Genomic DNA, 138,054 nt, shown 5'->3' with positions numbered 1-138,054 from the left:
CAGTTACAATGGTGGTCAATAGAAAATCGGGAATTACATTCCATGTACAAGGTCTATAAAGGAAGGAGCAAACCATGATGGGCAACTTTCTGCGCAGCTCCATTAGCCATTTGAGATATATGATTAATCAAGCCAGATGCAAAATGTGAAGCAGCGCTAATGCAATCAGCTATCGCTGTGTGAAGCCACCAGGGTGGATCTATGTTATCCACCGACAGAAGGTTAACAATGAACACTGCATCACCCTTGAAATAATGTGAAAACTGTATGTTCCTCGTAACCAAAAAGCCTAGGCTTCAACTTCCATAGACTGGCACTGTGTAATTGGCATAGCACAAGCAGAAAGGGACAAACTACAGTGGTTCCTCATCACAACGTCCACAGCTGCTCTGTTACGTGGCTTAATGATGACATTCCTTGGATCAAATCAAAAGTGGTTCGTGCAAAGATAGCTGCAATCCTAGCCAGCTAAATATCTCATAATAACACCACTTCTCGACAACCAACCATCTTCATCCTGATTCTCCTTGTAATCAGAAATCGACCAAGGGTAGATGATTTTTGTCACCTCGGTAAATTGACACTCTTGCGGTCTAAAACTTAGGGAGGATCCAAACCACATTGGTTGTACTGCTGAGCAGAGGAAAAGAGTGTGCAATAACGAGTCACTAGAGTGATGGCAGAGTGGATAGGTGACAGTATCCAGTTGTGGCAATGTAGTTATTAAGAACCCAACCAGCTTCATCTTCATTTTCGTCCCATTATGTCCGGAGTTGGCAGACTCAGCATGCCAAGTCATACTAGATTGATCAATGAAATGAGCTAGCCTCTGCTGATTTGGTTAGCTCAAAGCAAGCTCCCTTAAAAATTTCATTGCAACACCAAGGGTCATCAAGCACATCGAAATTTCATCCATTGCCTAATCCACAAAGCACCCTTTTTATCAACTCGCGACACTTCATTAACCCTGTTCAGATTAAGGAAGCGCCATTCTTGGTTCTGTGGTGGGACACATTTGATCCATGGAAATGGAAGTATCCATGTATATTACCAATATGCATTTATTTTGAAACGGGCAGTATGATACAGAAGTGGAATCTCAATACCTCAGAAGGATTCCACCGTTATGCATTGATTTGGACTGATATGTACTGAAGCACAGATGCAAATCGACATTATAAGGACTTTATATGGACAATAGAAATTCGTTCATATCACCTTTTGTTTTGAAAATTGGTGGGAAGCTCCCTAAGGCTTGACATTTGGTGTAGCATTATTATGATTGCCATCACTTCACTCGGTGGCAGTAGCCTCCAAATTCCGAAGCCATCTCTTCCTCCTTTATATTTGGTGTGGCATTAAGCACCACGCTAAAGCTGAAAGAGGAAATGGATATTAGTGCCTGTTTGGGTAGGCTTTTGGGTAGCGGCTTCTGGTGTTCTGAGGTGGGCCCTATATGGAAAGCCCAAAAGTTATGTTTCGTGAAAACCAGAAAAACTGGAATCAACTCTCTTTGAGCCCATTTTTCGATTGTCACATGAAACTATTCTGAGTAGCTTACCCAGAACACATCCGCTCAACCAAAGCTGCTTCTATGTTGCCGGCCAGCGGCTCAAGCACAATGCAGAAGCCCTCCCAAATGGGGCCTTACAAGAAATCTCCATACACAACACTACAGCAGTAAGCAGCTTTACTTCAATATCCTTGTTCCTCGACATCTAGCCTAGGTAGGGGTGAAGTTCAATTTGGACAAAGGCCTGGATTGGTTGTTAAAACTTGAACTCGGCCCAAGGACGAAGGACCTAGGCCCGGTTGAATGTAAAGGAGTTTTCTGCAGGAACAAAATCTTGGCCATCCTAACATCTTTAAAACCATATGTTTTATTGAGGTGGCGTTTGATTGCACTATTCAGACAAGTCTGAGATAGTTGCTTTTCAGACGCCACAGCCGTTTTGATGTGCCTCTTAATATTAGGTCTGAAATGCATTTTCAGATCTTAAAATTAAAATGGTTGAGCGAGTGCTTAATGCGCTGAAAGGCAATTCAGACCTCGGTAAAAACGACATTATCCTCATAAAAATTTAAAAATGACAACAATGTATCCTTCAAATAAAACCCAAAAATTTAGGTCATTCATCCTATTTTTGAGTTGAGAAGAAGCTCACCGCCATCCTCTCTGCGAGCAAGTTCCACCGAATATGCTCTCTTCTTACTTCAAACTGAAGAACCTTCTCTTCGAACCGAATCTGAAGAAGCTCCCTCGAAAACCCTCGCAATCTTCAGTTTTTTTTCTTTTTTATTACCATGTTTGTTGGATAAACAGGAATGTTTTATGCTACTCAACCATTCAGATTTATGTTATTCAATCATTCAGATTCATTTTCTTTGTGGTATATGGATAAATAGGAATGGTTTTCGTTTGATTTGCTTTACCCAGATTCTCTGTAAGATTTATCATTAACCAATGTATGTTGGGTAGAAGAACTGACCTAGATTCGTTTTCTTTGGAGTTTTTTTTTTTTTTCTTTTGATTTTTTGTAGTTTTCTTCAATTTATTGAATATGGGGAACAGCCCATCTTTAGATTCCTTGAAGTATGTTGGCGGAAGACAATTGGGCATCTTCAAAATCATCTCGTTGAAACTAGTTTAATCGCAGAATTGCATATTTTTTTAGGGAAAGAACTCCCTGTTCCAGTGTTCTTTGGTCACGCAGTTTGTATTATCGAGTTACTTTAATCATTGTATAGGGAGGGAATGGGGCTTTTTCAAAGAACTTGTTAACTGTGTTATACCACCTCGCTTCTACTTATAACATTTTACTTTTGGCCTATTCATTGAAGTAGTATTGCTTTTTATTGGGTCTTGTTGAGTGTCCCAAGCTCTCCGGGGATGAGTAAATGAATGGTGTTAGTTTGGGAACCAGTTGTTGGCATGTTAGAATCAGAGATAAGGTGTATGCTATTTATTAATGATACGATTTTTGGTAAATTTTGGGGTGAACATAAGTTTTGCCAGCAGAATTGAATGAACCTATCATCTAATGAGATGTCACTGTATAGTTTTTACCAGTAATAGCAGAAAATTGCATGGGATATTCGTTAATGATATCACTGTATCATTAACCAAAAGAATGTTGTTGCTTTAGTAGTCATGCCATATTACACAAAATTGTTATTTTATAGGATATTTTGAGATGATTAGCAGTGTGTCTATGTGCACTTTCATAGAAATCCAAGTGGATCACTGGTCATCAAGTCCAGGTTCACAGATCAGGTTCAGTGTCTGTCAATGAGTTGCATAGAGTAGGTGCTATTCCTACTCTATGGGTCATCCACATCTAAGTTGTTCCTTCGATCTATCTGCAATAAGATACGGACAAGTTTGGTGCTCCCAAAACGTGATGCTTCAAGAAAACACTGGTTGACATTGTCCGTACCACCTTCTATCACCATTCCCAGCAACCCCTGAATTGCAGTAGTAAAAATACCAGATGCCCAACCAGGGTCAGATGAGCTAAGAGAAGAGATTGAGGGGAAAGCATTCCACATCAAAAGCTTCTGTGAAATCCTTTCCTCTAAGATGGTTGGTTACCAGCAAGATCTAGAAATGTTTTGAATGCTGACAACTAGAGTTGGATCTCAACAACTGAACTTTGATTTTACTCTAGCCTTGTTTCCTTGACAACGGGAGTAGAAGTCTATACATTTTAGAGCCCATTCTGTAAAATTTTGGACCTTAGCTCCAGCTTCTGCCTTCTTCATCTCCATGGCATTCCTGGAGGTGTTCATGCAACCTTTGGGCCCATGATAGTTACTGTTTCTGCTAAACTCATTGTTTGGCTCTGACAGGTAGACAATTAAATTTTAATGGTTTTATTATTTTTTAATAGTGAGTAATTATTTTTTATTAATTTAATTACATTAATAATTAATAATTAATTATTTTTCGTAGTTATTTTGTATTTAATTATTTTTTATTCGTGTTGGTTCAAAAGGGTGGGATAGGCAAAATCAAGGATTCTCGTTCCCGGCAGGGACAGGGATGGGGTTGAGATTTCTATCCCTGATGGGATTCGGGGCAGGGCTGGGGTAGAGGCATTTAAGTTTGGGGTCAGGGAAGGGGTATGCAAAACCCGACCCCATGCCCCATTGCCATTCTTATTAATAAGACATTGAATTGGACCAATGTAAATTTAATGGTCCAAAGTATTTATTGGATTGGATTGGATCTGGCCATCTTCTATTGGATTGGGTGGGATTGAATCAATATCTTGTCAATTGATAGAAAATAAGAATACAGGTGTTAATGAACCGGGGGCAGAGATAGGATTTCCTTTTGAGGGGGGCCGAAATGTAATGAACACGGATAGGGGGCCAAAGGTTGGCAAATATAGGTAAAGTTAAAATGAGTATTGTAGGGATTCTCAAGGCCCCCCCTCTGCCACCCTTGGTTCTGCCCCTGTCATGAACCATGGTTGCATCGGAACCAATCTAAATTAAAACTAATTTGAATATAATGGATGGCCTAGACATTGAATTAGACAAATCCAAAATGGTCCAAAATATTCGTCAGATTGGATTAGACCTGGTCCATCAATAATGAATTCATATTGGACCATATGGGGTTGTACCAAATCCAGTCCAATTGACACCCCTAATTATAGCTCTATTTGGTTGTTATATGATATGAAGGAAAATATATCATTTATTGAAAATTATCATTTTATTATATGTTGCTGACATGATAATAGAATAACTTTGACCAATCAAAACCATATCGTGAATTTTGATATGGTTACAATTCATACCAATGGTAATGGAAAATGAAGTCTAGATTTTTTTTGTTGTTGTTGTTTATTTATTTTTTCATAAAGGGTAAAATATAAAAACCTCCCTTGAAGTTTCTGACAATAATAAAAACCTCCCCAATGGTTTGATTATAACAAATACCTCCTCTAAACTTTTGAAAAATTCAACAAAAACCTCCCTTCTGTCATTAATCCAAACAGAAAATGTTAAATTGATGCACCAATTTTTTAAATACCAATTTTACCCTTTTGTACTTAAATAACCTTGTTTTAAACTCAACAAACACCCCCTTTAGATTTTTATCCTCTCCCTTCGAACTCATATCCCTAAACTCCATGGACGCCAAGACAGAGGAACCTTGTTCGTGAAATAATGGTAGGATCCATCGTATGGGCGCCAAAAAGGTTGCGGAATGGGTGGGCGAATTTCAAATATTTCTTACCTTCTTCCAATTGGGAATCATATTCCCTAAATTTAGAATACAATATTAAAGGATCCTACTTGAACCATAATCGAACTAGATCTGAACCAAAAGATAAGGGAGGAATTATACCTGATCCAGAAAAGCAGTATCTCCCAAAGTTGGTGTTCACACCCAAAGATGACACCAAGATCCACTCCTGCTGAAGATGACACAATAATCTGTGGAACGGAACCTGTCCTACACATTGAATCCTTCGCGAGAATCCTCTGAAAACACTGAGCACCGAATCTTTTTAGTTCCTTCTGCAAAACTGATATCAAGAACTGATTTCTTGATTTCTTTTATTCAAAGATCGAATCTTTTCAGAGAATGGCAGCGGCTGGAGGAGAACTCCTGAGATGAAGATGGCGAATGTTGCTTCTCTTCTCTCTAGAGTGTATGAGATCCTATCTCAATTTGCAGGAAGATTTCTTGCTCAAAACCCTATGTTCGAATTCTATTAATCCTCTTAGGATTTCTCCTCTTTCTTATTGATTAAGAAATCTCCTAATTCTATTAGGAGTTATCCCAATCCAAATCAGCATCTGGATAGGGGGTGATCTTAATCCTATCTGCGGATTAGGTTAGCTTACTCCTGTTCTTATCAGGAGATTACCATATTCAAATCTGATTCGAATTTGGTCTTCTGGAGTGGATTAGGTTAAAGGCCCAATCCTTTTTCTAACCTTAATCTCAGATCCGCCCCATAAGTGGGTGATCATATCAGCCCAATCTGAAATGGGTTTTTGGCCCATTAAGTAATCAATGCTCAATTGGTTTTCAATTTGCTGCCCAACTGGGCTTCTTTGTATGGTGTGGGACCCAAACATTGATCTACACACCAGCCACATGGGTTCGGCCCAGCCTTTATTACAAGGCCTAGCCGAATTCACTGAAAAACCCAATGAACCCCTGAGTCCATCACATGGACCCTATGGGCCCAACACTTGCACTAAGTGGTCCTTGGGCCAAGCCATCTTATAAAAGCCCAGGGACTGTGGGCAGGTGCAAGATTAGCCCATCAGGTATTATCCAAAATGGCCTTACACTTAACCTCTCAGCCCATAATGATCAAGCACTGCCTGACAAGAGATGACCTCTCCTTCGGCTACAAAGAACAGTGCTGCACTCTCTACTCACATGGATCTCAGGAATTAAAACCATTTGCAAACATTTTGAAACCATACTTAAATATATATCATATATATAAATTTTACAAAAATAAAATTCCAAAGATTGGAATCAATTGCCGGCAGTTTGGTTTCCATCAGAGAGAGTGCATTCCCGATCATTACCTTTGTCCGACAAAGGGGCTGGTCTTGTCACTATGATCACCCACTCAGATGAATTCTCAGACTGCCCCAACATGCCCAGGTTTTGACCCCCGCTAAGGATCTCATTGATTGGCATATCAAAGACAGCTCAATCTGACACCTAGTGAAGTATCTTAATCGAGTCTAGGGGTCAAGTGTAACTTTCTAGTTTTTCCCATCTGTCTCTAAGGTCCAGGGCAATACTGAAAATCTGGTCCGGTTCAAGGATTTGAGTAATCCCATACTACACATGCCTTGGGTCTTACCCTGGTGGCCGAGACAGGCCATCCCAACACTTGGCAGCACACCAGTATCAGCCTTGGCAGGATAAATCTCCCCAGACTTATCCAATGGCTGTGAACATTTAAAACTAACACGAGTCTCATTAAGTGTCCAGTTTTAGGGTCTTACACAGAATCATACCATACAACATGAATCAAACATGCACTTTATTTATTTACACTAAATGTCAAAAGTACATCAAATCAGATTGAAGCTAAGGGCATACAAAACTTTCTAACAGCTCCCACTTGCACTTAGGTCCAATCTGGTACAAGTCGGAGTCCCATACTTTCCACATGTTTCTCAAACACCTTCTGTGTCAGTGGCTTAGTCAATGGGTTTTCCACATTATCCGCTGATGCTACTTTCTGAATTAGGACGTCTTCTCTACCAATGATCTCCCGTAGTACGTGGTACTTCCTCTCAATGTGCTTTGACTTCGAGTGGACCTGAGGCTCTTTAGCCTGGGCGATCGCTCCATTGTTGTCACACAACAATGGGATGGGTGATGTGCTGGACGGAATCACTCCCAATTCGTGAACGAATTTCTTCATCCACACGACTTCCTTGGTAGCTTCACTTGCGGCAATGTACTCGGCCTCGATTGTGGAATCTGCAGTGGACCCCTGTTTGTTGCTTTTCCAGCAAACAGCACACGATCCTATCGTGAAAACACACCCGGATGTTGACTTTCTATCATCTGGATCTAACTAGAAATCGGCATCAGTATACCCTAGAAATTGTGTGAACTACCATCAAATACCAGACAAAACTCTTTTATCCTTCAAAGGTATTTGAGTATGTTCTTCACAGCAGTCCAATGCTCCTGCCCTGGGTTGGCCTAGAATCTACTTACCACACTCACCGCTTGAGCAATGTCAGGGTGAGTGCACAACATGGCATACATGATGCTTCCCATGGCTGAGGCATAGGGAATGTCTCTCATGCCCTCGATCTCCTCAAAAGTCTTGTGAGACATTTTCTTGGAGAGAGTGACTCCGTGCCTGAAAGGATTGTTTCCTTTCTTGGAGTTCTCCATGTTGTATCTTTTGACAATTTTGTTAATGTAAGCAACCTGGGATAATCCAATTATCTGCTTTGATCTATCTCTATAGAGTCAAAGACCCAGTATATAGGAAGCTTCTCCGAGATCTTTCATGGAGAACTGCTGCGAAAGCTATACTTTGATCGAAGTCAACATTCCTACATCATTCCAAATGAGTAGGATATCGTCCATGTACAACACCAAAAATGTGATCTTATCCCCACTGGACTTCCTGTAAACACAGGGCTCATCCGGATTCTACTCAAAGTCAAATGTTTTGACGGCAGAATCAAATCGGATGTTCTAACTTGTAGAAGCCTGCTTAAGTCCATATATGGATCTATTAAGTTTACATACCATGTGTTCCTGACCAGCAGCAATGAAGCCTTGCGGCTGCTGCATGTAAATATCTTCACTAAGATCTCCATTCAGGAACGCGGTTTTGACATCCATCTGCCAAATCTCGTAGTCATGGTATGCTGCTACAGCTAGCAAGATCCTAATGGATTTAAGCATGGCCACAGGAAAAAAGGCTTCCTCATTGTCGATGCCTTCTTTCTAAGTGTACCCTTTCGCTACAAGACAAGCTTTGTAGGTCTCAATTCTGCCATCGGGGCCCTTCTTCCTCTTATAGATCCACTTGCAACCAATTGCTTTTACTCGGAGGGCAGATCTACTAGAGTCCAGACTCCATTGGCCTTCATCGAGTCCGTCTCAGCTCTCATGGCCTCCACCCACTTCTGGAAATCTATGTCCAACATAGCCTCCACATATGTCACGGGATCCTCCTCACTAGTCAAGGCTTCTACCAGGTAACTATCTTGGTCATAACCATATTTGACCAGTGGCCTGGATATTTGAGTGGATCTTCTAGGTTGGTTACTACTTGGAACTTGTGGGACATCTCCCACTGCTCCTGAACTCTCCTCATCAAGGACTATTTCCTGACGATGGGTGCCCAGGATGTAATCGGTCTCTAAGAACTGGGCATTTCGTCTACAAAACACTTTCTGCTCACTTGGGTGATAGAATAGATAACCCACCGAATCTTTCAGGTAGCCTATAAATAGGCAACGGATGGTCTTGGATTCCAACTTGTCCGCACTCGTTCTTTTAACGTGCGCAGGACAACCCCAAATCTTCAAGTGTCTCACACTTGGCTTCCTTTCGGTCCATAGTTTATATGGAGTTTTCGAAACTGATTTGGTTGGAACCCGATTCAACACGTAGATAGTAGTCTCTAATGCATATCCCCAAAAGGATGTGGGTAATTCTGAACGTACAAGAAGTGATCAGACCATGTCCAACAAGGTCTTATTCCTCCTCTCTGAAACACCGTTAAGTTGAGGTGTAGCAGGAGGAGCTAATTGTGACACTATCCCGTTGACTTTCAGATAGTCCCTGAATTCATCAGAGAGATACTCGCCACCTCGATCCGATCGAAGGGCCTTAATTTCTCTCCCTGACTGTTTCTCGACTTCCTGTCTGAACTCTTTGAGCCTTTCAAAGGATCCAGACTTATGTCTCATTAGGTACACGTAACCATACCGAGAATAATCATCGGTAAATGTAATGAAATATATGTGTTGGTTATGAGTCCTAACACTCAGGGGGCCACATACATCAATATGTATTAGGTCAAGTGTGCCTGTACATCTTTCAGGCTTATTGTTAAATGGCCGCTTAGTCATCTTACCTTAGAGGCAAGGCTCACAAGTGGGAAGATTTTCTACGGTTAGAAAATCCAAAGGACCATCTTTTACCAGCCTTGTGATTAGGTCAACACCGATGTGGCCAAGTCGGTAATGCCGCAGACACGTGGGACTTACTGTATCATGAGTTATTTTCTTGGGATTTTCGACCAACGTAGTTTCGGTTAAGTTAGTTTCTAGAGAAGGATGTAGAATATAGAGACCGTTCTCCAGTTCCCCGCATGCGATGAATTTATTATTCCGTTTAGCAGTAATCACATTACTAAAATAAATAGTATATCCATCAGCACACAGTTTAGAAATAGAAATTAAATTTCTTCTCAAGTTCTGTATGTAAAGACAATCTTTAAGTACAAGTACTCCTTCTCTAAAGACTAATTCTATGGTTCCTATTACCGCAACTGCAACACTTGCAGTCATTCCCAAGAACAGTGTCACTTCTCCTTCACTCAGTCTTCTGCTAACTTTGAACCCCTACAGTGAGTTACACACATGAGTTGAAGCCCCGGAGTCAACACACCAGGACACAGAAGTCACTAACATATTAGTTTCTATGACACAAGTTTCGAAGTTACCTTTCTTAGATTCCAGGTAGGTAGGACAGTTCCTCTTCCAGTGGTCAGTCTGCTTGCAGAAGTGGTAGGCATCAGATGCCTTGTTCTTCTTCTACTTCTTGGGCTTGGCGGCTTTCTTCTGGGGCTTCTTTGCCTCGATTTGTTAGCTTCAGCAAGCATAACCACAGGCTCATCCTTCTTAAGTAAGTCCTCGGCCCTCTGCAACATATTGCTGAGTTCTTGGACGCTGACGTTCAGCTTGTTCATGCCATAGTTCATTGTGAATGCATTAAAGGAAGAGGGCAAAGAATTCAGGATGGCATCTACTTGTGTGCCAAGATCTAGCCCAGATCCAAGGGCTTCGAGTTCGTTAATGTAGCCCATCATCCGAAGATAATGGTCATAAACTTTCTGCCCTTTGGACATCTACGTGGTCATGAACAGTTTCAAGACATTCTGTCGAGTAGAACGATTCTACTCTTCATACATTGTCTTTAGATTGTCCAATACATCATTGGCTAGTTTGATATGATCGAACTACCTCTGTATTGAGTTGTCCAGTGAGGCAATGACAAAGCAGCGGACTAGGGAGTTCTTATCCTCCCAATCTTGGTACTCCTTCCTTCAGGCCTTAGAAACCCTATCACCCGAACGCTCCGAGGCATGACTTTTCACCACTTTATCTAACTTTTTGGAAGTTAGGACCAGCATAAGATTTATGTACCAGTCGGCATAGTTTGGGCCCTTAAGCTTGTTATTGTCTAGAAGCTTTGTGAATTGACAATTTTCCATTTTCTGGTAAAACAGGAAAGATGTTAGTCCACAACCTTAGTTTGATTCATGTTACCTACATAGATATGGCTTTTAATATATGTTCCATTCCCATTTGTTCATCTCTGAGATTTCCCTCCTATCTCAGTGACGGAGAAGGCGAAATGTCTCTGGAAATGTGGGTAATCACATAGGGTGCATGAAGTCAATTGTTTCAGCTGCAAAACCCCATCACCTTTCTGTGACGGAGAAGTGAGACATCATTTTCAATCATATCGGGGATCATATCATTCTCTAGGTCATTTTATTTTACTTTTTGATTGTTTTTTTTTTTGAAAATTTTGAATGGCAACTGCACCGCCATAAACATCTACATTTGCAAATAAAAATTGAGATCCAGGTGTACAGATGCCATGCGCTGCATCCTAACAATAGTCAAGTTTCAAGCCATTCTAGATGTGATTTTATCAATATCAAATTCTTTGTTTTTCCAAATACATCTCAAAGACAATGGAGAGACCCACAAAGATAGAAATTAGTTTCCAGATTTGGCAACCTTCAAAATTTTGATTCCTGAACCAATTATGAAAACGCCTCAAGTTTCACAACAATTTCAAAGTCTGGAGTCTTAAGACTTTGGCGATTTGAGATTAATTTCTGAAATGGCAAAATGGCTCAATAATGAAACAAAACATGTTGAGAAAAGCTTCAAAGAAAAGAACAGAAGTCAAACTATCAGGAAGAAGAATTCTTCACTGAATAATTAAGAGAAAATTCAATGTCAAAAAAATGTCTTAGCCTTCCCCTAGCTACTCTTTATATAGGCATACACCCTTATGGCTCCTACAAGACAGTTTCCTAATCTATGAGAACACTCCATAATAGAGTCCTACTAAAACTCTTCAAAAAGAAAGTCCTAATTGAACAAATATTTGGAAATCATGATCTAATACTAATTTGGTAGTTATGAGCTAGAATAGAAGTCCTGTGCTGGCACTAGCTTTTTAAATTCAAACAAAGATAGAAATTTCATGCTAGTGCTATCTTGGTAGATTCGAACTAAGATGGAAATTCCATGCTGGCGCTAACTTGGTAAATTCGAACCCAAGTAGAAATTTTGCGTTGGCGCTAACTTTGTAATTGATTACTCGATTGGATTAGTAACATCATCTTATGCATCTTGGAGTGGTCCCAACTTGCATAGAACTTATTGGCCTTCTCCTGTACTGCATCATCCTCCTCAGGTTGGGGAGAATCTGTCATCAGATTCAAATCATCATTTGACTGATCGCCAACATATGGTAGTATTTGACATTGAAAACATCATGGGTATATATATGGCTATGTAGTTCTAGTCTATAACCATTCTTATTGTTGACTTCAACTATTCCATATGGTCCAACCTTCCTTGGTGCCAGTTTTCCACGTTGCCCAATTGGTAGGCGTTGATCTGTTAAAATGGCCCAAACATAATCTCTCGCATCAAATACTACTTTCCTCCTATATGTACTAAGATGGGTCTTTGAAAACCAACTTTGTAAATTTTTACTCAATTGGTCTGAATTCCGTACTGCACCATCCTCCCCAAGTTGGAGAGAATATGACTTTTGATTCATGTAACCATTTAAGAGGCTACCAACATATGTTATTGCACTTCCATCGTTCTTCTTTGTTTCTAACCATTCGATAGATAATTGGTGATGTAAACCTCCAATATGAATTGAGATTTCTTTATTGCATATCTTAAATTTTGAAGTATATTTCTTGTACTTCATAGAACTTGAATCTTCTTTTATTGACCCTTTTGAACATTGCAAGAGTGCTTGCCAATAAGGATCTTCATAGACATGCATGTAGGCAATGTGATCATAATCCCCAAGATGATAAGTATTATCTCCATTATATTGAAGTTCATAATGAATGATGGCTTATTCGTCCTTAGTAATGGGTTCTCCATCATAGATTAAGTTTCTCTTTAAGAGATATTGTTGAGGAGAATGGCCCCACCTCCTTTGGAACTTCTACACCTTTCAGCTCAAACCCCATGTCAATTAAAGCATATGCAACACCCGTCTCTTTTAAGGTACTTGTGAATTCAGTCATGGCAAAAAGGCTAGAACCCTCATCGGGTTTCAGTTTAAGTATAGTCTCTTGTGATGGACATAAGGTCAACATTTTCCTTTAAACTCAAAAGAGTAGGTGTTCTTTCATCCATCATTGACTATGTAGTGGTCAAAGTGCCATGGGCGCCCAAGTAGCACATACAACAACACACCACACACGATAAATATAATTATTGCCAACAGATAAGTTCACTAGACACCACTGTGTGACTAAAACCTCATTCTTTCTTTTTAGCCATGCAAGGTTGTAGGGATGATAGTGTTGTTGAGTTTTTAGGTTTAGCTTGCAGACAACTACTTTCTCTATAACATTCTCACAACTCTCTCTATCAATTACAAAGCTCGCAACCTTCCCACCCATAGTACACGTGGTGTGGAAAAATGTTATTTCTTAGCCAATCTGATGATTAATCCCTAAGATTTAGGAATGATCGCTGCATCACCAAGGCCTCTCCCACATCCCCATACACCATTTCTCCCTCTAAGGTTTCTTCATCATAAGGGTCAAACACAGGTGGGGCTGAATAGTCAAATGCTTTCAATTGGGTTTCACTCTCATCTTCTACAAACATCGTCCATTTTCTTTTATCATCCCTTGCACATTCAACGGATTTATGGCCTGGTTCACCACACTTAAAACACTTCAATCTAGGTGGATCTACTTGGTTTTGATTAGGCCCACGTCCTTGGTTTTGGTTCAGCCTACAGGACTACAACTGAGTAGATGAATTTAGAGGTGAGTTGGGATTACTATGTGGGGGTGGTCTGGCCACATCAGTTTGGGTTTGACCCAATTGGTTAGGCCGACTGCTTTGCTTTTCTATAATTAGAGCATGTTGGTGTGCCATAGAAACATCATAGAAGTCAAATAGGTCTAATATATCATAGATATTTGGTCTCAACCCACCTATATTCCTAGCCACCAATTGGTCTTTAGTTTCAGCTAACTCATTCTGGGCCACTAATAGATGAAACTTCTTTGTATACTCATCTACTGTATCAGTTCCTTGCTTTAGATTTTGCATTTCTTGATAAAGTAAACGAATATAATTATGGAGTAGAAATTTTGACCTCATCTTTACCTTGAGTTTCTCTCATGTCTTAATCTTTTTCTTGCCTCTTCTCTGTCGCATAACCTTCAACTAATGCCGCCATGTTGCTGCTCGTCCTCTAAGCTGAGTGGTTATTAAGGACATGATCTTATTTTCGGGAAGTTCCTTGAATTCAAAGATTTCTTCTACCACGAAGAGCCAATCCATGAATTCTTCTGGAGTCATGCCTCCCTAGAATTTCGGGATCTCAACCTTGAGATCTACTTCCCACTGTCTCTGGTCACCATCCGCAACTACAACCGATCTGGTTGCTTGCATTGATGATGAAAAGGAACGTGTGTAGATACTTGCGTTGGAGTATCTATAGAAAACATATAATTAAACTTTAAAATGACCAATTTCCTTGAAATTGAGAGAACAATGTGGCGGATTAGTGGACTTTCATATAAGAAACACAAACAGAAAACATATAATATATTCAGTACTAATGGAAGATACCACACCATTTACTTGTGTTAAGCTTCATAGAAAACTAAATTAACTAGCAGTAACCCTTATTATTCTAGGAAACTAAACAATAATCTAGTTTTGTTTTACAAGATGATAATGTTCTGGATTAGATAAACAGATTAAGTAGGTAGACGGCATAAGGATTTTCCAACACCTTGATGGAATATTAACTAATGGGCTCGTTTTTTCATCTTGACCTTCAATCCATCATTCATTTGTAGGACTGTAGATCTTTTTATAGAAACAGGGTGACCCTCTACCACTTCAACGTGGAAGTTGAAGAGGATGGCAGCGGCAGCCATCTTCATCTGAGTGAAAGCCATGTCCTTACCCAGGCAAGTCCTCGGCCCAAAGCCGAACGCTGCCAACTTAGATGTGGCTTCATGCTTCAGTTTTCCTTCGTCGTCGATCCATCTCTCGGGCTTGAACTCTAAACAGTTCTCTCCCCAGATCCATGCTATCCTTCCCATTGCATAGACTGACAGTAGGATCAGCATCCCTGGCCTCGCAATGGTTCCATCAGGCAGAGCATCTTCTCTGATAATACCTTTTTGGATGACTGGAACTGCAGGATAGAGCCTTTCAGTTTCACACAACGCTGCGTGCAGGTACACCAACCCTCTAAGATCATCTGAATCGAACACCCACATTTGCTTGGCCCCTGTATCAAGCTCACCTTTTGTAGACTCCTTCTTAGAGAAGACAAGCTCTAGTTCTTCCAAGATCTTTGCCTCAGCACGCGGGGTCTTAGAAATTAACCAAAAGAACCAGGTGAGGCCTGATGCAGTTGTGTCCCGTCCGGCAATGACGAAGTTCAGCATGTTATCTCTGAGGAACTTGTCGCTCTTGAAGAAGTCATCGTTCATTTCTCCCTGAACGCTCATGTACATGGACAATAAATCATTTCCTTCCACCCCTTTAACCAACTCTTCCCTCTTCAGCAAAATATATTTTCCTATAAGGGTATCTGCGGTTTTAGCTGCTTCAGCTAACTTCCTCTCTCTCCCCACCCTCAACCAACGTAGCAACTTCCACACCCAAGTGGGCATCACTTGCCTATATTGTATGGCTTTCTGTGCGTCCTCAAAGGCAGTGGCGAGTTCGTCTATCGGAAGATCTGTAGACAGACTGCTAACGTCTCTGCCAAATATAATACGACCAATACTATCAACTGTAAACCTCAGAAACACATCTTGCAAATCGATGGCTGACTCTTGTGTAGCTACATGCGCCAACAGGGGAAGAAGTTCATCACTCACCACCTTTCTGCTCAACTTTGCGACGATGTCCCGAAACTTTCTGGACGTGAAGCGCAAGTTTGCTATCTTCCTCTGGGCATGCCATGTCTCGTCAGTGCTAAATATTCCATCACCAAGTATGTCAAATATTTCGGTGAAGTCTCGGCCTTTTGGGTAATTGGAGAAATTAGTTCTGAGGATGTGATCCAAGTTGGAGGGGTGGCAAGTTAGGAGGTATTTCGGGGTTGAGAAGGGAGGGACTCTTATATAGAAGGAGCTGCTGCCAAGCGAGTTGAAAACCTCAGTCCACCACTCATTGAGACGGTGGATGTTTCGGAGAACCAAAGGAAGTGTGCCCAAGAAAGGCCAGTTGATCAGTATGAGTTGCTTCTTGTTCCTGTGGTTCAAATAGCATATCAGGGAGAGAAAACAAAGGCCGATGGCTACCAGAGTTTCAGGCCATCTCTTCAATGGGTACCAGCAGCCAATAAAGGTTGTTAGCATCAACATGAACCCCATGATCTCTCTGTTGTATTGATCTATGAGGATTCTTAGTAACTGGCCGGGGGAAGGAGGAAGCACGACAAGACTTATAAAAAGACTGTGTTGTGTTCCTGTTCAACTTGTACAGATATCATTCACTGGTGATTGATTTGTAAGACTGCAGGCAGATATTAAATGGAATTTGCATGTATCCAATTAGAACTCCGGTCCGGGTACCCGATTCGATTCAATATCAAATGGATCTACAAAAACTTAATTTGAATCTGATTAAATTAGATATCTGGGTATCCAGATTCAATCCAATTCACCTTGGATGTTAATAAATCTATTAGTTAGTTTGACCTGATTTCTCTATTAAGTATTTATATATGCACATATATAAAATCGAATTGGGTAGGATCCTGACGGATAAATCGACCCGGTTGAATTATTAACAGAATCACACTTTCCAACTCGATTCATTTAAGATAATCGAATATTAAGGTAGCTTAGAAGGATCGGATTGACATCCAATTCATTTACAGCCATGGTGATTCAAGATCAGTTTGGTTGGACATAATAAATTCTATCTTAGTAGTGGGCCATTGTAAATATGGGCAGTAGGCCCCCCTTATAATGGATATTTTTATGGTCAAATTTTTAACAGAAAAAAGAAAAGAAAAGAAATTTTGTGGTCACATTGGCATATACCCAATGAGGGATAAATAATACTAATATATACTAAGGAGAGGACATAAAACAAACCCTTCTTTTATGGACATTTAAGAAGGGTGATGGTAAGTCATACCAACATTGAAAAGTTAGAAAGTTAGGGCTGCTTTTGGTATATATAGAACATATTCATTACTATAAGGGAAGAAGGAACTTGTTAAGCATTGGCAATGTTTTTCTTTTTTTTTTCTTATTAAAAAAAGTAAGGAAATCTGGAGGGATATAAGATATATGAACTTGTTGAAATCCACGCAGAAGACTCCTGCAATTGGCTATGATTGTAAGAAGCCACTATAGAATCTCTGACTATGGGTCTTACAGGATGTTAGTAATCGTCTATGCATCCCCTTCAAGAATGATGTGTGTGAGAGACAAATCTTGAGCCAATTGTAAATCATATCTGAAAGCCAATGCTTCTGCTACCTCAGAATTAGTTTTTGGAGCACAAGTAGATCTTCCACAAACCAACTGACCCAGATGGTCTTGAAAAGCAATACCAATTCTAGAACATAGAAGGTCCACTGCCACATAGACATTGATTCTAATGAAAGGTTCTTGGGGTGGTGTCCAAGATATAAAAATCACCTAAGTAATTTGGGAGTGGACCACTGTTAAAACCGATAATGGATTCAGTGTTTTAGAATCCATAACCACCTTACACCTGACCTTCCAACAATGCCATAATAAAATCACACATTTAGAAAAAATGCTAATATCGTCACTTGGTGTAAGAAGGACTGATGACCAGTTGACCACCATTGTTCATTCTGCAGATGCATTGGCAATGTTAATCCTCCTTTTGTGTATGTATGCAGAGTTACTTTCTGTGAAACTTTCCATTGAAAGAATGGTAGAATATGAGGAATTGCTACTAAATAATACTTATATGCAACTCTTTGTGTTCTTTCAAATATCCTAATTATGATGTGCAAATTGGATTCAAATTATTGAACCCATGACCCAATGGATCAAAGTGTGCGCCTGTGCTTGTGGAAAATGTATTCACAGGACAGCCCTCCATTGAACCTTGTTTTGCTCGTAACAGGTCCCTTGGAATGTAAGTATGCATGCATGTGTGTGTAAACCATAGAGAAAACTAATTCGGTGATAAAAGAAAACCAGTTCAGTTGGTAGGGCTGTGACCTTTTTATTACAAACAGTAATGAAATTTGGTTAGGGTTCATTCATGGACGTAGGTACAAATTGCTGTATTAACCACGCTAAATCTTGTAAGTTCTCTGTTATTGCATTAACCCTTCTTTCATATTTTCTTGATTTCTGACAAAACAATATTAACCATGTCAATTCAAGAGGATTCCTAAATGATCCCTCTTATTTCTTCCATATGATGGAAGAATCATTTAGCAATCTTAAATTAGATATAATTGCTCTTGTACTCAATCCCACAGTCCACATTAGTCCTATAAACAAACCTCGGATTGGAAATTTCCAAATTGATTGTAGTTCTTCAAACTTCTAATTACTTTTAGCCATAAAAAAAAAGGTTTGTATTGAACAGGCTGCATCGTGCATGAATGAAAATTGAGAAAGAAAAAGAGTGGGAAGAAGACCGTTGATCAGATAGATCATCCACTACTAGATTGACCAAAATCAACACCTCTGTAATTTGGTCTTAGCATTAGATCCAGTCCCTGTCTGCTTATAAAAGGCTGAAATAAGTCGTCCTTCATGGTCCCAAAATATCCCATTCTCCCATTTAAGTGGTAGCTCCAACAACCAAACTGTCTGTATTAAGATTTACCCAGCTTTAACTAGGTGGTTGCCACCCAACAAGAACGGACTTTGGTTTTTTTATCAAGTTTTCAGTCTAGGATCGTACGTAGTTTCGTATGAAGAACGAGTCCAAACTTTTAGTGCATGGATAAACTTTCTATGCATAGAGCATTAGATGAAGCTTCATAAGCCGATTATAAGCAGGGACTGACAAATTTCTTAAACTATCCCTATTATTTAGTTAATTAACTAATTCTATCCTTACGTTTTAATTATTGTCTTAAACTATCTTTAAATTTTTTGATAATTGACTAAAACCTCCCCTACTGTTAACTTTCCATCATACTCCGTTATATATCACATTATGCGACTGATATTTTTTAAAATTCCGAAAATACACTTTCAAATCTCTCTCTCTCGAACTAAGATATAGAGTCCAAATCTTGTACTCATGCCACTCCTTTGGCATCGTTTGAACCGTGTCAGAGTTTGGTGATCGAGATCCAGATCTTTCAATCCAAACCCCCTTTCCAATCTACACATCGCAACCCAGAACCTCCTTTCTTATTTTTGATTAACCAGAACTACACATCATCGTGACCACCCCTTTCTGATCTCAAACTCATTCGTGTGCTTGGACGTGCTTTGTTCCGTGGCGGTGGAGCTCTATCTCTTTGTTTATTGAAACAGGTAGCAGGAAATGCTCGGATGTGCTCTGTTTCATGGCGGTAGAGCAAGCAGTGGAGCTCTGTCTATCCGTTTGTTGAAATAGGAAGCAGGAAATGCTCAAACGTGCTATGTTCCGTGGCAGTGGAGCTCTGTGCAAGTTCACGGAGCTGTAGTGGTTCAATTGGGATGTCGGAGGCCTGAGAGGGAAGGTCTACTAGAAATCAAAGTTGCCGACGAAGCTTTGTAGCTGGAACCGATCGATCATGTAATTGCCTCCGATGTTTGTAATTGCTTGAATGTTTCATGAATGATCTTGCAGTTCTAGGACTGTTGAAGGGTTGCCAAGGGGTCGGAGAGGTTTGCGAGCTTTTGGTCAGTTCCAGACTACCAAGAGAGAGAGAGACTCCCTTCTCCCCTCCAAGGGGTCCGAGAATGATCTTGCAATTCTAGGGCTGTTGAAGGGTTGCCAAGGGGTCCGAGAGGTTTGTGAGCTTTTGGTCAGTTCCAGACTACCTTCCCAATCTTGGCGCAATGGCGGAGCAGTGACACTCCCTTTTCCCCTCCAACCTCTTTTTCTCCAATTTCTTTCTCTGGCTCCCTTTTATCTTGGGTAAATTTGTTAAATTACCCTTATGGTTTAACTAATTGACTAAGTACACCCTACTGTATGATTATTGTCAATTACTGAAATGCCCATTTTGCCCTCTCTTAAACACCTAAGTTTGCACCCATTTTCTGAGGCCCGGTTCATTAATTCTTCTCACCTCCTTTCTCGTTTCTCCCCCCTCATCTCAGTCTTTCCACATCTGTAGCCCATCACTTTCTCAAGCAAAGAAGAAAGCAACACTTGACGGCAATGATATCACTTTTCTAATCTTTTTCTTTGTATATCCTCATTCAGTTAAGTCATTTTCATATCCCTTCACCCTTGATTCGTTAAAGCATTAAGGCTCCAATCGGTTTGTGGGAAGATTTGGGTGGGATGAGATGGGATGGGAAAGTGTAAAAATTACCTTTCTATTGTTTGGTTTTATATATGGGAAAACATTGTTACAAGGGAGAGAAGGTGAGGGAGAAGAGAGAAGAGAAAGATGGAGGGAGAGACAAAGAACTCCATGACTGAAGCTCTGATCTGTATCTTCACACCCAGATCTGAGTTCTACCATGGTAGAAAACCTTCGATCTATATTTGCGTCGATTTGAGTTTTACCATAGTAGAAACATCTTCAATGGTGGTTACCAACAGTGGCGGTGGTTACTAGTAGCAGCGGTGGTTACCAACAACGGCGGGGCAGAGGATGAAGATGAAGAAACTTGAGTTTTTTCGAGTTTTTCCATCAAGGTCGTATGGTTTTTGTGCGATCCAATTCCACAATTTTGGGATCTCGCATCCTACTTTTTGTCATCCCATCCCCCTGTTTCCCTTGAAACAAATGAGAGAAAAAGGGAATATTCTCATCCCATCCCACAAACCAAATGTAGCCTAAGGGAGGAATTAGGTTTTATCGCCCTTGATTACCGCTCAGTGTAAGTTTTGTTGCCCCTGATTACCGCTATGCTAACCGTATTTTCTTGACATTTCCTTTTCTCTTCACAGAGATGGACAACTGCCACTCCATGTGAAATACAGAAATAACTGCCATGCGAAATACGTAAGGAATAACCTTTTTTCAAGCCCAATTGTCAAACTTGGTCTTTTTCAGTTTTGTACTTCACAACCAAACTTCTCGAGCTCTGTGCCATCTCCCCGTTCGAGAGCCTCGACTATGCCGGTGAGATTTTTAGTTGAATTGAAAATCCGACCACTAACGACTGGAATGCAATCATTTGAGGTCTCGCTCAAAGTAATGAACCCAGGGAGGTCATTACATGTTACCGGACCATGTCTCGGAGACCCCAAAAGCTAGATGCTCTGACCTATCGTCCATTCTCAAAGCCTGCACACGAATGTTGGCCCTATTAGAAGCGAAACAGATCCATTCTCAACTCATCCGTTTCAAGCTACCCTTCCCCGGCTCCTTCCTCGGAACCCAGAATGGTTGTGTGTGTACAATGTACTTTTATTGTAGTACCCTGTATTCTGTAATTTTCGGTTTTCTTTTCTTGTCTCTAATTTTCGGTTTTCTTATAGCGACCTATTTCAGATATGGACAAAAGTGGTGCTGGTTTTCGAGTAGCTCCTAGATCATTTCTTCGTTGGAAAATACTTTTATTACTCCATCATGCACTAGCCAATCAACGATGACCCCCCGGCGGTCAGATCCCTGTCGAAGAGCCCATGAATTTAGGATCAGCTCAGACTAGGGAACGAGGAGAAGTCTCGTTAATGTTATGAAAATACGATTCCAGTTTCTCTGTTCATCATCCCAAACGAGAAGTCTCATTTTTTTTCTTTTCTTTGTTTCTCTTAGCTTAGCTTTCTCCGTATCATTGTTGCAATTGGGATATGAGGTTGGGGGAGAAAGCTAATGGGTGTGCGTACAGGATCTGAGATTTGGACTTTTATATCTTCAGATCTGCTGGGAAAGAGGTGAGGATCCCAAACGACAATGCCTTGGTTGACAAGAAAGAGGTGAGGAGAGACAAAGAGATTTGAAAGGGTATTTTTGAAATTTTTGAAAAAAATATAGGTCACATGATGTCATGTGTGATTGAGTGTGACGAAAAAATTAACACAAGAAAAGTTTTAGTCAATTGTCAAAAAACTTAAGGATACTCTAGAACAATAATTAAATAGTAAGGGTAGAGTTAGTGAATTAACTAAACAGTAGAGGTAGCTTAAGAAATTTACCCTTATCTTTTTTTTCTTCTTCTTCTTCCACCTTTGACTGGCCATGTTCTATGTTCATCCCACTTGACGCAGCAGCGGACCAATACCAAAGAGCTATAGTGAAATTGAGAATGCTTATCTCAAGCAGTGCAAAGCTAAACAGCCTAACGGGACCCAGTAAATCTGACATTGGAGGCAGGATGACTGGATTTGGACCTGCATGGCGAAGACCAGACTGAGGAAGAAGAAAAAGAACTAGAGGAGAAAATTAAGGGCAAAATGGACATTTCAGCCCTTCCATCAATATTTTAACAACAATGGTAATTTTTAGAAATAGTAGGGATAGTGTTAAGACAATAGTCAAACAATAGGGGTATACTTACTCAATTAGCTAAACCATAAGGGTAGTTTAAGAAATTTACCCTTGTATAAATTATTAAAAGATGGGTTGGGTTTGGGTGAGCTTCAACCCGCTAACCCTTAATGACCCATTTGGAGAAAAATAAATGGATTGGATTGAACACAGAAATTTTTTAAGTCATGAAGACATAAAAGGAACACAGAAATTATGGAAAATTAAATAAAATGCAAGGAAATTTACAGGAAAATATAGCAAAAATTATAGAAAATGAAAAAATAATGAAATTTGTAGAAAGAATACATAAATTGAAGAAAATACTAAGAATGCAAAAAAACAACAGAAATTAAAGAAAATATTAAAAAACATAGAAAAATCTAAAAGTATAGAAAAATAACAGAAATTTCTGGAAAATACAACAAAATTATACAAACACAAAAAAATTGAAGATAAATAACAGAAATTACAAAAAAAAAACATTAAAAAGATGACATAACATATAAAAGCAGGAATTTTGTAAAAACATATCAATGATTATAGGAAAAACATTAAAAATGTAAAAAAAAACAACAAAATTTGGCTGATTTAAAAAACAGAGAATGAAAAATCTCAGTGGTGTCGTTAATGATAGTGGTGTTGATTATCAATTCCTCTACTGCTTGCGATCAACATTTGCGGTCTGAACCAATCAATCCAATCATCATTTAGTGTTGACATGTAGAGTTCTCAAACGTAGACAAGATCAACAATGAGGTTAGATTTTCTGCTTATGCTGTAATAGATGTGGTTGAACTGCTATGATGTGTTGTGTGATGGCTACTTGGCAAGTTTGATTCAGTTGCCTCTACTCTATTTGATTGGAAAGAGGTCTGTTGAGTGATGAAGAAAATAGTGGCGGAGGGCATGTAAGTAGGGGTGATCATGGGTCTGGCCGGCTTCAAAACTAATGATAAGACCTTTAAGCTAGGTCGGGCCCAGCCCAGCCTACTGCCTCGGTCTGCAACTCGAGCCTAGATTGCAGGCCCAAGCCTAACCCTATATGGGCTTGGGCCGGGCTTACGGGCTTTTCCGAGTCTAATGATTAATGACTTTGGGCCAATGGCATCAAATAAATAAATATTTAATTTTTTAATTTTTTAAATTAAATAACATGTGAATGTAGCACATGCAAAAAGATTACACAAAGCAAAGTTAAATTGGATTGATGTAACCTATGGCACAAAAGTTTTTGTGCCAATGCATGGGACACATTTAATTGCTAGACTTGATTTGGCTTGAGCTATCTATCCCTTTATATATGAAGGTAAGGTCTTCATTTCCATTCTTGAACAATGTGATGACTGTTAGACAATGTATACCCTTAGCTCCAATTAGATTAATGTACTGATGCATTTATTATAAATGAACAAAAGTATATAATTGTTTCATGTTATAATTGGTGTATTTCTATGTAATTACCCTTAAATTAGACACTTATGAGACCCGTGTTAATTTAGAATGGTATCAACCGTTGGATAGACTTGGGGAAGTTTATCCTACCAAGGCTAACACTGATGTGCTGCCAAGAAGGCTGGGGCAGTTTGTCTCAACTGCCAGGGTTAGAACCGAAGAACATGTAGTGTGTGTTTATTTGAAACACTAAACCTAAACCAATTTTCAGTTATACCCTAGACCTTGGAGACTGGTGTGTAAAACTAGAAGGGTTAAGATTATGTAGGGCTGAGATTTAGGGTGATCCTATGGCTGAAAATAAAGGGAGAGGGTGCCCAATATTATGTAGGGTTGAGATTTGGGCGCCCAGAAATGGAGGGTGTAGATTAGAACATGTAGGATTGAAGGGTTAAGATTAAAAGAATAGGTAGTGTCCTAGATTAAAAGGTTAGGATATAAGATGGAGGGAATGGCTGAGATTTGGAGGTGAGGGGCTGAATGGTGAAGATTAGCAGAATAGGTGGCGCCCTAGGTTTTAAAAGCTATAAAGGAGAGCCCTAAAATGAATAGTTGAGATTAAAAGAGGTGGAGGGTGGAGATTAAACACGTAGGGGCGACTAGGGTTTGCTAAGAGTGGAAAGATTAGGTTAAAAAGGCTCCCTAAGGTTTGCAAAGGAGAGGGGAGCATGGTAATACAATTGGATGGGCGCCAACTGGGTTTAGCAGATAGGAGGCACCCTCCTGTTCTCAGTTCTTTACAAAAACAACCCCTCTCTCAGCTGGTTTTCACACCAGCTTCCCAAAAACTGCACTTCTGCCTAGAAAACTTTCCAGTTTTCTACATAATTTGTACAAAGACCCTCAGAGGTCACATAATTGATTTTAATTGGGAAAATGATACACTTTGACTATTATAAGGCCGAAAATACCCCTGAGTTTATGCCCTTAAGGCATCAAAATGTAGGGTTATCACACCCCCCAACTTAACCATTGCTAGTCCCTTAGCAATGCAACCTTAAAATTACACTAAGTATATAGATCTTTTCCATTACAAGGTCATCCCTAATAGAATTAATCAAGCATCATGATTCCAACATTCTCAAACTCTGTATAGATCGGTATTGGGCTTCAACGGTAAAACTGTTTTATTTTGAATATTATCGAAACATGGATTAAAAATCTTATTTACCCTTCCATTTGCAAACTGTCTTGATAAAATGAGATTGATTTTAAAATCAAACATGTATTCTTCTTATTTTTTCTAACAACGGATTTCTACCCCTGAACTTATATTTATTGTTACCTTTCACCGTTTGATGTGAAACTTGACACTTGACTTAAGTGAAGAGACCCAGTTAAAGTGTTAGGTAAGTGTCTTTGGCATTCCCTTTTTTGTTTGATGTGAATATCGACACTTGACTTAGGTGAAGAGACTCGGTTACTAAGTATAGGGTGTCCATTAACCTTTTATTCTCTTTCTCTCTCTTTTCTTTTCTTTTTTTTTTTTTGCAACACTATTCAGGGTAGTCCACTGTCTCTTAACAATTTGAAGAATTTTGTCTAATTTCTCAATCTTTCTCTTCCTATCTTGATAGGGGCAAACTTGGGAGTATTTTCTAATTTTTAAATGGTTTCGACAATATTCAAACAAGACCAATTTTTGACTCCTATCACTCCAATTTCTATAGAATTCATTATTCTTTTATCAGTTTCCTTCACTTTTTCTATTTGGGAATCTCTTTTAATGGAAAATTTTAAAAATTTTAGTGAAATTTTAATTCTCCATCTTTAAAGGCTTAGCTTTACAGTTGTTTTTTTTCAATTTTTCTCTCTTTCCTCACCCCCAACTTAAATGCCATTGTCTCTAATGGCATGACTAGAATGATGCAAAGAAGATTTGGGCCAAAGGGAACAATGAGTAGGATTTTCCTAAGGGGTTCGAGGTATGCCACTTGGTCTTGAATCAAGAAAATAAAATAAAAAACTCTAATCCTAAAATTAACTAGAAAAAAATTACGTTGGGTTGCCTCCCAACCAAAGCTAAGTTTAACGTTTTCAAACGGACATATTCACACACTTTTTCCATCTACACTCTCTAACTCACTTTCATCTTCCGATAGACAGGGCTCAAACTGGGCTAACCAAGGGCTAAATAGATCATTTAAAAAGTTATCCACTATATCTACCTTGAACTCATCTTCCCTTAGGTTTGGATACTTAGGGGCACTACAAACATTTAATTGGACTTTCTCCCGATTTATGGCTGATGTCTGTATTGGTCATTGCTAGAAACAAACATCTTAAGATTATCGGAATATGGTTCAGCTCCTCGATCAGGGTCATGTCTAGGATAAAATCCAATGGGAAGTGACCATGACATCCTTAATAACACTTCGAGGAGTGTTGACTGACCAATTAGCGAGTTGCTGAATTATCGGGGTTTATTTTGACTCGTCGATCCTAAACCTATCATAAATGGATGAAAGCGGAGTTATACTAGCCCTAAAATCCACTAGTGCCCGATCAAAGGTGATTCCAGTGATGTCACAGATTATGAGAGGATCACTAAGTTCTTTCACATTCCGGGGGAGTTGATTTAGGAGAGCTGCACTAACATCTGTCGGGAGCATCATTTTTTGTGGGGCCGATTGTGGCTCCATCATTTGAGTACACAGCTCTTTCAAAAACTTAGCAAAGGTCGGGACATGTTAGATTGCATTGAGGAGAGGGGTGTTAATATGGACTTCCCGACTTTCCTGATTGAGAGTTTCTTTGTTTTTTAGCATCGGTCCGACTGTGAGTGCAGTTGGAAAGGGAACTATAAGTTGATTCACTATAGGCTCTTGTTCTAAAATTTCCTTTCTTTCTTCTTCTCCCCCCAACTTAGGGTCTTCCTGCTCATTTTCTTCTTCTCCAATTTTCTTTTTCTCACACAGCTCCTCTAAAATCCTCTCACCCCTTAAGGTTGTAATAGCCTTGGTCTTTTCAAGCTGAGGGTCCTTAGGAGGTGGTTGAATTTGTTGTAGAGGAAAACCCGGTGGCTGATTTCTAGGGTTCACAATCGGTTGACTCGATAGTTGCCCTACTCCTCTTCTCACCTTGGCTTCGGCTAGCTGTCTTATTTTGCTCTCTAATCTATCATGGACTGTTGCTGATTTAGGATCAGCTACTGAAGATATATGAATTGGCCATCTACTATACGAGTTTGAGGAGGTTGTGGGTATGCCTAATATGGTTGAACTAGTTGGTTCCTAGGGTACACCTGTTGGAATGAACTCTGTACTATGTATAGGTTTGACATGGTTGAGTCGTTTAAGTCCCAAGGTGATTATTGTACTCCCAATGAGTCTGGTCTTCAGACCATTGAGAGTGCATATCTAGTAGGGTGTTTTCTTGGACTTGGGCCCTATAATTGAAGTTGGGTTAATTTTCTCACCTAGGGTTATATGGACTAGAGAATGGGTTAGCATTGGGTTGGAAAAATCTATTGGCTGCATGTATTTGGTTTAGAATAACTAGTTGACATGGACACGTCGTAGGGCACTGGTTGACATGATGGGCCGGACTTGCACAAATGGAACATGATGGATAGGATGACAAGGTTGGGTATGGGCCACTTTGTCGACGACGTGCAAGGACTACATCAAGTCTTTGGGCCATACCATTAATCTTGTCCAGTTGTCGAGACACGTGGTTCCAATCAATTTGTGGCTCAGGTATGAAGTAGTTTCTCATTCCACAAACTGTAGCCATTGAATTCATTTTCTCTTATTTTGTTTTAAACCCCTTTCTCTTCTTTTTTTTTTTTGAAATTTGAAATTTAAATTTTGAATTTTAATTTCAAATTTAAATTCTACAATTTAAACTCAAATTTAAATTTTTAAAATTTTGATTTTCTTTTTTTTTTCTTTTTTATGTTTTTTATTTGAAATTTGAAATTTGAATTCAAATTTAGATTTTGAAACTTAAATTTCTAAAATTTAAATTCAAATTTGAATTTTTAAAAATATATTATATATTTATTTTTTATTTTTTATTTTTGAAATTTGATATTTAAATTTTTGAAATTTAAATTCAAATTCATATTTTGAAATTTAAATTCCTTAAATTTAAATTCAAATTTGAATTTTTAAATTAAAAAAAATGCAAGCAAATCAACCACATGACCTAGGGGCTAACCTAGGGTTTCCTAAACTAGTGGTTCAACCAATGTGAATCATTTTAGGATCACTTGGAATTACACCACTTCCTTTGGATAGCCAGGTAAGTGGTGGGGATGTGGGAGGCTCCCCTTGCTCTCGCAAGGACGTAATTAAGTAACCACAAAACCCGCTTAGGCTTAGCCGTTTAACCTCTTTCCTTAGACACCAACCGCCGGTTATGGAAAATAATTTCAAGCTCTCATAAAATTCAACACACCTTTGAACCAAATATGAGGCTTCCCTAAAGGATCTTTCTATCCAAATTTTAAATTAGGGTTAGGGTGAATCGCATGTGAGTGGTGATGATTTTTGGGCTAAGGAAGGGTGATGAAATCCCTACATTATCTTATTTAGGTTGGATGCCCTTAAATGAATTAACGGAAACACAAAATAAACACAACAAAATGCAACTAACTACAATGCATGAACAATTATTTCTTAGATGTAAATCAACAATTAAACATAAAAGAATAAAGCAAACAAGTAAGCAAAAGGAACAATTAAAATAATAAAGAGAACACCTAACACATTCACAACTAACAATAATAATTTCAACAAATAAATAAACCTATATGATACATGCTCTAGAAAATCAAACCCTAAATAATGGAATGAAAATGCACAAAAAATATTAAGCAATTTTTTTCAATTATATATATATATATATATATATATATATATATATATATATATTTAATTCAAAATTTAAATTTCTGGAAACTTAAATTCAAATTCAGATTTTGAAATTTAAATTCCTAAAATTTAAATTTGATTATTTTTAATTCAAAAATTTTAAATTTAAATTTCAAAATTTCAAAATTTCAAATTCAAATTCAAATTCAGATTCGAATTAAAATTCAAATTCAAATTCAAATTCGAAAAGTTCAACAATTTCTTAATTGGCACTTAATTATTCAATTAAACAACTAAAAGAAAGGAAATTAAATAAAACAACAAATAATAATTGCAAACAGAAAATAAAGCAACAATTAAATGTGCCAAACAGAATTAACAACTACCAAAAATAAATTCTAACAAACTAATTGCTAATCTAAAAATTAAACTGAAAATAAAATGATCAAAAAGAAAATTATGTAAGAAATAGATAAAAAAGAAAAAAAATACAAATAAAAAAGAATTAAACCAAAAACAAAATAAACAAAAGGAAAAAATATGCTGAAACTTTTTTATTTATATTTTTTTCGTTTTTTTTAATAAAAGAAAAACACAAATCTAAAAATTAATACGAAAAGAAAAATACGCTACAAAAAAATAAAATAAAATAAATGATTTTTTTTTCTTTTTTTCTTTTTTATTGTTTTTTTATCTGAAACAAAAGAGAACAAACGAATCTGAAAAAATTAAACCAAAAATAAAAATAAAACAAAAGAAAATTATGTTGCAAGAAATAAAATAAAATGAAATAAACGAATTTTTTTTTAAATTTGGAATAAAAGAAAGACACGAACCTAATAAAGCAAAAAAAATTGAACAAGAAATTAAAATAAAGAAAGAAGAATAGATCTAGAAACAAAATGGAAGCAAAATAATTCTCGAAAAAAAATAAATGGGGTATAAAAAAAACTAATTAAAATTTTGAAAATCACTATTCTACCAAAAAAAAGGATTTCAAAAATTAAAAATTAAAAATTAAAAAATTAAAATTAAAATGGGGTAACTACACCTTAAAGGCAATCCAATTTATCTTCTCTTCTCTCCCGCAGTCCCACAATGCTCCGATTCCCCACCTTTCACTATTTCATCTTGTAGAATCAAAGAGAAACAAGAATTAAACTGAGATAATGGATCAAGTAATAAAATGAAAATAAAATAATAATGAAACAGATCTGGATAAACGAAATAAAATTTTTTCTCTGTGCTTCCTCGGCAATAGTGCCAAAAAGTTGGTGTGTCCGGAAGCACGTCGTTAAACACCCCAAAGCACCAATTTAAACATTTATAATTTTTTTTTGATTCTCAAACAACTACTAACGTAGTAAAGGGATGAGAACGGGTTGTATCCACAGGGAAGCGAGGGAAAAATTAATATGTACTTAGATTTGGACAAGAGAATGCAATCAGAAATGGCAGAAAATATGAAAATAAAATATATTATTGCTGAAATTAAATGTTTCGAATTTAAACAAGACAATAAATAAAAATCAGAATTTAATAAAGTATGGGAATCAACAAAGGCAATAAAAGAAATAAAAAAATGATCTAGAATCCGGATTCGGTGGTGGTATCTGCATATCGGCCAGACAACTTGTAGAAACCCCTCTTGACAAGAACTGGGCGTCTGTCCTTTCTACAACCCTCAAACCCCTCGAGACACCTTAGCCTTGAACCAAATGAATTCAGATATGCAAAACAAAGAAACAAACAAGAATTAAATCCAAAAGATTGCAGAAATAAAAATAACAGAAAAGAAAATGAAGAAAATAAAAGAGTGGTTGATCAGATCAAGTGGCGGTACTTGTAGATTGGTTGAACAGCTTGCAAGAACCCCTCCTGACAAGATCTGGGCGTCCTCCCTTTCTACAACCATTGAACTCCTCAAAAACCTTAGCTTTGTTAACTGGGTGAATTGCCCAACCCCTTCTATAGGGCCCTTGGGACCCTTTTTATAGAGGTTGACACAACTGGGAATAGGGAGAAAGATGAGGGGCAGCAGCTGGGATTTAGCAAAGTTAGGGACGCCTTATGGTTTCTAATGGATGGCTAAGATGGTTTTGGGGTGATCTTATGGCTGAAAATTATGTGGCTGAGATTTGGGCGCCCAATATTATGTGGGGCTGAGATTTGGGCACCCAGAAATGGAGGGTGTAGATTAGAACATATAGGGTTGAAGTGTTAAGATTAAAAGAATAGGTGGTGTCCTAGATTGAAAGGTTGGGATATAAGATGGAGGGAATGGCTGAGATTTGGAGGTGAGGGGATGAATGGTGAAGATTAGCAGAATAGGTGGCGCCCTAGGTTTTAAAAGCTATAAAGGAGAGCCCTAAAATGAGTGGTTGAGATTAAAAGAGGTGGAGGGTGGAGATTAAACACCTAGGGACGGCTAGGGTTTGCTAAGAGTGGAAAGATTAAGTTAAAAAGGCTCCCTAATGTTTGCAAAGGAGAGGGGAGCATGGTAATTAAATTGGATGGGCGCCAACTAGGTTTAGCAGATAGGAGGCACCCTCCTGTTCTCAGTTCTTTACAAAAACAACCCCTCTCAGCTGGTCTTCACACCAACTTCCCAAAAACTGCACTTCTGCCTAGAAAACTTTCCAGTTTTCTACATAATTTGTACAAAGACCCTCAGAGGTCACATAAATGATTTTAACTGGGAAAATGATACACTTTGACTATTCTAAGGCCGAAAATACCCCTGAATTTGTGCCCTTAAGGCATCAAAATGTCGGGTTATTAGTTATATCCTAATTAAGTCCATTATCCTTGGGCTTTCATAGGATATCTAGATTCAATGATCATTTAATGTAAATATTGGGCCCATTAAGAACCCATACTGATGGACTCGGGGGTTCACTATGCTTCATAGTGAATTCGGCTAGGCTGAGACCATATGGGCTTATATAGGGTCATTGTTGGGATTCCACGCCATACAAAGTGAACCAAATGGGCCAACAACTACCTAGGGACGTGAGCTACTTGCTTAATGGGCCTAAAGCCCAAGAATAATTGGACTAATAAAGTGGTCACATGATAGCTTAAGCAGTCATGTGAATTGGGCGAATAAGGGTTTGGATAAGGGTCTAGATCAGCCATTAGGATAAGAGGATAAGCCTTATCCACTTTAAGAGTACAAATCCAAATGAAAATTTGGATTAGGAACCTCCTAATTTGATTAGGAGTGGTGATCCACAAAGCAAAGAAAAGAGGAGATCGAAACCTGCTCCAAATAACTCTACTCTTAGTTCTCTCTCTGTTCTTGCCGCACCAGAAACCCAAATTCGACCTCCAGTTCTTGGACTGATATTGATCAGTTCTGACTTCTAATTTTTGCATGAAAATATCAGAACTAATTTGTGCTCACCTCCCTTGTTCGATCCAAGGTGTTGGATCATAGTTTTATTGAAAATTGTGTTGTTGAACCAGCTCTAATTCAAGATGCGCCATCTTTAGTGGAAGTTAGTTTTGGAACTCTCTTTGGGCGTAAACTACCACTTTGGGAGCTACATTTTTAGAATCCGTATCAGGTATACTTCTCCCTTTCTTTTGGTTTCAAATATGATCCAGTTTCGGTGCAAGAACGATCATAGAAAAATGCAGTTTTTCAAAAACTAGGAATACGATTCCCGGAAGGTTGCAAGAAATTTTTTGAAATTTCACCCAGCCATCTAGCATGGTTCGGCCATCCATATGATGGACTTAACCTTCCTTCAATGGTATCAGAGCCAAAGGTTCAATCTTGAACTAAAATAAACCAGATCTAAAACATAACTGAAATCTGTAGAACTATTATGACCGATTTGCGAAGTTACTAGTTTTCTAAGAAATCAGTTCTTAGATTTTGGGTGATTTGATCTGAAATTAATTTTATTATATTCTGGTATAATTTTAGAATTGTTCTATTATTATTTCTTTGGTTGTTGGGTTGTCTGTGCGATGGAGGTCGAATTCTTTATTGACGCTAAAATCTGAGCACTTGGGAATTATTTATTTGATCATTGGTCTGTAAATAATTATTTTTATTTTTAGAAAAAATGTATTAGGATTTATTCTGATGTAAGTAATAGAAAATTTGGTTTTTTTGTTTTTTTTTTCTTTTACATTGGAAGACATGCTAGAGCGCGCGGAGGAGATGGAAAGATTTTGCAGAAAAACTGCAATATGCGATTAACAATTTTGTTGTAGGTTTGCAGTTCGTTCAGATCAGATTCGGACCATCACACTTGCAGCCCTAGATTTTTTTTTGTGTGTTTGATTGTCAATATTCAGCCGTTAAAATTTCATATCAAATTCTTGAGAATTGTTGCATGTTTTGGACACCAAACACTAGGCCTATTTGACCTAGTTTGGTCGAAACTAGTTGGGCCAAACCAATGGTTCGATGGGGTCTGATCACAGCCCCATGGGTCACGTTTTAGCGGCTCAAAATCGGTTATGGACCAAGGGTTTGATGGCCCATCACATGGACCAATTTGGCCCTCCCTTGAAAACCTAGCTTATGTTAAAGCAACATCAGCCCATTTCAGCATACTTGTTATGTGGGTCAAACTGCTTTTTGCAACTTAGCCCATATACCAAGATGAAATTATTGGATAATTTTGGGCCTTTAATGAGCTGAATGTGTGTTAAATTTAAATTAATTAGGGTTTTACAAGTCTTTTGATTGATAGGATCAATTTGTGGTTGTGTTTGTGCTTGTGATGTGCTGAATGTGATTCGTGCATGGGCCTTAAGTGCTTGGCCCATGTTTAGACGTATGTGGCTCTTTGCGAACATCATGGTTGAATGCACATCATTTTCATGATGCCCATAGATCATTGGATGATCTCCCCCTTTCAATGGGCCCTGATCAGCTTCCTTCTCAAGAGGAACCTCGTGGAACCCTGGCTCGTTTTGGGCCCATTTGAATATGACTTTATGAAAATCAGTGGGAGCCACTTTCGTATGACCTAAATCAGAAATAAGGACTATTTTGCTTGTTCCTTCCAGATTAATATAAGTGCAAGAGATAGGGAATATCATATGATGAATTCTCTAAAGGCCTTCTGTCATTAGCATGAAAATGGGTTGAATTGGTGGGTGGAGATGCACCAAAAAATTGGGTTATCCATTTTGTTGGTCCAGTCGGTGGGATTGCATCATGAGATGATAAGGATATCATGGAACGAGGTGGCAGAGACCTATCTTAAAATGGAACTCTTTCACGGTACCTTGGGGTCCATGATATGACGGGTCAGCGCTTAATAGACAGAAAGGTTTAACCTAAAATGGCAATGAACCTTGTCTGATGGAGGCCAAAGAAAAGCTTATTGAATGGGTGGATACTTGATCATTCACAAAAAGTGGTGGGGTTTTGCAGTTGAAACAATTGGCTCCATGCACTTATGTGATTTCCTGCATTTCCAGGGACATGCACCATGTCCTTGTCACTAAAATAAGAGGGAAATATCAGAGATAAATAAATGGAGATGGAACATAGATAAAAGATCATTATATGTAAGATAACATGAAACAATTTTAGGTCGTGGACTAATATCTGTTGCCTTTTATCAGAAATGGCACACGGACAATTTGCCAAATTGTTGGACGTCAACAAACTTAAGGGACCTAATTATGCTGAATGGTATTGTAACCTTAACCTTGAAGGGATAAGAGATCCATCATATGGATGGCCAAACCCTACAAGAAGGTTGGGCGAAATTTCAAAAGTTTCTCTCTTTCCCACGTGGGAATCACATTCCCTATTTTAGAAAACTGCATTTTCAAAGATCAATCTTGACCCTAAACCAGACCAGATTTGAAACCAAAAGGGAGTGGAGGGTTATACCTGATACGAAGTAATAATAACCTCCAATGAAGGTGTTCACGCCCAAGGAAATATCCAAAGACTACTCCCACTGAATATGACACGGTGCAAGATGAAGCAGAATCAACATGATGGCTCTTCAGCAAGAATCTGATGGAGGGATAGTGAACATGATTTCTGATTACCTTTTCTCCCAAAAGGTAATATCAAGAACCCTTCTTGATCGCTCCCACAATGGAGATCAAATTGGTATGGCGGCAATAGAAGGAGAGAGTGCATCCCCGATCATTCACTTTGTCCAACAAAGGGGTTGATCCTGTCACTATGATCACCCACTCAGATGAATTCTCGGACTGTCCCAACATACCCAGGTTTTGACCCCCTCTAAGGATCTCACTGATTGGCATATCAAAGACATCCCAATCCAACACCTAGTGGAATATCATAATCGAGTCTAGGGGTCAGATGTAACATTCCAGTTTTGCCCATCTATCTCCAAGGTCCAAGGCAATACTGGAATTCTGGTCCGGTTCAGGGTTTCAAGAAAACCCACACTTCATGTACCTCATGTCTCACCTTGGAAGCTGAGACAAGCCATCCCAACCAACTTGGTGGCACATCAGTGTCAGCCTTGGCAGGATAAATCTCCCCAGATCTATCCAACGACTGTGAAGATTCTAAACTAACACGTGTCTCATATGTGTCCAATTTAAGGGTATTACACAGAAACACACCATAATAAAATGAATCAAATATGTACTTTATACATTTACATTAAATGTCATAATGTATATCATTCTGATTGGAGCTAAGGGCATACACTATCTAATAGCTCCCACTTGCACTTAGGTCCAATCGGGTACAAGCCGGAGTTCCAGACTTTCCACGTGTTTCTCAAACACTTTCTGTATCAGTGGATTATTCAATGGATCTGCCACATTCTCTGTTGATGCTACCTTTTAATATCAATCTCCCATAGATCCAGTGTTGTCACACAACAGTGGAATGGGTGATGTGCTGAATTCCAAATTCCAAAATGAACACCTTCATTCATAAGGTAGCCTCACTTACAACAATGTGTTCGGCTTGGGTTGTGGACTGCTATTCTTACTACTCAGGACCCCTGTTTGCTGCTCTTCCACCTAACAGCACATGATCCTATCATGAAGTTATAACCAGATGTAGACATTCTACCATCTGGATCTGACTGGTAGTCGGTATCAGTATACCGCTGGATATGTAATGAACTACCACCGATTACTAGACAAAACTCTTTTGCCCTTCGAAGGTATTTTAGTTTGTTTTTCACAACAGTCTAATGCTTCTGTCCTGGGTTTGATTGGAATCTGCTTACCACACTCACTGCCTGAGAGATGTCAAGGCAAGTGCACAACATGGCATACATGATACTCCCTACGACTGAGGCATAGGGAACGTCCTTCATGCTCTCAATCTCCTCGGGAGTCTTGGGAGACATACCCTTGGAGAGAGTGACTCCATGCCTGAAAGGAACATTTCCTTTCTTGGAGTTCTCCATGTTGTATCTCTTGACTATCTTGTCAATGTAAGCAAATTGGAATAATCCTATTATCCTCTTCAATTTATTTCTATAGATCCGAAGACCCAGTATGTAAGAGGCTTCTCCAAGATCTTTCATGGAGAATTGCTGTGAAAGCCATACTTTCACCCTTGTTAGCATTTCTACATCATTCCCAATGAGTAGAATGTCATCTACATACAAAACCAGGAACGTAATCTTATCCCCACTGGATTTTCTATAAACACAGAGTTCATCCAGATTTTGTTCAAAGTCAAACTTTTTTATGGTAGAGTCAAATTGAATGTTCCAACTCCTAGAAGCTTGCTTAAGTCCATATATGGATCGATTTAATTTACATACCATGTATTCCTAACCTGTAGCTATAAAACCTTATGGTTGCTGCATATAGATATCTTCACTAAGATCTCTATTCAGGAACATAGTTTTGACATCCATTTGCCAAATCTCGTAATCATGGTATGCCGGTATAGCTAGCAGGATCCTAATGGATTTAAGCATGGTCACCGATGAAAATGTTTATTAATAATCGATTCCTTCTTTCTAAGTGTACCCTTTCACCACAAGATGAGCCTTGTAGGTCTCAACCTTACCATTGGGGCCCTTTTTCCTCTTATAGATCCATATGCATCCAATTGCTACCAAGGTCCATACTCCATTGGTCTCCATTGAGTCCATCTCAACTCTTGTGGCATCTACCCACTTCAAGGAATGTATGTCCAACATAGCTTCTGTATAAGTCACAGGATCCTCCTCACTGGTCGTGGCTTCCACCAAGTAACTATCTTGGTCATAGTCGAAACAAACTAGAGGCCTGGAAACCTGGGTAGATCTTCTAGGTTGGCCATTAACTGGAGCTTGTGGGACATCTCCCACTATCCCTGAGCTCTCCTCATCAAGAACAACTTTTTGACGATGATTGTTTAGGATGTAATCATCTTCCAAGAAATGGGCATTTCGGCTATAGAACAACTTCTGTTCTCCTAGGTCATAGAATAAGTAACCCACAGAGCCTTTGGGGTAGCCTATGAATAGGCAACGGCTGGTCTTGGATTCCAATTTGTCCGCACTCATTCTTTTAACATGTACCGGACAACTCCACATCTTTAAGTGTCTCACACTTGGTTTCTTACCTGTCCAAAGCTCATAGGGAATCTTCAGAACTGATTTGGTTGGAACCCGATTTAGCAAGTATATCGCAGTTTCTAGGGCGTAACCCCAAAAGGATATGGGTAACTCTAAGTGTACGAGAAGTGATTGGACCATATCCAATAAAGTCTGGTTCCTCCTTTCTGACACACTATTTAGTTGTGGTGTAGCAAGAGGAGCTAGTTGTGATACTATCCCATTGTCCTTTAAGTAGTCCCTGAATTTGTTAGAGAGATATTCGCCACCTCGATCCGATCGAAGGGTCTTAATTTATCTCCCTAATTGCTTCTCGACCTCTTGTTTGAACTCTCTGAACTTTTCAAAAGATTCATTCTTGTGTCTCATTAGGTACACGTAACCATACCATGAGTAATCATCAGTAAATGTTATGAAATAAACGTGTTTTTTCTCTCCCTAACTGCTTATCGACCTTTTGCCTGAACTCTCTGAACTTTTCAAATGATTCAGACTTGTGTCTCATTAGGTACACGTAACCATACCGTGAGTAATCATCAGTAAATGTTATGAAATAAATGTGTTGGTTACGTGTCCTTACACTCATGGGACCACATACATTAGTATGTATAAGGTCAAGCGTGGCTGTACATCTTTCAGGATTACCGTTAAATGGGCGTTTCGTCATCTTACCCTGAAGGCAAGGTTTATAGATTGGAAGATCTTCTACAGTTAGAAAATCCAAAGGACCGTCCTTTATCAACCTTGTGATACGATCTATGTTGATGTGGCCAAGTCGGTAATGCCACATGCACGTGGGATTAATTGTATCATGGGTTCTTTTCTTGGGGATATCATCCGATGTAGTTTCGGTTATGTTAGTTTCTAGAGAAGGATGGAGAACATAGATACCATTCTCAAGTTCTCCGTATGCGAGGAATTTGTTATTTCTTTTGATAGTAATCATATTACTAAAGAGAACAAAATATCCATCCGCACACATTTTTGAAACAGAAATCAAATTTCTTCTCAAATGAGGTACATAAAGATAATCTTTCAGTACAATAATTCATTCTCTAAAAATTAACTCTACAGTTCCTATGGCTGTAGCTGCAACACTTGCAGAAATCCCCAAGTAAAGATTCACATTTCCGTCACTCAGTCTTCTGCTTGTCCTGAACCCCTATAGTGAGTTACACGCATGAGTTGAATCCCCAAAGTCAATACAACGGGAAGCAGAAGTTACCAACAAATTGGTTTTTATGACAAAGGATTTGAAATTACCTTGTTTCTTGGACTCCAGGTACTGAGGATAGTTCATCTTTCAATGGCCGGCCTGCTTGCAGAAGTGACAACAAGAATGGTCTTTCCTCTACTTTTGGACTTAGTAGCTTTTTCAGAGGATTTTTCTTTGCCTTCCTCTTCTTCTTGCCCGATTTACCAGCTTCAACAATCATGGCAATGGGCTCATCCTTCTTGATCAGTTCCTCGGCCCTCTACAACATATTGTTGAGTTCCTGGATGCTAACATTTAGCTTATTCATATTATAGTTCATGATGAATTGATTGAAGGAAGGAGGCAAAGAATTTAGTCATGAACCTGTTGGTTCTCGGACATCTGCATGGTCATTAATTATTTCAAGACCTTTTGTCGAGTAGAATGATTATATTCTTCATACATCATCCTCAGACTATCTAGGATATCATTGGACAATTCAATATGATCGAACTATCACTGTACCGGATTGTCTAAGGATGCTATGATGTAGCAGCGGGCAAGGTAATTTTTCTTTTCCCATTCCTAGTAGTCCCTCCTATGGGCCTCAGAAGACTTATCTCCCAAACGTTCTGGGGCAGGGTTTTTAGCAACTTTGTCCAACTTTTTAGATGTCAGGACCAACATAAGGTTACGATACCAGTCATCGTAGTTTGGACCCTTAAGTTCGTTGTCATCCAACAATTTTGCAAATTGTCTGTTTGTAATTTCTGATAAAAAGCAAATATTATTCCACAACCTTATTTGATTCATGTTATCTACATAGATATGGCTTTTAATCTATGTTCCATTCCCATTTGTTCATCTCTGAGATTTCCCTCATATCTCAGTGATGGAGACTACAAATTATATCTCTGAAAATGTGGAAAATCACATAGGGTGCATGGAACCAACTATTTCGACTGCATAACCCCACCACCTTTCTGTGAATGATCATATCCATTAATCTTATGAGTTTTCCCTTTGGCCTCTATCAGACAAGGTTCATTGCCATTTTAGGTTAAATCTTTCTGTCCAGTGAGTGCTCACCAATCATATTCGTGAACGCCAAGGTATTATGAGAGAGTCTTTCATTTTAGGATAAGCCTCTCCCACACCGGTCTATGACGCTCCTATCATCTTATGAAACATTCCAACAAATCCAGTAGCAAATGGATAGGCCAATTTTATGGTGTGTTTCCTCATTACTGAAGGACCCATCTTCATGCAAATGATGGAAGGCCTTTAGAGAGTTCATCATATGAATCTCCCTATCACCTGCACTCATATTTCAGTAGAGGGAATGAAATGTTACGTCCTAGTTTAATTTAGGTCAAACTAAAGTGGCTCCCACTGATTTTCATAAAGACAGATTTAGGTAGGCCCTCAACGGCTAGGGATCCGCACGGTTCCTCTTGGGGAGGATGCTGGTGTGGGGCCCAAAAGAAAGGGAGATCATCCAATGATCTTAAGGAAACCATGGCAATGATGTGCATTCAACAATGGTGTGCACAAGAGCTACTATCGTGTCAGCATGGGCCAAGTACTTATGGCCCATGAACATTGCACATCACACTTCCATACATCACATGCATGAAAAACATAATTGATCCAATAAATTAATATCTGTAAAACTCATAATTAAAGCCCATAATTATTCATAATATTACTGATTAATATTATTTAGGTATATGGACTGAATTGCAAAGAGCAGTTCGGCCCATATAGCTTTTGTGCAGTTAATGAGCTAAAGTAGTTTTAACACATTAAAATTGGGTTTTACAGGTGTGGGGTGAATTGCATCTTGCAATTAAGCATCAACTCCTGGACCCAAGAGTGATAAATTAGGGTTGAGAACAGCCCCCATCGAACCACAGATTCGATCTAATCTGGTTCGAATGGGTCTAGGGTTTGATCTTTAATTCAAGATTTTGATATGAAATTAAATTACTGATGCAAGAGATTCAAGAATTAGAAAGGGGGGATTGTTTGTAGGTCTGCTACCCTACAAAACAGAGGTTAGTACGCAGCTTGCAGTTTCCAAAACTACAAATCATAGATGAGCGAACCCTAATATGCGAAAACCTCCTACTTGTGCCTTCTTCTTCAACTTTGAATGAAATAAAATAGAAAACCTAATTTCTATTAATATTACATCAAATTGAATTCCTATACATTCTGTCTAAATTATAAAAAAATATTTACAGATCAAGAATATAAAAGAACAGGAAAAATGGAGATTTTCTGCACCATAAAAAGATTTCGGTCTCCATCGTACGAACAACCCAAAAATCAAGAAAATTTTAAAGAACAATTCTAAATATAATTCAAATTTATAAAATTTAAATTTAGATCAATCACCCAAAAATCTAGGAACAAATTTCCCAGAAATCGCTAATCTGTGCAAATCGGGTAGAACGCCTTTTGCCCATTTGCGCAGTTCCAGATCTGGTTAATTTCAGTTCAAGATTTGAACTTGGCTCTGATACCACTGAAGGGATGAGAGATGCATCATATGGATGGCCGAACTTTGCAGGAAAGTTGGGCAAAATTTCAAAAATTTCTCTCTCTCTCACGTGGGAATCGCATTGCCTATTTTAGAAAACTACATTTTCAAGGATCAATCTTGAACCTAAACCAGACCAGATCTGAAACCAAAAGGGAGTGGAGGGTTATACCTGATACGAAGTAACAATAACCTCCAATGAAGGGGTTCACGCCCAAGGAAAGATCCAAAGACTGCTCCTACTGAAGATGATACGGTGCAAGATGAAGTAGAATCAGTAGGATGGCTCTTCAGCAAGAACCTGATTCTTCAGCAAGAATTTGATGAAGGGACAGTGAGTACGACTTCTGATTACCTTTTCTTCCAAAAGGTAATATCAAGAACTCTTCTTGATCGCTCCCACTGTGGAGATCGAACTAGTATGGTGGAAATAGCAAGAGAAAGCAAGAGCAGAAGACAGAAGCAATCAAATTGTATGTTGTCCTCCCTCTTAAATCAGTAGACTGATGGATGAACTGGAGGTTCACCCTGCTCCCCTATTTATAGCCTTAAAGAGAGGTTCTCCTAATTCCATTAGGAGTTTCCTAATCCAAATCTTGTATTTGGATCTGGACTATCTTTAAGAGATAAGGATAATCCCTTATCTTATCTGTAGATAAAGATCAGCCCTCATAATCTAATTAGGAGTTTCTTGATCCAAATCTCTATTTGGATCTGGACTCTCTAAGTGGATAAGGATAATCCCTTATCCTATCTGCTGATCTAAATCCTAGAACCGCCCCTCTTTAATTAATCTTATTAAGCCAGTTCAAATTAGGCTTTAGGCCCATTAAATCTATGTGCTCTCTTATCCTCCAAACTACTGCCCAGTTGGATATCCTTGTATTGCATGGGACCCAAACATTGGTCTACACATCAGCCACATGGGTTCAATCCAGCCTCTGTTACAAGGCCTGGCTGAATTCACTATAGGAGATAATGAACCCCTGAGTCTATCACCATGGGCTCTTAATGGGCCCAATATTTACACTAAATGGTCCTTAGGTCAAGCCACCTTATAAAAACAAAAGGACTGTGGGCAGATGCAAGATTAGCCCATTAGGGATTACCCTCAATGGTCTTACACTTAACCTCTCAGCCCATAATGATCAAACACTGCCCGACAAGAGAGGACCTTTTCCTCGACTACAAGGTACAGTGTTGCACTCTCTACTCACATGGATCCTGAGAATTAAAATCTTTTGCAAACATTTTGAAACCATAATATATATATGTATATCTCTATATAAATATATTTTAAAAAACAAATTTTAATGGTTGAAATTGACTGCCGGTAGTTTTGGTTTCCATCAGAAAGAGTGCATCCCCAATCATTCACTTTGTCCGACAAAGGGGCTGATCCTGTCACTATGATCACCCACTCAAATGAATTCTCAGGTTGTCCCAACATACCCAGGTTTTGACCCCCTCTAAGGATCTCACTGATTGGCATATCAAAGACAGTCCAATCCAACACCCGGTGCAGTATCATAATCGAGTCTAGGGGTCAGGTGTAACATTCTAGTTTTGCCCATCTATCTCCAAGGTCCAAGGCAATACTGGAATTCTGGTCCGGTTTAGGGTTTCAAGAAAACCCACACTGCATGTACCTCAGGTCTCACCCTGGCACCTGAGACAAGCCACCCCAACCAACTTGGCAACACATCAGTGTCAGTCTTTGCAAGATAAATCTCCCAAGATCTATCCAATGACTATGAAGATTCTAAACTAACACGAGTCTCATATGTGTCCAGTTTAAGGGTATTACACAGAAACACACCATAATAACATGAATCAAATATGTACTTTATTCATTTACATTAAATGTCATAATGTATATCATTCTGATTGGAGCTAAGGACATACACTATCTAACAAATCTAGTCCTCATGTCTGAGAATTTGGACAAGGTTGCAAAGAACCCAGCTTCGGATGTCTGGGTGACGGGGCTTCTGAAGCATGTAGGAGGGAATATTAGGAATGGGAGGAAAATAACTCTCTTGCTCAATGTTACGTTGTAGCATTTTTAGACAACACAACCCAGAGACAATTCGATAAGATCAAAGTTTGCAAAGGCATTCTAGATAGTCTAAGGGCTATTTATGAAGAGTAGAATCATTCTATCAGACAAAAGGTCCTTAAGTTGTTGATGACCACAAGGATGACCGAGAGCTATCCGGTCCATCACCATGCCATGCGAATGTTGGGGTATATAATTGAACTAGAGGCTCTTGGATCCTAGCTCGATGATGACACTGAAACTGATGCCATCCTAAACTCTCTACCTCCCTCCTTCAATTAATTTGTAATGAATTACAACATGAACAAGCTAAATGTTAGCCTTCAGGAACTCAGCAATATGTCGCAAAGGGCTGAAAAACTGATTAATAAGGACAAGCCGATAGCCATGCTTGTTGAATGTGGCAAACTTGGCAAAAAGAAAGAGGAAGGGCAAGAAGAGACCTCAAAAGAAAGCAGGCAAGCCAAAAAGGCAAAAGAAAGACAAATCATTAGATGAGTATCACTTTTGCAAATAGACCAGACACTAGAGGAGGAACTATCCTCAATATCTGGAATCCAAGAACAAAGAAGGGGTTCAAGGAAAGTAGAAGGCTGAATGATGATGAGGTGGTGCTCTTCTTGGGGACTTCTGCAATAGTTGCAGCTACTGCTATAGGAATAGTAGATTTAATTTTCAGATAAGGAATTGTAACACTTAAAAACGTCTTTATGTTCCGTTACTTAGAAGAAATTTGATTTTAGTTTCAAAATTGTGTAAGGATGGTTATTATGTTTTATTTAGTGATAAGATTACTATTAAATTGAATAACAAATTTCTTACCTATGGAGAACTTGAGAATGGTCTCTATGTCATCCGTCCTCTGCAAACAAACATAACTGAAACTATGTCAAAAATTATCCCCAAGAAAAGAACACATGATATGGTTAATCCCACATGCTTGTGGCATTATCGACTTGGCCATATCAATATAGATCGTATCACAAGATTGGTAAAGGATGATCCTTTGGATTTTTTAATTATAGAATGTCTTCCAACTTGTGAGTCTTACCTTTAGGGTAAGATGACTAAACGCCATTTACGGGAAAGCCTAAAAGATCTACAGGCACACTTGAGTTGATATATATTGATGTATGTGGTCCTATGAATATTAGGACACAAAACCGGCATTGTTATTTCATAACTTTTACCGATGACTATTCTCGGTATGGTTATGTGTACCTAATGAGACATAAGTTTGAATCGTTTGAAAAGTTCAAAGAGTTTAAACAAGAAGTCGTGAAACAGTTGGGGAGACACATCAAAACCCTTCGATCAGATTGAGGAGTGAATATCTATCCGACGAATTCAATGACTACCTAAAGGACAACAGGATTATATCACAGTTGTCTCCTCCTGCTACACCATAATTAAATGGTGTGTCAGAGAGGAGAAACCAGACTCTATTAGATATGTTCTGATCACTTCTCGTCCATTTAGAACTATCTATATCCTTTTGGGGACATGCATTGGAGACTACAATATACGTGTTGAATCAGGTTTTGACCAAATCCATTCCTAAGATTCTATATGAGCTATGAACTAGTAAGAAACCAATTGTAAGACACTTGAAGATTTTGGGGTTTTCTAGAACATGTTAAAAGAACAAGTGTAGACAAATTGGAATACAAGACCAGTCGTTGCCTATTTATAAGCTACCTTAAGGGCACTATAGGATACATTTTCTATGACCCAAGAGAGAAAAAATTGTTTTGTAGTCAAAATGCCTACTTCTTGGAGGAAGATTACATCTTCTATGATTATCGTCAAGAAATTGTTCTTGATGAGGAGAGCTCAGGAGTAGTGGGAGATGTTTTACAGGTTCCAGATAATGCCCAACTTAGAAGTTCTACCCAGGTTTCTAGACCTCCAATTCGTTACGGCTATGATCAAGAAAGTTACTTGATAGAAGCCACGATCAATGAGGAAAATCTCATGACTTATGCAGAAACTATGTTGGACATAAATTCCTTAAAATGGGTAGATGCCATGAAAGTCACAATGGACTCAATGAAAACCAACAGATTATGGACTCTCATAGATCCACCCCCTAGGGTGAAAGCAATTAGTTGCAAATGGATCTACAAGAGAAAAAAGGGCCATGATGGAAAAGTTGAGACCTATAAAGCTCGTCTTGTAGCAAAAGGGTACACTTAGAAAGAGGGAGTCAATTATGAGGAAACCTTTTCGCCTGTAGCCATGCTTAAATCCATACAGATCCTGCTAGCTGTAGCGACACACTATGATTATGAGATTTGACATATGGATGTCAAAACCGCATTCCTAAATGAAGATCTTACTAAAGATATTTATATGCCACAGCCGCAAGGTTTCATTGCATTTGGTCAAGAAGATATAGTGTGCAAACTAAACATATCCATTTATGGATTAAAGCAAGCTTCCAAAAGTTGGAACATCCGATTTGACTCTATGGTCAAATAGTTTGACTTTAAGCAAAATCCGGATGAACCATGTGTTTACAGAAAATCAGTGGAGATAAAGTTGCGTTCCTTGTTTTGTATGTAGACGACATTCTATTCATCGGGAATGATGTAGGAATGTTGACTACAGTGAAGGTATGGCTTTCGCATCAATTCTCCATGAAAGATCTTGGAGAAGCCTCCTACATCATGGGACTTTGACTCTGTAGAGATAGATCGAAGAGGACAATTGAATTATCCCAATCTACTTACATTGACAATATTTTAAACAAGTACAACATGGAGAACTCCAAGAAGGGATTTGTCCATTTCAAACATGGAATCATTCTCTCTAAGGGTATGTCTCCCAAGGCTCCTGAGAAGATTGAGGGCATGAGAGAGGTTCCTTATGCCTCTGCCGAATGGAGCATCATGTATGTCATGTTGTGCATTCGGCCAAACATTGCTCAAGCTATGAGTGTCGTAAATAGATACCAGTCAAACCCAGGACAGGAGCACTGGATTGCCGTGAAAAACATACGCAAATACCTTCGGAGGACAAAAGAGTTTTGTCTTGTCTTTGATGGTAGTTCACTACAAATCGTCAAGTATACTGATGTCAGTTTCCAGCCAGACGCAGATGATAAAACATCTACATCTGGTTACATCTTCTCGATGGGGTCCTATGTAGTAAGAAAAATAGTCCATGACTGAGGCCAAGCACATTGCCGTAAGTAAGGCTGCCTAATGGATGAAGTTGTTCATCTTGGATTTTAGAATCCTACCATATCACACACTCCATTGTTGTGTGACAACACCAGATTTATGGGAGATTGTTGGTAGGGAACGTCTAGATTCAGAATGTATCATCAGCGGAGAATGTGGTAGACGCATTGACTAAGCCACTGACACAGAAAGTGTTTGAACAACACATGGAGAGTATGACAATAAGGCTTGTACCAGATTGGACCTAAGTGCAAGTGGGAGCTGTTAGACAGTGTATGCCCTTAGCTCCAATCAGATTGATATATTGATTCATATATCGTAAATGAACAAAAGTACATAATTGTTTCATGTTAAAATTGGCGTGTTTCTATATAATTACCCTTAAATTGGGCACTTATGAGACTTGTGTTAGTTTACAATGTTCTCAGTCGTTGGATAGACTTGGGGAAGTTTATCCTGACAAGGCTAACACTGATGTGCTACCAAGATGATTGGGGCAGCTTGTTTCAATTGCCAGGGTTGGACCCCAAGCACGTGTAGTGTGTTTATTTGAAACACTAAACTCGAACCAATTTCTAGTTATGCCATGGACCTTGGAGATTGGTGGGCAAAACTAGAAATTTACACCTGACACCTAGACTCGATTATGGTACTACACTAAGTGTTAGATCGAGCTGTCTTGATATTCCAATCATTGAGATCCTTTGGGGGTCAAAACTTGGGTATGTTGGGGCATTCTAAGAATTCACTCGAGTGGGTGATCATAGTGACAAGATCAGCCCCTTTGTCGGACAAAGTGAATGATCAAGACTACACTCTTTCTGATGAAAACAAAAACTGCTAGCAGTCGATTATGTTTTGCAAATGATTTTAATATATATTATGTTTTAAGAAAAAATTTTGCAAAATGTTTTAATTCTCGGGACCCATTCGAGCAGAGAGTGTGACACTACAACTTGCAACTCGGGGAGAGGTCCTTCCCTATCGGATAGTGTTTGATCATTAAGGGCTGAGAGGTTAAGTGTAAGAGACCATTTAAGGTTATTTACCTGATGGTTTATATCCTACTTAAGTCCATTATCAATGGGCTTTCATAGGATGGTTGGACTCAATGATCATTTAATGTAAATGTTGGGCCCATTAAGAGCCCATATTGATGGACTCAGAGGCTCACTATGTTTTACAATGAATTCGACCAGGCCTTTTCACAAAGGCTAGGCCGAACCCATGTGGGTTTATGTAAGGTCATTGTTGGGGTTTCACAACATACAAAGTGAACCAAATGGGCCAGCAACTACCTAGAGACATGAGCCACTTGCTTAATGGGCCTAAAGCCCAAGATTAATTGGATTAATCAAGTGGTCACATGACTGCTTGTGACGGGCGAATATGGGTATGGATAAGGGTCTAGAACAGCCATTAGGATAAGAGGATAAGTCTTATCCACTTTAAGAGTCCAAATCCAAATAAAGATTTGGAATAGTAACATCTTTACTTGATTAGGAGTGGTGATCCTTAAGGCTAAGAAAAGAGGAGATCGAAATCTACTCTAGATAACTCTGCTCTTAGTTCTCTCTCTTTGTTCTTGCCACCCTAGAAACCTAAATTCGACTTCTAGTTCTTGGACTGATATTGATCAGTTTTGACTTCTGGTTTTTGCAAGAAAATATCACAACCAATTCGTGCTCACCTCCCTTGTTCGATCCAAGGTGTTAGATCACAGTTTTATTGAAAAATGTATTGTTGAACTGGCTTCAATTCAAGTTGCACCATTTTTAGTGGAAGTTGGTTTTGAAACTCTCTTTTGGCATGAACTATCACTTTGGGAGCTACATTTGTGGAATCCGTATCAAGTATATTTCTCAATTTCTTTTGGTTTCAAATTTGATCCAGTTTCAATGCAAGAACGATCTTAGAAAAATGCACTTTTTCTAAAATTGGGAATACAATTCCCGGAAGGTTGCAAGAAAATTTCGCCCAGCCATATAGCATGGTTCGACCATCCATATGATGGATTTAACCTTCCTTCAAACAACACTAAATAGTTAGTGCAACCATTGCTTAGGGAATGAGAATGAAGGCTTTTCCTTCATCTATATAAAGGCTTATTTAGTAGGACAATTATCATACTTGAATTGATTCATTTGTTAACACATTTGTTGACACATTTCAATTCATAAATATTTATTTATTTGTTAAAATAAAACTTTAAAACTTTTATATTTTATATAAAATAACAAACATTTAATATAAAATAAAATATTCTTGTATATATAATATATAAAATATATTATAACATATATACTTATTTTTTTATTATATATAAAAATAAGTATATTGTGCGTTGGGCCAAGCTTGAAGTATTAGGCCCAAGCTCGGTTTGAATTTTTCAAGCTTGATATGGGCCTGGGCCTACACACAAAATTCTGGGCCCAGACCCAGAAATTTGTGGGTTGGGTCTAGCCAAGAATGATCACCCTTACATGTAAGAGAGAAGGGAAGAGAAATGAAAATAAGAGAACATAGAGGGCGAGAAAGAAAAAGGGGTGGCATTGAGCTATTTATTTTAATTCTTTTGGGCTAGAAAGTGAGAATACAAATAAAAAAATTCCATTCATTTTTAATTTTCAAGCATTAAATTTTATTATAAACAATTTATCGTTTCGAGTTAATGGTTATCCATTGGGCAACCATAACTCAACCCACCCAAACCATTAAATTTTTCTTTCCTGGGTTCTGCTAATGACCCAAATTAAATGGATACAACCTAACCCATCAATTAATAGTTGAGTTGGGTGGGTTAGTGGGTTGGGTTGATAAATTGCCACCTGTAGTTTTAATAGGTGGTAAAATAAGAGAAAATAGATTGAGATGATTTGGTCCCTTTTTTTGGTTGACAATTTGAAAATGATTTGATCATGTGAATAGAAAATCATTTACAACAGCTATTAGATGAAAGAATCTATTACAAGTTCAAGGGGCTAGAAGAATCTGAGGCAAACTAACAAAATTCAGGTAAATGTAATAAGAAATTATTTGAATATCCATAGTTTAACAATGGAGATGGCACTAAACAGAACAGAATGACAAAGCAGGATTCATGTAGCTGACCCGTATAGTGATATAGATAAAGGCTTAGATGATTATGAACTCTTGAGGCTTTTTATTAGGGCCGGGTAAAAATAACATTATATATGAGATTTCTTTCATTTATTTTGTTGTTATAGTGGATTTCAAAACACCATGGCCTTGGTTCATGCACAACAAAAAAATGTTGTTATCCATTTTACAAAATTGCTCAGTTTGGAAGGAGTACAGACACAAATATGTAAAGTGCAAAATTGCTCATCTTGTAAAGTACAAACACAATGTTTATCAAAGCACTAGCTGGATCAGCTCATAAGAAAAAAGAAAAAAAAAATTCTAGACCTGCTAATAAGGTCTTTAGATGAGTTCATCGGGATTGAATCCTACTTAAAAAAAGAAAAAAAAAAGAACAAAAACACTTTCAAATAATCTTTGGGTGTAACACATCGACACTGAATTATTTTTAGGCAATTCCTATGATGCCAGTCCATAACTATAGTATCTATGTAATTCCATTCCACCCATGCTGGTCCATAACTCCATATCATCTTGTATCGGTTCATAATAATCTTCTACCAAAAAAAATCCCATTGATCCATATGAGGTTGATAATATCAATGAATATTGGTGGATAGAACCGTTACTCATTTTGTATTCCATACCAACTAGAAAATTAAAATGAAAATATAGAAAATAAAGAAAAAAATATCATTATATTTAATTATAATACTAAGAGTAAATTACAGATAGGCATCCTGTGCTTTGAGGGTAATGATAGATAGGTGATTGGTGCGGATTGTCTCCACTCTCCAAACTCCATGTTGCTGGCATAGCATACATAATGTAGGGTAGAAGCCCAATTAACGATTAGGCAATTTTATACTAGGCCCATCTAACAACATCTCCAATTATCCTCGGACCAGCCATTCCCCCAACGAGCCTCTAGGGAATCCAGCAGTCCTAAGATTTTGGGTTGAACCGTGACACACATGGGCCTCCCATTCCCATGCAGTTCGTTTGGCTCAGTTTTGAAAAATGAGAACCCTTTTATTTGTCTTACCACCGTCCACCCCCCGCGAAAAGCGTCTGCACCACCATTTGCAATTAATTCAACACATACCACATTTTTGTTTCGACCAGTGGTATCTTCGCAATTCACTGGGGGTAATGTTTTGAAATCGGATTTGGTCCTCACAAGACATCTTACACCGTTTGTACAGTCCCATGCAGCCTTGCATTGGGAATAACTCTATCTATATCTATATCTATACTACTCATAAAAGAGTAAATAGTCTCATTTTCTGAAATTTTTATTAGTTATTTTTACTCCTTATCTAAGTAACATACAACAGGCATAAAAAGGGCATATATATCCTTTACTCACTCTAAAAATTGCCCATTTATAACTGTTTAAAAACTGTCAATGAATTTTAAATAGTTTTGTTTTGGAGATACTGTCACGTGCAAATGCACGTACATGTTCACTAGTAAAAAAAAAACATACAAGTAAGAAGATATTTCCCATGCATGGCTGTAAAAAGCTATGCAAACGGTATAAATACAGTCTTGTGAGCACTGAAGCCAATCACTAATGTTTTTTCTTTTTTGTTGCCTAATCGATTCCAAAATGCAGTTACTGACATTGCAGTTTGTTACATACTCGCACGGGAAAATATTACATTCAGCAACCCCCTAATGAATTGTGATGAACAAACCACCATTTGAAAAAACAAAAAAAAAAACATGCAATGTGTCGAATTAATTGCAAAACGGTGGTTAGTTGAATTGTTCTGCGACCACAGTAGCAGGTAATATAAATTCAACAAAAGAATGATTGATTACATTTTCCCAAAGCTGTGCTTAGTTTGAAGGAAAAGGTAGGGAAAGGTTCCTTCAAACCAAACACAGCCTTAGGGGTGACTGACTGACTTGTATTAGATGAGCATGCCGATTGCCAAATTTTTGTTCAGTCAAGCAAGCCCCACACTATTATTGCCTTCATTCGTTTCCTTAGCCTAGAAATTCAAGAACATGGTAAGCCAGAATTATATTCCAACAAAGTACCCATTCACCCAAACCGCAATGCAAGCACATTTCTTTCCTATCAGCAACGAAACCCCTAGTCTAAGCTTTTTATGAAAATGTGTAGAATCCTCGTATCAAACAACAGTTGAAGTCGCCTTGACAATGACAATGCCTTCCTGCAATTTCTCAAGGAAATCATTCAGTGAACTGAAAATTTTCACTGCCGGAAGTGAACCCATTTTTTCCTCGTAAACAGCTGCATGAACACCAAGTGCAGCACGGCTAGAAGGATCTGGATTTTTAGACCATGCAGTATCCCATTCAACTGCTTTGGCAGTACTGCATGCCACGCTAGGACCTCCTGGGACAGTTGATCTCGCAGCATTCTGTCAAGAAATTTCAAATTAATTACCATCTCGATGACAAACATATACACATAAAAAGAACAGGAACGGTTGGTTCACGAAGGATAAGTTCAGTAATTTCAACAACCAAAAAGTTCTCACAGAAAACAAAAGGAATGAAACAAAAGAATCTAGCTTAAGAATAATAATTAATGATGATGGTGATGACAACGATAAAGAATAATAACTGTAGCATTAAAAGATACTGATAGTAGTTAGGACCCCATAATGGTATTTTCTCTCCTTCCTGTGTCTTTAAGGTGCTTTGGATATTTACCATGCCAAGGTAAAAAGAAGTACAAGGGCATTGTAAAAGACCAACTTTGGCTTAGAGAGCCATAAAATGAGTTTTTCCCACTTTTTTCTACCCACTTTATTTGTTTGTCTAACTATGACCAGAAAAAGGATTTTGCTACTTCATTTTATCCCTCCATTATGCAACCAAAACAACTGCACATTCTCTCCTCTGTATGTTTGTCACATTAGAAATAGCAAAGGATCCATCCCTTTATATGCTTGTTTTCTTATGTTCTTTGATTTCACACACACACACACACACTCATTCTGTCTGTATCTCTAAAACACCTGTTTTGGTTCTTTTATGTCAGAACACTTCTAATGTTCTCTAGTTGCTAAACCAAATAGAGAAACAAGTTAGAATCATCTAATTTTTTTATAAAAAGAATTGTTGATTAAGTGACCTTGAAAACTGCGTTGCTTTCTAAAAAGAATACTTTCTATCTCCTTTCCTTAAAACAAGGTTCAAAATATCGAAATGTATCAGTGCATATCATACGATACATATCAACTTTTGACCTCACTGACACACTATAATATTAGCATTTCATTGGTATTAATAGTTTTAAATGATAATTTATGACATGACATTTTCAACATTGAAATGTCAAATCAAAGAAGTTAAAAAATGGTATCAATTGTTTAAAATTCTTAATATGTTAAAATTTCATATTGAGAGTTGATACTTTGAACGTTGCCTTAAAAAGCAGTTGTGGAAATTCCTCCACCACCAAAGACGCATACTTCTCGCTTAGTAGTTCATAAAAAAAGTCAATACTTGTGGGATGTTACAGAAGAGAAATGGTGTGTGATGCTTATCCTAGAATGTTTGGTAGCTACGTCTTGTTGATGAAGAATTGAATCATTCTTCTACCCATCTCAATCTGGAAACACTTTTCAGATACTCTAATATCCATCTTTTGGTTCAAATAGGAACTTAGGATTCACAAGACTTGGGGTTTGGTATTCCAAACCCCATTCACAGTGCCAGGAGCATGGTTCAAAGAATATCCACTCTACTGTTGTACTTGGTCTCCATTTGGTTGGACATAAAACAGAGGAAAACTATAATTGGCTTTCCAAAGCTAACTGCTTTTAGAAAATTAGTAGCTGAAGAAAAATGGCATTCCTCCTAATCTTCCTCAAAGTCATTTTCTGGAAAGGGGTTGACCCTCTTAATTCAAGTCCATGACACCCATTCATGTCATCCAAGTTTATTTTGCCAACCTACAATCCAACACCAGGAAAATTAGTGAAACCATTTGTTTTCCTGCTGAATATCACTTTAGAATTCATTTTCCTTCATTTTAATGCAACTACATGCACCCTTTATATATTTGGAAGAAAGAAGCTCTAGAATATCTCAAAACAAGAAGAGACTCTATTAGGCAGTGATGAAACTGATTATCATTGAAGTAACCTATTAGGTTCATGTGTTATAGATATTCAAAAGTGTTATGTTAGATTCGATCATCAGGGAGTGGAGCACCATCATTAGATTTCCTCATAGTTCAGCCACAGGTTTAAAAAGGGGAAAAAAGATAAGTGGCTGTTCTCTGGATAATTTCAGCTCATTAGCAGTTGGAGTATTTACTCACAATAATAATGGGACATTCTTGCATATTAAGAAGCAGTTGGCACAGGGTGATTTGCAAGAGACAGGCTTCTACCGAAGACAAAGGGTCTCCAACTATTGGTCTCTATAGCTATCAGACTATCAGAGAATATGAGCTAAGGGAGGTCCCTGACAGTGAGGGTGGATGAGAGATGGGGGATATTACTAATGTCCATTGAGGTATAATAAGGTTGTGAAAGGGAGTCTCTTCAGCTTGAGGATGCATAATTTTTTTCTTTTTTTTTTTTTACATTTTTTACAGGGAACCCAATAATGGGTATTGGTAGCGCTAGAGCTATCATGTAAGGGCTGTCTAATTGCATGTTTTACAATCTTACAGCTGCTGACAACAAAGTGACAAACAATGACAATAGGAATAAAAACAGCACTGGAAGCTACCTTCGGAAAGAATCTCTCAAAGATTGCCCTATAATAGTATGCTTCCTTTGTCGTAGGAGTATTTTCAGGATAAATAAAACTTGCATTCAATAACATTGCATCAGAAACTTGGTCATGAAAAAGAAAAACCATATGCATCATCAGTTGATAATAGCTCCTGGATACGGGTACCATTAAGAAAGGCTGAAGTTATTGCACCAAAAGAACTTGATATAAAACATAAACAAGTCATGATAAAAAATGTAATTTCAAAAGTCAGGAGTGTAAATACATGTTTATTTGCATGGTCTTTCAAGCCATCAATCCAGCTGTACCCAACTCCATCACTGAATTGCTCCTTTTGCCTGTAAAGAATGTGCTGAAACCCAGAAAAAGAGCAATAGTAAGAAGCCCAAAATGGACAAAAATAATAAAAATACTAAGAAGCTACAAACCTTCGGCAAATATGGGTTTTTATCATCATCAAATGCATTGCGTAATATCCACTTCTCAATTCGACCAAGATCAGGTCTTACCTGTAATTGTTTCATAGGAAAATTAGTTATCATATATTCATATTATTAATTCCACAAATTCACTGGTTTTGTTCACCAATGGAATATAGGAACAGACCTCCAAGCACTCAATACTACAAGCATTTGCAATGGTCATAAAGTGAAAATATAATAATAATAACTAACAGGTTTATAAAACAATGTGTAGGAACAAGGAATTAGAAAAGACCCATTGCATGGAGCAAACAGCAAGCACTGAATCTACAGATCGCAACTTATGATTGGTAAGGTGAAAAAGGCATTTCAGCATTATCCGTTCAACAGAATGCCTCATTAGACACCCAAATCGCAAGACCTGCAACTAGCAGGTAGCCACATGGCAGACAGTTGAAGCACGTTAATGCCAAAAGGGGATGAGGAAAGGATATTGTAGCCAACATCCTCGAGGACATGTGTCGGGAAAGGGGACATCTAAGGGGATGCATGGAAACCTCCTGACCAACCCATATGACGGCAGATTAAGATAATCCCAAACTCTTAGGAGTTATTATCTGGCACAACACAAAAATACAAACCTATAAATACAGGATTTCACCAAGGAAAAAAGGGATATGAATGAAGTATCACTTCACCCTCTAGAAACCATAAGCACACCCGACTCTCTTCTGCCTGAGCTTTATCTTGTCACGGAGAGAGCCATCTTCCTGTCCTTCATACAGATCCCCACAATGCTCAGTCCTACCCTCCTACACAATGTAGCTTTCAATATAAGGACATTACTCAGGGTAACCGTTTCGGGGTCTGACCTGTTTCACAGGGTAGACAGGTCTTATACTGACCCCCCCCCCTCCTCAAACAGTTTGAGAAAAAATAATAAAAATAAAAAGATGAGGGAGAAATGTGGTTGAAGGACATTCTTGGATCATCATTTGGCAGATAAGAGAAAGATCCCTATTCCCTGGTGGAACTTTGCAACTGCCTCATTTTGAGGCACAGGCCTTGGTATCCAGATCGAGGAGCTCATACCATTGGCCACCTAATTCTGTGTCTTTTGGTCAAATCTGGTTTTGGGGTGCTGGAGATTTGAGGACCACAGGGTAGTCTCATTCCTTGTTTGTTTGGGAAGGGGGGTTTTTTCGTGTCTTTTCGGTCTGACTTCTTACAGTCTATGATAAAATTTTCCGTAATTAATCCATAAAGAAGGAAGCGAAGATGATCTGGATAACAACACAAGACTGGCAATCACTGCAGGAAATTTGGCATAATCATAAGTCTTATGTATTCTGTTGTATCTGCAGGAATGCAAAGGTGACAGGACGCATTAAACTTCAAAGAGGAATACTGAAGAGCATTCAACCATTAAACTTAAAACAGGACCCACTAATCCTGATGCCAGTTTACATGGTTAGTGATTCCCCAGAACATATGCTCACTTGGGTGGGCAGCCTGGTATCTGGTGTCTTCAAATATAGAATAATAATAATAATTTCTTTGACAAGAAACCAGATAAAGGGAATTAACACTGATTAATTGATACCATTTTTAGCCTACCAATACCCAAATAAATGCATTCTTACATAGGCAACATCATCTTTAGCACCTTTCTACATGGAGAAACCACTCTAAAATCTTTCTATGATGAGGAAGTAGTAGCAATGTCTCATAGAAGAAACCAAATGGACTTTTAGTCAAAGAATAAGCTTTCATTAGGAGATCTTTTGCAATCTCACAAGGAGAGAATCCTGTAATTCCAGGAGTATGTTACTTCTTTCATTACCATTTTCCACTCTGGATCAATATTCATGGCAACATTGATAAGTTCTTTATCTAGAAAGGGTACACGAGCCCTACACCCCAAGCTGAAGTCGACTTATTCGCCCTTAGGCAATCATACAGATGAAGAGCTTTAATCTGACAAAAAAATAAAGAATCCATTACTTTACCATATTGACTAGAAGTATTAATTGTAACATAGCAGAAATCAGCAACTTCACAATGTATTATATGCACTGTGATCTCTGGATTCATGATAGTCTTTTACAGAAAAGAAATACCTTTCAATACATATTAATAAAGCAACAAAAATTCTTCAACAATGAAAAAGAAAAAGATACAGCTCCAATGCAATATATGACAAGGAAAATAGGCATTCTTTGTACTGTACCTTCCGACATGTTTCCAGATGAAACTCCTCCTTGTTAGGTGCCTTGTGGAAATACAAGTTACCTCCAAAAATTTCATCTGAACCTTCCCCTGAAAGAACCATCTTTACTGCCAAGAATTTGATTTTTCGAGACATCAGAAACATGGGAGTGCTGGCTCTGACCGTAGTCACATCATATGTTTCAATGTGGGAAATGATTTCTTCAATTGCATCTATGCCCTCCTGATATAATAAAGAGAGAAAGCAATGTACCATATTATAATATGACTCCAATCTTATTTTGCCTATTGAAAAGAGAAGATACTACCTGAACTGTAAAATGGAACTCATGGTGATGTGTACCAAGATAATCAGCAACCTCTCTTGCTGCTTTAAGATCTGGAGAGCCCTGAAAAAAGCAGCATTTACCAGGAAGGAAAGAGAAAAAAAAAAAAAAAGTAATAAGCATCTCTCAGAAACCAGAAGAGGGTTGACATCAAGAGACAGTAGACAAGGTTGCAAAGCATTAGGATACTGTTTTACATTTTTGAAATGTAGAGTTTAAATCCTCTACAGGGGGTGTGTGTGTGTATGCATGTTCCTATCTGTTTGTGTATTTATGGCTATTTTAAGACAAGTTAATTCATTACTGTTAGAGTCAGTTAGAAAAGGGTATTTTCGTCTTTTCACTTTATGTATTATGTTGGCTGTATGTCTCCTCACATGCAGGGGCATTTCAGTCTTTTGTATCTTATAATTTCAAATGCAAGTATATGGTCGACTGGGTTAGATGAAGAGACTAACCAGTTCGACACTTTGTCTCCCTCTTCTTCCTCTTCTTCTACTTCTTTCCTCTTTCTCTCTCTTCTCTTCTCTGTTCGGCTGAACACTTTTATGGTATCAGAGCGCTAGTATTAGAAGCCGACTGCAATCTTCTGTCTTCTCCTTCTTCATTTTCGTTTTTTTTTCTGGGCGTGAGAAATATGGGTTAGAGAAGAAGGAACCCAGGTACCTGCGGCAACATCTAGTAATTTGTGATATTAGGGTTTCTATTTCTGCGGTAATACCTAAGGTTTCATGACAGCAAGGGTTCTGCAGCAACCTTTTTTTATGGTGTGGGAAATCTGGGTTGGAGGACTGTGAAGTAACCCAGATTTCTGGTTCTGGTGACAGTAGGCAACTACAGCAGTTCGAGTGAACAAGAAATCCAAGGTTTTGTCTGTGTGAGGATTGCTGTCACTATATGTGACAGCTGTGGTGGTCGAGTGGGTGTAGTGGTTGTGGCCTGCCCTCTAATGAGCAGTTTCAAGAGTGATTTTGGGCATTTTTAAATCTGCTGGTGCGCAGATTAGTGGTGTTCACAGTGGCCGAATGCATGCTAGGGCAGGCTAGTGGTGACTTTTAAGTGTGTTGGTGTGGAGGTAGGACAGTAGTGCAGTAGCTGAAATTTGTTTTCATGACCAGCTTCGTAGAGTGCTATGGCATCGATTGGTGATTCAAGTGGTGGCCAGAAATCGAGTGTGATGATATCTCCTGATTTTTTAAGTGTACAAATGACATCCATCAAACTCAATAGTGAAAACTATGTTCCGTGGGCCAAGTCGGTGGAAATGTTTCTCAAGGCCAAGAAGAAAGTGAAACATGAATGGAAGGAGAAACTGAGTGTTGAATCCCCGGGGTTTAGTGATTGAGAGCAAGAGGATGCTCAGATCATGACATTGTTGTGGAACAGTATGGAGCCAAAAATCTGTGTTAACTTCATGTTTTTGGATACAGCAAGGGATATTTGGGAACATGCGAAGAAACTCTATTCGGGAGAAGACAACACTACAAGGGTTTATCAGCTTTATCAAGAATATTTCAGTTTGCAGCAAGGAAATTAGACTCTTGAAGAATATTATGCCAGCATGAAAAATTGATGAGTATTCCCAGAGAAGAGTATGAGAGATTTCTTCAGGCCACTGTACATCAGAACACTGCCACCCTTGCTCATTCAGGTATAGCTTGCCTAGCATCCAAACCCTCACCCTGGATAATTGACTCTAGAGCCTCTAATCACATGACCGGGACTCCAGGTGTTTTTTCCTCCCTTTCTCCAACCTCTACATCAAATAATGTTACCCTTGCAAATGGATCTACTTCCCTCATCTACAGTGTTGGTAATGTTACCACTGCATCTCTACCTTTGTCTTTTGTCTTATATGTTCCAAAGTTTCCTTTTAATCTTATGTTTGTTAGCAAACTAACCAAGTCTCTCAATTGTTCTATCACATTTTACCCTTCATCTTGTGTTTTTCAGGATCTAACGACGGGGAAGAAGATTGGTGGAGGGCATGAAGCTGGCGGATTGTATTATCTTGACGGTGGAGGCTCTACAGTTGCGCTTCAAACCTCCTTGACTCCCCTTCCATGGCATTGTAGACTCGACCATCCATCTCTTAAAGCTCTCAAGCTTCTTATTCCATCACTGACTAGTCTGTCATCTTTGTAGTGTGAGTCGTGTCAGTATGGGAAACACCACTGGGTTTCCTTCAATCCTAGAGTTGATAGTCGTATGTTGAGTCCTTTTGAGTTAGTTCATTCAGATGTTCGGGGTCCAATTAGAATTGAATCGTACAATGGCTATAGATATTTTGTAATGTTTGTTGATGATGAAGGGAAGGGAGATTCATCATATGGATGGCCGAACCATGCAGGGTGACTAGGCAAAATTTCAAAAATTTCTTTCTCCCTTCCGGAAATCATATTCCTGTTTTAGAAAAACTGCATTTTTCAAGGTTCGTTCTTAAAACAAACTAGACCAGATCTGTAACCAAAAGAAAGGGAGGGATACACCTAATACGAAATCCACAAACGTAGCTCCCAACATAGGTGTTCACGCCCAAAGAGGCCACCAAATCCTGCCTCCACTGAAGATGACATAGCTTAGGATGAAGCAGGATCAGCAAAGCAATTTTACAGCAAGAATTGCAATCCTTTAACAAGGATCACGCACGGGATGTGAGCACAACTTCAAATCTGATTCTTCAAGCAAGAACCAGAATCAAGAACTATTCATGATCTATCCAAGAAAGTGGAGATCGAACTGGGTAGGGCGGCAAGAACAGAGACAAGAACTGGATTTAGCAGAAGTGTTTAATAGAAGGATTTCGCCCTCTATTTATAACCTCTCTCTGGATCAGTTTCCTAATCCTATCAGGAAAGGGTTCTTTGATCCAAATCTTTATTTGGTTTAAAACTCTTAAGTGGATAAGACATATCTTATCTCTTGTTGATCTAGAAGCAGATCTAATCTCAAATTCGCCCATAATTAATTAATCAGATTAACCCAGTTTGAAATGGGCTTTAGGCCCATTAAATTATTAGGCTCACTTCCCCTTTAATTTGCTGGCTAGCTTGGCTCTCTTTATATAGCATGGGACCCTAACATTGATCTCCACAAAAGCAATATGGGTTCAGCGTAGCCTCTGTTACAAGTTCTGGCTGAATTCACTATTGAAGACAATGAACCCCTGAGCCCATCAGTATAGGCTCTTAGCAGGCCCAACATTTACACTAAATGGTCCTTGGGTCCAGCCACCTTATGAAGGCCCAAGGACTATGGACTTAAGTGAGATTAGTCCATCAGGTAAAAACCCTAAATGGTCTTACACTAAACCTCTCAGCCTATCAAACACTGTCCGACAAGAGAGGACCTCTCCCTCAGCTACAAGGTGCAGTGTTGCACTCTCTGCTCACATGGATCCCGGGAATTAAAACCTTTTGCAAACATTTTGTGAAACCATAATATATATGTATATCTCTATACAAATATATTTTTCAAAACAAATCTCAACAAGTTTGAAATCAACTGCCGACAGTTTAAGTTTCCATCAGAGAGAGTGCACTCCCTAATCATTCACTTTGTCTGACAAAGGGCCTAACTCTGTCACTATGATCACCCATTCAGTTGAATTCTCAAACTGCCCCAACATAGTCAGGTTTTGACCCCCGCTAAGGATGTCATTGATTGGCATATCAAAGATAGCCCAATCCAACACCTAGTGTAGCACCATAGTCGAGTCTAGGGGTTAGGTGTACTTTTCCAATTATGCCCATTTGTCTCCAAGGTCCAAGGCATAACTGGAAAATAGTCTGGTTCAGAGTTTCAAACAAACCCACACCACATGTGCTTCAGGTCTCACCCTGGCAGCTAAAACAAGCCACCCCAACCGACTTGGTAGCACATTAGTGTCAATCTTGGTAGGATAAACCTCCCCAGGTCTATCCAACAACTGTGAAGGTTCTAAACTAACACGAGTCTCATAAGTGTCTAGTTTAAGGGTATTACATAGAAATACACCATAATAACATGAATCAATTATGTACTATTAATCATTTACGATAAATGTTAAAAGTACATCAATCTAATTGGAACCAAGGACATATATTGTCTAACAACTCCCACTTGCACTTAGGTCCAATTGGGTACAAGCCGGAGTTTCATACTTTCCACATGTTTCTCAAACACTTTCTGTGTGAATGGCTTAGTCAATGGGGCTGAAACATTCTCCGCTAATGCTACCTTCTGAATCTAGATGTCCCCTCTACCAACAATCTCCCATAGTACGTGGTACTTCCTCTCGATGTGCTATGACTTCGGGTGGGTTCGGGGCTCCTTAGCCTGAGCGATGGCTCTAGTGTTGTCACACAACAATGGAATGGGTGATGTGCTGGATGGGACAACTCCTAACTCCTGAATAAACTTCATCCAAACGGCTTCCTTGGTAGCTTCACTTGCAGAAATGTACTTGGCCTCGGTTGTGAAATCTGTAGTGGACCCCTGTTTGCTGCTTTTCTAGCTAACTGTACAGGACCCCATCGTGAAGATGTAACTAGATGTAGACTTTCTATCATCTGGGTCTAACTGGAATTCGGCATCGGTATACCCTAAGATCTATAGTGAACTACCATCGAGTACCAGACAAAACTCTTTTGTCCTTCGAAGGTATTTGAGTATGTTTTTCACAACTATCCTGGGTTTGACTAGTACCTACTTACCACACTCACTGCCTGAGCAATGTCTAGGAGTGCATAGCATGGCATACATGATGCTCCCTATGGCTGAGGCATAGGGAACCTCTCTCATGCCCTCAATCTCCTTGGGAATCTTGGGAGACATACCTTTGGAGAGAGTGACTCCGTGCCTGAAAGGAACATTTCCTTCCTTGAAGTTCTTCATATTGTATCTCTTGACAATTTTGTCAATGTAAGTAGACCGGGACAATCCTATTTTCCTCTTCATCTATCTCTATAGAGTCAATGTCCAAGATATAGAAGGCTTCTCCAAGATCATTCATGGAGAATTGCTGTGAAAGCCACACATTCACCGTAGTTAACATTCCTACATCATTCCCAATGAGTAGAATTCCATCTACATACAGAACCAAAAATGCAACCTTATCTCCCACTATTTTCCTGTAAGCACAAGGCTCATCCGGATTTTGCTTAAAGTCAAACTGTTTGACGGTAGAGTCAAACCGGATGTTGCAGATCCTAGAATCTTTCTTAAGTCCATAAATGGATCGGTTAAGTTTACACACCATGTGTTCCTGACCTGTAGCAATGAATCCTAGCGGTTGTTGCATGTAGATATCTTTAGTAAGATCTCAGTTCAAGAACGCGGTTTTGACATCCATTTGCCAAATCTCGTAATCATAGTGTTGCTACAGCTAGTAGGATCCTAATGGACTTGAACATGGCCGCCGAAAAGGTTTCCTCATAGTCGATTCACTCTTTCTGAGTGTATCTGTTTGCCACAAGACAAGCTTTATAAGTCTCAATCTTACCATCAGGGCCCTTCTTCCTCTTGTAGATCCATTTACAACCAATTGCTTTCACCCCAGGGGGTGAGTCTACAAGAGTCCAGACCATGTTGGTATCCATCGAGTCCATCTCGGCTTTCATGGCATCTACCCACTTCAAGGAATCTATGTCCAACATAGCTTCCGTATAACTCACGGGATCTTCCTCAATGTTCATGGCTTCTATCAAGTAACTTTCTTGATCATAGCCGTAACGAACTAGAGGCCTAGATACCCGAGTAAACCTTCTAAATTGGTTATTATTTAGAGCCTGTGGGACATCTCCCACTACCCCTGAGCTCTCCTCATCAATAACTATTTCCTGACGATGATTGTCCAAGATGTATTCTTCTTCCAAGAAATAGGCATTTCAACTGCAAAACACCTTTTGCTCCTTTGGGTCATAGAATAAATAACCTACAGAGCTTTTGGGGTAACCTACAAATAGGCAACGACTGGTCTTGGATTCCAATTTGTCAACACTTGTTCTTTTAACATGCGTCGGACAACCCCAGATCTTCAAGTGTCTTACACTAGGTTTCTTACCAGTCCATAACTCATATGGAGTCTTAGGAACGGAATTGGTTGGAACCCGGTTCAGCACATATTTCCCAGTATCTAATGCGTAACCCCAAAAGGATATAGGTAATTCTGAGTGGATGAGAAGTGAACGGACCATATCTAATAGAGTCCGATATCTCCTCTCCGATACACCATTTAATTGTGGTGTAGCAGGAGGAGCTAGTTGTGATACAATCCCATTTTCCTTTAAGTAGTCCCTGAATTCGTTGGAGAGATATTCGCCTCCTCGATCTGATCGAAGGGCCTTAATTTGTCTCCCCAACTATTTCTTGACCTCTTGTCTGAACTCCTTGAACTTTTCAAAGGATTCAGACTTATGTCTCATTAGCTACACGTAACCATACCGTGAAAAATCATCGGTAAATGATATAAAATAAACATGCTGGTTATGTGTCATAACATTCATTGGATCACATACATCGGTATGTATTAGGTCAAGTGTGCCTGTAGATCTTTCAAGCTTACCCATACATAAATGGTCGTTTTGTCATCTTACCCTAAAGGCAAGGTTGATAGGTTGGAAGATCTTCTACAGTTAGAAAATCCAAAGAACCATCCTTTACCAACCTAGTGATATGATATATGTTAATGTGGCCAAATTGGTAATGCCACAGGCACGTAGGATTTACCGTATCACGCATTCTCCATATGTACTTCTTCTTCCAAGTCTCCATTCAAAAAGGCATTCTTCACATCCAGTTGATTCAATGGCCAATCAAGATTAGCTACAACAGATAAGAGTACTCAAACTGTATTTAGCTTCGCCAGTGGAGAAAAGGTCTCAAAGTAGTCCACTCCATATGTCTGAGTAAAGCCTTTAGCTACTAGGCAAGCCTTGTATCTCTCCAAGGATCCGTCTGAGTTGTACTTCAGAGTGAACACCCATTTACAACCAACAACTGTCTTTCCATCCGGCAGATCCACTTTCTCCCAAGTAGCGTTCTTTTCCAAAGCTCTCATCTCCTCAAAAACAGCTTCTTTCCACTCAGGTGCATTTAGAGCCTCCTGGATACTGTTAGGAATGGATACACTAGACACTTGTGAAATAAAAGCACAATATGAAGGTGAAATATTTTTGTAAGATACAAAATTTGACAGAGGATGTTTTTGTACAAGACCTAACACCTTTCCTAAGAGCAATGGGAAGATCAAGTTGACTGGAAGTATTAGAATTACCTGGAGGAATATTTTCAGGAATTTTTGGAGAATTATCATGAATTTCATGATCCAACCTCAAATCAGATTCTTGTTGATGCTGCAGAATAGTGCCTCTCCTTTTCTGTGCTAGATACTCCCTTGAATATACAAGGCCTTTATACTGTTTCGTACGCATCTCTGTTGTTTCATCTTTTTCATTTTGAGATGGCATCACCGAAGGTTGTTCATTTTCAATATTTAATTCATTTGTTTCCACTAATTTTGTATTTTCTGCCTCACTTTCTTTCGGTGACTGGTTGTGAGGAACATCATTATGGACAAATTCAAACATTAAATCAAAACCATCTAAAAAACCATCTTCACTAGTGTTGCTCTCCCCCTGAAGATGGGAGTTTCTATAGTACGTGGTTCCTTTAAAGAATGTGACATCCATAGTCACAAACATCTTTTTCAAAACTGGATCAAAGCATTTGTAACCTCTCTGATTAGTGGGATAGCCTACAAAAATACATTTATGTGCTTTTGGATCAAGTTTTGAACGTTTAGGATCATGGTTATGAACAAAGGCCACACTTCCAAAAATTTTTAAGGGAATGTTTGTCATTAGCCGAGAGTTTGGAAAACAGTCAATGAAAATCTGTATGGGTGTTTTAAAATCCAAAATTCATGTAGGCAGTTTGTTAATCAAATAAGTGGTTGTTAAAACGGCTTCTCCCCAAAGATACTTAGGAACCTTAGTATTAAAACTTAGAGCTCTAGCAACTTCAAGGAGATGTTTGTTTTTCCTTTCAGCCACCCCATTTTGTTGAGGTGTATTATTACACAAACTTTGGTGTACAATTCCTTTCTCAGCAAAAAAATTCCCTGACACATTGTTAAAAAATTCCTTTCCATTATCACTTCGAAAAATTTTAATCTGGGTCTGAAATTGTGTTTAAACCATGTTATAAAAATTTTTAAACACAGTTTCAGCATCAGATTTCTCTTTCAAAAGGAAAACCCAAGTGACCCTAGTATGATCATCAATAAAAGTAATGAACCAACGTTTTCCAGAAAGAGTTGTTACTCTAGAAGGACGCCAAACATCACTGTGAATCATGGTAAATGGTTTTGATTTTTTATATGGTTGAGACTGAAAAACAGCACGATGATGTTTTGCTAATTCACAAGATTCACACTTGAAAACTGAATGATTTTTATTCATGAATAACTTGGGAAATAGATGCTTTAAATATTGAAAGCTAGGATGTCCTAATCGATAATGCCATATCTAAAACAAGTCAGTCGGTCTTGCCTTCCAAAGGTCGATCATTTATTAAAGAGGTAGAAACCACCATCCTGTTTAGCACCCCCAATCATCTTCCCGAGGTTAAATCCTGAAATTCACAACCAGAAGACCAAAAATTAACTCGACAATTATGATCAAGGGTTAGTATGCTAAAAGATAAGAGATTGTATGAAAGGTTAGGAACATGCAGAACATCTTTGAGGTTTAGAGAAGGAGAAATAGATATAGTTCCTTTCCCAACAACAGTAGCAAAGGAACCATCTGCAATCTTAACCTTTTGATTCCCTGCACAGGATGTATATGAAGAAAAGAATTGCGAAGTGCCGGTCACATGATCAATGGCACTTGAATCTAATATCCAGGAGACATTGGATTTGGTACAAGCAATGGCTACAGTGAAAAAATTACCTGACTAAGCTAGAGAACAGGATGGGTTAGAATTTCTTAACGATTGAGATTGAAAGACTTTATATAAGTGCTCTATTTGTTCCTTTGTGAAAGGAAGAGACTCTAAGGATGATTGCTGCCTTGGATCCGAGTTGCTTACTTGAAGTGCGCGGACATCTCCCCCTGACTTGTTCTCACTGCCTGATTTTTTCTTCCAATCCGCCGGTTTCCCGTGCAGCTTCCAGCAGGTTTCCCGAGTATGCCATGGCTTTCTACAATGATCACACCAAGGCCTCTGCTTTCCTCCTCGTTTATCTTTGTCTAAGTCTGCACCTCGGGCCACAAGAGCGGACCCTTCATTCTCTGTTTTTGTTTCACTAACATTCTTCAACATCATTTGCCGCCGTGATCTAAGTAGGCAAGGGCTTTTGCCCTAAGATACATCCTCGAACCTCATCGAGTTCTTTGTTCAAACCAGCCAAGAAGACAAAAACCCGGCCTCTTTCTATCTTCTTTTTGTACCGAACACTGTCAATCGGACTTTCCCATTCTTCTTCAAATAAATCCAACTCCTACCAAACAACCATCATCTCATTATAATAAGCTATTACTTCACGTTCACCTTGCTGCATCTTCCACATTTAGGTATTCAGTTCAAATAGTTGTTCATGATTGTCCAAATTTGAATAGGTTTCCCTAACAGCTTCCCACACATCGTGAGCCGTCGGCAGGAACATGAATGTTTTTCCAGCCACCGGATCCATAGAGTTGATCAACCAAGTGGTAACCATCGAATTTTCAGAACGCCACTGCCTGTACTTTGGATCATCAGTGGCTGGCGATTTCACTTCGCCGTTCAAATAGCCGAGTTTGCCGTCGATCACCGACCGCACAGACTGAGACCACTCAAGATAATTTTTTCCATTCAATTTGTGAATGGTAATTTGAAGAGAATTCTCAAAAAGAGAAATAGTCGTTGTCAGGCCCGACCACCGGACAGGCTTGAATAGGCTTTTTGGCCCGCAGGCTTAACCTCGAGCCAAAAAGCCCGGCCCGCATAAAATTCGAGCTGAGTTCGAGCTTTGCCAAAATAGCCCGGCCCGACCTATAGTTAAACCTAAGTAAAAACCCTATGTAATGTCCATTTGAATAAATTTTTTGATTTGAGAAGGTTGTTGATTCACTTGTAGGCCATTGTTCATTTAAATAGGGGAAAAAATTCTGAATTAAAATAGATAATGTCTACTTGAATAGGGAAAATTTTGATTTTCTTTTATTAGGTCGGGCTTCGGGCTTTTTATCAGGGCCGGACTCGGGCCCAAGTTCTAGGCCCATTGGTCGGGCCGGGCTCGGGCTCGGGCCTATTATTTTTCTGTTAATGAACACTAAAAGCCCGGCTGAGCCCATGAACAGGTCTACCGCTGACTGAATACCTCCCTCCGAAGACGTCACACCACCGCTAGCATCCGAAGATGCTGAACCAAAACCAACCATGGCGACCTTAAAATTCATGATCGAACCCTAGAGCTTTGATACCATGTTGCGAAATATAGAGGGAGAGAAGAGGAAAATTTTCTTTGTTGATCATAAAGCATATTGAGCATACAACTTAAATAAGAAAAGATAGGAAAGACAAACCCCTAAAATCTCTCTCAATCAGGGATTGACTAAATCTTTCCCTTAATTATAGGATATAACTTTCCTAAATTTATTCAAATCTCTTAATCAATCAAATCATATCTTTCTTAATTTTTCGCAAATCCTATCTTTCTTAATTTGCCGACACTTTGTAATGGTTTGTTCAATTGAGTAGTTATACACGCACATTTTGAGGTTTACAACATTTTGTTGGATGGACACTTGTATGTCAATCCTCTTTTTGCACCTAGTGATGATTGAGCTTGAGGTGTGATTATATGTTTGCATGGCTTATGCAAAATGGAAAGCATTAAAGAAATTGAGAGGTCTGTTTGGTATTGATTTAATTGGAGTAGGTCTAGGATATTTGATGAGAACTTATGAGGCAAGGTTTTTTATTTTCAAAAGTGAACCTGTTGTCCCACTAGTTCCTTTATCTATAATAGATAATTCAATAGTAGGTCTAGGATATTTGATGAGAAATTATGAGGCAAGGTTTTTGACTGATTACCAGCATGGAAAGATAAGAATTTTGACTTTCAAAGTGAACCTGTTGTCCCACTAGTTCCTGTACCTGTAATAGATAATTCAATAGTAGCAAACAGTCTTGTCAACAAAGGAGTTTTGTGCAATGAGCTTTATCAAGATACATCTTGCCATCTAAGCCATGAGTTTTCCTGTTTGTATAGATTCTTGGTGCTTACTTAATATAATGCATTTGTAGATTTCTTGATCATTCAATGCATTTGTAATTATCATTTGGAATAAATAGTTTAAAAGTTCTATTTTTTATTGGTAATTTAAAGCGTTCAGCCAAACAGAGAATAGAAGAGAGAGAAAGTGTCGAATTGGTTAGTCTCTTCATCTAACCCAATCGACCATATACTTGCATTTGAAATTATAAGATACAAAAGACTGAAATGCCCCTGCACATGAGGAGACATACAACCAACATAATACATAAAGTGAAAAGACGAAAATACCCTTTTCTAACTGACTCTGACACTCCTCTTCAAGCTGGAAAATATATATATCATATAATCCCAGCTTGTTACATATGTAGTTCACTCTCCCTGAACTCAACTCTTTTGTGAACAGATCTGCCCATTGATCACCTGTTCTCACATACTCTGTCTTTATCACACCATTGATGACCTTTTCCCTTACAAAGTGACAATCTACCTCTATGTGTTTAGTTCTCTCGTGGAAAACTGGGTTGGATGAGATGTGAATTGTCGTCTATTGTCACAATATAGCTTCATGGATTTGCTTACTAAGAACCCGATTTCCTGCACAAGATTCTTCAACCACACTAGTTCACATGCAGTGTGTGCCATAGCCCTGTATTCTGCTTCAGCACTGCTTCTTGCTCCTTCACCAACCCACATAATCACTGCTAGTTATGACTATGTCATCCACATAAACTACCAGCAAGATCTTCCCAGCCACAAAGTCATAGCTAAATACTAAATGATCAACTTGACATTGTCTCATTCCAAACTCCTTCACCACCTCGTTGTGGTGTGTTTCTGTGTGATACCCTTAAATTGGACACTTAATGAGACTCGTGTTAGTTTAGAATCTTCACAGTCGTCGGATAGATCTAGGGAGATTTATCCTGCCAAGGATGACATTGATGTACTGCCAAGTTGGTTGGGGTGGCTTGTTTCAGCTGCCAGGGTGAGACTTGAGGTACATGCAGTGTGAGTTTTCTTGAAACCTTGAACCAGACCGAAATTCCAGTATTGCCCTGGACCTTTGAGATAGATGGGCAAAATTGGAATGTTACACCTAATCCCTAGACTCGATTATGATACTGCACTAGGTGTCGGATTGAGCTATCTTTGATATGCCAATCAGTGAGATCCTTAGAGGGGGTCAAAACTTGGGTATGTTGGGACAGCCCGAGAATTCATCTGAGTGGGTGATCATAGTGACAGGATCAGCCCCTTTGTCGGACAAAGTGAATGACCGGGGATGCACTCTCTCTGATGGAAACCTAAACTGCCAGCAGTTGATTTCAACCGTTGAAATTTGTTTTGCAATATATCTATATATATATATATATATTATGCTTTCAAAATGTTTGCAAAAGGTTTTAATTCCCGAGAACCATGTAAGTAGAGAGTGTAGCATTGTACCTTGCAGCCGAGGGAGAGGTCCTCTCTTGTCAGGCAGTGTTTGATCATTATGGGCTGAGAGGTTAAGTGTAAGACCATTGAGGGTAATATCTGATGGTCTAATCTTGCATCTGCCCATAATCCTTGGGTTTCTATAAGGTGGCTGCTGGACCCAAGGACCATTTAGTGTAAATGTTGGGCCCATTAGGAGCCCATGGTGATGGACTCAGGGGTTCGCTGTCTCTTACAGAGATTTCGGCCAGGCCTTGTAACAAAGGCTGGGCTGAACCCATGTGGCTGATGTGTAGATCAATGTTTGGGTCCCATGCCATACAAGGATAGCCAACTGGGCAGCAGGTTAAGAGGGCTACTGAGCACATAGACTTAATGGGCCTAAAGCCCATTCAAATTGGGTTAATAAGATTAATTAAATAATGGGCGGTTCTGTGATTTGGATCAGCTAATAGGATGAGGGGTTATCCCTATCTACTCAAAGAGTCCAGATCCAAATAAATATTTGGATCAGGAAACTCCTAATTGGATTAGGATGGTTGATCTTTATCTACAGATAAGATAAGTGATTATCCTTATCTCTTAAAGAGGGTCAAGATCCAAATATAAGATTTGGATTAAGAGACTCTTAATGGGATTAGAAGAACCTCTCTTTAAGGCTATAAATAGGAGAGCAGGGCGGACCTCCAAAAACATCTCATAGTCTGCTGAATTGAGAGAGAAGACAACATACAGTTTGACTGCTCCTGTCTTCTGCTCTTGTTTTTTCTTGCTCTTTCCACCCTACCCAGTTTGATCTCCACCAGTAGGAGTGATCAAGAACGGCTCTTGATATTGCCTTTTGCTAGAAGAGGCAATCTGAAGTCGTGCACACCAACCCTCCATCATATTCTTGTTGAAGAATTCGGTTCTTGCTGAAGAACTGTTCTGTTGATTATGCTTCACCTCACACCGTGCCATCTTCGATGAAAACAGTCTTTGGTTTTCTCCTTGGGCGTGAACACCTTCATTGGGAGTTACTGTTACTCCGTATCAGGTATATCCCTCTCCTACCCTTTTGGTTTCAGATCTAGTTTGGTTTGTTTCAAGATTGATCATTGAAAATGCAGTTTTCTAAAATGGGGAATGTGATTCCCACATGGGAGAGAGAAATTTTTGAAATTTCGCCTAACCTTCTTGCAGGGTTTGGCCATCCATATAATGGATCTCTCATCCCTTCATGCTCCATGTACAACTCCTCTAGAAGATCGCCATGAAGAAAGGCATTTTTAATATCAAGCTAAAATAGAGGCTAATCATGCGTGACAGTTAAGGAAATTAACACACAGGCAAAGCCCATCTTTGCAACTGGAGAGAAGGTTTCAACATAGTCTACACCATAAAGTTGAGAATACCCTTTTGCAACTAAGCGGGCTTTCAGGCGTTCCACTCTATTTGGTAGATACTTAACAGCATACACCCATTTACAACCAACAACATGCTTACCTAGAGGGAGAGTGGTGAGTTCCCATGTCTAATTGTGATGAAGAGCGGAGATTTCTTCTTCCATGGCCTTCCACCACCCCGGCGATATAAGAGCCTCCTGAACATCCTTAGGAATGGATAGAGAGGACAACAAAGTAATAAACTGGCGATGGGAAGCAGAAAGGTGAGTTACAGAAACATAATTGGATATCGGGTGAAGTGTGCAACTTCGTTTACCTTTCTGCAATGCAATAGGAAGGTCAAGATCAGAAGCCAAGTTTGATGTGGAAGAGGCTGGATCTACCATCGGAGTAGAAGGTGGTGGAGGTGTTGGCCTCTGTCGATGAGTATACACTTAACGAATTAGTGGTCGTTCAGGACGCTCCTGTAAAGGGACCGGGGGAGACTCAGACACAAGAGAAACCATTGGAATGGAATCGTCAGCTTGAAGAGGAAAAGGAACCTTCGTAGGCAAAGGATATGTACCAGGACCAGAGAAGTAAGGCACAAATTAAAAAAATGTAGCATCAGGACAAACAAAGGATTTCCGAGTAATAGGATTGTAGCATTTATACCCTTTCTGGGTCCTAGAGTAGCCAAAGAAGATACATTTAATGGAGCGAGCATCCAACTTGTCTAAACCAGGACCAAGATTCTGAACAAAGCACACACACCCAAAGATTCTGGGTGTCAAGGGAAATGGAGACAAAGTAGGAAACAAGATAAAGAACGGAGAACGACCATCAAGAACGAACGTGGGCATGCGATTAATGAGAAAACAAGCAGTAAGGACTGCATCACTCCAAAATCGTTTAGGAACATTCATATGATGAAGAAGAGACCGAGCTGTTTCAAGTAGATGTCTATTCTTCCTCTCAGCTACCCCATTTTGTTGAGGAGTGTGGGCACAAGAGGTTTGATGAATTATACCATGTTGTTCTAGGTATTGCTGAAAGGAAGAAAGAAAATACTCTCTACCATTGTCAGAACGAAGAATTTTAAGTGAAACGCCAAATTGTGTACGCACTTTAGCATGAAATTTTTGGAAAATGGAAAATAATTCACTTATTTCTTTCATTAAATAAAGCCATGTCATTCTGGAACAATTGTCTATTAGACAGTGTATGCCCTTATCTCCAATTAGATTGATATACTTTTAACATTTATTGTAAATGAATAATAGTACACAATTGGTTCATGTTATTATGGTGTATTTCTGTGTAATACCCTTAAATTGGACACTTATGAGACTCATGTTAATTTGGAACCTTCACAGCCATTGGATAAACCTAGGGAGGTTTATCCTGCCAAGGCTGACACTAATGTGTTGCCAAGTCGGTTGGGGTGACTTGTCAACCGCTAAGGTGAGACCTGAAGCACATGTAGTGTGGGTTTGTTTGAAACTCTGAACCAGACCATTTTCCAGTTATGCCCTGGACCTTGGAGACAGATGGGCAAAACTGGAAAGTTATACCTAACCCCTAAACTCGATTATGGTGCTGCACTAGGTGTTGGATTGGACTGTCTTTGATATGCCAATCAATGAGATCTTGAACCGGGGTCAAAACTTGGGTATGTTGGGGCAATCTAAGAATTCACCTTTGTCGAGCAAAGTGAATGATCGTGGAATGTACTCTCTCTGATGAAAACTTAAACTACCGGCAGTTTATTTCAAACTTGTTGAGATTTGTTTTGCAAAATATATTTATATACAGATATACATATATATTATGGTTCCACAAAATGTTTGCAAAAGATTTTAATTCCCGGGATCCATGTGAGCAGAGAGTGCAACATTGCACCTTGTAGCTAGGGAGAGGTACTCTCTTGTCGGGCAGTGCTTGATCATTATGGGCTGAGAGGTTAAGTGTAAGACCATTTAGAGTTTTTACCTGGTGTGCTAATCTCACTTAAGTCCATAGTCCTTGGGCCTTCATATGGTGGTTGGACCCAAGGACCATTTAGTGTAGATGTTGGGCCTGTTAAGAGCCCATATTGATGGGCTCAGAGGTTCACTGTCTTCAGCAGTGAATTCGGCCAGGGCTTGTAATAGAGGCTAGGCTGAACCCATATGGCTTTTGTGGAGATCAATGTTAGGGTCCCACGTTATACAAAGAAAGTCAAGCTAGCCAGCAAATTAAAGGGGAAGTGAGCCTGATAACTTAATGGGCCTAAAGCCCATTTCGAACTGGGTTAATCTGGTTAATTAATTATGGGCGAATTCGAGATTAGATCTGCTTCTAGATCAGCAAGAGGATAAGATATGTCTTATCCACTTAAGAGTTCTGATCCAAATAAATATTTGGATCAAAGAACCCTTTCCTGATACGATTAGGAAGCTGATCCCGAGGGGTTATAAATAGAGGATGAAATCCTTTTGTTAAACACTTTTGCTGAATCCAAATCTTCTCTCTGTTCTTGCCACCCTACCCAGTTCGATCTCCACTTTCTTGGACTAATCAAGTATAGTTCTTGATTCTGATTCTTGCTTGAAGAATCAGATTTGATGTTGTGCTCAAATCCCCAGCGTGATCCTTGCTGAAGGATTGCAAATCTTGCTGAAGAAATGCTTTGTTGATCCTACTTCATCCTAAGCTGTTTCATCTTCAGTGGAGGCAGGATTCGGTGACTTCTTTGGGCATGAATACTTATGTTGGGAGTTACGTTTGTGGATTCCATATCAGGTATATCCCTCCCTTTCTTTTGGTTAAAGATTTGGTCCGGTTTGTTTCAAGAACGAACCTTGAAAAATGCAGTTTTTCTAAAATAGGGAATTCAATTCTCGGAATGAGAAAGAAATTTTTGAAATTTTGCCCAGCCACCTTGCATGGTTTGGCCATCCATATGATGGATGTCCCTTCCCTTCAATGGTATCAGAGCCAAGTTCAAGTCTTGAACCAAATTCAGTCCAGATCTGAACCTGTGCAAATGGGCAGAAACTGTTCTACCCGATTTGCGCAAACTGGCAATTTTGCTGAGAAATCGGTTATCAAATTTGGGCGTGTGATCTGAAATTTAATTCTTTATTTATCTGCAGTATTTTAGAATTGTTCTATTATTGTTTCTTGAATTCTTGGGCTGTTTATTTGATGGAGATCAAAATCTTGATTGGTGCCAAAATCTGCGCACCGTGTTGTTTTTTATTCTCTTCAATTCGATGTGTAAATATTTTTTTTTTATTTTTAGATGAAATGTATAGGATTTGTTCTAATATAAATTAATAGAAAATTAGGTTTTTCTATTTTTTTTACGTTGGAAAAGGTGTTGGTTTGAGTAGAGGAGAAGAAGTGTTGCATATACAAGATTTGCAATCTACGATTTGCAGAAATCGTTTTTGCTATCTGCAATTAATCTTTTTGTAGGTTTGTAGGTTGTCCAAGATCATCACACTTACAAGCGTCTAATTCTATTTTCATGTTGACCTTGATTGTCTTTTTTAGCTGTAATTAATTTCAGATCACTATCTTGAATTAAATCTTGAATTGTACACCGAACTCTAGGCCGAATTTGACCTAGTTTGGGCCAAACTGGTTGGATCGAACCCATGGTTCGATGGGGTTAGTTCTTTGACCCAAATTTGGTTATGGGCCAAGGGTTTGATGGCCTATTACAAGATGTAATTCGGCCCACCCCTGTAAAACCCAGTTTTTATAAGTTAAAGTAGAATCAACCCACTTTTAACATAACAACTATATGGGCCGAATTGCCTTTTGCAGTTTAGCCTATGTACCTAGATAATATTATTGGATAATATTATGGGACTTAATGGGATGATGGTGTGTTAGCTTTAATTAATTAGGGTTTTACGGTTTATGTGATTGATTGGATCAATTTTCATGCATGTGGATGTATATGATGTGTGATGTGCTTCGTACATGGGCCATAAGCACTTGGCCTATGTTAATTCGTTAGTGGCTCTCTACGCACACCATGGCTAAATGCACATCATTGCCATGGTGCCCTAAAGATCATTGGATGATCTCCCTTCTCAATGGACCCTAGATCAGATTCCTCCCCAAGAGGAACCGTGTAGAACCCTAGCCTTTTGGGTCCATTTGGATCTGATTTTAAGAAAGTCAGTGGGAGCCACTTTGATTTGACCTAAATCAGATCTAGGGATGTAACAACTTGTTCCCTCCAGATGTATATAAGTGCATGTGATAGGGAGATTCATATGATGAACTCTCTAAAGGCCTTCTGTCATTAGCATGAAGATGGGTTGTGTTAGTAATGAAAAGATGCACCATAAAATTGGGCTATGCATTTGCTAATTCAGTCTATTTGATTGCTTCATAAGATGATAGGGACATCATAGAGCGATGTGAGAGGGGCTTATCCTAAAATTGTACTCTCTCACGATACGTTGGGGTCCACGAATATGATGGGTCAACACTTGCTGGACAAAAAGGTTTAACCAAAAATGGCAATGAACCTTGTCTGACAGAGGCCAAAGGGAAAACTCATAAGATGAGTGGATATGATCATTCACAGAAAATGGTGGGGCTTTGCAGCTGAAACAGTTGGTTTCATGCACCGTATATGACTTGCCACATTTCTAGAGACAAAACCGCATTTCCGTCACTAAGATTGGAGGGAAATCTCAAAGATGAAGAAATGAAACGAAACATAGATTAGATTAAAAGCCTTTTCTATGTAAATAACATGAATCAATTTAAGTTGTGGACTAATAATTTACATTGCCTTTTATTAGTGTCGGCAAATTAAGAAAGATAGGACTTGCGGTTGATTAAGAGATTTGAATAAATTTAGGAAAGATTAGATTTGAATAAATTTAGGAAAGTTATATCCTAGGATTAAGGGAAAGATTTACTCAATCCCTGATTGAGAGAGATTCTAGGGGTTTGTCTTTCCTATCTTTTCTTATTTAAGTTGTATGCTCAATATGTTTTATGATCAACAAAGAAAATTTTCCTCTTCTTTCCCTCTATATTTCGCAACATGGTATCAGAGCTCTAGGGTTCGATCATGAATTTTAAGGCCGCCATGGTTGGCTCTGGTTCAGCATCTTTGGATGCTAGCGGTGGTGTGATGTCTTCGAAGGGAGGTATTCAGTCAGTGACTATTTCTCTTTCTAAGAATTCTCTTCAAATTACCATTCACAAATTGAATGGAAAAAATTATCTTGAGTGGTCTCAGTCTGTGCAGTTGGTGATCGACGACAAAGGGAAACTCGACAATTTGAACGGCGAAGTGAAACCGCCAGCCACTGATGATCCAAAGTACAGGCAGTGGCATTCTGAAAATTCGATGGTTACCGCCTAGTTGATCAACTCTATGGATCTGGTGGTTGGAAAACCATTCATGTTCCTGCCGACGGCTCGCAATGTGTGGGAAGCTGTTAGGGAAACTTATTCAAATTTGGATAATCATTCACAACTGTTCGAATTGAATACCTGAATGTGGAAGATGCAGCAAGGTGAATGTGAAGTAATAGCTTATTATAATGAGATGATGGTTGTTCGGCAGGAGTTGGATTTATTTGAAGAAGAAGAATGGGAAAGTCCGAGTGACAGTGCTGGGTACAAAAAGAAGATAGAAAGAGGTCGGGTTTTTGTCTTCTTGGCTGGTTTGAACAAAGAACTCGATGAGGTTCGGGGACGTATCTTAGGGTGAAAGCCCTTGCCTGCTATAAGAGAGGTTTTTTCAGAAGTGCGTAGAGAAGAAGTACGGCGGCAAGTGATGTTGAAGAATGTTAGTGAAACAAAAACTGAGAATGAAGTGTCCACTCTTGTGGCCCGAGGTGCAGACTTAGACGGAGATAAACGAGGAGGAAAACAAAGGCCTTGGTGTGATCATTGTAGAAAGCCATGGCATACTCAGGAAACCTACTGGAAGCTACACGGGAAACCGGTGGGTTGGAAGAAAAAATCAAGCAGTGAGAACAAGTCGGGGGGGATGTCCGCGCACTTCAAGTAAGCAACTCGGATCCAGGGCAGCAATCATCCTTAGAGTCTCTTCCTTTCACAAAGGAACAAATAGAGCACTTATATAAAATGTTTCAATCTCAATGGTTAAGAAATTCTAACCCATCCTGTTCTCTAGCTCAGTTAGGTAATTTTTTCACTGCAGCCATTGCTTGTACCAAGTCTAATGGCTCCTGGATATTAGATTCAGGTGCCATTGATCATTGTGAAAATTTGAGAGAAAAAATGAATTGATTGTATTGTATTGGAAGGAGCATATACACAACTTTATATAGAACTACAAAGCTAATTTACAGGGTGATAAAATAGGAAACTAACTTTTCCAAAAAAACTAATTTCTATATCAGTGGGATTCTCTAATTAATATCCCATGATTCTAGGATATCCCATGATTCTAGGAAATTAAGTTTCCTAAACTGATGGACCTAAAATTATGGAGAATCAATCAGAGAGTCAATCTTCTACTTTCCAACACTCCCCCTCAAGCTGGTGAATATGCATCTTTCATTCCCAACTTGGAGATAAGTCCTTGGAATGCCACACTGCAATGCCCTTTTGTCAGCACATCTGCCAGTTGACCATTCATTGAGACGTATGGAGTGCAAATTAATCCGCTATCCAGCTTTTCCTTTTCGAAATGGCTATCTATCTCAATGTGCTTTGTCTTGTCATGTTAGACGGGTTGAGTGAAATATGGTGTTTTTTCTTCAAAAGTGACATCAATAGAGACAGAATTTTTTAGTAGGTGGGTGGTAACACTTATAACCCTTTTGGGTGGACGAAGAACCCACAAAAATACACTTGACGACTCTTGGATCTAACTTCCCTCTATTATGGGTATGAACATGGACAAAAGCAGTGCATCCAAAAATTGAGAAAGTGTTTCCATTGTTGTTTTAAATCCCAACACCCTCGAAGGTAATCGATTTATAATGTATGCGGCTGTAAGCACAGCTTCCCCCCAATAGGTTTTTGGAGCGTGTTGGTGGAAAAGTAAGGCTCGGGTTGCAACTAGTAGATGACCATTTTTCCTTTCTGCTACTCCGTTTTGTTGTAGAGTATTAATGCAGGAGGATTCATGGATAATCCCTTCTTTTTGAAAATATGGGGATAAAGTTTGGTTGAAATAATCCCGTGCATTATCCGATCTAAATCTTTTGATTCTGACCCCAAACTGATTTTGGATCATGTTATGGAAATTTGGTAGTACACTACTTACATCTAATTTAGATTTAAGAAGAAAGATCCAAGAGACCACCCTAGTGCAATCATCAATAAAAGAGACGATTGTCCCAGTCTAACATTGACAAAATTGTCAAGAGATACAATATGAAGAACTTCAAGGAAGGAAATGTCCCTTTCAGGCACGGAGTCACTCTCTCCAAGGGTATGTCTCCCAAGATTCCCGAGGAGATTGAGGGCATGAGAGAGGTTCCCTATGCCTCAGCCATAGGGAGCATCATGTATGCCATGCTGTGCACTCCCAGACATTGCTCAGGCAGTGAGTGTGGTAAGTAGGTACCAGTCAAACCCAAGGCAGTTGTGAAAAACATACTCAAATACCTTCGAAGGACAAAAGAGTTTTGTCTGGTACTCGATGGTAGTTCACTATAGATCTTAGGGTATACCGATGCCGACTTCCAGTTAGACCCAGATGATAGAAAGTCTACATCTAGTTACATCTTCACGATGGGGTCCTGTACAGTTAGCTAGAAAAGCAGCAAACAGGGGTCCACTACAGATTCCACAACCGAGGCCAAGTACATTTCCGCAAGTGAAGCTACCAAGGAAGCCGTTTGGATGAAGTTCATTCAGGAGTTAGGAGTTGTCCCATCCAGCACATCACCCATTCCATTGTTGTGCGACAACACTAGAGCCATTGCTCAGGCTAAGGAGCCCCGAGCCCACTCGAAGTCAAAGCACATCGAGAGGAAGTACCACGTACTATGGGAGATTGTTGGTAGGGGGACGTCTAGATTCAAAAGGTAGCATCAGCGGAGAATGTTAGGTCTTGTACAAAAAACATCCTCTATCAAATTTTGTATCTTACAAAAATATTTCACCTTCATATTGTGTTTTTATTTCACAAGTGTCTAGTGTATCCATTCCTAACAGTATCCAGGAGGCTCTAAATGCTCCTGAGTGGAAAGAAGTTGTTTTTGAGGAGATGAGAGCTTTGGAAAAGAACGCTACTTGGGAGAAAGTGGATCTGCCGGATGGAAAGACAGTTGTTGGTTGTAAATGGGTGTTCACTCTGAAGTACAACTCAGATGGATCCTTGGAGAGATACAAGGCTCGCCTAGTAGCTAAAGGCTTTACTCAGACATATGGAGTGGACTACTCTGAGACCTTTTCTCCAGTGGCGAAGCTAAATATAGTTTGAGTACTCTTATCTATTGCAGCTAATCTTGACTGGCCACTGAATCAGCTGGATGTGAAGAATGCCTTTTCGAATGGAGACTTGGAAGAAGTATATATGGAGCCTCCACTTGCTTTCACTGAGAAGATTGGAACTAAGGTATGTGTTAACAGATGTTATTTTATATGTATTATACCGCAAGGGTACTATTGTACTTTTCCTTTCTTTATGTTTAGTTGTTGTCGCTCTAGTATAAATAATAACATACTGCTCCGCCTGTAGTATCTTTTTGGGCTCTCAGTCCTCTCCTCTCTCCTCTCCTCTCTCTCTTCTCTCTTCTTCCTGTACAACATGGTATCAGAGCTGGACGTCCAGGTCTGAAGAGTGAAGTCGATCAGTCTGTCTTTTCCTCTTCCAGCATGTAGAAGACTTTGTTTCGAGGGTGACAGATTTCCAGAAGTTATCATCTGCTGTTCGGCTGCCCTGATGTTCGACTGAAACTTTCAGAAGTTATCATCTGTTGTTCAGCTGCCTTGATGTTCGACTGAAGTAACCTTCTTTTACTTTGTTCTCATCTGTTGTTCGGTTGTCATGAGGTTTAATTGAAGTACCTTTTGTTTACTCCCTTCTCCTTTCTGGTCGTGTGCCTGTACTGGACCTGTATTAGGTCTGCCGAGGTGTGAAGTGAACCTCACCCTTTTCTTTTCCTTCTTTTCCATTAGAGAGAGTGCATTACCGATCATTCACTTTGTCCGACAAAGGGGTTAATCCAGTCACTATAATCACCCACTCAGATGAATTCTCGAACTGTCCCAACATACCCAGGTTTTGACCCCCTCACTGATTGGCACATCAAACACAGCCCAATCCAACACCTACTGCAGTATCATAATTGAGTCTAGGGGTCAGGCGTAACATTCCAGTTTTGCCCAATTATCTCCATGGTCCAGGGCAATACTGGAATTTTAGTCCGATTCAGGGTTTCAAGAAAACCCACACTGCATGTATCTCATGTCTCACCTTAGCAGCTGAGACAAGCCACCCCAACCAACTTGGCGGCACATCAGTGTCAGCCTTGGTAGGATAAATCTCCCCAGGTCTATCCAACAACTGTGAAGATTCTAAACTAGCACGAGTCTCATAAGTGTCCAGTTTAAGGGTATTACACAGAAACACACCACAATGACATGAATCAATTATGTACTTTATTCAATTACAATAAATGTCAAAAGATACATCAATCTGATTGGAGCAAGGGCATAACAGTCTAACAGTTCCCACTTGCACGTAGGTCCAATCGGGTACAAACCGGAGTCCCATACTTTCCATGTGTTTCTCAAACACTTTCTGTGTCAGTGGCTTAGTTAATGGGTTTGCTACATTTTCCATCGATACTACCTTCTGAATCAGGATGTCCCCTCTTCCAACCATCTCTTGCAGTACATGGTACTTCCTCTCGATGTGCTTCGACTTCGAGTGGGCTCATGGCTCCTTAGCCTGAGCAATGGCTCCAGTGTTGTCACACAACAATGGAATGGGTGATGTGCTGGATGGAACTACTATTAATTCCTGAATGAACTTCTTCATCCAAATGGCTTCCTTGGCAGCTTCACTTGCGGTAATGTACTCGGCCTCAGTTGTGGAATCTGCGGTGGACCCTTGGTTGCTGCTTTTCCAGCTAACAGCACACAATCCTATCGTGAAGATATAACCAGATGTAGACTTTCTATCATCCGGATCCAGAGGCATCAGTATACCCCTAGATCTGTAGTAAACTACCATCGAATACCAAACAAAACTCTTTTGTCATTCGAAAGTATTTTAGTATGTTTTTTACAACAGTCCAATGCTCCTGCCCTGGGTTAGATTGGTATCTGCTTACCACACTCACTGCCTGAGAAATGTCAGGATGAGTGCACAGCATGGCATTCATAATGCTCCCTACGGCTGAGGCATAGGGAATCTCTTTCATGCCCTCAATCTCTTCAGGAGTCTTGGGAGACATACCCCTTACCCTTGGAGAGAGTGACCCCGTGTCTAAAAGGAACATCATTCCCAATAAGTTGAATGTCATCTATATACAAAACTAGGAACGTAACCTTATCTCTCACTGTCTTCCTGTAAACACAGGGCTCATCTGGGTATTGCTCAAAGTCAAACTGTTTGACGGTAGAGTCAAACCAGATGTTCCAACTCCTAAAAGCTTGCTTAAGCCCATATATGGATCGGTTGAGTTTACATACCATGTGTTCCTAACCTGCAGCTATGAAACCTTGCGATTGTTGCATGTAGATATCTTCAGTAAGATCTCCATTCAGGAACGTGGTTTTGACATCCATTTGCCAAATCTCGTAGTCATGCTATGCTACTACAACTAGCAGGATGCTAATGGATTTAAGCATGGCCACAGGACGAGCCTTGTAGGTCTCAACTTTACCATCGGGGCCCTTCTTCCTCTTATAGATCCATTTGCAACCAATTGCCTTTACCCCAAGGGGCGGATCTATTAGAGTCCAGTCTCTGTTGGTCTTCATTGAGTCCATCCCAATTCTCATGGCATCTACTCACTTCAAGGAATCTACGTCCAACATAGCTTCCAAATAAGTCACGGGATCCTCCTCATTGATCGTGGCTTCCACCAAGTAACTTTCTTGGTCATAGCCGTAACAAACTAGAGGCCTGGAAACCCAGGTAGATCTAGGTTGGTTATTTTCTGGAGCTGGTGGAACATCTCCCACTACCCCTGGGCTCTCCTCATCAAGAACAACTTCCTGATGATGATTATTCAGGATGTAATCTTCCTCTAAGAAGAGGGCATTTCGACTGCATAAAACCTTTTGTTCTTTTGGATCATAAAACAAGTAACCTACAGAGCCTTTGGGGTAACTTACAAATAGGCAACGACCGGTCTTGGATTCCAATTTGTCAGCACTAGTTCTTTTAACATGTGTTGGACAACCCTAAATCTTCAAGTGTCTTACACTTGGTTTCTTATCGGTCCATAGCTCATATGGAATCTTAGGAACGGATTTGGTTGGAACCTGGTTCAGCACGTAAATCGCAATCTCTAATGTGAAACCCCAAAAGGATGTGGATAACTCCAAGTGGACGAGAAGTGATCGGACCATATCTTATAGAGTCCAATTTCTCCTTTCTGACACACCGTTTAATTGTGTTGTAGCAGGAGCTAGTTGTGATACTATTCCACTGTCCTTTAAGTAGTCCCTAAATTCGCCAGAGAGATACTCGCCACCTCGATCTAATCGAAGGGTCTTAATTTCTCTCCCCAATTGTTTCTCGACTTCTTGTCTGAATTCTTTGAACTTTTCAAATGATTCAGACTTATGACACATTAGGTACACGTAACCATACCGTGAGTAATCATCGATAAATATTATAAAATAAATGGGTTGGTTACGTGTCCTAACATTCAGGGGACCACATACATCAGTATGTGGAAGGCCAAGTGTGCTTGTAGATCTTTCAGGCTTATCGGTAAATGGTCGCTTCGACATCTTACCCTAAAGGCAAGGTTCACAAGATGGAAGATCTTCTACAGTTTGAAAATCCAAAGGACCATCCTTTATCAACCTTGTGATACGATCTATATTAATGTGGCCAAGTCGGTAATGCCATAGGCACGTGGGATTAACTGTATCACGAATCCTCTTCTTGGGGATTATTTCCGACGTAGTTTCAGTAATGTTTGTTTCCAGAGAAGGATGGAGAACATAGAGACAGTTCTCAAGTTCTCCATATGCGAGGAATTTGTTATTCCGTTTGATAGTAATCACATTACTAAATAAGATCGAATAACCATCCATGCACAATTTTTTAGACAAATCAAATTTCTTCTTAAATTAGGTACGAAAAGACTATCTTTAAGTATAATTATTCATTCTCTGAAAACTAGTTCTACGGTTCCTATGGCTGTAGCTGCAACTGTTGCAGAAGTCCCCAAGTAGAGTGTCACTCCTCCGTCATTTAGTGTTTTACTTATCTTGAACCCCTGCAATGAGTTACACGCATGAGTTGAAGCCCAGGAGTCAATACACTAAGAAGCAGAAGTGACCAACAAATTGCTCTCTATGATAAAAGATTCGAAATTACCTTGCTTCTTAGTCTCCAGATATTGAGGACAGTTCCTCTTCCAGTGGTCGTTCTGTTTGCAAAAGTGATATGCATCCGATGCTTTGTCCTTCTTTTGCTTTTTCAGTTTAGTAGTCTTCTTCTAAGACTTTTTCTTTGCCCCCTCTTCTTCTTACCCAAATTGCCACTTTCAACAAGCATGGCTATCAGTTTATCCTTCTTGATTAGTTTTTCAACCCTCTGCAACATATTGTTGAGTTCCTAAAGGCTAACGTTTACTTTATTCATGTTATAATTCATGATAAACTTATTAAAGGAGGGAGGCAAGGAATTTAGGAGGGCATCAACCTTGGTGACATGATCTAGCCCTGACCCGAGTGCCTCTAGTTCATTAATGTAACCATCATCTTGAGACAATGGTCATGAACCATCTGGGGCTCGGTCATTTTTGTGGTCAAGAACAGCTTCAAGACCTTCTGACGAGTAGAACGATTCTACTCCTCATACATTGTCCTCAAACTATCCAGGATATCCTTGGACACTTCGATCTGATCGAATTGTCTCTGTATCGGATTGTCGAGGGAGGCCATAATGTAGCACCGGACAAGAGAATTCTTATCTTCCCATTCTTGATACTCTTTCCTACGTGCCTCAAATGCCCTATCACCCGGACGATCCGGAGCAAGGTTCTTAGCAACCTTGTCCAATTTCTCGGACGTTAATACCAGCATAAGGTTACAGTACCAGTTAACATAATTTGGGCCCTTAAGTTTGTTATCGTCTAACAGTTTGGCGAATTGTCTATTTGCCATTTCTGATAAAGGGCAAGGCAGATTATTAGTCCACACCTGAATTGATTCATGTTTACTACATAAATATGGCTTTTAATCTATGTTCCATTTCCATTTATTCATCTCTGAGATTTCCCTCATATCTCGATGACGGAGACTGCGAACTATGTCTCTAGAAATGTGAGAAACCACATATAGTGCATGGAGCCAACTGTTTCAGCTGCATAACCCCACCACCTTCTGTGAAGAACCATATCCACTCATCTAATGAGCTTTCCCTTTGGCCTCTGTCAAACAAGGTTCATTGCCATTTTAGGTTAAACCTTTCTATCCAATAAGTGCTTATCCATCATATTCGTGAACGCCAAGGTACCGTGAGAGAGTCTTCCATTTTAGGATAGGCCCCTCCCACATCGGTCAATGACGCCCCTATCATCTTATGAAACAATCCAATATATCCAACAGCAAATGGATAGCCCAATTTTATGGCGAATCTCCTCATTACTGAATGACCCATCTTCATGCTAATGATGGAAGGCCTTTAGAGAGTTCATCATATGAATCTCCCTATCACATGCACTTATATTTTTCAGGAGGGAACAAATAATTACACCCTAGTTTTATTTAGGTCAAACCAAAGTAGCTCCATTAAATTTCATAAAGCCAGATTTAGATGGGCCCTAAACGGCTAGAGTTCCGCACAGTTCCTCTTGGGGAGGAAGCTGATGTGGGGCCCACCACGTAGGGAGATCATCCAATAATCTTAAGGACGCCATGGCAATGATGTGCATTCAGCCATGGTGTGCGAAAGAGCCACTATCAAATCAGCATGGGTCAAGTACTTATGGCCCATGGACGTAGCACATCACACATCCATACATCACATGCATGAAATCCATAATTGATCCAAGCAATTAAATAACTGTAAAACCCATAAATAAAGCCCATTTAATTCCATAATATTATCAATTAATATTATCTAGGTATATGGGCCGAACTGCAAAGCAATTTTAACCAATTGGGTTATATAGCATTTATGCTGAATTGGGCTAAAGCAATTTTAACAGATTAAAACTGGGTTTTACAAATGTGGGTCGAACTGCATCTTGCAATTAACCATCAACCCCTCGGCCCATGAAAGAAATTTTAGGGCTGAGAACAGCCCCCATCAAACCACAGATTCGGTCCAATCTAGTTCGAATGGGTCTAGGGTTTGATGTTTAATTCAAGATTCAATTCAAGATGCTCTGAAATTAAATAACTGATAGATGACATTCAAGAATCAGTGAACAAACACAAAAGGGGGTTGTTCGCAAGGCTGCAACCCTACAAAGCAAAATTAGTTCGCAGATTGCAATTTCCATTACTGCAATTCGCAGATCGCAGATTTCTTATCTGTGCAAGTTTTCTCCTCCACGTGAACCAGCTTCGTCTTCCATGAAATAAAATAGAAAAAAACCTAAATGTTTCTATTAATATTACATCAGAATCAAATCCTATATATCCCGTCTAAAAATAAATAAAAAAAAAATTATTTACAAACCAAGAATGAAATAGAATAAATCAGCAGGTGCGCAGATTTCTTGCGCTAATAAAAGAATTCGATCTCCACCATACGAACAGCCTGAATTTCAAGAAATATAAATAGAACAGTTCTAAATATATTACAAAAATAAAAGATTTAATTTCAGATCAATCGGCCAAAACTGGGAACCGGTTTCCTAGGAAAAACGCTAACTGCGAAAATCGGGTAGAACGCCTTCTACCCATTTGCGCAGATTCAGATCTGGTTTAATTCGGTTTAAGATTTGAACCTGGCTCTGATACCACTGAAGGGATGAGAGATTCATCACATGGACGACCCAACCCTATAGAAGGTAGGGCAAAATTTCAAAAATTTCTCTCTCTCATCTCCCTATTTTAGAAAACTACATTTTCAATGATCAATCTTGAACCAAACCTGACCAGATCTGAAACCAAAAGGGAGGAAAGGGATATACCTAATACGAAGTAGCAGTAACTCACAATGAAAGTGTTCACGGCCAAAGAGAAAACCAAAACCCACTTCCACTGAAGACGACACAGCGTGTGGTGAAGCAGGATCAGCAGGACGGCTCTTCAGCAAGAACCGAATTCTTCAGCAAGAATGGAGTAGAGGGTTGGTGAGCACGACTTCAAATTGCCTCTTCTACCAAGAAGTAATATCAAGAACAATTCTTGATCACTCCCACGAGTGGAGATCGAACTGGGTAGGGGCGCCAAGAACAGGGAAGAACTCTACAGATTGCTATGTTGTATAACTGAGGAATTCGCCCCCTTTATTTATAGCCCTCTCAAGATCAGCCTCCTAATTCAATTAGAAGAGAGTTCCTTAATCCAAATTTGATATTTGGGTCTGGACTCTTGAATTGATAAAACTTATCTCATCCTTCAGCTAATCCTAATCAGATTATAAATCCTATCTTGCCTCCTTTTAATTAACTAACTTAAGCCCAGTTCGAATTGGGCTTTAGGCCCATTAAGTTTATGTGCTCACTTAACCTCTTAACCTGCTACCCAAATGGCTCTCTTTGTATGGCATGGGACCCAAACATTGATCTACACATCAGCCACATGGGTTCAGCCCAGCCTTTGTTACAAGGTCTGGCCGAATTCACTGTAGGAGAAGTGAACCCCTGAGTCCATCACTATGGACTCTTAATGGGCCCAACATTTATACTAAATGGTCCTTGGGTCTAGCCACCTTTTGAAAACCCAAGGACTATAAACAGATGAAAGATTAGCCCATCAGGTATTACCCTCAATGGTCTTACACTTAACCTCTCGGCCCATAATGATCAAACACTGCCCGACAAGAGAGGACCTCTTCCTCGGCTGCAAGGAACAGTGTTGCACTCTCTACTCACATGGATCCCGGGAATTAAAACCTTTTGCAAACATTTTGAAACCATAATATATCTATATAAATATATTTTGCAAAACAAATTTCAATGGTTGAAATCAACTGCCAGCAGTTTAGGTTTCCATCAGAGAGTGCATTTTCGATCATTCACTTTGTCCGACAAAGGGGCTGATCCTATCACTATGATCACCCACTCAGATGAATTCTTGGACTGTCCCAACATACCTAGGTTTTTGAAAGGAATGATAGGATCCATCGTATGGACGCCAAATTGTTGTGGAATGGGTGGGCGAATTTCAAAAATTTCCTACCTTCCTTCCAACTGGGAATCGTATTCCCTGATTTTAGAATCAAAATTCAAGGATCTTACTTGAACCAAACCAAACCAGATTTGAACCAAAAGACAAGGAAGGGATTATACCTGATCTAGAGAAGCAGTATCTCCCAAAGTTGGTGTTCATGCCCAAAGAAGATCCCAAGATCAACTCCCACTGAAGATGACACAGTGATGATGGAGCCGAACCAACAGTGTTCGTCCCACGAACCAGGCTCTTCTAAAGAACTTGATGGACGACTGTGAGCACCACACGAACAATCAAGAACCTTTCTTGATCTTCTCGAACTGGTAGAAAAGGGTGTGGTGGCTGCTGGAGGAGAATGCTAGAGAAGAGGATGGCGAACTACTATTTTCTTCTCTAGGGTTATCTGAGATCTTATCTCAGGAATGCAGAGATTTCTGCTGGAAAAACCTAGGGTTCGAATTCAAGTCATTCGAATTAGGGTTTTCCTCCTCTTTCTTATGATTAAGAAAACCTCCTAATCATATCAGGAGTTGCCCTAATCCAAATCTGTATTTGGATTAGGACTCTTCTTAATCTTATCTGCAGATTAGATCAGCTTTTGGGCTTAACCTAATCTCAGATCCGCCCCCTTAAGTGACTGATCAAATCAGCCCATATTGAAATGGGCTTTAGGCCCAATATGTATAAAGTGCTCAATAGTCTTCCAAACTGTTGCCCAATTGGGCTTCTTTGTATGGCGTGGGACCCAATCATTGATCTACACACCAGCCACATGGGTTCGGCCCAACTTCTGTTACAAGGCCTAGCCGAATTCACTAGAGAGCCCAGTGAACCCCACTAAGGATCTCACTGATTGGCATATCAAAGACAGCTTAATCCAACACCTAGTGCAATATCATAATCGGGTCTAGGGGTCAGGTGTAACTTTCCAGTTTTGCCCATCAATCTCCAAGGTCCAGGGCAATACTGGAAATCTGGTCTAGTTCAAGGGTTCAAGTAATCCTACACTACGTGTGCCTTGGGTCTCACCCTAGCGGCTGAGACAAGCCGCCCCAATAATTGACAGCACACCAGTATCAGCCTTGGCAGGATAAATCTCCCCAGACTTATCCAACGGCTGTGAACATTTAAAACCAACACAAATCTCATTAAGTGTCCAGTTTTAGGGTCTTACACAGAAGCATACCACACAACATGAATCAAACATGTACTTCATTTATTTACATTAAATATCAAAAGTACATCAAAACTGATTGAAGCTAAGGGCATACAAAAACTGTCCAACAGTTTTGACCCCCTCTAAGGATCTCGCTGATCGGCACATCAAATACAGCCCAATCCGACCCTAGTGCAGTATCATAATCGAGTCTAGGGGTCAAGTTTAACATTCCAGTTTTGCCCATCTAACTCCAAGGTCCAGGGCAATACTAGAATTTTGGTCTGGTTCAGGGTTTCAAGAAAACCCACACTACATGTACTTCAAGTCTCACCCTGGCAGCTGAGACAAGCCACCCCAACCAACTTGGTGGCACATCAGAGCCTTGGCAGGATAAATTTCCCAAGATCTATCCAAAAGATGTGAAGATTCTAAACTAACACGAGTCTCATAAGTGTCCAGTTTAAGGGTATTACACAGAAACACACCACAATGACATGAATCAATTATGTACTTTATTCATTTACAATAAATGTCAAAAGATACATCAATCTAATTGAAGTTGAAAATTCAGCAGCTATGAAAGACAATAATTATGGGCTGGAACCACCCCCCCCCCCACACACACACACTAATAGATTAAAACTGAACTTTCATGGAAGCTAAATAGGAAATTCAAGGTTTTTAGGAATTGAAGGTGTATTCAGAGATGCTACAGGGAAGTGATGATTGTGTATTCAGGGCCAATTGGAATAGGGGACTTGCAAGACCTGAGCTATTATCCTTACATCAAGGTTTGAAGCTAGCAAAACAACACGATTTTAAGAATCTGGAGATCGAGGGTGACCCAAAAATGGTAATCTCTTGGATGAATGACAACAATCCAGGTGTTTGAATTTTCAGATACCTAATAAGAGAAATCAAGAGCATGGAGGACTTAGAAGCAAGCTTCAAATGGGTAAAGAGAACAGAAAATGGAATGGCAGACAACCATAGTTGCAAGGCGATGCCTAGGCGACAAGGCGCCCTTGGAGGCTCGCCTCACCCAGTCGCCAAGCAGTTTTGCATATTGTGTAATAAAATACTTTTATATTGTTATTTTTTTGAGATTATAATTATAAAATAGACATTATTAAAGAAAAATATTCATTTTTTGTGTTTATAAACTAATTTCTTTTTATTATTTTCTTATTTGTTAGGGTTTAATCAACACAAACATTGTTAACTGCTTTATTGAACCCTCAATGACTTCAAAATCTGAACCAATAAGCAAGGGAAGAACTTAAAATTTTGTCTAATCCACACATTTCTTCTTCCACCTTTTCTTTTCTTCTTTTCCTATAACAAAAATAGGGTTTCATCCCCTATATTTTTTGAATATTCTTTCCTTTCTTCTTTTCCTTCTCATAAATATGTCAATTTTCTAGACTTAAACAGGAAGTTTATAATTTTCTTATGAAAATTATGGATAGTTATTAAAGAAAGTTGGTTATGGAGCCTAGGGAACTACCCTAGGATATGTGATTTTTACTTAAAAAAATCGCCCGCCTAGGCGACTAGGCGACAAGGCGCCCCCCTATCGCCTAGCCTCACCTTGGCACCTTGAAAACTATGCAGACAACTTGGCAAAACAAAGGGTGTATTGAGATGTTTTGTTCTGTTCAGATTTGTCTTAAGGGCTGTTAAACTTGACTCTTAACTTTTTCTTCTATTTGAATATACCTTGTACTATTTTTAGTAATTTAATGAAAGATTACTGCTTACTAATAAAAAAAATAGGTGATAAGAAATCATCAATGACAACAACCTTGGATGAATGATAACATCCCAGGTGTTTGGATTTTCAGATACCTAATAAGAGAAATCAAGAGCATGGTGAAGGACTTAGAAGCAAGTTTCAAATGGGTAAAAAGAACAGAAAATGGAATGGCAGACAACTTGGCAAAACAAGGGGTGTATAGGGATGTTTTGTCTTGGGAAGATTTGTAATAAGGGCTGTTAAACTTGACTTTTAACTTTCTCTTCTATTTGAATATACCTTGTAATGATTTTTTAAGAATTCAATGAAAGATTACTGCTTACTGATAAAAAAAAAAATAGGTGATAAGAAATCATCAATGAAAACAGGACCTGCAACACCCTCCATATCAAATGACACAAGACCAAACTTTACAAAGCCATACCCCAACAGTAAGACATGCAAGCAACCTAAGAGGAAACCAGCTTGCCCTTCTACAATATTGAACAAACACTCTCAACCTTACAACATTCTGAACTCCAAAACAACACAATTTTAACCAAACAACCACCATCGTCCATCCATGATACAGATCACCCCAGTGACTAACACCTACACTCAACAAGCCCCTACATGGAAAACAGCTCCTGTCCCAACCTAACCAGCCCTCCCATTTCTTATTATCTCAATTAAGTTATCTAGAAGAGGAAGGGATTGAGGAAGATCAATATAAAGCATAGTTTTCAAGACTTCCAAGAAATTCCAGATTTCTAGGTAACACTTGGAGTGCCTGGTTACCTAGGCAATAGAATTTTACAAAGAAAAAATCTAATTCTAGATTATTTCCCTGATTTTACATGCCAATCAGCATGCATAAAAATTGAAGAAATAGCAATGCACTTCACGAATAACATTAACTTCCTCTCTCAAAACATAGAAATCATCATATACCAAAAGAAAAAAGCATTTTAAATCACAGTTTTAAACTTTTAATGTTTCTAACACAACAGTATGACATCATAAATATTTAATAGAGCAATTCGAAGTCAAAAAATTTATGAGAAACTAAAGAAGGTGATAATTTATAATAATAATTTGAGATAAAGTAACAAAAAGGGAAAACAAACAAGGGGCAGAGTCCTTTTCTAATGAGAGAGAGGCTGTAGAGAAAAGAAGAAAACACTTTATTCTTCTTTCCTTTTTCTTATTAAACCCCTTATATTTTGTTTTAATGGTAAAATCCTTAAAGAAAGCACAAATAATATACATCGACGATAGGATGTAATTAACATGCATACTAATAATAAGTAGCCAAAGTAATAATATTATAGTAAGGCACCTGCCTTATGATTTTTGTCACGTAAGTGGACACCGAATCATCTAAACAGGAATCTTTTTCACAGAATCCATGATGTTCAGGTGAGGAACCCAACCAAGAAAGAGCTCCTTGTTGCGTAGATCATGCTGGAAAAAAATTGGCTCTCTATGTTCGACAACCTGTGCTTCCACAGGGATCTCCCTGTATGACACGTTCGTTCATACGAACTCCATGCAACAGTAACAGTGCTGGAGGCATGACTTTATGGGACTAACATGTCATGTGGAGAGAGTCTGTGGACAGAACAGGCTGTCAAAACATGGAAAGCCAAAGTTTTCTCAGTGATACCTTAGTATAAAGCTAAAAGGGGCCATTACTTGGTGTAACAGTAAAATCTTGGGCTGGCATGTTTGACAATGTGGGTTCGAGTATGAGGGCAGCCACTTTGTACTAAAAGAATGCCAAAGGTTAGGGCCAACCCAGTCCACCCTTGATAGGACCAACATCAGGTAATGACCTTTCTTTTCTTCGGATATTCCCCAACTCAGAAAGGTTATAAATGTTATCATCCAGCCACCAGAAAATTCTACACCTCCATCAATGTCACGTTTGAGGAGAGACAATCCTTTTTCACTCAACCTTATCTTCAGAGGGAGTCCTCATTAATGAAAGATAAGGCCTCGGATCTACTCTCCCTAGATATATTACCCTCCTCACAATCATCCAACCGTCAAGAATCACATCCTTCTAAGTCACATTCCTCTGAGCCCCACATTTCTGAGCCTCAACAAGAGTCAAACAACCCGACCACTAAACCAAATCCAGACACTTTTAACCCCACCAATGATGTGCATGATGATGTGACATATATGCAGGTTTACTCTAGGAGAAGAAATCCAGATCCTCAACTTGTGCAAGTTCCAAGATTCAACTCCTAATCCTAGAATTGAGGGATGTTTAAAACCTGAACCTGTACCTTCACAGTCTGAGTATGAGTATGACCTACCTATTGCCCTGAGAAAAGGAACCAGAGAATGTACCAAACGCCCATTGTACCCTTTAGCCAAATATGTGTCGTTCCAAAGATTCTTTGAACCCCATAAAAGTTTTCTAGCCAGCCTTAACACCATTCCAATTCCTAATACTCTAGTCGAGGCACTTTCTAATAAGGAGTGGAGAAAAGCCATGAGAGTGGAAATGGAGGCACTAGAAAAGAACAACACGTGGGAAGTTGTGGATCTACCAAGAAACAAGAAGGTTGTAGGATGTAAATGGGTGTTCGCAATTAAGTACAAATCTGATGGGTCATTAGAAAGGTACAAAGCACAACTAATAGCCAAGGGATATACACAGACTTATGGGGTAGATTATCAGGAGACTTTTGCCCCAGTAGCTAAAATGAATACAGTAAGGGTGTTGTTGTCTTTGGCCGCTAACTATAATTGGGATTTGCAACAGTTTGATGTTGTGATAGAACAAGAATTGGAAGAAATTGATGTCTTTCAATTGAGAAAATAGTACATATATATACAGCCTTGTAGATACTAAAAGTGAAGAAAATCATACAGCCTTGCAGATACGAAAAATGAAGAAAATCATACAGCCTTGCAGATACAAAAAAGGAAGAAAATCATACAGCCTTGTAGATACTAAAATAGGAAGAAAATCAAAGAAATAATAATTCCTATAATCAAGTTATTCCTAATTGGGCTAATACTACATATTTACAGCCTATAATTTCGTAACACTCCCCCTCAAGATGGAGCATAGATGTCAATCATGCCCAGCTTGTTACAAATATAAGAAATCCGAGCTCCATTAAGAGCTTTTGTAAAGATATCTCCTAACTGCTCTCCAGTCTTCACATATGCTATAGAGATCAAGTTTTGTTGAATTTTCTCACGAACGAAATGACAGTCTATCTCAATATGTTTAGTTCGTTCATGAAAAACTGGATTCGAATCAATATGAATTGCAGCTTGATTATCGCACCATAGCTTCGCTGGAATTGAGACTTTAAGACCGACCTCAGTTAAGAGTTGAGAAATCCACATAACCTCACACAAAGCTTGTGCCATTGCTCTTATACTCAGATTCTGTACTAGATCGCGACACCACATTTTGCTTCTTACTCTTCCACGAAACCAGATTACCACCAACAAAAAACACAATAGCTAGTAGTGGACCTTCGATCAATCTTGGAACTTGCCCAGTCCGCATCAGAAAAACACTCAATATTACTGTGACCATGATTCCGATACAGTATCCCTCGTCCAGGAGCTCCTTTCAAGTAACGCAAGATTTGTTCTAAGGCTGCCCAATGATGCACTGTAGGAGAGGACATAAATTGACTTACAATACTAATTGAGTAAGCAATGTCAGGACGATTCACTATGAGATAGTTCAACTTTCCAACTAATCTTCTATATCGTTTAGGATCATCAAAAGCATCTCCATCCTTTGTGAATTTCTGGTTAGGAAGCATTAGAGTACTGCATGGTTTGTCTCCCAGTTTTCCAGTTTCTGTTAACAGGTCCAAAACATACTTCCTCTGAGATAAGAAAATGCCTCTTTTTCCTTGCCACCTCAATCCCCAAGAAGTATTTTAGGTGCCCCAAATCTTTAGTATTGAACTGGCTCTACAAGAAGGATTTCAAGGATGAGATTCCTTGAAATGCCTCTTTCCATTTGCATCCAACCGCTTTCTTACCAGCAAGTAAATCGACCAGATCCTAAGTACCATTCTCAGTCAAGGCATTCATTTCCTCAAGCATGGCATCACGCCACCCAGGATGGGATAAAGTCTGGTGAACAGTTTTGGGAATCCCTACATAATCAAGAGAGGCAACAAACAACCAAGAAGTAGAGGACAAACGATCATAGGTAACATAAGAGGAAATTGGATAAGTACACTGACGTTTACCTTTCCGAAGAGTAATAGGTAGATCAATATCACTGGGCATTGGATCCGATGACGAAGAAGAGACCGGTGCCAAACTTGTCACAGGAAGATTAGGTCATCGAGAATAGACTTGAGTAATAGGTAGTTTTGGTTGAGAAGGTGGTGGTGGAGGTATTGGAACAACACTGGCGTCTGGACCAGTGATATGATACACTAGTAGATCATCATCCTCTTATGGACACACAGGTGTAGATGGAGCAGTAAAGAAAGGAAGATGTTCATGGAATGTAACATTAGCTGACACAAGATACCTGTTCAAGAGAGGAGAAAAACATCTGTACCCTTTTTGGAGACGAGAGTATCCCAGGAAGACGCATTTTAATGACTTAGGGTCCAATTTGAAAACCTGCAAACGAACATCACGAACAAAACAAGAACATCCAAAGATACGAGGTTCAACAGGAAACACAGATTTATTAGGAAACAGAATCTTATAAGGGATCTGATCATTTAGAATAGTGGAAGGCATGCAATTAATCAAAAAACACGCTGTAGAAACAGCATCAGCCCAAAATTGTTTAGGAACATGTGTTTGAAATAAAAGAGCCCTGGCAGTTTCAAGAAGATGTGTAGATGGAGTATCAACACAAGATGATTGATGGAGAATTTCATTCTGAGCCATGTAAGTCTAGAAGGAATCAGAGAAATATTCTTTGGCATTATCACTTCGCAATGTATGTACAAACACATCAAACTGGGTTTTTTTTTCAGCACAAAAGGTTTTAAAATGTGAAAACTCAGAACGAGATTTCATTAAATAAAGCCAAGTCATACGAGAAAAATCATCCACAAAGATAACAAATATCGAAATCCAGTTTTAGACATAATAGGACAAGGTCCCCAAACATCTGAATGTACTAACTCAAAAGCATGACTAGCCCTTTTATTAACTCGAGAAACAGACGATAGACGATGATGTTTTGCAAACTGACAAGACTCACAATCTAAAGAAGATACATCATGAAACTAAGGAGATAACTTCTTTAACAAAGGGAAAGATGGATGCCCCAACCGACAATGAGCTTCAAAAGGAGATAAAGTACTGGAACAGGCAATGGTCTAAGGTTCCTGGGTATCCAAAATGTACAGAACTCCTAATTCTCGTCCTTTACCAATAATCCTCTTCGTCATAAGATCCTGAAACAGACATTGATCAGGAAAGAATGAGATACAACAGTTAAAAGTACGAGTGAATTTGCTAACAGATACCAAATTAAAAGAAAATTTTGGTAAACTCAATACGGATGACAAAGAAAGTGTTGGTGTGAGATTGATAGTGCCAGAACCAAGGACAGAAGAAATAGAACCATCTGCTAAGGTGACTAAAGAAGGAAAAGTGTGTGATTGGAAAGTGGAAAAGAGACTAGGATTACCTGTCATATGATTTGTTGCACAAGAATCAATGACCCACTGAGAGGAAGAAGAAAGAAGACATGTATTGGTTTTATCTGACTCAGCAAGGGCAATGATGGACTAAGAGTTCTTTAATGTCTCTTGATACTAGGTAAATTTCGCATACTCATATATAGAAATTGTAATGGTCTAATCTGACGATGGATGAGGATCATCACTCGTAGTTACAACATGAGCTGACCGAGACTCAGAAGACTTCTGGTTTTTCTTTAGCAATTTCAAGCAAGTCCTTTTGGTGTGTCCTGGTTCATGACAATAGTAGCAAACTACTCCCCCTGTGGCCTGACTTTTAGCATTCCGACCACTATTACTGTCACCTCTGCTACTATTATGAGAACGAGACCGGCCAGTTGATCCACTATTCTGACTAACAAGTGCACTAGGTTGTTGTACAGGTGAGGTATGGGAACTAGTATCTGTACGAAGGACCCTAGCAAAGACCTCTTTTAAAGAGGTAATCTCAGGATTAGACAGAATCTTTCACTTAGCACAATCAAATTGAAGATTAAGGCTAGCCAGAAAACTCATAATAGCCATCTGTTCACGTTGAGTCCGTTGAACTTTGATATCAGTACTGAAAGGTAACAAGGCGTTCAATTCCTCATAAGTGCGTTTGAAATTCATGAAATAGGTCTGAAGAGACTGATCCTGTTGTTCAGCCCGATAAAATGTCTTGCAAACATCAAAAATACGGGAAATATTTTCTTTACCAGAGAATAGAAAAGCCAAATATTCCATTAGTTCTTTTACAAACTCACATTGAGAGACATGACCGACGTACTCATTCTCAGTAGAATTGCGGATTTGCAAAAACAATTGAGCGTCAATCCTTAGCCATTCAATGCGGGTCTCATCAGTAGGAGGGTCCTTAGTCAAATGGTTGTCCTTAGAGATACTCCGTAAATACAAACGAAGTCTTACTCCAGTCTAAATAATTAGTTCCGTTTAGTTTTTGTTCAGTGATTTTAGACAGAATGGGGATAACACTAGGCATAGCCAAGTTCTTTTGTTCAATGGCCATCATAAACACAGGAAAATAAACTTTTAACAACCAGCAAAGCTAATAAAACACACTTAAACAAAATCGGCAGCAGATACAACACCCAAACAGCAAGAAACCACAACTAGCAGCACCAAAATATCAACTGTATAAAAAAAGAACAGAGAAGAAAGACTTTCCTGATGGGCAAACAAACACCACAGGAGTAACACCGAAGCTGAGACGATCTTCGGAAAAGAGATCGGTGAAGGTGGGTAGGCCGATCTGGGATTCTGCTTTCACTGGTAGGGACGGTGAGATGCAGATGTCACTCGGAATGGGTGACCTAGAGATCGCAGCTACTGCTTGGGCAACGTAAAGAATTCAAAGCTACTCACTAGGGCAGCAGAGGGAAAAAAACCAGAAATTAGTTTCAGACTGGAATTAGTGTCTCCAGCTCTAATACCATGTGATAGAACAAGAATTGGAAGAAATTGATGTCTTTCAATTGAGAAAATAGTACATATATATACAGCCTTGTAGATACTAAAAAGGAAGAAAATCATACAGCCTTGCAGATACAAAAAAGGAAGAAAATAATACAGCCTTGCAGATACAAAAAAGGAAGAAAATCATACAGCCTTGTAGATACTAAAATAGAAAGAAAATCAAAGAAAGAATAATTCCTATAATCAAGCTATTCCTAATTGGGCTAATACTACATATTTACAGCCTATAATTTCGTAACAGATGTAAAGAATGTGTTTCTCCATGGTGATCTGGAAGAAGAGATATACATGGACATTCCACCGGGTTTTGGAGAAGGCATTAAGGGGAACAAAGTTTGTAGGTTGAAGAAAGCACTATACGGTCTCAAACAGTCTCCGAGAGCATGGTTTGGAAGGTTTACAAAGGTGATGCTTAGTACAGGTTACAAGAAAAGTCAAGGTGACCACACATTGTTTATCAAACACAGCCTTAGGGGGAGTTACTGCTCTATTAGTCTATGTGGACGATATAATCGTTACAGGGAATGATAAAAAGGTAAAGGAAGCATTGAAAAACTATCTTTCCAGAGAATTTGGGATAAAAAACTTGGGGAGACTAAAGTATTTTCTCGGAATTGAAGTTGCACATTCTAAACAAGGCATCTTTATCTCTCAACAAAAGTATGTTGTTGATCTTTTGAGAGAAACAGGAAATATAGCATGTAAACCAGCTTCCACGACTATAGATCCCAATCATAAACTTGGAGAAGCCAGCGAGAATGCAAGTGTAGACAAGGAGATGTTCCAAAGACTGGTTGGAAAACTCATTTATCTTGCACATACACGGCCGGATATTGCATATGTTGTAAGTGTAATAAGTCGGTTTATGCATAATCCTAAAGAAGTTCATCTGCAGGCTGCTCATCGAATTCTGCACTATTTGAAAGCCAATCCAAGGAAAGGAATTTTATTCAGAAAGAATGGGGGACTGGCTCTTGAAGCATAAACAGATGTCGATTATGTAGGATCTCCAGTAGATAGATGGTCCACTTCTGGTTACTATACCTTCTTGGGAGAAAACTTAGTCACTTGGAGGTGTAAGAAGCAAAATGTAGTGGCTCGGTCAAGTGCAGAGGCAGAGTTCAGGGCTATGGCACAAGGAATGTGTGAATTACTCTGGTTGAAGATAATTTTAGAAGACTTGAAGATTCCACGAGAAGAGCCTATGAAACTATATTGTGACAACAAGTCAGCCATCAATATTGCTCACAATCATGTTCAACATAACAGGACAAAGCACATTGAAATTGATCGACACTTTATAAAAGAGAAACTGGACAGCAAGTTGATTTGCACTCCCTATGTATCTACAAAAGGACAGCTGGCCAATGTACTTACTAAAGGGCTCAATAGTACAGACTTTCGTAGAATTGTAGCCAAGCTGGGAATGGAGGATCTCTATTCACCAACTTGAGGGGGAGTGTTGGAAAACGTGGGGTTACTGGTGTAGATGCATATTTGGTAGTTAGCATCTATATTTGGTAGTTGTGTAAAAATAGGAATGTGTGAATATGTATTCCTAGGATTTTGGAAGAGTATAATCCCTTAAATATGGGGATTAAAATAGTTAGTCCTTTAATTATAGGGATTGATTTAGGAAGATGTTTTCCATTTATTGCAGCAGCTTACTATATAAATATGTCGGTTGGCAATGGAATGATAAGATCAGTTTTTTACCATTTCAAAACACAATCCATTCAATCAGAAGACATTTTAAAGACTAGCTGAAGGGCACATATGCAAGTATAAATAAAAGGGTAAAAAGATGAAAACACAAATTGTGAATTTTTTTTATATTGTGCTTCTTTAAATGCCATAACAATGACTGGATTTAAGGATTGAAATATTTAAGCAACTACTTTTTGCAAGCATTTACATTATATGATGATATTAAATATTCTGATTTAACTTTTATGGTGTGGACGTGAAGCCAAGGCAAGTATCGGCATTACGTAGTAAAGACAAATATTTTCTTGAAAACCACCTATCAAAATTAACCCCTATCCTTTAATATTTAAGAAGGTAATAATCTATAATGTTGAATAATTTATTTTAACAACTAGGATATATCTATTTGGGTAAATTATAAACACCCACCCTGTATTTAGGGAGTCGTGACACTTGGCCCCCCAAACTTTGTTTTGTAACAAAGAACACACCCCCATGGTACTTCTGGATTTCAGCACTTTTCCCCCCACCATTAGCATTCCGTCAATTAACAACACAGAACCCATTGACTATCATGTAAAGTTTATACATTTTTAAAACCCCAAACTACCATTATGTTATTTTTCAAGACTATTTTGTCCTTATAAAACACAAACTCATGCCCTCTCTGGAAGTTCTATTGAATGAGCAGTTCATCTTCAATGCCTTGAATGAGCAGTGTATTTTCAAATACTGTGCTTTACCATTGGTAACTTCGCTTTCACTATTAACCCCGTTAACTGATCAGGGGAAAAATGATGGAAACTAAAAGTACAGGGGGGGGGGGGGGGGTCTTTGTTGCAAAACAAAGTTTGGAGAACTAGGTCTTACAACCTCCTAAGAACAAAATGGGTGTATGTAATTTACACTATCTATTTAACCCTCTATTATGGAATATTTATTTATAATAAAAAAGTAATAGTAATAATTATAGCACCATGGTAAGGATTGATCTAAAATATTTAGGAGAAAAGGCCCAATCTGCAAGTTGGATTTGGAAAAGGCATGTAACTTTGTAGATTGGAAAATATCTTATCTTGTTCATGGAAGGATGGCTCCAAAAACCTGCTACCATTATTCCATTTCATTATGAGAACTAATGTCCTTAGTATGTTAATAAGTCAAACGAACATAACAAATTTGATCAAAGGTTTCGGGGTAGAAAGAATTAGGTGGTTGTGTCTTATCTTCACTTTACAAATGAAATCAACATATTTTTGTGAGAATCTGGATGAGAATGAGGACCAAAGCCTGAAAAGCATCATCAATTGTTTTGACTTTTGAATGGATCACAGGGTTAAAAATCACCTATGAAAAAAGTTGCTTTAATGGAACTATTTTTGCCTCATAGGCTAGAGCATCGTGCCTTCATATACAAACAAGAGAAAGGATGCATATAGTTTGGTTATATAAAAAGGAGTTGGAATAGGGTTTGTTGACTGTGATCACCCTTTAGGGCTATCTGGAAATTCTAAACATTTACACATGTTTATTGACATAAAATTTAAGTTACCAATCAAAAATAAAAATAAAAATAGAGCAATGTGCCTTCAGGGAATGGTTATTGAGAAATTCTTCAAAAGGTTGCCAACATGGAAGAAAAACTAAATAACCCTTAGAGGAAGAACCACCTTAATCAAATTGTTTTTTACAAACATAGGGGAGATATTGGCTAAGAAGGGCTTAGGGGTGACTTTAAGACTAGATATAAGGAAAGGTTCCAAAATAAATTTCTGAGAATTGCAAATTCTTAACAAAATGGTAAAAAATATACAAAATTCAAAAACTAAGTTTGTGAAAGGAATATTTTAATGGAACTTTGTAGAGATATTTACAATAAAAGATTCTATTGACTAATTTAATTTCAAGGCACTCTGAGCATGTTTTAAATAGAACAAAAGGATGAAATTTTTCTTTGTTAGAGAAACAACTAAAGTTCCAAAAACTAGGGCCCTTCATTTAGTTTTGGGATGAAATTAGGTAGAATGAATGGTGATAAAAGTCTATAGGGGCATCTGAGAAAATCTAGAGATGGTTTGGAACAAAAAGATAACCAATTGAAACAAGAAATTGGGTTTTGATGTAAAGTAAAGAAAAACACTCATGAACCAGTTTCAATCCTTTAGGATGTTGAATTGACTCCTTCAGTGAAGAATTTGTAGTCTGTTTATGGATGTAATGGATGCTTTGCAAAATCAAAAATAAGTTAAAAAGAAAAAAGAAACAGAAACCCCAAAATCACTAAACAAGGCATAGTCATTCTAGGGCTTATGGGAATCATTTACCATAGCAAAAAATAACAAAAATCTTACTTGAAGTATCATTCACAACGTTTTTGAAGCAAGATAATGTTATCTAAATAGGCACTAGGGTCAGCCAAACTCCTTCCTTAACTAAGAAAACCCAAAGTTATGATTCTGCACTCATACTTAACACAGAAAACTAAATAACTAGTAAACTACTTAAACAATGGCTAGGGAATTTTTATCTCAACTATGACTAGAAAGGACAAACAACTAGGCCAGGTCCCACAAATAAGTTAATAGCTTATAAAATGACCAAAAAACCTCTAGCATCTATAAAACAAAAATACATAAACTTTTAGAAAATTTCATATTTGACCAATTGTATACTCCATAACACTTGGAGTGATGAAACTCAAATTTGATGGTTACTCCATTGGTAATTTTTGTCCTTCTGGAGTGGAAGCAGCTTCTGAAGATCACAATTGTCTATTTGGGGTTGATTGGTACAAGGAATGCAACCAGAGCAAAGATCCTCTCCCTTAATCCATGGACTTTAGTTGACATGGGTAACCACAAATAATCCAACCCTAAAACTTCTGCACACAAGCCTATCATTTTCCTTATTTTGTTGAGGGGGAAGTGGATTATGGGGAAATAGGAAATACATTTAGCAAATATTATATGGATTTCAAAAAGAAAGTAATTAGAAAACGAATCAAAGTTTGGCACATGCCTTCTCAAAGGTCTCACGTAATACTAATGGATCATAAGGAGTCATCGGTATGCACCCTGAGTACAATGGTGGGTTGTACCACCTTCTAAGGTCACCTACATAAGATTAAAACAAACAAGAAGCCTATCATTTAGCAACAAGAAAAAATAAAAGGAAAACAATTTTCTACTGTAGAACAGGTTCTTGAACTTTTCTTACAATATTTCTATGAACTAGGGAATTAAAATATAGAGCCTTCTCTGAAATAACTCCACTATCTTAAAAAATGATAAAACAAAATTATCAACACTCTGAAGTAAGATAATAATTTGATGTCTCAATAAGGAAGGTGCTAGCTAGGCAATCCCTGCATCTTTTCAAGTTGGAGGAATCTTTCAAATCATGAAGGAAACATCTTATTTTGCAAGGACCTATTGTAAAGGGAAACTCCCTTATATGGTAACTTCCATATGGTTATTGATTGGATGAAGAATGTAGAAGGTCCTTGGGTCTTCATATTTACCAGAAGAAGGCAAACATCTCATAATGATGGATACCTCAGTCCAGTAGAATATGGATGTGCTGGAGTCTGACACTCCATGGATTATTGAGGACACTTTTACATAACATTTCCTTTTTATCTCATAATTTATTTAATTAACAGAACGGTTAGAGTATATATATATATATATATATATATATACATATGAACTATTTTAAAAATATATACTTTCAGTTTCCCATATAGTCCACGGTTTTCCACCTTGCCAGGCCAGACTCTTGGACACACATTGAATTCCAACTTCAATGTTTGTGTCCATGCAATACTGACTTGGTCGTTTAACTCCTTAATTGATTCTCATGTGAGAAATAGAGAGACAGGACTTGTGGATGGCTCAAGGACCAGGGTTTCAACAAAAATGCCTAATTTGTAGGGGTGAAATTTGGATTGGGTCGAGCATTTGTTAAGTTCTGAATGGGCCCAAACCCTAACCTGAGCATAACGTAGTTGAAGTTCCTCAATTTGGCAATCCGACTTGCACCCCTACTAATTTTTGTCTGTAATCAAGGGCTTAGTCAACTTTTCTGTAGTTTTTTTTTTCTTTTCCTTGCTTGCAGTGCTACCCCCAGCTATTGTTTTTTTCTTTTTTTTTTTTTTTTGTTCATACTGAACCAACAAAATCTCTCTGGTCATGGTTAATAATAAAAAAATCCATCTAATAAGAACTTCTAAATATATCTTTTTTTCAAAAGCATTACATCTTGTAAGATCCAAATTTTAAGAAGAACTAAAGCCTCCAATTTAAGCCAAACTAGTCAATCTCTTCGGTAGAGATTTCATGGCTACTTCTTAACTCAAATAGAAGCTTTTCAGTTTAACACGATTGGAAACAATTTTCATGTATTACCTAACTGGGCAAAATAAATTAATATATCTGGTACTGGCTCTACAAAATTGATCAAGTACCATGTTTGCTAGAATAAATATGTCCAGGAAGGAAGGAGATGAAACGTTCACAGTCATCGTTCAAAGCTTTCATTTCTGATGCAGTGATCCTGGTGAAGAAGCAGCATCAATTAAGCACAAATGTCAAAATCTTTTAAATATATAGATTTATAAATGAAAATAACTAGTATGTTGAACAAGACACCAAATCTGAGTAGCATGAATAAGATAGAAAAGGGAACTTCATTTAAAATTGTGGATGATGAGAACTACCATTAAGAGAAAAACTGATATGCTGAGGTGGTGTTTGGAATGTTTCAAAAAGAATAAGTTCCCATGAATTTTATGCTTATAAGAATCACCTTTAAGTTCTGATATGTGAAAAAGAAAAGACAAAAAAAAAAAAAAACTCCATAGCTAATCCTTCAGTATTCCCACAAACATTGTTCCTAGAAGTGATCCTATATGGAGCTCAAAACTTCAGCATCACAAAAGAACCATTTCTTGGTTCAAACTTCAACCTTCAAATAGTGGTTCTCCATTGCAAATTTTTAATGAAATGCATCATTGCATCCCAAATTACATATCTATACTACTCTATTTCCTCGTTGATCCTCAAGTTCCATAATCTACAGAACCTATTATACCTCTTTTACCTAAGCTCATTGCTACATTTTATACTACAACCCAATCAAATCCTCTAAGACACCTATTTCTACTCTAAGACCAGGAACTATCAAAGCTTAATTCCTTGAAATTTGCAACTCTAAAACTTGACATTCTAACAAGTAATCATTGAGTGTAACAAGTGCCTATTGCAGATGCATAAAAAGAAAGTCACTCATTGACTTCAATGAAGAAATATATAGTAATAGCTTGTAATAGTGACTTTAGCTCAAAGAGAACCAGAACCACCTAAAATGTAGTTTGTATACCTAAAAATCCACTTTATAACATTCTCCAGAAGGTAAGGATCAAAAGAAAAATAACTGAAAAAAAAAGAGATGCAGCAAGGATTAAGTTACATGGCATACCATCAAGACCCCAGCCCATGTATAGAGGGGTAATACCAATAGGATCTCGAGCAGCAATGAAACTTTTGTCACGGGTATCAAGCAGGACAAAGGAGAACATGCCATCCAACATGTCCACAAAGTCCTCTCCATATTCCTCATACTGTTACAGATAAGAAAAAAATAATAAAAAGGACAGACTGCTATAAAGAAAACATGGCTATCATTTCTATTTTGTCCAAACTTTGTAGAGAAGAGTGCAGAAAGTTTTAGCATCCAACCAAACCCAGGGAGAATAAATACTACAATGTACAAAATCCTAACACCTGCATCAATAGCAGTAAGGCTACTGAACAAAAAGAATCTTCATCACTTACAAGGTGAGCAATCACTTCACAGTCACTTCCTGTTCGGAATTTATGAGACTTTAGCTTTCCTCTCAATTCTTCATGGTTATAGATTTCGCCATTAACCTACAAGAAATGAGTTAGTAAAAAACCAATAAGCTAAATGCAATGACATGCAATGAAATTTTGCAAAGATAAACAATGAGAACTTTATGTTGATAAATTTTAACAAACAATACTCATACTGGATAATCATTGACGAACTCTGAACTGACATGGAAGGGAGGGGAAGGAAAACCGAAAAGTCATATGATAACATGAAGACTAACAATGAAATTCCATATACCGGATCCCAATATAAACTGTCCTGTCTGTATTCTTGTACAAATTCAGTAAACTCAGGTTAAAAAGCCAGAAGTTAGGTCTGTCACTCTGTCTCCAGTCCACACCTCCTAAGATCCCAAATATCAGATCAATATCATTTGTTCTATTGGACCTTGGTTTCACAAACGACTCTCAGGGAGCTAAATACATTGATTTCTTTAACACAGATACATGTGTATATGTTTGTGTTTGTGATTGCAAAATCATTGTTTTTCCCTTATCTACTATGGTATTAAAGCTACACTTAACCAAAAAGTTCACAAAATGTACACTACTTCTTTTACATATACACATTGATCTTGAGTCCACAACCTACAAAAAGGGCTTCAATGTTAAACACTTAAGTGAGGCAGTCACTTTTTCCCAAATCACCTTTCTTTATATAAAATACAAGAGTAGAAAGATAAGGTGTCAATCCTCAATTGACATATCACTCAATACCAACATTTACCAACTGGCATGTTTCAATGCATGCCACCTTTATAAATAAAAGCCTAGATAAGACTATGAAACAACAAGAGGGCTTCATTGACATAAATAGTTCTCATAAGTATTAAAATGTTGATATGATATGCCTATATACGCTTCGATACACTGATACAAAAGCCTTCTATAATGTTTAAAACTTTAGAGATGTGGGGCCCAACCCTCTAATGATTGTATGGTAAAAAATAAATAAAAAATAAAAACATGAGAGTATCGGAGATATCAATATGCACCTCTAAGTAATGATTATGGAACCTAGATGTTTGCCTCCCTCTGGCAAGTATGAAGACCCAAGGACCTACTTGGGTTTTCATTAAGGAAATATGATTATGGAACCTAGCGAACTACCCTAGGATACATGTTTTTACTTGAAAAAGTCCATCGCCCAGGTGACTAGGCGACTAGGCACCGCCCTGTTGCCTAGCCTCGCCTTGGCACCTTGAAAACTATGCCCAGGTTTGCATGCACTAAATAAAGAACAAAATGATACCGTAACAACAATTGTCTTGTCTTCGTTATAAAGTGGTTGATCTCCAGAAGTAGGGTCTACAATAACCAACCGTTGGTGAGCAAGATAACAATCTTCATGACAATATATTCCACTCCAATCAGGACCTCTGTGGCGCAGCCTATATAATCAATATATCAAGAAACCAAAATAAAAGGATCAGGTGTTCTATTCTCTTCACATGTCAAGTTAATAAGACTATGAATTGTCAAAGTAGTCCGGATCCATAAAGAAAACTAACAAGTAATCATATAGAAGATATCAAGTAGTTTAGATCCAAAAAAAAAGCTTTTCCTCCTTGATCTCGCCCACAGACACTCCATACACAGAACAAAGTGTGTGACTCTGTCAAAGCTGAAACTAAGAACATGCAAAAATCTGTACAGTTTGGATCCTGAAATTCACAAGTGTGTTACTCTAAAGCATGTGAACTGATTAGGCTAGAGAAAAGGGACGTGCAACAAGACCATAATAAGTTTTCTTGTTTCCTTCTCAATGCAGATTTCCACTGAATTAAAAATACTAAAAGTATACATATTGAGTCCAATCCACCAAAAGCAAGCCATGCCGAGTGTTTTTGAGAATAGATATTGGAGAGGCTTCCATCAAGCAAATCACCAGCATCAAATTTGCCACTCCAGTCCAGCTAGCAAAAATGATGTGTTTTATGTATAACTACTACTAAAGTACCAATCCATAACAAAAACTCCGACACAAGTTTGCAAGGAGACAAACTAAAACTTGTGTAATGAAAACTACAGAAACAGAGCATAGAGAAATTCGAGAGGCAAAAATCCTTACAAAGAAATGAAAACATGAAATGACAAAAATATTATATATATATATATATGAAGAGAAATTGCATGAATGACCTAAAATCTCAAACTTTTGTTACAAAAATTAAAAAACAAAACGATCCGAACCGATGAACTTCAACATCATACGTAGATGATTTCTAGTACCCCAATAGAAGATGTCCAAAATGCAGACTAGATTTGACAAATGCTTACCTCCGAGATAGCTCGATGATTCGGGAACGTTTGGCCTGAGAGTTGTCGACACAACCGAGGACGGCGAGGATTCCACACATGGCGGCTGTTCTATCTCTCTCTCTCACTCGGAGGAGAGCGAGTCTATGAGCCAAAAGAGCAACGAGTCAGAGTCTAGTGGCGGGGTTTCCGCCTTTTATGACGGCAAGAGATACTACAAAGCACGATTTTCAAACATTCCACTTTTAGAGTGTTGCGTGGCGTCGTAGATTCGTTGCTGGTGCAATTGTAACAGTTGTACTCAAATTTATTTTTGTTTTTCTAGTCATTGCTTTTTGGTTTTCAAATGCTTATTTTTTTGCTTCATGGGGCTACACAACAGGGGGTAGCCCATCCCCTTGCCGGTTCCCAACGACTCCGGTTCTTCGTCTGCTGCTCACACTACTACAGCCACTACTAACAACGTACCACAAGCCGTACATATCATATGGAACATTAACTTCTCATTATGAATGACAGAATACAGGTACGGGACATATTTTCAATGTACGATGATTAATGTGCGTACCAACATACGGACCATGATTACGTATCTTAGTCTGGCTCAGTTCGTAGGTTGTCTGACTCGTCGGAGTAGAGGCCGGAGATCACGATGCCACCAGGGGTTGGGGGTTAAGGGTTAAGGGAAAGGGGAAGCCCCATGAAGCAAAAAAAAAAATTACGGACAAGCCCATTGCATATTTCTGATTTTCACTGCAGATTTATAAACATTCAAAATGTCAAATGCCCCACTCTATATATCAATGCCCAAAATGTCAAATGCCCCCACTCTATATATCAATGCCCGTGTGAATTTGCATTAATTTTGATCTGGCACCTAGGGTGTCCACAGTTCGATTAATTGAATCGTGGGCATATTTTGCAAACCGAACTGTAGTACCAGTTTTTTCATTTCTCCAAATCAAAATCAAATCGATACCACCGGTTAGCTGATCTGTTAGTTTCAGTTTTTGACCGGTTCGATTCTTTGGTTTTTCGGTTTTTTATATTTATAATATATATCATATAAATATATGTGTAATATTATATTATAAATAACAAATGATATGTAATATATTATAAATATTTTAAAAATATATAACATATATAATATATTTATAAATAGATTATTATAAATATAATATAAGTATAGATGTATATATAATATATAGAAAATATGTGACATATATTAAAAATATATATAATATACATATAAATATATATACCGATCAATTCAATTAACAACCGATTTTTTTGTAGGTTAACCAAAAACCAAACCGGTTCTTTGGTTTTTCAAAAAATCCAAACCAAAATCGAACCAATTGGTTCGATTAACTACATTTTGTGGTTCGGTTTTCTCAGTTCAATTCGGTTTTTCATGGACACCCCTACTAGCACCTACCCCAAATGTACTTTGGGCCTAAAAGTTCTGACCCTGGGCTGAACAATCACTCTCCCTTGATTATATCCTTTTACTACTTCATTTGGTGTTCAGATCTCCTACCCACAATAACCCTGATCACACCTACACACAAGAAGACACCACAGCCTTGAGTTCAAATCTGTGCCCCACGTAATGGAAGCCCGCCACTTGTCTTCCCACACGAATTTCCCCTTCAACATGTGCCAAGCTGATGGGACTATCATTAGCTCCAAAAGCATCCAAAACCACAATCTCCATGTTCCCGCCAAGTTCGGCTTCAATCAAGGCAAAGCCCATTTGAGTAGTCTTTAATGCCATGCATTGAGAATATCTCCTTACTTGTATGTTTTAAAATGCAAGGTTGCAAAAGGATGTTACAACGGTGTGGGCACAGGTTTGCCCTAATAGAAGTAGGGGTGTAAATGGATTGAATTCGAATCGGATCAAGCAATATCCGAATTCGAATTTGATTAAAAAATTTAATATCCGAATTTGATTCGATATCCAACGGATATCGAAAATTAATATTTGAATTTTAATCCGATTAAATATTCAAATATTCGATTCAATTTGAATTCGACTAATTAATCATTTTAGGTAATTAATAAATATATAAAATAAATATTTTATTTAAATAATTTAATTATTATATATATTATTTAAAACATTTAAAAAATTTATATATTACATGTAAAAATTAAATAACCAATCGAATTCGAATATTTATCGAATTGAATCAAGTCATATCCGAATTTGAATCTGATTAACTATTCGGTATGAATAGGATATCGGAATTCGACCGATTAGATATTCAAATTATCCGAATTCGATTCGATTATGTCGAATCTCGAATTCGAAATCGGATTTTCGAATACCATTAACCCCCTAGATAGAAGCCAACCTCGTTTTCATCCTCACACACCACGTCAACAATGATAGGCATTGGCATCACGTCGAACCCAACAGAATCCGTGAAGTGGATGAGAGGGAAGCCCGCGCGGTAGGAGAAACTTCGCCACTATAAATTTGGCAATACCCAGAAGTGGTAATAGTCTGCTAGTTCAGGTTACTTAATTGATGGTAATGAAATGCTTGTGCTTTCTAAGTCTTCCTCGCTACAAGTGGAGAAAGAGATCATGACCAATCTCACCATTGAGAATGGGAAACAAATTTACAATATCTTCCTCAAGTACGCTTTGGAGATACTTTAGCTGACCTGCTCAAAAAATTTGGTGCTTCGTTATTGGAATCTAACGTTCGACGTTACACGAGATCAACTCTTCGAGGTCTTCATTTCCTCATATATTCTATTATTCTCTAGATGGAAACAACGAGATTAAGGTTGCCGATATTGGGCTGGCAAAGAAGGCAGATTAGGACAAGAGAGCAAGAGAATGAAAGGTGGGGCGTTTAGATTAAGAGATACTCCACTTTACATGTTGCATGAGGCGCCGACTGACATATAGGCTCTTAGTTAAGACCACATCAGCCCCCCACAAGATTAACCCCCACAATGTCCCACAACACATTCCCGTCATGTATTGGGAACATCTCTCGATGATAATCCCAAAAATGATGATGTCATCATTGAGAGATGTTCTCAATACACGGTGGGGATGTGCTGTGAGACGTTGTGGGGGGCAATCTTGTGGGGGGCTGATTTGAACTCCTCTTAGTTATGCCGTGTCGGAGATTGTAATGGACAAGCCAGCAGGGAAGTGTGGGGCTAACACCCACGTTAGCGCCCTACTGTTTTCGGATTGGTTTTGGCAAAGAACGGCAGGTGATTCTATGGGGTTCTCACACAGGCTCCGAACTGAGGGCAGAAATATGGAGATTGGGGCGAGTTTTGGAGCTAATGCTACGCACATGTGAGGGGGAATTTGTGCAGAACGACAGGTGGCGCGGACTTCCATTGTGTGGGGCATTTGTAGGGCGCTCACCGTGGTGCACAAATTTGAACCTACAGCCTCACATTGAAAATGTTTCCTTATTTTCATATACGAGATTAGATTCAGTAATTACACTTTTTCCATAGCCTTTTACAGTCGTAAATTGAGGATATCTACTTGTATTTTTTTTTTCATGAAAAGATATTCTCAATAAGAGAATGCAAGGGATTCTAGAGGTGTGAGTATGCTCGTGAGGATCAAATCCAATTTCACATATTACTATTTATGGGAGATGTTCCTAATACAAAATTGTAGTGTTATGTGAGTAGGAGATCCGGAATGCTACATATATTTCCCCTCTATCATCTTTAACTATAACTATGATGTATTCACAAGTCACAACAAAAACTACCCCAACATGCTATGAATACGTGATCAGTGATGGTGTGACCGCACTTCTCACTGTGAGACTAAGATCTATCATATATGGAACATTTTAAAAATAGTTTTTTGCTATGAACAGAAGGATGGTTTGATGGTATCCACCCCATCCAACCCAAGGTTTAAAGTATTGATACATCCCAAGATGTATCCATACTTCTAACCATACTCCTTTTATTCTCCCTTTCTCTATAAATATTATTTAAAAAGATAGATTCCCAAAAATACGGAGTATATCATGATGATACTTTGGATCTTGTATTCTAGCCCTAACAAGATTTGCCTATAAAAAGTCAAAATCAAAACGGGTTTGGGACATGTTTAGGATTTTAGATAAGGTTTTGGTAAAAAAGTTTGACAGTTTGGATACCCAAAATTCTCGCATAATTGCCATAACTCTAGTTTCATACTTAACTTGAATTGGTGGAAGTATTAGGCAACCCATTCATCTGGTTTTTTTGATTTATTAAAAATTTTAAGATTCAACTGCCAACACCTGGCCCTTCTTAGATATTTATAGCAAATGACACTGGTAATCCTATTTTTCTAGCATGATAGGTTGAAAGTGTGGGTTCTGAAACTCACATTTTGTAGCATATTGCGTTGTGCTTAGGGGTGTCAACAGTGTTCAAAAATCCAATTTCGAATTAGAGATATGGCATAATTGAATCAAATTCAGATAATTCAAATATTTAATCAATCGAATTCGGATATCCTATTTATACCGAATAGTTAATCGGCTTCGAATTAAAATATGACCTGATTTGATTCGATAAATATCTGAGTTCGACCGATTATTTAATTCTTATATAATATATGAATTTTTTAAATAATATATATATATATATTATATAATAATTAAATTATATAAATAATTTATATATTTATATACTTTATATAAATAAAATATTTTTTATATATTTATTAATTACCTAAAATAATTAATTAGTCAAATTCAAATCGAATTGAATATTTGAGTATTTAATCGGATTTGAATTCCAATATTGATTTTCGATAATCGAATTCGGATATCAAATTTTTTAATCGGATTCGAATTCGAATATTGCCTGATCCGATTTAAATTCGATCCATTTACACCCATAGCTGTGGTGTTTTCCAAAACAATGGAATTTAAAATGTGCTAATAAGGTAAAAATATATTTGATGCTGCTCAATCCGAGGTGGTGCACGAACTGAGGAGAGCAACCAAATAGTCCTTGCCAACAGGGCAGTGCGGAGCTACAAGGACGAGGCTGCGCTCCAAGACCTGTGATCAAGAAAGATGTCAAAGGCCCGAGGTGTTATCCTCGGGTAGGTACTCCGACGCTCAAGTCAATAGGAGGTGATGGATGGCCAGACCGAGCAATAAAGGTGTTGGTCTGAGCAAAGTAACAATATGGGTGTCCAAAGTTGGAATCCCTTACCTTGAGCAAGGAGTGCCTTTTTATAGCCAAAGATCCGTATCCTGGTCGAATTGGGATTCCAGGGTTGTCAGGATAAGGCTTACCACCGAGGTCCTCGGGCTAGAGTCCTATTCCCTGGCGGAGTTGTCTTCCTTTCTCCTCTTATCTGTAGTTGTGTCTATCCGCACGGCGTGTAGCTAAAGTGACTGAGGGATAAGATGGGGGGCCACAATAGTAGCATAGCTCGGCTAAGCTATCCCGACGTAGACGGGCTATGTCGTCGCGACCGAGCTATGTTGACGTGGCTGGGCGCACTGAGCGATGACTAGGCGGCCACATGTCTATCAGGACCAACTCAGCCATGCCTCACTATACGAATGGCCATGGGCTGGCGATCGGTCTCAAGGGGATTGTGGGCTGATGATGGAGATTGGAACGTCGTTGACAACTATCACATTTCCGAATGAGCTGGACTGCATCTTGCTTCATCGACAGCCAAAAGTAACCTTGTCGGAGTGCCTTATGTGCCAGGGTGCATGTGCTAGGGTGGTCTCTGCAGATACCTTTGTGGATCTCCCTGAGAACGTAATCTGCCTCACTTGGGGAGAGACACTTCAAGTAGGGGAGAGTGTGCGAGGGGCGGTAGAGCTGACCTTGAATAAGGCAGTACTGGACTGATCTATGCTAAAGTCTCTTTGCTTCTATCCGATCTTCTAGAAGTGTACCTTCCCGAAGGTATTGTGTGATGGGGTCCATCAAGGACGAACCATGCTGTACCGGGAGGATGAGGAGGGTTGTCAGTGCGATGCTCGACTAAGCCAGCATGTCTAACCGCACTGTTGTGTTGAGGTCAATTTTCGGTGAGCTAGCTGGGTTTGACAGCACATCAACTCGTGTGTTTTCGGCTTGAAGAATCTCTTGGATGTTGAAATGCTCAAGCCAGTGGATGAGCTCTTGCACCTTTTGTAGATAACTCGCCATCATAGGTGTCCGCGTCTTGAACTAACAGAGGATCTGGTTGACTACCAGCTGGGAGTCGTTGAAGGCTTCAATTTTTTGAGCTCCTAGGTCTAGAGCGAGGCGAAGTCCGGCGATCAGGGCCTCATACTTAGCCTCATTGTTGGATGCTTTAAACTCAAACCTAAGAGGGTGCTCTAACACCATGTCATTTGTGCCGAGGAGAATGAGGCCAGCCCCGCTGTCTTGCTAATTTGATGAGCCATCCACATGCAGAGTAAATACTTGTCGTGGCGGGGTAGGATCCTCGGTGGGGAATGTACATTCGGCAATGAAGTCTGCCAGGGACTGAGCCTTGATCGCGGGACGGGGCGCGTACTTGATGTCGAACTCACTCAGCTCTACGCTCCATTTGATTAGGCGACCAAATGCCTTCGACCTTTGGAGTACCTGCTTGAGGGGTTGGTCAGTGAGTACTCGAATGTTGTGGGCCTAGAAATATAGCATGAGCTTTTCTGGCCGAGGTGACAAGGGCTAGAGCCATTTTTTCTAAGTTAGAGTATCGGGTTTTCGCACTACTGAGGACCTTGCTGGAATAGTAGATCGATCTTTGTACCCGACCTTCCTCCTTAACCAGCACCAAGCTGGCGACCTCATCCCTGACTGAGAGGTAGAGCAATAGCTCATCCCCTAGGCTTGGTTTGGTGAGGAGAGGCGGCGAGCTCAGGTACTGCTTCGGCTCTTAAAAGGACTGTTTGCATTCCTCGATCCACTAGAAGTCCTTTAATCGCTTGAGGGCTTTGAAGAAGGGCAGACACCGGTCAGCGGATTTAGACATGAATCTGCTGAGGGCGGCTACTCTATCGGTGAGTCGTTACACTTCTTTGTGAGTCTGGGGTGATTGTATGTCAAGGATGGCCTGTATTTTCTCTGGGTTTGCTTCAATCCCCCTCTATGTAACCATGAACCCCAGGAACTTACTGAAGCCGACCCCAAAAGCGCATTTGGTTGGGTTCAGCTTCATTTTATACTTCTTGAGGGTGTCGAAGACTTCCTTTAGGTCGGCAAGGTGGTGCTTGACCTTCTTGCTTTTCATGAGCATGTCGTTGACGTACGCTTCCACGTTTTGGCCGAGCTGGTTCTTGAATACCTCATTTACTAGTCACTGATAGATGGGGCCGATGTTCTTGAGGCCAAAGGGCATCACCTTGTAGCAGTATAGGCCGCAGTCAGTGATGAAAGCCATTTTCTCCTAGTCATCAGGGTGCATTTGGATCTAGTTGTACCCCGAGAAGGAGTGCATGAAGCTTAGGAGTTCATGCCCTTTCGTTGCGTCAACGAGCTGATCGATCCTCGGTAGGGGGAAGCTGTCCTTAGGGTAGGCTTTGTTTAGGTTGGTGAAGTCGAGGCATTTGACTTCTCAAATGAAGCCAGCATCAAGCAACTTCTGCACTTCATCAGTGATCACTTACCACCATTATGTAGCGAAGGTTCTCTTCTTTTGCTTGATAGGTCAGTAGCGAGGGTCGACGTTCAGACGGTGTGTGATGACTTCAGGGTCAATCCTCGGCATATCCACTGCCGACCAAGCGAACACGTCAGCGTGATCCCTTAACAGCTATACAAGTTCTTCCCAGAGGCAGTTATCTAGGAGAGAGCCAACTTGGACCATCCTCTCGAGGTCTTTCTCGTTGAGCATCACCTGGATGAGGTCTTCGACAAGTTGGCCGCGCTGTGTTCTCACCTCATTTCACAGATCATAGGCTTCATCCATCAATGTTTCCTTGGTCGGGCATGGTCCTCGGCAGGAGAGCAAGTAGCACTACCGCACAGTTCTTTGGTCTCCACGCGCTACCCCTATGCCGTATTCGGCAGGGAACTTCATGGCAAAGTGGAATGTGGAAACCGTAGCCTACAAAGCATTAAGGGTTCGCCTGTTGAGGATGATGTTGTACGGTGAGGGGCAACGAACCACAATGAAGTCTACCATGGTCATCGTAGTGATGTCGTTGTCTCCGATCAGGAGGGGAAGGGTTATCCTTCCATGGGCAAAAGGAACTCCCTAGAGAAGCCATTAGGGGAGTGTTGACAGGGGTGAGGCGCTCTTTGTCGATGTCGAGCTGCCTATGTCAACCAGAATTTGCCGCATCTCGAAGTTGGCTACCTTGGCTGTGATTATCAAGGCGTCATCGTGTGGGGTCAGAACCCCTCGGATGTTGTCGTCAGTGAAGGTGATTGACTAGTCGCACTTCTTCTTGTGTCCCCGGTTGTCAATTTCTTACATCCGCGCATACTTCTTGCACCCCGAGCTACTCTCTCCTCCTGCGGCGATCCCTCCTGATATCACATGGATCACACCGATGGTGGTCGTGCATTCTCCATGTGTTGTTCCTCCTGCGTTGGCTTCTTGCTTTTGTCGACAAACCCACCGAGATACTCATGCTTGATCAGGTCCTTGATGTGGTTGTGCGGGTCAAAGCAGTTCTCTGTGTTGTGGCCATGGTCTCTATGGAATTCGCAGTACTTGTTGTGGTTCCTCTTGTTGCCTTGTGTTTTCATCTTCTTGGGCCACCAGATGTAACTACAATCACGAATCTGCATCAAAACTTAAGACCATGGTGTGTTCAACGACGTGAAGTTCCAATAGATCGGCAACAGTGTCGATGGTCTGTGGTCGGGTTGGCGGTCTTGCCTCTTGTGATCCCAATATGATCTTTTTGACTTCCGCTCCTCTATGTCTCTGCTCTTTCTGTCAGGCCTTTCTTCCTCATCCCACAGTTGTGCTTGCGCTTCTTCTGCATTAATGTATTTCTGCACATGGCTCATCAGCGCAGCTAGGGTCTACGGAGGGTTCTTGGAGATGGAGAATTTGAATGGTGAGGGGTGGAGCCCATGCTGAATAGCGGTGACAGCTACGAACTGGTTCAGGTTCTTGATTTGCAGTGCTTCTTTGTTAAATCTTGCTAGGTAGTATCTGAGAGATTCTACCTTCCTCTGTCTTACTTGCATAAGGTTGCCCAAAGTCTTCTAGTGCTTCTAGCTTGCCGTGAACTGTGCATGGAACTGGGTATCTAGTTGCTCCCAAGACGCTATGGAACGTGGGGGTAGAGAGGAATTCCAAGTCAGGGCTGGTCCTGTGAGGGTGTCTACCAGGGCTTTGCACATTAGGCCCTTAGAGGATCCATGCAACATCAATTGAGCCTTTAGTGCTTCAATGTGGTTGGAAGGGTCAGTATTCCCGTTGTAATTGTCAAGCTGAGGCGTCCACCATCTCGTGGGAGGCACCTCGTCTACGACCTCTTGGATGAACGATGGTTCCCTGGTGGTCAGTACAACTTGTTGCATGGGCTAATCTACAGTTAGTGCTGTGCTATTTTGAATTTGGCTGCGCTCCAACTCCTCCAGGCATTGTCGGAGCTCTCGATCTCGGCATCCTTATTGTTCGGGGCTGCAGTACACGGGGCTCTCTCCTTCTTGGGCGGCACAGAGCGATCTTTCACCGAGTTGGACTCAGCAACGGAGACCACACGAGGTGGTTTCTACTTGCCAAGCCTTTCTTTGGCAAGGATCCACGTAGTTTGATGTGTTATGCTATGGCTGTCAGGATCGCGAGAGTGGGCTATTAAGGCAGACTTCCTTGTTGTGTCTTGCTATTCACGGTCGGACCGCACTCCCCTTTTATTTGGTTGACGCATTTTGGGGTCCTTGGGGCGAGGATCGTCCTTTGTACGCATCGGGGCGTGGGGAGGAACGACCTAGCTGGGCGGTGCCGCAGATCCTAGTGTTTGCATTATCTCGAAGATCTTATCGACCTTCTCCTATATTACCCAGAACTGCACATGATCAATCGCGACTGGAGGCTAAGGGGTCTCTTCGTGTGGAGGGCTACAATGCTAAGATTCTTGAGATGGAGATCAGCATGTTGATCCTTTAGACTAGTTCTTAGGCATCTTGTTCGCTTTATTGATTGCATGGAAGGGGAGAAAAAGTTTCAAGAAAGGCTTTTTGTGTGTTTCCCATAGACGATGCCAATCTGATGCTACTCAATCCGAGGTGGTGCACAAACTGAGGAGAGTAACTAGATAGTCCTTGTCAATAGGAAAGCACCAAGCTACAAGGACGAGACCGCACTCCAAGACCTGTGATCAAGAAAGATGTTAGAGGCCCAAGGGGTTATCCCCGGGTAAGTACTCTGACGCTCAAGTTAATAGGAGGTGATGGATGGTCGGGCCGAGCAATAAGGGTGCTGGTCCAAGCAAAGTAACAGTATGGGTGTCCGAAGTTGGAATCCCTTACCTTGAGCGGGGGTGACTCTTTATAGCTGAAGATCTGTGTCTTGGTCGGATTGGGCTTTCGGGAATGTCGGAATAAGGTTTACTGCCGAGGTCCTCGGGCTAGAGCCCTATTCCCTGGTGGAGTTGTTTTCTTCTCTCCTCTTTTCTGTAGTTGTGTCTATTCGCATGATGTGTAGCTGACATGACTAAGGGGGATAAGATGGGGGGCCACAATAGTAGCGTAACTCGGCAGAGCTATCACTACATGGCTAGGCTATGCCAACGTGGCTGGGTGCACTAGGTGATGACTGGGTGGCCACGTGTCTCTCAAGACCAGCTCAACCATGACCCGAATAGTATTGAATGAATTGAATAAATTCTGTAATCAAACATGAAGCATAATTGCTTGAAAACATGACCAAAAAAGTTCTAAATATTATGTTGTTTAACATCAAAGTATAGAAAATATTCCTACAATGGGTTCTGTTCTCGGTGCACTTCAAAATCAATTGAAATTTGGTAACAAAATCTGTTTAAGAAATGTCAAATTAATACACTGACATGGATGAAAAAAACACAATTTCTACCAAACAGGATTCAAGATACTTTATTGGAGCTTTGGTACTAAACAAAAAATGTTGTTTCTTTAGGAAGCATCCTACCTGGCAACAACATTTCCAAACAAAAATAAAAAAATAAAAGACAAAACGATGCTTCCAACTAGAAATGGCAATGGGGCGGGGCACCCCCTCCCCGTCCCCACCCCAAAGTCAAGATACTTTGCCCCATCCCCACCTCGTCCTCGGTGGCGAGGCGGGGCATCCATTTCCCATTGGGGATGAGTAATCCCTGAATTTTCCCTACTCTAAGGCAATTTCTTAAAAATTATTTATTTTGTGGACAATTTTCAAATATAATATAAGAATTTGAGGGTATTTTAAGAATTTAATTATAATACTTTGATGATACTTCAAAAATGGAATTATTGGATTCTATGATTTTAAGAATTTAAGGAAAACTTAAGATATATTTTAAATATCAATATTAAACATAGAGATATTTTACTAATTTTACTTTCGGGTTCGGGGCAGGTTCAAGGAATTATATACAAAACCCATCCCCTTGCCCTATCCCCATTTAGAGTTGGGGAAAACCTATCCCGTTTGGGACGGGACAGGGCAGGGCAGGGCCCTAGTTTTACGAGAGAAATTGCCATCCCTACTTCCAACCCACACATCAACAACACCATTTTCTGAGCATGGATGCCAAACACATACTTGGTGTTTTATTTGAATCCCATATGAAATAATTACAGGAATTCTTGAACTTATTATTAAAAATTGAAAATTGTATTTAGTCCTCACAAGAGCTTGCTCACATCTTTCACAATCTCTTGCAGCCTTGCATTGGGAATATCTCCCCATGAAAAAAAGCATACATATTCCCAATGCACGGCTGTAAAAAGCTGTGCGAACAATGTAAACAGTCTTGTGAGAATTGAAGTCGATCTCTAGAAAGCCTAAAAGCTAATGCACGTATCGATATTTTGAACCTTAGCTTATATAGAAAGCCTAAAAGCTATATTTGGTGAAAACCCCAAAAGTCCAAATATGTTATAATTCAACCAATAAATCAACTTTCCAGTGAACTAAAATTAGCATCTTCTTAAACGTGGATCAATCAATGACGATCAATAAAAACTGAAAGCCCTCTAAAAGAAGCAGAGTCCGATCTACTCCTCACACCGACCTAACAGCATGGTCCAGCTGTAGATGGGGAACATCTACCATGGCCGTGGCCAGTGAAGTCAGTTTAAGGATTTATACTACATAAAAATAATACATACGTGTAAACCGATGTCATGGGATGTTGCATGTAGTCATGTGTAATGCCAGAAATAATGAGGTATTGATGTACAAAAATGCATAGAAAAGTGCTTTGTTATAGCAAGTTTCAATGACATTAACCATTTATACGTCTTGAAATCAAAGACAGCTTAGGCCGAGATTGGATAAGCACAAAGCCCCAATTTTAAGTTTCATGCTTCAGCGCTTAAGTGTATTCTTTTCAGCTTCAGATAACAATGTTTTTAAAAGTAACTTTACCGAACACTTACTATGCTAAAAAGTGCTTTCTTAAAAGCGTTTATTCAAGAAGTGCTTATTAAACGACCCATTTAGAAAGGAAAAACCCCTAATTAACCTATCTAGGACCTATGATAATAATCGAGGGCACGCTTTAGTGGATTTTGGAGGGTCACGGATGACGGAGCTTTGGACTGACAAAGGGAAATTTTGATTGGGCTGGTTGGGTTGGCAATGAACTCCAACGTGTCCGACCTGAAGACTACTTAACCTACAAGTGTCGACAGAAAAAAGATAAAGTCCAAGGCGTTACCTATACATCTAATAATACACCAGAGTACTCGACAACTCTGCCACTAGCCCACTACAAAGGATAGAGTGATTTAAAAGCTAGATGCACAGCTGAAGTGTGCGCCCTAACTATGGCCTGAGGCAATTGGCACAAAGTGGGATACCTGATAGTCTGATACCTCCATTGAAAAAACATATATAAGCTAACATGCAAGAATATGCAAATTTAATTTCTGGAAGTGTAAAGCCCTGTTAGTTTAATGGGCTAGGCTCATGGTATTGATAGACGGTATTGATATGGGTTCGTTGTCACCTTGTAATTGTACCTTCAAGTCTTACCTAGGCTGAATGTTACCATCACAGATACAATCTAAGATATTACAAATTATGTGTTCAACTACATCAAATTCAAGGATAATTCACCATAACATAACAGCCCAGATAAGTACACCCTTAGTTCATGGCATCCCACAAAATGAGTCTTGCCCAATCACAGAGACATGCCTTCTAAAACACTGGCCTACAGCAAATTATATTTCAAAACACAAGCAAAACGAAAAAGAAAAAATAGAAACCTCCACACGGCACTAAGAAAGCACTTTAATTCAATGAATTATGAAACCTTACCTCAACTATGAGATTTGCCTACAAACAGCCCCTGTTTTCCACTCTTACCCAACTCATGTTCTTGTTCTTCCATTACTTCAGAACCATCAAGACTATCAGATTTGCTTCATCCATACGGCTCCAACTGATTTGCATGCAACAAATACAGGCATACCAAGGGAAACAAATCTATTAGAGCAGAGACTGCAACTCAGCAACTAAACCAATCATCAGCCACAGCACCAAAATCATTTCCATCAAATTTGATGACAGCAAAAGCCAGCCTAAATCGATATCAGCCACCACCTCACAGGTACAACCACAACTCTATGAGCTGTCACATCCCAATACATGATCAAGGGAATGTTACCAATCACTTCTCAGGTACAGCCATGATTCCATGTACTACCATATCTTGGTACATGATGCAGCATAAGTGAAAAGCTTAACAGAATGAAACACCCTCAACAGAATAAGCAACCATGCATTTGTTACCCTGTCCAGCTCAGCATACTAGGTCACAACTTAAGTACCAACAACAGTGTAAGTGAACATCAGATCCAGCCCCCAGTGGCAGCCTCAAACTACAAATAACCACATGCGTCTTTCCAACCATCTTTAGGCCATGACAGGTGACAGCTACATCTATTTTCCTCAGACCCGAAATTGAACAACCATTTAAGACAAGGGAGCATGATGTGGTTAAAAGATAAATTTCTTGTGGATTTAAGATTATTTAAAAGAGAAACCAATTTTGAATTATCAACCTTACCCATCAAGAAATCATCACAGCAAATTAAACATTTTAGGTGAAGGCAACCACAAGATTAATGTTGTTTGACCAGCGTCAAAACGAACATCATCCATCTAGGAAGTATAAAAGATCATCAACAGCTACTACATCACCATCCGCCAGTCAGCCACACTGACTCTTTTCACGATCATAACTATAAAATCCCAGTATATGATTCATCACAAGTCAGAATTTCCATCAACTGAAAAATAAATACAATTAAAAACACACATACTTGAGATGAATGAAAAACAATAGAGGATACTTTGAAGCAGCAATATAGAATCTATAATGGATATTGGAAAATTTCCAGATCTCCCACAAACTACAAGAGTCCAGAGATCAATCTACCACCTAACTAAAGAGAAGGATAAATTAAGTTCAAAAAAAAAAAGACATAGTTAACCTTCCAGGGAAGTTGAGGCTACCAACACTAGCATTTAGTACTCTAATCAGACAACTTGAAATCCACAAAGACCTGTCTACTGTAGTAACACGACTACACAAGATGCATATGACCAGCACTTGTCACCCCATGTCATGCCCCTCTATCTTTCCTACAAGACACATTAAGATATATTAAAAATAGTTTTCAGCTTCTAGTTGTCATCAAAATCAGAATGTCAAGTGAAAGAGCTTACATCAGCATCTGAATTCCTAGGGGATGGGCTTCGAGAATCAGTATGTCGACCTCGGGGAGAAACACTCCTGGGAGATGGAGATCGCTCATCACGGCTACGTCTTACAGGGCTTTCACCTCTGGAAGGCGGTGTCCTGCGTGGACTTGGACTCCTTTGAGGGCTAGGACTACGCCGATTAGGTGAAGCACTGCAACATACAGCCAGTTGCCCTCAGAAATACTACCATCAACAACAATGAGCATGGCAAACAAGACACTGCTTAGAGCAAAGCATGACAGAATACAACACCTTTCAAATGATCGGCTGCGGCTTCTCTTTCGCTCATCTTCATTCCGATTTCTATCTCGTCCTCTGCGAGAATCTGGACTGGCACTGCGGCTCCTGCTTCGACGGTGATGCTCTCTTTCCCTCCCACGATACCTGTCACGATCGTATCTGCCTTTGCTTCTGCTACGGCTTCTCCTCCTGTAATCTCTGTCCCGGTGATCATCTCGATACCTAAAAAAGTTATCATCAGTAACAGAATGTTGCAGAAGAAGCACAGAATTTCCGAACAACACTACACAAGGCCAATCAATCGAGTTTGAGTGATAAAATGTTTCTTTGGCAATATTTTACCAAGCATAGATGGTTGCAGGTAAAGAATTACATAGAAAGAAATTAATTAAATTTTAAGCTCCACTGAAGGAAGGGTTTCGTAATTTATATCAACAGCCACAATTGACAATTCATGAGTCTTTTGATTAGTTTCTTCATGAAGTATAACCCACCGTGGTAAGTCAACTTTATAATTTTAACCCTAAAATCCCCAAATACGAAATTACACCTGAAGCATTCATCCTGATAGAACATTATAGTAATAGGAATAGGCAAAATGTCCATAGAGAGAAATAGCTAAACAGGAATCATGTCTCCAATCCCTAAGAATAAAGCTTTAATGAGTTGATCAAGTTGATACAAATTGTGCCTCAAGAGTTGTATGTTTGTACAAAAATTCCCAATTTCATTTCTAAGAAACTCAGGGATCTGGATGCTATTAGAACAGTGAATCATACCTTGGGCGGGGGCTGCGGCTTCTTGACCTGCCTCTTGTCCTCGGAGATACTTCAACTATCCTTCCCTTGTGACTGAGAAAAAAACAAACCAAATGTGCAAATCACCCAATATCCAAATTAATATGCAAGAAGTCGGGTGCAAATTTGTTAATTACAGGTAATACACCACCACCCCATCCTTCAGGCCAAAAAAAAGCGAGAAAAGGTGGGAACTTTCCAAGAAAAGCATGTAGCTAAGTAAACACTAAAAACGTATAACTGAGAATGGGGAAACTTACATGGGTTCGGCATTTGGCCCGTATTTCGCAAACTGAACCATGATTTCTCTGCCATCGACGTTCCTTCCTAAATGCACAAGTGGAGACAAAGAAATGGGGAATAAATTCACCACCAATCGATGAACCAGCCGACCAATCAATGAAGATAAGGTTCGTCTAATAGTAGTTATATAAGATGGTAACAGAAAAGGCAAAATTCACCATCGAGTTTCTCCACTGCCTTCTGTGCTTCATCTGCGTACTTATACCGGACAAACGCAAACCCACGTGATTCTCCGGTTCTGTTATATACAGAGAACACATTTTACTATTTTAGCATAAACAAGAGGAATGTTTTGGCACTTTAATGAAAGATTCAATGCAAGAAAATAGATATAAAGAACAGAGAAGTTTCAAGAAACCTTCGATCTCTTGGGATGAAGATGTCAACGACCTTTCCATACTTGTCGAAAAGAGGGAAAAGATCATCTGCAGTGGTTCCTGGTGAAGCAAAATAAAAGGTAAGTATTTAAAAACAGAGTTTTTGAAATGGAGACAGAAGAGTAAACAATCAAGAGAAATATGTGATATTTACTGAAAGTAATATTGAGAACAAGAAGAGAATAGGTGTCTTTAATATCCGGAGGACCAGATCTCCCAAAATGAGACATCTCTCTGAATTCTGAGCTGACGAACAAGAGCGCGAGATTAGGGTTAGGTTTTGAGGTGGAAACTGGAAAGTTGAATACGCACTGCAATTTATCCTTCTTCAGGACTTTGGGTAGCTTTGAGCCATCTAAATCTATATTACTAGTACAGTGGTGATGGCACGTGCAAAGCAAATGCACGTGCGAGAAGACGATATTGTAAAGATGTCAATTTCTATGATGCCGGAGCGGAAGGGTATCAGACTATCAGAGTTGATCGTGATTACGGCCTACCGTCGTTTGTCCTCTTCTGTATTCTGATTGAAAACCTCCGTGTCCGTGGTTCTCACTCCCGTTGTTCAGGGATTTAATGGTTGAAAAGAGAAATGAAAACGCAATGGATCCGCGCCTCTTTTGCACTGACCATCTGTTCCCTTTCCTCCTGCTCTGTGGGCTGAATAAAAAATGGCAGCCATGGACGTTTAGCACTCTCCATCCTCTTCATCCTCGACTCAAATCCAAGCCATGGATATTTAAATGCATATAAAGGGGTAAGCATTTTATATGCATTGCGTCCATGTAAGAAGAATATGAGACAAATTCATCACGTTGTTGTTCGTCGTTCTAATCGAAGATGGGCTTGGACAGATTTAAGAAAAAAACATTCTCTGTCTTCCCAGCCGCCTGAATATCATATGCAATCATTCTTTGAAGGCAGAAAGGCGAAAAAACACCAGACCTGCGAATTTGCATTGGTTTCAGCTCTAAAATCCTGCACATCCCTCTTGGCCATCTGCCAAGGCCAACAAATCCATTCATTTGCATTGAAATCCGGTCTTCATTCAAATCTTTTTATCCGGAATAGTTTGATTAATTTTTATGTAAAATGTGGGCGCATCGAAGCTGCTCGTTCAATGTTTGCTTCTTGTTCTCTGTTGGATTCCGCATCTTGGAACATAATGATTGCTGGGTATGTCAAGCTTGGCCGACTAGAGGACGCATATCAATTGTTTCGGATAATGCCCAGTAGAGATTGTGTCTCCTTTACTACAATGATCATGGGTTTTGCTCAGAATGATCGCTTAGTTGAAGCTTTATACGTTTTTAATGAAATGCGAGCTATGGGTGTGACCCCAAATGAAGTAACATTAGCAAGTGTAATATCGTCTTACTCGCATTTGGGTGGACTTCGGGATATATGCATGCTGCATGCAATGGCAATTAAACTAGGTCTTGAAACACACACCCTGGTTTCAACCAATTTGATTCACATGTATTCCATTTGCTCAAGCTTAGCTGATGCAAGAATTATCTTTGATGATATGCCTGAACGGAATATTGTTTCGTGGAATGCAATGTTAAATGGATGTTCGAAGGCAGGTTTTGTTGATTCGGCAAAGGCTTTGTTCGAGAGAATACCCGAAAAAGATTTGGTTTCTTGGGGTACAATGATTGATGGATACATACGGGTAGATAGGTTAAATGAAGCTCTAGTGACCTATATTGAAATGCTACGCGCAGGATTTGGCCCAAATGAAGTTATGATTGTGGATATACTTTCTGCTTGTGGGCGAGCAATAGCAACTAATGAGGGTCTACAGTTCCATGGTGCAATTATAAAAACTGGCTTGGACTGCCATGTTTTCATGCAGGCAACAATCATCCATTTTTATTCTGCTTGTCACATGATTGACTTTGCTTGTTTGCAATTCAAATTGGGGAATAAGGAGAATATCTCATCTTGGAATGCTCTTATATCAGGGTTTGTAAGAAATAACATGGTTGATTTGGCAAGGCAGCTATTTAGTGAGATGCCTGAAAGAGATGTTATTTCATGGAGCTCCATGATCGCAGGTTATGCCCAAAGCAAGCAGTCTAATTTGGCACTAGAGCTCTTCCATGAGATGATAACTAGTGGAATTCAACCAAATGAAATCACAATGGTGAGCATCCTCTCTGCTATTGCAACTTCAGGAACATTGGAACACGGAAGATGGGTTCATGATTATATAAATAATAGTTCCATTCCCCTAAATGACAACTTAGGAGCAGCACTAATTGATATGTATGCAAAGTGTGGGAGTATTAACAAAGCTTTAAAAGTCTTTAGTCAAATCCAGGGCAGAGCTTCTTCAATCTCACCATGGAATGCTATTATATGTGGGCTGGCCATGCATGGTTATGCAGATATGTCCATTAAATTATTTTTGGATCTTCAAAGAACACATATAAAACCAAATTCAATCACATTTATAGGAGTTTTGAGTGCTTGCTGCCATGCAGGGTTAGTAGATTCTGGGGTTCGGTATTTCAAAAGTATGAAGACGGTTTATAACTTAGATCCAAATATCAAGCACTATGGTTGTATGGTTGATCTCTTGGGCAGAGCTGGGCGTCTGGAGGAAGCTGAGCAACTTATAGCAAGCATGCCCATGGAAGCAGATGTTGTAATATGGGGTACATTGTTGGCAGCATCTAAAACCCATGGAAATGTTGAAATAGGAGAAAGGGCTGCAGAGAGGTTGTCTAGGCTTGAACCAGATCATGGAGCTGGTAGAATTCTCCTATCTAATATATATGCAGATGCAGGGAGGTGGGATGATGTGTTTGCAGTCAGGAGGAAAATGCAAAGTGAGAGAATGAAAAAATTGCCTGGATACAGTGGTGTGGTCTGACCAACTCATACTTTGTGTTGCTTATGACCCTGATTACCTCAATTGTGCACTCAATACACAGAGGTCTCTGTTCACAGGATGATAATTTTTCTAATCATTATTATGATGGCCCTTGAAGGATGCATTCTTGGGCTGTTTTTCTTTTAACTTTTCTGGTGATTTGAATTGTACATTATCATTGTATAAAATCTATAAAAATGTCTGTTCTTTTGAGGGGAAAATAAGGCCCATCATGTAGTAAGATTGTGGGAGTCATGGGCAAAGTTGCTTTATTCTGAGTACTCCAATCAGATTGGTATAAGATTTTTTCTAATTTCCATATTGATCATTAAAAATAGAGATGGCTCAAAGAGTTATTTCTTGATCCCTCAGTTTTTTAAAGGCTCCATTTCTTATAGTAAAGGGAAATTTCATTAGAAGATAAAAAGAACACGATTACATACAGGTGAAGAGTTTTCATTGGACAACTATACATCATACTCAAATCATCAGGTATAGGATGCAGCAAAGAATCAAACCTCAAGAATGTGGACTGTTATAAAATTCCAAAGCTTCCCATAGACTATCCCCTAATTCATTCCTCTTATTATCTTTGAATTCTGAATGTGCTAGTGCCCAGTCCACAATCAGTGATCAATATCAACAATTAATTTGTTTTTATCTCAGACCTTGCCTTCAAAGATCTGTCTGTTCCTTTCTCTCCAAATATGCCAAACAGTAGAAAAAGGATGACACTTCAAAATATTTACTACTTTATAATCTAGGAACCTAGTGAATATCTCCTTTGGTTGAGTTAGTGACCTGAATAAAGAAAAACAGCTACATGAACTCTGTGGATACAAACTTGGTGATTGGTTCTTGTGGTCTTTAATTTTTTTCTTTTGTACTGTTTTTTTAGATGGTGTCCCCTGCTATGAATCTTTCTAGAAGCAGGCTATCATCATCCTCATTTGCATTTCCTTCCTTGTTCAATCAGAAAGGTAGATTTAGGACTAGTAGAAGATGTTGCTGTTAAATGTGGAGTTGAGGGAAACAACGTAATTTCTAGCATTCGAGGCCAACAAGTCCAACCTGCTGCGAGAAGGAAAGAAAGAAGATGTCAGAGGTCCCAGGAGTTATCCCAGAGGCGAAGTCTCCAAGGATCAAGTTAGCAAAGGGATGCAAGGGGTCAGACCAAGCAAGAGAGGAAACTTAAAGCTTGAGTTCTAAAGCATGTTTACCTCAATGTGGGAGCCCCTTTTTATAGTCGGAGTTGGCTTATAAGAGGAGTAGTTGGGAGCAGGTGGCAGCGGTTAGCAATGGTTGGTAATGGATGGTCAGGGTGTGTCTGGCCGACGCCATGTGTCAGGATCCGCGGGATGGTTGGGATGGATCCAGCTGATGCCACATGTCAAGATCTGCAGGTCGGCCAGATACCCCTACATCAGAAGACAAAGACACGATTCAAGCAGATAGCTTAGTGACGCCTTATAGGGTACAACAACTAAGGAGGTGGAAGAAATTCATTAGTAATTTGGGTGGATGTAATGAAACATTTCAGGACCAAAGGTAGTTATATCGCTTTATCTAGAAGGCAAGATCTTTGGTCATCAGTGTGTAACACCTAATTTTGACTAGTTCAAAGATCAGCAAACCCTTTGGTAGACTCATTAGTTAATGGGGGTGCTAATAGGCATTTTCACACTTTATGCCCCATAGACTTGGGGACCTTTTCTAGGATGTGCTTGTACTTTTTTTAGACTCTTTTATTATAATTCTCCTCACTGTCTTCTAACATTTAACAGTTCTAAAGAGGGTCAAGTATAAAACAAACCCATTTAATCTCTGAGATATTAAATAATTGTATAGAATTGATTTAAAAAGAAATGTTAATTGTACAGAACTACAACCATGTCCCTGGATGAACTTGTCAATTAATCGATGCCTTTATGGAAATCAACGTGAACTGCTCACTAAATTGGGCCCCCAAATCTCCCAACAGCAAAGTCAGGGATAAACAGATCTGGTTTAGTATGTGGGCACCAGGCCCGGGAAGCCAGGAATTTCTCTTTAACTTGTATGGCTTTCTGAAAAAAAGAAAAAAAAAAAAGAGAAAAAGAAAATTATGCCAGCCTGAGGCTGTTTTCTGTCTTCCACGTTCCAGTAGTTTTGGGATGTTGGACTTTTTTCTCCCAATACATTAATAAAACTGTCTTTGATTTTGCTCATAAAAAATATATATGCCTTTTAATACCTTTGTTATCAACAGGTATGGCTACAAAGATGTATGCAAAGAAAATCACCAGACATTTGAGCAGCTGCTTATTGAGAGCCTGGAGAAATTTATCTGTCTGCAACAGTCTTTGGAAAGTGATGAGGATGAAGGTATAAGGTCAGAAGATGAAGCTTCTGGTTCTTGTGTTCTCGTTGCCCCATACAACAGTGTATATTCACTAAGGGTTCCCCTTTTGGCTGATTATAAGTGCACTGGCAAGGCTGTCCCAGAAGCTAGCACTTACGAAGAGGTTAAACCAGTTATTTCCATAGATCTACCAATTTTTGAAATGGAGCAGCCTTGAGAGGAAGGCTAAGCTTTCCTTCATATGCAAAGCAAAAGAATATGAATTGTTTATCTCCTTGGCCATGGGATATCCAGGCAAGAAAAGACTCTTGGGGGGCATTCCTTTTTTGGATTTTTAGAGTGGGGAAAGTTGGTCAATGGGATTTTGATTCCCATTGACCAAGGAACACATGTTCATTTTTCAGATTTATGTGGGGACCGGTGAAAGTTTATTTTTCAGGGTATCTCTTATTGGGTAAGTGATACCCATCTCCTAAATGGGTAAATTAACTTTCCCATCTAAGGGAAAGTTGCCAATACTTGGATGGGACAAAAATACCCCTTTTAATAATGGAATTAGTTTTTATGATTAAGATGGTCATTGGGTACACTTTTACACCCGGGTAAGTGACTTACCAAAAAGCTAACAGGGCATTGGTTCATCAAGAAACTAGTTGTAAATTAATTACTTCTATGCATTTTTAAGAGAGCTGCATGAGAGAGATAGCAAGTCTGAGTGTTCTGGGACGCATGTGGGCATGAATTACATGGTTTAAGGTTTTTGCAGCCAGCAGAGGCATTTCTTATTTATCTTTTTTTTTTACATCAAAGTTTAATGGACGGATCTGAAAAGTCCATGGATCACTGAACTTTGAGGTGGCAACTGACATAAAACTGAATGTTAATAGAGGATATGCAGGTTATATCTTATAACTATGGAACATTAAGGACTCCTGGACCTGATCTTTCCACGAACCGACCATTGAAGCTTCACTTGAGCCCGGATTGGCTACACTTGATGGCTGTTTGTTAGGGACTGTTTAACCAAGAATAACGCCCCACAACAGCCATCAAGTGTAAGTGTCCTACAAACAGTACTCCAATCTCATTTTGCGTGCATGGCTGACGTGGGGCATTGTTATTGGTTAAACTGTCCCTAACAAACAGCCATCAAGTGCACGTAATCCAGACTCTCCTCACGTTATTAATTGGAATTGTTCTCTAGTTTTCCATGTTGCATTTATTTATTATTTATTTTTTGTCTCATGTCTTGTTTTTTGTACTCAGTTAAGATGCAAGAAAAGGCTATTCTGGAAGATGAGTCATTTTTCTTGATACTATCCACATTAGGGTTGGTTATCTTGTGAATCTTGTCCATGTGAAGGTTAATGGTTATAGGTTAAGGTGGCATAATATGTCGTTGTTCCTTTATTATGCCGAGCAACAATGACTAGCAATTATGTGCAAAGTTTCCACTACTTTTTTTGATGTAGAATAAAAGTGAATATTGCCTCTAACGATAAGGATTAAAGTATCATTATCCAATATCGTATTAGATCATTTGGATATGTGTGCAGGTATGGATACGCCTTGTAAAGGCATGGATATGAACAAAATATATATATATGGATACACTAGGAAATGCATATAAATTCCACAAATATATTAATAATATTAATAATATTATATTTAAGGTCAAAATAGCCATAATTGATGCATAGATATAAAACAAATGTATATTTTAGTGGTATATGTGAAGAGATATATTACAATTACTATAGCGGGATACCTAGAAATCATACAATAATGTATCAATCAAGAGTGCTAAAACATATATATTTATTTTTGCAAATTAATACATGCACAAAAGCTATTATCATATTATTTTCCATTGAAGTTGAAGGCACAAAACATATGCAACTATTATATGTGAAATATTATATCAATTATTTTCTATTTTACTATTTTTAGTTTTTAACATTAACAAAAAAGTCAAGTAAAATTAATTTTCAAATGTATGGCAAACAATATTTTTATTTTTATAAACAATAAACATGTTATTACAAAATTAATTAAAATTTTATTTAATAATTTATAAAAATATATAATCTTAAAATATATCAAATATATTAAAATTTATACAATACATATCATATATAAATTCATAGTTTTTAATTACTAAACTAATTATTCTATTAATATTTTTATTTATATAAATTTTATGAAATAAAAAAAAATCTTTTTGATGTGAAAGTAAATTAGCGAATTTGACAAATTCAATTTATACTATATTCTCAAGTATTTTATAAATAATATTTTTATTTTTTGTAAATTATAAATATGTTACTATTTAATGTAAATTAAAATATTAAATAATAATTTATAAAAAATTTTAGATACACATCATGTTCAAATTTACAAATTTTAGGTAGTAAAGTAATTATTCTATTATTAATATTTTTATTTACATAAACTTATTGACATTAAAAACAATTTTTTGATATAAATGTGGATATGAGAAATCATTTATTCTATTATTTTATAAAATAATAATTTTGAATATTTTTTTTTCATCTTTAGTTGATGTTAAACATAGATATAATTTATTTGTTGGGATAATATTTAGATGTTTGAATGGATAAAAGTAATTTCATTTCATTACTTGTCACAAGATGAAATTTGGCTTAGTGGCTGAATATTGTATTTAAAGTTTGCATGGCATCTCCCCTCGAGGTATAGCATCTCTCTAATCTCTCCCACTCTTCAGCCCTCTTGCTCTCCTACTTCCTCTACGTTCCTTAGACCAAACCAGCTTGCCCTTAACAGCTCAACCTGGCCGCCCTCTACTTATGCCCAAGGTTCAAAATATCGACATGCTGGTAGAGGCGTATCGAGTAGTATCGGTAATTTTTTTTTTCAAATCCAGTTCAGAGGGGCCGGTTTAAGGTCTGTCCACCCCCTGAACCGATCAAAACCCCGATACACCCTCTGTAGGGGCGTATCGAGAAGCTCCCGATACGGGCCAATACATATCGATACTTCGAATCTTGCTTATGCCTTATTGACTTGAGCCTTAGAGTGCCTTCCCTGGGGACCTCATCCTCAAGACCTCTGACCCCCCACTCTGGTTGCAGGTTCTACTCGGTGCACCTCTTCATCCTTCCACCTTGGCTCGTCCAAGTTGGCTGGATTTATCTATTGCACGTCCACCTTGATTCAGACAGCATGACATAGCTCCCTAAACTCATGTATCAAGGGCCTAACTTCGGGCTTAATGTCGACCCATTGTTCTTGTAGGTAGAAAAAGAAAATCTGAATTTTGATGCATGTGAGGCAGCCATGATGACTCTCCTTTAGACTAGTAATCCTTGAGTGCCATGATTGGGATGATATGAAGTGATCCTATGTGAATACCTATGGAACCCAAGGTTCAATATACTAGTCAATACATGGTGTATTGTATTGGATTTTCTGAAATACCAACTTAAATATCTGAGAATAGGAGCTGTTTTGAATCTTTTGATGGTGCAATGCAATTTACAGAAATTAAATTTATAATTTATTCATAGAATCCCTATTACTTGACCCCAAAAGTCTACCACATTGGTTTGCATTAAAGAAAAAAAAAGTCTACCACATTGGTAGATATGGAAGAAATGGAAGGGAGGTGCTTCAAAATCTTCCGTGCTAAAATTTAGCAAAGTTCGAAAGACAAAATCCTACTGTTTTATTTTGCGTAGTCAAATTCAGTCAAATAGTTAGCTACATGGTTGTAACTTTGTAAGTTGCTGGGCTTCCCCAACTGTTGCCAGTCTTCCCTGTTTGGACTGGTAGGATTTGCAGATGGAAATGGAATTGATTCCCTTTTATTCTGTTTCCACTGTTTTAATTTGTTAGATGAGAGGGGAATCTGAAAAAGCTGGATAACAAAGGACAATGTCCACCAACTTGTGCAAATTTGAAATCCTTGTGGGAATGCCATTTTGAAATTCCTCTCTTGGAAGAACTAAAATCTGATGAATTCATACTCATTTCTGCATATTGAACCAAACATAGTTCAAGTCTTATGATTGGTGAACTCACATTTGAGAAATATCATATTGCACTTGCGTGCTATATTGCTATTTGATTTCTGACAAAAGGTTTGTATTTTTCAATTCATGTGTAAATAATGCAATGGTCAAACATGCGCAGAAGAACAAAACATTTCTAATCTAATAATAAATAAATGAGTTATAGGAATAAGAAACTTCATGAGTATGGCATGATCACATTGACAACTAGATGAAAATTGCTTCCTTCTGTAGTTTCATACTCCTAGTAAGAGACAAGAAGACATGGTACAAGTTTGGAGCCCAAAAGGTACCAAGGGAGAAGAAATTAGATATTCTCCCTCCAAAATTGAACAAGACAGAACAAGACCAAATGGATAGGCAATTAGCATTTACTAGCATTATATATCAAATTCAATACATTGACACTTACAAAGAATGCAATTTCAGAAGTGAAACTAACATCTAACAAGATAGTAATTTCTTGAGATTGTGTGGCAGTGTTTTATCCAAAATGAAATGAATTCCCAGCTAAAAGAAATGTCTCCTTCCAACCAAGTCTACCAAATGCAGCTACTGAAACCTACCTATTGATGGATAAAAGATCCAATTAGACTTAACTTTTGAACCAATGCTTCCACGCCTAAATAAGAAAAAAAAAAAGGTTCAAAAATTGTTTCTGATATAAACAGAGAGTCACAGTGAAATGAAGAAACCAATGAATTAGTAACACACCGTCAGCCCTGAGATGCTTCTTGCAACAATCCCTCGCATCTTTACGAGGAAATATCTCCTATAGCTCCTTGACCTGCCAATTACCACCAAGATTCATATAAATCACAGGAAACCCTGAATTTATGTACACTTTACTCTTCCATTTAGATATGTTAAGGCAATTAATTCACCACTAGGTCAAGATGAGCAAACATTTGATCTATTCTTATCCAAATCCTTAATGGTGATCAAACAAAAGCCAAGCAGGCATTGATCTAATAAGCTAAAATTTTCACTTCAAAGAGAAAGCATGGTTGTGTGTCTTAAAACAAACCAAATCTGCTGAAAATAGGCAGACAGCATGTAATAGAAAATAAACTAATTCTTTCCACAACTGGGACATCTGATCATCATAATCAAAATGAGGACAAGAACCTCTTCAGGTTTTATGTATTTTGGGAAGGTTTTTCTCTTTGTTTGTTTGTAGATAGGACCCACCACTTGATGTAGAAAGTCATTTTAGACCATCCTTTGCATTGCCTAGAAAAAGAGGAAAGTTAAGGTGGTGATAAACAATGGAAGTAGTGTGTGGGTGATATTGGAAGGGGGGAATCTTAGAATATGCAATGATATAAAATGGTCAAAGGACACTTCATGTGAAACATCTCAATCAAAGTGGTGCATTGGATCAAAACTCTAGAAGCCTTTGCCCACTTTTCCACAAATTATATCCATGGGAGCTGGCAGTATGTAGCATACTCATCTAAAAGAATCCTCTCCTTTAGTGCAGTGGAGTCCTATCCATAAGCAAAATAAATTGAATTTTGATGGGTGCAGTATGGGTAAATATGGACTTATCTGGCATTGGTGGAGTATTTAGAAGCAGTCAAGGTTCAATAATAGCCATATGTATTCAGGCCCCATAGGCATTGGAAACTCTACAAGAAGTGTCTGCAATACTATGGGGACTGAGGTTTAGCATATCACTTCATATCAGTAATTCAATGGTGTGGAGGGGGATTTTAGAGTGGTAGTGAGATGGCTGAGAAACTCTAGTGAGCACTTGTGGCAGTCTAGAAATGCGACAAGGTAAATAAAGCAGCTAGAAAAGGACATCACCTATTCAAGGATTAGAAGATCAGAAAATTCTTTAGCTGATATAATGGTTAAACAAGGGGTGGATAGGCTCAAATGTTTTGGAAACACTTGTAAGATGACCTTTTGTATTCATAAAGAAGGAAATGGTTAGGTAGCAGATGCTAACCTACATCCTTGGCTGCCCAGAATTGTTGATATTTCTTCTTTCAATTATAATCAATATAATTTTTACCTGTTACTGACCTAAAAAGTTAAAATAAAATAAGAACCACCTCATTTTTTTCTCCTAATTGTTCAATCACAATATGAGTTAGTAGAGAGGAATCAAAGCCTTTTTGCATGTGCAGAAGTAAAAGCTTCAATCTTCCACAAATGTTTTGGAAACACTTGTAAATAAAGCAGCTAGAAAAGGACATCACCTATTCAAGGATTAGAAGATCAGAAAATTCTTTAACTGATATAATGGTTAAACAAGGGGTGGATAGGCTCAAATGTTTTGGAAACACTTGTAAGATGACCTTTTGTATTCATAAAGAAGGAAATGGTTAGGTAGCAGATGCTAACCTACATCCTTGGCTGCCCAGAATTGTTGATATTTCTTCTTTCAATTATAATCAATATAATTTTTACCTGTTACTGACCTAAAAAGTTAAAATAAAATAAGAACCACCTCATTTTTTTCTCCTAATTGTTCAATCACAATATGAGTTAGTAGAGAGGAATCAAAGCCTTTTTGCATGTGCAGAAGTAAAAGCTTCAATCTTCCACAAGTTTCAGACCAGGACAAAGATAGGTGCATCCTGGCCATTATTCTTTGCATGGTGTGGCAGAAAAGGTATCTGGCTCAACAATTTTCTTTCTCCCAAAATCCATAATTTTATGTAGCATCTTGGAGGAGAGAAACTCCAAAACTAGGGAATATGCAACACTTGTTTGCGGTTTTATGGGCTAGGTCTTTGACATCCAATATGAACACTTCATTTAATAGGACCCAAGGATCGGCAAATCTCTAGCTAGGGAAGGGCTGAGAGTAAGGACTTGTATTGGGGGCCTGCCTTAGGGGGTCAAGCTGCTTAGACTTGTGTACTTTTGGGATTTGTTTATCGACATGAGGTAACATTCTGTGTAGCTGTTTCCCATTTGTACTTCTTTTCTGATTTTATAATTAGTTATGCTTTCTGTAATCTGCCAATGATCAAATGAAAAGTTATTGTGCTAACCAAGAGATATATTAAAAAATGAATAATGAAGGATAATTATCATAATTGCTTACCATGAAGATCAGATTTAAATCCACAATTGGTCAAATGCTTTGCAAGGGTCTCTCCTAACCGTTGTTGCCAGTTCTCTGTAACTTTGACTTCAGCAACAGGCCACACAATTGCTGTCTCTGATGCAAGATTGACACTGGCAGAAGATACCTGTGGCTGGTCATACATAACATCACTATGTTAATGTTGAAGTGCAGCAGAATTTATGTAGAAACATTTAGCATGAAAGTAATGGGTAGATAAAACTTTAAAGCCTAAATCACTTAAAAATATTATACCATCAGCTATAGGGTAATCACTTTCATAGATATTCATAGTTTGGCTGCCACCAAAAGTATGAAAGCTTCCAATTTATCCGATTGAATGTCAGAAGCCAAGTATCAACAAAAGCAGCAACAAACAAACAAACACCAGGAGGACTAATCCTACACATCTAGGCCTCATAAATCCACAACTAACAATTTGCAAGGTGTTTTTGGATGGATGATTCCATATATGCAACAACTATTCTGCATGAGGATAAAATGTTGGCCATCTAGCATAAGCTCTTTCTTTCCTTTATAGAGAAAAGACAGCAGTGATTTATTATATTTCAAAGTTGAAGATGCACATGAGAGGATGTATAGTTATGCATATGTATAGATGAGCTAATTCTTTCCCTCCAAGGTCTTAGATTATATTAAATTGTCTCTCTAGAGTTTGAGAGGAATCCATATTCAAGGATTCTAGGTAGTCATTAGTAGATTCAGGTCCATGGAGGCCTAGTCACTACATCTGACAGATGAGATCCTTGGCTTCCGGACTGAAGCCCTCAATCTGTTCCAAGAACCAGAAGTTTTGCTGCTGATCATCTTGCTATATGGAGTGTGGGGAAATCACTTCTCTTGTTAATTGATTTTTCTTACACAGGTTCTGAATTTTTGTAGGTGGCGCCTCTAATTCCTTGTGTGGGATTTGGGTGGCCCTAGTTTCATCTTTAGGCTAAATATTTTCTTAACAGTCATCTTTTAAGTTAAAATATTAGTTGTATGTCTACTATCTTCCTTCAATCTCTTAGATAGGAGGATTCAATTATGAAATTTAATGATGGAATAAAATTAGGAGGTAACAAGTACCACAACCCATAAAAGGAAATAAGAGCAATGAGCTTAAAAGGCCAACAACTAAATGATAAGAAAACAAAGTTACAGTGTAGAAGAATCTCTGCAGTACATTTGTTGCATGGAAAGGTACCTGCCACAGAATAACAAAATTCTATTAACCCTTCCATGGAAAGGCTATCTGCCAACGCATTGGTTGACCTTGGGATCCAATTAAACAAGATGTTCATTATGGATCCCAAGGCTCTTGCCTCACCAAGTAAATTCTCCAGCTTTCAGGGACCATCTAAACCATCATGCAGCCAACCAATAACAACCAATGTCT

General features: G+C 38.9%; 4 protein-coding genes, 1 long non-coding RNA gene and 1 pseudogene across 18 annotated transcripts in view; 2 read left to right on the top strand and 4 right to left on the bottom strand.

Annotated features, from left to right (window-relative positions):
- Positions 1-14,570: 14,570 nt before the first annotated feature.
- On the bottom strand, positions 14,571-16,491 carry LOC148876777 (cytochrome P450 86B1 pseudogene; annotated as a pseudogene). Its single transcript, XR_016104985.1, has one exon. The product of XR_016104985.1 is annotated as a cytochrome P450 86B1 pseudogene (transcript).
- Positions 16,492-19,155: 2,664 nt separating this feature from the next.
- LOC148876776 (uncharacterized) lies at positions 19,156-21,673 on the top strand. The gene is made up of 2 exons (XR_016100672.1): positions 19,156-21,017; positions 21,088-21,673. It is a non-coding gene; the product is annotated as an uncharacterized LOC148876776 (long non-coding RNA).
- A 29,533-nt stretch (positions 21,674-51,206) lies between these two features.
- LOC148876775 (asparagine synthetase [glutamine-hydrolyzing] 3-like) lies at positions 51,207-107,865 on the bottom strand. Of its 6 annotated transcripts, none has more exons than XM_088969196.1 (11): positions 107,718-107,865; positions 106,690-106,828; positions 105,360-105,455; positions 105,004-105,145; positions 103,991-104,079; positions 102,544-102,638; positions 57,192-57,272; positions 56,885-57,106; positions 54,661-54,741; positions 54,498-54,584; positions 51,207-51,897 (listed from the first exon to the last, which is right to left on the bottom strand). In XM_088969196.1, exons 5-11 carry the CDS (start codon positions 104,061-104,063, stop codon positions 51,646-51,648), a joined length of 891 nt encoding a protein of 296 aa, XP_088825322.1. In that variant the 5' UTR covers positions 104,064-104,079; positions 105,004-105,145; positions 105,360-105,455; positions 106,690-106,828; positions 107,718-107,865; the 3' UTR covers positions 51,207-51,645. The 6 variants fall into 6 exon arrangements, with proteins under 6 accessions (XP_088825322.1, XP_088825339.1, XP_088825329.1 ...); XM_088969238.1 differs by lacking the exon at positions 51,207-51,897 and adding an exon at positions 54,258-54,383; XM_088969213.1 differs by lacking the exons at positions 105,004-105,145; positions 105,360-105,455; positions 106,690-106,828; positions 107,718-107,865 and adding an exon at positions 65,741-65,822 and having other exon boundaries at positions 103,991-104,009.
- A 12,986-nt stretch (positions 107,866-120,851) lies between these two features.
- LOC148876774 (uncharacterized) lies at positions 120,852-124,868 on the bottom strand. 7 transcript variants are annotated; one of them, XR_016107103.1, is made up of 11 exons: positions 124,448-124,634; positions 124,275-124,353; positions 124,075-124,154; positions 123,874-123,940; positions 123,596-123,667; positions 122,829-123,038; positions 122,541-122,727; positions 122,306-122,456; positions 121,879-122,053; positions 121,128-121,751; positions 120,852-121,020 (listed from the first exon to the last, which is right to left on the bottom strand). XR_016107103.1 is itself a non-coding variant. In XM_088969086.1 (8 exons), the coding sequence occupies exons 1-8, from the start codon at positions 124,521-124,523 to the stop codon at positions 122,448-122,450; spliced, it is 780 nt and encodes a 259-aa protein (XP_088825212.1). In that variant the 5' UTR covers positions 124,524-124,868; the 3' UTR covers positions 122,165-122,447. The 7 variants fall into 7 exon arrangements, 1 of the variants encoding a protein (XP_088825212.1); XR_016107104.1 differs by having other exon boundaries at positions 120,852-121,015; XR_016107093.1 differs by having other exon boundaries at positions 121,128-122,053.
- On the top strand, positions 124,751-127,528 carry MEF18 (mitochondrial editing factor 18). Its single transcript, XM_088969061.1, has one exon. The coding sequence runs from the start codon at positions 125,090-125,092 to the stop codon at positions 127,172-127,174; it is 2,085 nt and encodes a 694-aa protein (XP_088825187.1). The 5' UTR covers positions 124,751-125,089; the 3' UTR covers positions 127,175-127,528.
- A 6,394-nt stretch (positions 127,529-133,922) lies between these two features.
- Positions 133,923-138,054, bottom strand: part of LOC148876772 (copper-transporting ATPase PAA1, chloroplastic-like) — a 6,392-nt gene continuing 2,260 nt past the window's right edge. Inside the window, exons 3-5 of one of the 2 annotated variants that reach the window (XM_088969047.1) lie at positions 136,632-136,785; positions 134,282-134,354; positions 133,923-134,133 (exon numbers count right to left, since the gene is read on the bottom strand). In XM_088969047.1, the coding sequence (XP_088825173.1) occupies positions 134,323-134,354; positions 136,632-136,785 (186 nt within the window). In that variant the 3' untranslated portion in view covers positions 133,923-134,133; positions 134,282-134,322. Of the gene's footprint in view, positions 134,190-134,281; positions 134,355-136,631; positions 136,786-138,054 lie in introns of both variants that reach the window. The other variant, XM_088969040.1, reaches the window with a different exon arrangement.

The sequence above is a fragment of the Nelumbo lutea genome, chromosome 1 (genome assembly GCF_056320005.1).
Source record: "Nelumbo lutea isolate HS-2025 chromosome 1, American lotus-T2T, whole genome shotgun sequence".
Lineage (NCBI taxonomy): Eukaryota > Viridiplantae > Streptophyta > Magnoliopsida > Proteales > Nelumbonaceae > Nelumbo > Nelumbo lutea.
The sequence above is the reverse complement of the archived record's forward strand: the minus strand, read 5'-3'. Positions and strand labels throughout refer to the sequence as shown.

What these genes read in the sequence shown, in the direction of transcription:
- LOC148876775 (XM_088969196.1), bottom strand. Translation starts at nt 104,063, where the DNA reads ATGAAAGCTTTGAACGATGACTGTGAACGTTTCATCTCCTTCCTTCCT. An exon ending in AAAACCCATATTTGCCGAAG is followed by an intron (nt 54,585 to 54,660) that starts GTTTGTAGCTTC and finishes TCTGGGTTTCAG; the next exon opens with CACATTCTTTACAGGCAAAA. An exon ending in AAGACCATGCAAATAAACAT is followed by an intron (nt 51,898 to 54,497) that starts GTATTTACACTC and finishes ATTTCTTGACAG; the next exon opens with AATGCTGCGAGATCAACTGT.
- LOC148876774 (XM_088969086.1), bottom strand. Translation starts at nt 124,523, where the DNA reads ATGTCTCATTTTGGGAGATCTGGTCCTCCGGATATTAAAGACACCTAT. An exon ending in TTCATCCCAAGAGATCGAAG is followed by an intron (nt 124,155 to 124,274) that starts GTTTCTTGAAAC and finishes TGTATATAACAG; the next exon opens with AACCGGAGAATCACGTGGGT. An exon ending in GGCAGTGGAGAAACTCGATG is followed by an intron (nt 123,941 to 124,074) that starts GTGAATTTTGCC and finishes TTGTGCATTTAG; the next exon opens with GAAGGAACGTCGATGGCAGA.
- MEF18 (XM_088969061.1), top strand. Translation starts at nt 125,090, where the DNA reads ATGAGACAAATTCATCACGTTGTTGTTCGTCGTTCTAATCGAAGATGG.